The sequence below is a fragment of the Emydura macquarii genome, unplaced genomic scaffold (assembly GCF_026122565.2).
Source record: "Emydura macquarii macquarii isolate MOO-44397 ecotype Brisbane River unplaced genomic scaffold, CSIRO-AGI_Emac_v2 contig_2369, whole genome shotgun sequence".
In the NCBI taxonomy this organism is placed as follows: Eukaryota; Metazoa; Chordata; order Testudines; family Chelidae; genus Emydura; species Emydura macquarii.
The window spans coordinates 9,288-131,183 of NW_027132506.1; the positions used below are offsets into that span (position 1 = coordinate 9,288).

Below are 121,896 nucleotides of genomic sequence, written 5' to 3' on the forward strand. Positions count from 1 at the left end.
TAAGGGGGCCTTACTTGGACCAGTACTGCGCCCTTACTGGAACCAGTTCCAGAACCAGTAAGGGGGCCTTACTGGGACCAGTTCTGCGGCGTTACTGGGACCAGTACCAATACCAGTTAGGGGGCCTTACTGGGACCAGTACTGCGGCCTTACTGGGACCAGTAACAAAACCAGTGAGGGGGCCTCAGTGGGACCAGTACTGAAGCCTTACTGGGACAAGTACCAAAACCAGTAAGGGGGCCTAACTGGGACCAGTACTGCGTCCTTACTAGGACCAGTTCCAGAAACAGTAAGGGGGCCTTACTGGGACCAGTACCAAAACCAGTAAGGGGGCCTTACTGGGACCAGTACTGAAGCCTTACTGGGACCAGTACCAAAACCAGTAAGGGGGCTTTACTGGGACCAGTACTGCGGCCTTACTGGGACCAGTTCCAGAACCAGTAATGGGACCTTACTGGGACCAGTACCAAAACCAGTAAGGGGGCCTTACTGGGACCAGTACCAAAACCAGTAAGGGGTCCTAACTTGTACCAGTACTTCGCCCTTACTGGGACCAGTTCCAGAACCAGTAAGGGGGTCTTACTGGGACCAGTACTGCGCCTTAATGGGACGAGTTCCAGAACCAGTAAGGGGGCCTTACTGGGACCAGTATTGCGGCCTTACTGGGACCAGTACTGCGGCCTTACTGGGACCAGTACCAAAACCAGTAAGGGGGCCTTACTGGGACCAGTACTGCACCCTTACTGGGACCAGTTCCAGAACAAGTAATTGGGCCTTACTGGGACCAGTACTGCAGCTTTACTGGGACCAATACCAGAACCAGTAAGGGGGCCTTACTGGGACCAGTACTGCGGCCTTACTGGGACCAATTCCAGAACCAGTAAGGGAGCCTTACTGGAACCAGTACTGCGGCCTTACTGGGACCACTACCAAAACCAGTAAAGGGGCCTTTCTGGGACCAGTACTGCGGCCTTACTGGGATCAGTTCCAGAACCAGTAAGGGGGCCTTACTGGGACCAGTATTGCGGCCTTACTGGGACCAGTACCAAAACAAGTAAGGGGGCCTTACTGGGACCAGTACTGCGCCCTTACTGGGACCAGTTCCAGAACCAGTAATGGGGCCTTACTGGGACCAGTACTGCAGCTTTACTGGGACCAGTACCAGAACCAGTAAGGGGGCCTTACTGGGACCAGTACTGAAGCCTTACAGGGACCAGTACCAGAACCAGTAAGGGGGCCTTACTGGGACCAGTACTGAAGCCTTACAGGGACCAGTACCAAAACCAGTAAGGGAGCCTTACTGGGACCAGTACAGTGGCCTTACTGGGACTAGTACCAAAACCAGTAAGGGGGCCTTACTGGGACCAGTACTGAAGCCTTACTGGGACCACTACCAAAACCAGTAAAGGGGCCTTACTGGGACCAATACTGCGGCCTTACTGGGACCAGTACCAAAACCAGTAAGGGGGCCTTACTGGGACCAGTGCTGAAGCCTTACTGGGAACAGAACCAAAACAGTAAGGGGGACTTACTGGGACCAGTACTGCGGCCTCACTGGGACCTGTTCCAGAACCAGTAAGGGGGCCTTACTGGGACCAGTACTGAAGCCTTACTGGGACCAGTACCAAAACCAGTAAGGGGGCTTTACTGGGACCAGTACTGCAGCCTTACTGGGACCAGTACCAGAACCATTAAGGGGGCCTTACTGGGACCAGTACTGCAGACTTACTGGGACCAGTACCAAAACCAGTAAGGGGGCCTTACTGGGACCAGTACTGCGCCCTTACTGGAACCAGTTCCAGAACCAGTAAGGGGGCCTTACTGGGACCAGTACTGAAGCCTTACAGGGACCAGTACCAAAACCAGTAAGGGGGCCTTACTGGGACCAGTACTGCGGCCTTACTGGGACCAGTTCCAGAACCAGTAAGGGAGCCTTACTGGGACCAGTACGGCGGCCTTACTGGGACTAGTACCAAAACCAGTAAGGGGGCCTTACTGGGACCAGTACTGAAGCCTTACTGGGACCACTACCAAAACCAGTAAAGGGGCCTTACTGGGACCAGTACTGCGGACTTACTGGGACCAGTTCCAGAACCAGTAATGGGGCCTTACTGGGACCAGTACTGAAGCCTTACTGGGACCAGTACCAAAACCAGTAAGGGGGCCTAACTGGGACCAGTTCTGCGCCCTTACTGGGACCAGTTCCAGAACCAGTAAGGGGGACTTACTGGGACCAATACTGCAGCCTTACTGGGACCTGTTCCAGAACCAGTAAGGGGGCCTTACTGGGACCAGTACTGCGGCCTTACTGGGACTAGTACCAAAACCAGTAAGGGGACCTTACTGGGACCAGTACTGAAGCCTTACTGGGACCAGTACCAAAACCAGTAAGGGGGCCTTACTGGGACCGGTACTGCAGCCTTACTGGGACCATCACCAGAACCAGTAAGGGTGCCTTACTGGGACCAGTACTGCGGCCTTACTGGGACTAGTACCAAAACCAGTAAGGGGACCTTACTGAGACCAGTACTGCGGCCTTACTGGGACCAGTACCAATACCAGTTAGGGGGCCTTACTGGGACCAGTTAGGGGGCCTTACTGGGACCAGTACTGCGGCCTTACTGGGACCAGTACCAAAACCAGTAAGGGGTCCTTACTGGAACCAGTACTGCGGCCTTACTGGGACCAGTACCAAAACCAGAAAGGGGGCCTAACTGTGACCAGTACTGCGCCCTTACTGGGACCAGTACCAAAACCAGTAAGGGGGCCTTACTGGGACCAGTACTGAAGCCTTACTGGGACCAGTACCAAAACCAGTAAGGGGGCCTTACTGGGACCGGTACTGCAGCCTTACTGGGACCATCACCAGAACCAGTAAGGGGCCTTACTGGGACCAGTACTGCGGCCTTACTGGGACCAGTACCAATACAATACCAGTTAGGGGGCCTTACTGGGACCAGTTAGGGGCCTTACTGGGACCAGTACTGCGGCCTTACTGGGACCAGTACCAAAACCAGTAAGGGGTCCTTACTGGAACCAGTACTTACTGGGACCAGTACCAAAACCAGTAAGGGGGCCTTACTGGGACCAGTACTGAAGCCTTACTGGGACAGTACCAAAACCAGTAAGGGGGCCTTACTGGGACCAGTACTGCAGCCTTACTGGGACCAGCACCAGAACCAGTAAGGGGGACTTACTGGAACTAGTACTGCGGACTTACTGGGACCAGTACCAATACCAGTTAGGGGGCCTTACTGGGACCAGTACTGAAGCCTTACTGGGACCAGTTCCAAAACCAGTAAGGGGGTCTTACTGGAACGAGTACTGCGGCCTTACTGGGACCAGTACCAAAACTAGTAAGGGGGCCTTAGTAGGACCAGTACTGAAGCTTTACTGGGAGCAGTACCAAAACCAATAAGGGGGCCTAACTGGGACCAGTTCTGCACCCTTACTGGGACCAGTTCCAGAACCAGTAAGGGGGCCTTACTGGGACCAGTACTGCGGCCTTACTGGGACCAGTACCAAAACCAGTAAGGGGGCCTTACTGGGACCAGTACTGCGGACTTACTGGGACCAGTACCAAAACCAGTAAGGGGGCCTTACTGGGACCAGTACTGAAGCCTTACTGGGAACAGTACCAAAAGAGTAAGGGGGACTTACTGGGACCAGTACTGCGGCCTTACTGGGACCTGTTCCAGAACCAGTAAGGGGGCCTTACTGGGACCAGTACTGCAGCCTTACTGGGACCAGCACCAGAACCAGTAAGGGGGCCTTACTGGAACTAGTACTGCGGACTTACTGGGACCAGTACCAATACCAGTTAGGGGGCCTTACTGGGACCAGTTATGGGGCCTTACTGGGACCAGTACCAAAACCAGTAAGGGGGCCTTACTGAAACCAATACTGCGGCCTTACTGGGACCAGTTCCAGAACCAGTAAGGGGACCTTACTGGGACCAGTACCAAAACCAGAAAGGGGGCCTTACTGGGACAGTACTGAAGCCTTACTGGGACCAGTACCAAAACCAGTAAGGGGTCCTAACTTGTACCAGTACTTCGCCCTTACTGGGAACAGTTCCAGAACCAGTAAGATGGCCTTACTGGGACCAGTGTTGCAGCCTTATTGGGACCAGTACCAGAACCAGTAAGGGGGCCTTACTGGGACCAGTACTGCAGCCTTACTGGGACCAGTACCAGAACCAGTAAGGGGGCCTAACTTGGACCAGTACTGCAGCCGTACTGGAACCAGTACTGCGGCCTTACTGGGACCAGTTCCAGAACCAGTAAGGGGGCCTTACTGGGACCAGTTCCAGAACCAGTAAGGGATCCTTACTGGGGCCAGCCAGTATCGCAATCAGTAAGGGGGCCTTACTGGGACCAGTACTGGGCCCTTACTGGGACCACTTCCAGAACCAGTTAGGGGGCCTTACTGGGACCAGTGTTGCGGCCTTACTGTGACCAGTACCATAACCTGTATGGGGGCCTTACTGTGACCAGTACTGCAGCCTTACTGGGACCAGATCCTGAACCAGTAAGGGGGCCTTACTGGGACCAGTTCTAGAACCAGGAAGGGTTCCTTTTTGGGGCCAGCCAGTATCGCAATCAGTAAGGGGGCCGCATACTAACAGTCGAGAACGCAGGCTGCATTCACTGGACGTTAGACAGGTGTTGGCCTTCTATATAGAAAGAACAAAGCCGTTCAGGAAGACTTCTCAGCTCTTCGTAGCACTGGCAGAAAGGATGAAAGGTCTTCCAGTTTCGTCTGAGGATTTTTTCATGGAGTACCTCGTGCATTAGGACTTGTTATGAGTTGGCGGAAGTGCCGGCTCCAAAGCTTATGTCACATTTGACTAGAGCACAGGCCTCTTCCGCAGCCTATCTGGCCCAAATACCGATTAAAGACTCTGTAGAGCGGCAAAATGGTCCACCATACATACTTTCACTGCTCACTACGTTATTACCCAGCAGGCCAGAAACGATGTTGCATCTGGCAGAGCAGTTCTCCAGTCTGTAGTTCTCTAAGCTACAACCCCACCTCCATCTGTTCGGGTAGGGAGTCACATACTTGGAATCAATATGAGCAAGCACTCAAAGAAGAAAAACAGTTACCTACCTTCCATAACTGTTGTTCTTTGAGATGTGTTGCTCATATCCATTCCAAGACCCTCTCTATTGTAGCCAACTGGCAAGAAGGAACTGAGGAGGCAAGGGGTCGGTAGTGCCCTATATAAAGAGTCATGAAGGCATAACTCCAGGGAGCTCCAGTGCTGACCCTATGGGTACTTCTGAGAGAAAACTTTCCGGTGTTCTGTGCATGCGGCGCACACACACCTACTTGAAATGGACACGAACAACACCTCTTGAAGAACAACAGTTACGGAAGGTAGGTAAGCGTTTTTTATGCAAAACCTGATCTTTTATTTTTTTAAGTAAATTTCTAATCCTCATGGTCATGAGAAAGTCCATCCAATTGTCAAATGAGTAACTGATGCAATGCTGTCTGCCCAAGTCTGCAAAGAACCAGAAACAATTACTCAGAAGTGTGAAATAGATTGTCTCCCATTAATCTCATTGGAGTGTCAACTTTAAAACCGAGAGATAGCATGTGAGTGTCAACATTACAAATTTAATTACTAATTCATTAGCAGACAGAATGGGGAGACAGGTGGAAGTGAAGACCATAGGGAAGTGGGAGATGGGAACGAGGAGTTATTGCAGAAAATGAAATCCAAAGAAAATGTATGAATGAAGGGACTACAAGGAATCATTAGGAAAGAGATAGATAATAAGACAGAAAATATCATATTGCTGCTTTATAAATCTATGATATGCCCACATCTTGAATACTGCATGCAGATCTGGTCACCCCATCTCAAAAAAGATATATTAGAATTGGAAAAGGTACAGAAGAGAGCAACTAAAATGATTACAGGTTTGGAAACATTTCCATAGGAGGAGAGATTAATAAGACTGAAACTTTTCAGCTTGGAAAAGAGACAACTAAGGGGAGATATGATAGAAATCTATAAAACCATGACTGGTCTGGAAAAAGTCAATAAGGAAGTGTTATTTACTCCTCAACACAAAAATTAGGGGTCACCAAATGAAATTAATAGGCAGCAGGTTTAAAAGGAAGTATTTCTTCACACAACGCACAGGATGTTGTGAAGGCCAAGACTATAACAGGATTAAAAAAAAAACTAGATAAGTTCATGGAGGATAGGTCCATCAATGGCTATTAGCCAGATGGGCATAGATTGCTGTTTGGCAGAAGATGAGAATGGGCAACAGAATGGATCACTTGATGAATACCTGTTCTGTTCATTCCCTCTGAAGCACCTGGCATTCTCCACTGTTGGAAGACAGGATACTGGGCTAGATGGACCATTAGGCTGACCCAGTATGGCCATTATTATGTTCTTACGAGGCAGGAAAAGTAACTAAAAGTTGGAAGCATTCCTAGAGGAATTCCTAGAGGAGAGGATTTTTTTTACTGATGCTGAATGTGACAATAAAGGTACTGAACAAATAATAATATTAGCTAAAAGTTTAGTTACTAAATAAAGGCCATCTAGGCCATTATAGGTTTGTTGAGCTCAGGAGACCACAGAAGTTTTTGGCTGGATTGGCTCCTATTCTTAGAATCCTTAGCTCAAGAAGCATGGAGAATTAATAAAGCTGTTGTACTTGTGCCCTCATATTTTTCCCATCTTGTAAGTGGGGAATAAATATTTTACTTCAAAAGGCATTTGGCAGCAGGCAATTATATTGATTTAGATTTGTATCTGATTATTTTAGTTAGTTTTAAATAGATTTTTACTATTCTTTGTTAGTATGTAGTAATACTTTGTATATTTTTTCCCTCCAATCTATACTGAAATCAGTTCTCCCTAACTGTGAGACTGGCATCATTATTCCCATTTTATATATAGGGAAATTGAGGTACAGAAAGGTAAAATTACTTGCACAATGTTACCTAGCAAAGGCAGAACCAGAACAGAACCCAGAAGCCCTGATTCATAGTTCTTTGCTCTCAGGCCAAAGTAGATGGGCACCAAATAAATAAAATATAGTGATACGAACAATAAGGAATAACAGTTCTGTAAATATTGCTGGGAAAGTTGAAAATGTTTTAAATGAGTCAGCTAAATGGAGGACTGTTCACTGAGGGTTCCCAGACAATGAGGTTATGTCCACACTGACCAGCCACAGAGACAGTGAACCTCATTACTATAAAAGCAATAACATACTTCAAGAAATCAGGATATACAGGAAAACAAGCCCTGGTGTTTAGAAGGTGGGTTAAATCACTTGGTCTTCTGTGTCATGTTTCACCTTGCACACAAGACAATCTGTAAACTGGTGTAAATGCCTACTATGTTACATGATTGCTTATGTACCTAACTGAAAGCATGCTGATCCCATGTGAGATTATCAACACCTTACAGGATTGGATTGTCAGTTTGAGATGGATGCTGTACCACTTCCTCCAGGCTGCTGAGGGGCTCCTTTCAAAGACTGACATATCAATATAATTTTTTTTTTATTTTTCAGGTATATGTTGTGTATCATGCAATCTGTTCACTCCCTAGCAGTGAGTTACAAAGGAAACTCTTCCCAGCCACCAAATAACACATGTATATTGTCTTTGCTCTGAGGATGACATCATATAGTAAGTGAGAGCAGCCCAGCCAGAAAAGGATGGTTTGATATTCTAGGTGCCCCAACTGGACTAGCTAACAAGCTCAGACTTTGCTTTGGAGAGCTGTGGAACTGCAGCATACACTTTTGCTAAAATCAGAGAGCTAAAAGAGCACGTGGGTCCTATGGCTTTTCCTCAGAAAACCAAAAATGTTCAGATTTGGACAGTTGGGGCCAGATTCCTCATTGCCCTATGATCTCTTTGTACTAGCCAGGCTATAGCAAAGGGGCTGCGTTTTAGGCAAAAGTCCCCTGGGGAATACATACTGGTGCAGAAGTCCCTGCACCTGTTTCAGAGATGTGTCCTCAGTCCCGTTCTGTTTCATCTTCATAAGGCTCAAGGTACAAATTGTTCCAGGGAAGAGGTAAGGAAGGAACATGGCCAGGGCAGAATCTGTGTCCCTACAGTGGCTATTGCAACAGGGGCACAAGTTAGACCTAACCTACATTGGAGCCCCACGCACTCCCAAAGTCCTTCAATAGGGACAACAACATCCCCTTTGTTCCCATGCCAGCACAGGAATGAATCTGGCCCCTAGAAGGTGCACTGCTAGGTATTAGGTGAGTCACTGTCTCTTATACGGAAAATGTTATTGGAAGGTCATGGGTTCTTTTTCAGTCATACTGCTCGTTTGTGCCTTCAAAGGGCTTGCACTTGCATCCTCCCTTGGACCTGGCACAGTGGTAAATACAGGAGCTCTGAATCCACCTACTAAAATATTCTGAGAGAGGCCTGAATGGAAGCCCACTTAGACCTCACTAGGGACCAACAGCTAAACCCTGACTAGGAGCAGTAGGCACTGGAAATTAGAATAATGAGGTCAATTTTCATCATAGCAAAAGTTAACACTGGGGTGTCACATGGATTCTGTCCTAGGACTGGTGTGGTATAATATATTAATTATCTGGAAAAGGGGATAAGCAGCGAAGTAGCAAAATCTACAGATGACACAAAAGACTAGTGTGGTCACCGTTGGAGAAGACTGAGGAACTTCAGATGGACTTAACCAAACAAGGTGAATAGACAACACGATGCCAGATGAAATGCAAAGCTGCCAAATGCAAAGTAATGCACAGTGGAGGAAATAATCTGAACTACTTCTACACCTTCATGGGATCTAAATTAACTATTAATTGAGAAAAAACACTTGCATTTCAGTGAGAACATCTCTACGCAATGCGCAGTAGTAGTCAATAAAAACAAATATTAGGATGTCTGAGGAAAAGAATTTAGAAAAATATATTAAATATTATATAAATCAATTATATGCCTTCACCTAGATTGCTGTGTTCAATTCAAGACCAACTAAAAATGATATAGCATAAACAGAGAGGTTCAAAGATGGACAATGAAAATGGTTAGAGGCATGGAAATAACACTATTCTTTCCAATCATGAGTATCTCAGGAAATTAATAAGAGGGGACATGATAAAAGTATGCAAAATAATGTTCTATAGAACTTCTATTCGCCCTCATAACACAAGAACAGGGGCTGTTCAATGAAATTGAAAGGTGCCAAATTCAAAGCTCAGGATAGGAAATTATTCTTCACACATGATTAGCCTCTGGAACACTCTACTACATTTCCTCACTGAGGCCAAGATCTTAGGATTTCTAAAAAGAAAAATTAGACATGTATATGGTTAAAAAGAATCTCCAGAGTTGTTGTAGCAAATATTAAAAGAACAAATGGTAGTTTGGAAGGGAAATAAACACTCATACTTTAGGACATAAGCAAATCTCTGACTATTGGGGGTTAAAAGGAGACTCTTAGGGAACGTTATCTCAAAACTGCCTATTGAAGGCTTTCTTGCACCTTCCTCTGAAGCAACTGGTTCTGGACACTGTCTAACAGGATACTGGCTAGATGCACTAATGGTGAGATCCAGAATGGCAGTTCCTGTGCTCTAAAGGAGAGAGAGAAAGAAATACCACCAGAAACAGTTACAGGTTTTAGATTCATAGCCAAGTGAAGAAAATATAATGCAATAAAAACAGCCATACTGGGTCAGAACAATGGTCCATCGAGGCCAGTGGCCAATGTCAGGTGCTTCAGAGGGAATGAATAAAACAGGTAATTATCAAGTGATCCATCCCATCGGCTGTTCCCAGCCTCTGGCAAGGCTGCAGTCAGTGATCATTTAAATTAATTTTAGATATACCTTAAATTTCCATTTGGTGATAGTGAAGTACCTCCCTACAGTTGAATTATTATAACTATTTGTATTCAATATGCATGCATCTACAGAAGGCAGGGGGAAGAAAAATTAGTGAAGCAAATCTATAAAACTGCACATCACACAACAGACTTACTGCAAGATCAATACATCCAGTATAACAGCACCGAGTATGTATGTATGGATGATTTAGTCTGGCTCTGAGCGGGGGGGTTGGACTAGAGGACCTCCTGAGGTCTCTTCAAACCCTAATCTTTGTAAGAGAGTAAAGAATTAAAAATTGGACAAGTGGTCAGGCCTAAGTTACAGGGAACGGGATCAAGGAACAGGCAAACCTTGTTTCTGTTAATTGGTGTGAATTTTAGTTAGAGTCTTATCCCTCTTCTTCTCCTCCCTTCCTGGCTATCTGTGCAGGGGATGAGTCTATTACCACTCCTGCGCAAGGCCTTGGGGGGAAGAAAGCATTAGTTTCCTTCCCTTCTGGCATGCCTTTACTTCAGAGAATGTTAGTGTAAAATGTATAGGTTTTAAGGTGATGTGCTTGACCTCTGTATGGTAATCCTGTAAACAAGAAACGGGGCGGGTATAATTATATTCATTATGTAGTTGTTAATATTCATTTTATAGGTGTCAATGTAACCAAATAAGGGTCTATGGGGAGTTGCTGAAAATGTATACATTTACATACTGTTATGGATAAAAGAATTGTAAAGTAACCCTTTGTTGCTCACTCACGGCATCAAGGTGGAATGAGCAGGCAATAAAGGGTTCCATTTCCCCAATCCACTCCCAGGACAACCTGTTTGGTTATTTCTGACTAGCTATGTGTCTGGGATCGTTTAGACACAAGAAATCCTGCATCTTGGCAAGGGGTTAGACTAGATGAGCCTTGCAGCCCCTACTTCTTATGGTTCTATGATATTTCGATGACATCCCCACCCAGTCTGCCCTGGCATAACTGGCAGTTCTGCTTAAGTGCAGAAGAGGGAGTTCCTCTCCTGATTACCACAAAAGAGTGACTGGAGCTCTTCAATGCTTGCCCAAGGGCACAATCCAGTTCAAGATAAAGCTAGCTTAGCTGTGCATGCATGCACAGAGCCTTCCTTAGGTTCACACACAATGACCTGAACAAAAGCTACTGTGTGTGCTTGAATCTGATTTTCAACTGCCCATAAGCTGTCCAAACACAATTTACCTGGAATAAGGCTGTGTTCCGCTCCTTTGTCAAATTTCTACCCCAGCAATTAAAGTTAGAGCTGTTTTACTAAGAGGAAATATATCTTCCTTTTTCGGTTCTTCTTGTGAATAGAAATGTCTTGGCTGTTCTTTCTCTGCTTCAGCCAGAAATATGAAAGTGTCAAAACTTTTTGACACTTTAATATTTCAACTCCATGTAAAGCTCAGTGTAAATTTGAAAGCTTAGAGTCCGTAGCCAGTTTTAAAAAGTAGATGTAAGCGTGAAAGCTTGTACCAAGAGCAGGTCCTCTTAAAGTTATTACCTCATCCACCCTCTCTCTCTAAGTGTGGGACTGACAACAACCCTGCAAAGAAAGGATTGCAATGACTACAATGAGGTTAGACTGGAAACCATTTTGCTCACTGGGGGACAGGCTATTAAGCGCCATTTTTTCTTTTGAGACAATGTTTGTGCTGAATCTTCTTACCCATCTCCAAACTCCTGTGGAAAGCGGACTAGAAAAGAGGCTTGGGCCTCCCCAGGGTTCTCTGCCATCTCCCATCCTTGCAAGAGCTTTTCTTGTTACAGGGACATCAAAAGGCGGCACAAATGGTGCCATGAATCCCCAACAGCCACGAGGCTCCGCGTGGCAGCTGGGGCCAGCGGCTGCAGTACCTGGCGTGGGCCAGGCAGCCAGCCTGGGCCCCAGGGCGGGAAAGGACCCTTTGGCTCCAGCACTCATCTGCCTAGTCCCAAGGAGCTGCCCAGGCCCCTGCCAGGCTCAGCTCCTCCTGGCTTCAGGCCCACTCCTGCCCGTGGCGGGGGTCCCCCCCGCCAAGTCTCCCCTGGAGCGGGACGTGCCTGAGGAGACCCAGAGGCCAGCGCCGGCCCCTGCCTACTGCCTCGTCGTCGTGGGTTCCAGCTCCCACCACGGGCCCGTGCCCCGAACAAAAATGGCGGCTGAGCAGAGTCTCAGTGCGCCGTCGCGCTCACCGCAAAGATGGCGCTTCCCGCCCGGTTGTTCAGTTTCCTGGAGACCGGCGGTTTAAGCCGTTCAACACCTCTCGTCCAATCAGCAGCCGCCAACTCTCACCTCTCGGCTGCCGACTGACCAATCGGGAAAGGGAGCGTGGAGGCCTGGGGATGGGTGGGCCAATGGGAGCCCGATGCGTGAGGAAATTACTAGGCGCACCCAATGGGGTGGCGGATGGGCGATGCGTGTTGTCAAGGCACCGGGCAAGACGACGGGGTCGCAGAGCGGCGCGCGGTGCTGTTGAGGAAGCCGGGTGCGGAGCGGCAGGATGCGGGTGGCCAACGGGCTCTGGGCGGCGCTGGCCTTGATTCTGCTCCCTGGCGGCAGCCGGGCCCTGCGGGAGGGGGACTGCGAAGGTGAGCGAGCGAGCGATCGGGGGAAGGGGGCTCCTTGAGGGGAGCTGCGGGGGGTGTGTGTGTGGGGGGGGTGTCACTGAGCGGCTGCCTGGTGGGAGGGGGCTCCTTGAAGGGCAGTCCGGGGTGTGAGGGAAAAGGCCCGGGTGAAGAACAACCCAAAACGGGAAGGTGCTGGCTCAGTCCCCCCGTCACTGGGGAGCGATGGTCCGGCCTGCCTGTGACCTTACCTGGCGCTGTGCGGGGCAGGGGCAGGGGCAGGGGCAGGTAAGCGGATTGCGCTAACGGGCTCCTTCGGGGGTGGGGTGGGGACAGCGCGATGCCCAAGCGCACGTCTCGCCTCAGGGCAGGAGGGGTCTGGCAAGAGCCAGCACCTCTGTAGGGGAAACGTCTCTCCGCTCTCTACTTACTGACCAGACGCACCTGTCGGCGGAACTGAGCCACAAAGCACAAATTCATCGTTGTCCTTCATTGCAGCTTTGTCTGGCCTGTTTTAAAACACCCTCAACAAAACGTTTCCTTGTTTGTATCAGGAAGAGGGAGTCCTGAATTTGACTGGATCTGTGGAGGGCCTGAATAGCCACGTATGTCGGCTAGGACTGCACCTCTCCCTTACCCGCACCTAGTTAAGAAGAGAGATTTTGAGTCCAAGGTCCAGATTTTTAAGGTGTTTTGATGCCCATCTGCATCTTCTGTGGTGCCTAAATACCTTTAAAAAAATCTGTCCTTAAGACCAATATTTTAGGCTTTCATTTCACACTTCACCTTCATTAAATATCCATTGAATACTCAGTTAATGTATCTGTTCTATTCTGGGTTTTCATGGTGTTAACGTCCAAGTTGCATAAAGCAAAGTAAGGAGAGTAGGGAATGTTCTGATTAAAGGTTTTGTGATCTGGAAGAACTTCCACAGGAAAGGAAGTGAATTCTGAACCTAAGTGTTGGCAGGTTAATAAAGGAGAACTTTTGACTATTTTCAGGTGTATTTGTAAATTGCAAGCCTGACCTGATAAGTGACATTTTTAAAAACTTGTCTCCTTACATGGCATAAATGATATCATGGTGACTGGCTGGGATGATATAGCTGAGGTTAGTCCTGCTTTGAGCAGGGGGTTGGACTAGATGACCTCCTGAGGTCCCTTCCAACTCTAATATTCTATGATTCTATGACTAATACCATATAAATGATAAGGGACTGGTCACCATTATACTCAAGTTCAGGTAATCTATATAGTTCCTTTTAAGCTAAAGAATGCCAGTTTTCAACCAATAATACAGACTGTACACTGGAATCTTGGTGCACCACTATAATGTGTCAACCTCTTAGGTGGAAACTACTTAACAGCACAGAAGAGTTACACAGCAGTTCTTAAGAGAAGAAGTGAACAGACCCTGCAGATGAAACTATAAAGATGTAGTTATTCAATTCGGAATTTCCCTGCAGTTCTGGAATTTTGCACTATTACTGCTGCAAAAAATGCCATAGTCTCTTTAATCAGGGATTCATTTCTTCACCTTATCTGAAAGATGGCACCTCCAGCACAGTGCCCTCTAGCAGCATGCTGTAACTTTGGTTCAATAGTAACTCAGTCACCAGTACTATTCCCTACAGCAGCTGGGATCTCTGGAAGGTGTCCTATCCAAATAACCAGATCACAGCACAAGAACAGCAGCCAGCAGCACTGTGTGTGACAAGTAACATGCAATGGCCATAAAAGATGCTGTGCCTATAGAAAAAGTTCAGTTACCTATATGATTCAGATTACAATTGCTGCCAGTGTTACATATTTGAAGTGCAGACTTCCTTTTGGCCTTGTAGGGCTCAACTAGGTGATCCTGTATTCTCCAATTTCTTTTGCTCATCCTTGACTTTGGAATTGAGTGTAAAAGTAGCTGAAGGTTGGTTGATCCTTTTTCCTGATGTCAGCAAAGTGTATGGAAGCCCTAACCTGTGCCATGTTTTCCACCCCCAGAGATAAATAAGGTCAGTGTTGAGCACCTGTTTCATCATTGACGGTAATAGGATTGCAAGGGTGCTGCTAAGGGTCTCATTTGGCCCACAAAATTTTTCATGCTAGTGATGATGAGGTCAAGGTTGAGTTTCCAAAGTTAACAGTTTACAACAAAACATTTTTAATTTGTAAGCTGAGTCGACTTGATTCATGTAGTCATTGAGAGACAATAAGTCTACAGTGCCATATTTAGAATCATTATCATTTTTAGACTAGTGTTGTATATTTAAAGTCCTTGGATTGACATTGAGTTATTGTTTTGGGAGGGAAGGATAAGAAAGTTTGGGCATTGTTGGCTCTTCCCGCCCATCCCTTGCAGTGCTACCTCTGTTGTTTGGTGCTTGCAAATCTGTTTTGTATTCCCCCAGCTGAATCTCTGTTGCTCTTCAAGTACAGTACATGAATGCCACTGATGGGATCTCTCATCAGGGATCTCAGTGAATCTGTTCTCTGTTTTAAGTATTAGAGAAACAAGGTGGGTGAAGGTATGTGAGTTGTATGAGTCATTGTTCCTCATTCATGCTCTGAAATATTTACTGTGGTATAATTTGTCTCGTGTGTCCAGCTCCAAGGGGATAAATTCTTGATTGCTAATGCAGTCTGTCCTAACCTCATTCACAAAATCCTTAATTCTGTCATTTTCCTACAGGAGTTCTCTCCAAGATTCCAGATTAGTACACATTACAAATCTCTCCATCTTTTTTTTCCACTTTAGTGTGTGTTACATTCCTGGGAAGATTCTACCAGAGCCTAAAGGACAAGGATGTTGAGTTCACACCAGTTAATGTTGAAAAAGAACTCTTGAAATCCTGCAAAGAAGCAAAAGGCAAAGAGAACCGGCTAGTAAGTAACAATGATCTATCATCATCGCTTTTACAGAATAATTCACAAGACACCTGGGAGGTGGTTGGAAACTGGGGAAATCTCTCACTAAATGGTTGTGTGTACAGTATAGGCCTATATACAGAAGATTTGAGGAAGAGTGCAGTCCCTCTCCATCTTTTTAAAAAAAAAAAAAAAAGTAAAAAATCAGTTTTCTTACTGCTTGACCTCATTTCTGCCTGTAATTGAAGTGCAGTGAGAAACTTTGTTCTTATGACATTTTATTTTCTGCCGCACCCTTTGTGCATGTAGATAGCCATACAAACTGTTTAAATGTTAATGCTTACCAATCCTTGAACTGCAAAATAAGCAGAGGAAACTAACTCCAAGGGAAGAGTTAATTGAAAGCAGCCCAGAGCACTCTCACAATGAAGTGACCCAAATAAAAAGGTCTTGCACTGATCTTTGAGTGACTTTGTCAGGCATACTTGAGAGCATACTTCAGTGAAGTTGTCCTTGAAGTTAGAAAACTCTGCCCTCAGCCCGGTTCAGATGAAACATCGCTCGGAACTAGGACAACCAACCTAAACATAATAAGAAATCAGTTTTTTTCATAGCTGTAATCAGACTCATGCAGAAATATTCTGTATCAATAAATGCCAAACTGCAAAACCATGCAACCTAGTCTGTCAAAAATGTGCATGAAAAAAGGCCAAACAAGCCATTTCTTGATGGCATGTTCTCTCTGCTTTTCATGAGTGAAAATAAATCTTGCCTTAGAGTCGAGGTGCATCCAGGACTGTGGTTCCTGTTCCCCATTCTCTTTGCTTGCTCTAAGATTCTGAACCAAAGCAACTGGCTTCAGAAAGACTCCGCCACTAGTAGTGTCCTCTCCTCAGGATAAAACACATTCTGAGACAAAATGTGGCAAGACTGGGAGAATTGTAAGGCAGAAAACTCTGATACCAAGGAGGGAGGAAGCAACCCAAGAAAATCAGCTTAATCTTTCTGAAAGAATTATTTTCCTTCAGTATCACTACACACCTTATACTTTTCCTTTCTTCCCCTCTAGTGCTATTACATTGGTGCCACCAGCGATGCAGCCACTAAAATCGTTAATGAGGTATCAAAACCCCTGAGTCACCACATCCCTGTGGAAAAGATCTGTGAGAAACTGAAGAAGAAAGACAGCCAGATCTGTGAACTAAAATACGGTGAGTTTGGGCAGACCTTAGCTATGGGGTTAAATAGTTGGGTTTTTCTATAGTATAGATCTTCATTCTGATAAATAACATAGCTTGCACCCAATCCCTTGTATGGATCTGCTTCTAATCATCTAAAACAGCCTTAAGTGGGCTTCTTTTGAAAGCAAAAGAGCTGAAGCCACTTGATCTTGCAGAAGAATTTAGGAACAGCAGAGTAAGTATCCTGATGCATAACCTGAACTGATCCCTGTCAGTAATGTTGGAATGGGCAGGCAGTAGAACAAGTATGTGTATTAAATGTTCTTGGAGGCTCCTAACAGGGTGATTAGGGGAAGGTTGTTGTGTCTGGCACCAATACAGTTCAGAGGGTTCCTGCACACACATGGGTTTGTCTAGTGTGCAGCATTGCTTATGCCCATGATTAGCCCAAACCCTTGGGACTAAACTCTCACAAAGGGATTTAAGTGCCCAGCTGCCTCTCTAGATGTGTAGGTCCAACATTTAGGCACCACTGACATTCACAAAACCAGTGCTCAGCTGCTGACTAACTCTGTAGGCACCTAAAGTCTACTAAGCACCTTAGTTGCCACTGACTAGCATGTGCAAAGATGCTTAAATCCTGATACTGCCCCACAGCTATCAAGTTGCATGGAGCCCTTAGATCATGCCTAAGCCTTGGCAGGATTTTCAAAGTAGGCAGTCCCTGCCTATCTTACCTGCAGGGTCCAATCCAGTAGGTGTGCTCAGAGCACTGTGCATTTCACTCTTGGTTGGCTTAGTCAGCTCCCTGCTCATCTTCCTGGCTTCTGAGAATCCCTTTCTTAGGTTCCTAACTCTCCTCATTCAATGGATGGGGATCTGGGTACCTAACTAGAGAGTCATGAATTCTATTGAGCAATGCAGTGCCTATGAGTTATGTGCTGCAGTACTGAGCATTGCAAACACCTAATTCCACTTTGTGATTCTAGCCATTGGTCTTGAAGTCTCTTATTTGGTTTATAGAGTAGTACGTAGTAAAGACTCTGTTGCTCCAAACAAAATGTCATTACAGACTGTAATGGCTTTCTGTTAATTAGGCCTAAGGCTATTGACTACAAGCTTCTTGTTACCAAACCCCATCAAAGACATTTACAAGAGATTAATTCATTTTTAAATGGTCCCTCATTGATTCCCTAAAAGTCTGGCTACCAGTTCTGCTCCACTGAAAGTGTACTCATGACAGTCCATTAATAAGGCCTTCCTTGCCAAGTCTAATTAATGGTCAGTCTCCCAGCCCTCCATGACTGTCCTCTAAGTGACTGTCTACCTTGTTGGCCACTCCTTCAAAAATAGCTCTTTTAGTTTCTAGGCTTCTGTCCTTGGTCTCCATTTCTCTGTGCTTGTTCCCTGACTATTCTTATCCATTCTCTCATCACCTCTATTTTAATGATTCCCAAATCCACCTTTTCGTCTGTGCGGGCCACATCTCTTCCTCTTGTTCTATCTCCTCATAGATATTTGTCTGCTTCCTAAGAAAATCCATTTGTCATGTTTCTCTTATCTGTCCTCCTAAAACCTCTCCTTTCCCCTCTTGTCAATGGAGATTGCAAGAACAGTGGAATTATACATCATTAGAGTTTAGAGTTTGCAGCTGTGGGGTTATTCTTGAATCCTCACATCTAAACTTTCACTAAGTCTTATGTTTCTCTCTAATCAATAAAATCCAAATCTGTCCTTTCTTTTCCATCCTCACTGCCAAAACCCTAATTTATGCCTTGTTTCTGTCTCACTTGAACTCTTGTAATCACCACTACTGCCTTTCTGGTGTTCCAGACTCTTTCCCCTTCACTCTGTCAAGTCTTCAGCATCTGAGTGTAAGAATGGCCATACTGGGTCAGACCAATGGTCTGTCTAGCCCAGTATTCTGTCTCTGACAGTGGCCAGTGCCAGGTGTTTCAGAGGGAATGAACAGAACAGGGCACTTTTGAGTGATCCATCCTCTGTCATCCTGTCCCGGCTTCTGGCAGTTAGATAGATAGGGACACCTGAAGCATGGGGTTGTGTCCCTGACCATCTTGTCTAATACCCATTGATGGACCTGTTCTCCATGAACTTTACCTAACTTTTTTTCTTTTCTTTTTTTTAACCCATTTATGCTTTTGGCATTCACAACATCCCATGGCAAAGAGTTCCACAGGTTGACTGTGTATTGTGTGGACAAGTACTTCCTTATGTTTGTTTTTAAACCTGCTGGGTGACCCCTAGTTCTTGTGTTGTGTGAAAGGGGTAAAGAACCACTTACTTTCTTCACACCACTCATGATTTTATAGACCTCTCTCATCCCCTTGTATTCATCTCTTTTTCTAAGCGAAACAATCCCAGTCTCTTTAATCTCTCGTCCTATGGAAACTGTTCCATACACCTAATCATTTTTGTTGCCCTTCTCTTCAGCTATTCCAATTCTAATATATCTTTTTTTCAGCTGAGGCAACAGAACTGCATGCAGTTTTCAAGGTCCATGGATTTCAATACCATGGATTTACATAGTGGCGTAACGATTTTTTTGGTTTTATTATCTTTTTAATGGTTCCTAACATTGTTAGCTTTTTGGACTGCCACTATGCATTTAGAGGATGTTTTCAGGGAGCTATCCACTATGACTGCAAGATCTTTCTTGAGACCCTATAATTTTTTTATGTATAGTTAGGATTGTTTTCCATTGAGCATTACTCTGTATTTATCAATACTGAAGGTCATCTGCCATTTTGTTGACCAGTCACCCAGTTTAGTAGCTCTTTAAGTCCAAATTTGACTTCAACTATTTTGTGTAATTTTTGTATCTACAAAATTTTGCCACCTCACTGTTTACTTCTTATTCCAGATCACTTATGAATATATTGAACAGTACAGATCCCAGTACAAGATCCATGGGGGACCCTGCTATATACCTCACTCCATTCTGAAAACTGACCATTTATTCCTATCTTTTTACCAATTACTGATCCATGAGAGGACCTTCCCTCATATCCTATGATTGCTTAATTTGCTTAAGAGCCTTTGGTTAGAGACCTTATCTAAAGCTTTCTGAAAGGCCAGGTGCACTATATCAACTATACACTATATCGGGTCACTCTTGTCCACATGCTTGTTGACACCCTCAAAGAATTCTAACAGATGGGTGAGGCATGATTTCCCTTTCTAAAAGGAGTGTTGACTCTTCCCCAACATACTATGTTTATCTTGAGGTCTGATAATTTTGTTCTTTGCTATAGTTTCAATCAATTGGCAGAGACTGACTTAAGCAATAGATTACATACCACAGTTCTACAATTTTCATATCTGAGTTCCTTCAAAACTCGGTGGATACCATTTGGTCCTGGTGACTTAATACTGTTCATGTATAGGTTTGTTCCCAGAGCGCCTCTATTGACATCTGTCTGGGGTAGTCCCTCAGATGTGTCACCTAAAAAGAATGGATCCAGGTGTGGGAATCTCTCGCATTCTCTCTAATGAAGACCACTGGAAAAAAATTCATTTAGCTTCTTTGCAGTGATCTTGTCTTCCTTGAGTGCTCCGTTAGCACTTTGATCATTAAGTGGCCCCGCTGAGTGTTCGGCAGGCTTCTGACTTCTTATGTACTGAAAAAAATATTCTTTCCTGTTGGTCTGTCTGCGTCAGTCCAACACTGCCAGTCTGCTAGCTGATTCCATGTGTCCTTGTGCACAAAATTCAGCCTTGTTTGTCTTCAGTTGTGCTTTGCCTTCTTCCCCAACCACATTGCAAAATAATACCCCTTGCTCTTTTATTTAAACCTCATCTCCCTCCCTTTTTTTCCCCCTTCCCCCTCCTTTCTGTGTTTTATATTCAATTTCATATGTCAATAAAGTGTCTTTAATGTTAATTAGTTAATTCCATCAACAGCTTCTAATCAATTATTGCTTACTGTGAATAACTGTTCTTCTCTCTTCTTAGACAAGCAGATTGACCTGAGCACTGTGGACCTAAAGAAACTGAGAGTGAAAGAACTGAAGAAGATCCTAGATGACTGGGATGAAACATGCAAGGGCTGTGCAGAAAAATCAGACTATATTCGGAAAATCAATGAACTGATGCCTAAATATGCACCAAAGGCAGCCAGTTCACGGACAGATCTCTGACCAACGTCGTGGCCTCTGCTATACTAGCACCTCATACAAACTACATTAATCTCTCTATTTTGTTTCTTATAAAGCCTTTTTGTAACTTATTTAAGTGGGCTCCCAAGGCTGTCACACTGGAAGCTGGAACAGTTGTGAAATGCTCATTCAACAGCCCTGTTATGTCATGTCTCTAGTTTGTATTTCTCTTGTTTCTGGTTTACTTTAGGATGTCACAATCTGTATGGGATTTTTTTTATTAAAGTAAAAAGAAATTTACTCTTTTACTAGAACATGGCAGAAGGTTAAAAGGAGTTCAGGGGTGCAGTGCAGCTGGCAGCTGTGTGCCAGCATAGACCCACACTAAGTTCCACTAAGCTACTCTGCTAAAACTAGCAGCAGTCATGGTACTGCACACTAGACAGGTGAGCTGGGCACCTGTGTGGACTGCAGCTGAGTGCACACTGCTGTTCCTAGTGCTCTGCTGGCCTACCCTGCCACTCGCACCTCCCACGCGCTCTGGAGATGCAGGCCCGGTGGAGGCTAGTCAATGGGTGCTAAACCTTTTGTGTGATACAAGCACACAGAAAAGTGTTACTCTGCATACCAGGCCCTGCTCGGCTGACAGCCCTCGCGTGTAGATGCAGTTTTACCCAGCCGCTGTGGTGTGTTTGGGGGGGAGGGGATGGCTCTTCACAACACAGGCAAAGGCAGCGGGCCGTTGTCTGTACGGACGGCCGCACACCGCCCCCCAGGCGGGGATGCTCGCAGTGGCCAGCGCCGGTCTCGCGGGGCCCGAGCCGTGCCTGTCCAGCCTCTCCCTCGGGCAGAAGGAGGGGACTGGGGGGAGAGGGAGGGACGTTGCTCCCGCAGGGGGCCCGTGAGGGGCTGGGCTGGGCTGCGCCGCCGCCCATTCTTCCCCGCGCTCGAGCCACCGCCCTCCGAGCTGGTCCCGTCAGGGCCTGAAGCTATAACAAGAGCTTTACCCATTGGTCCTTTCCTGTCACATGATGCCGACCGCCGGGTGGCGCGAGGGTATCCCTTCTCATGTGATGGGGTGTCGCGGCGCCATTGAGTCGCCATTACTGTCCTGACGCCACTATGCGGCGGGGCGCGGAGTGATGACGTAGGCTCGCGCGGCGCGGCGGCCGGACTCCGGAGCCGCCTTCGTTCCCTTTTGTCCAAGATGGCGGCGGCCGCCGGAGGCGCCTCCTGAGCGCGGGCCCCGGAGCCATGAAGCGGGGCAGCGAGCGGGAGCCCAGCCCGGGCGGGGCGGGCGGAGGCCGAGCCGCCGCGGCCAAGCGGCCCCGGGAGCGAGAACGGGAAAGTAGCAGCCGGCGGGGCCCGCACCGGAGCTCGGGCGCCTCCCGCAGCAGCCGCGACAAACTCCCGCCTGGCGGCGGCAGCGGCAGCGGAGCCTCCAGCTCCCGCAGCCACCGCGGTGACGAGCGGGCGGGGGGCGGCGACTCCAACCACCGCGCGGCGGGGGGCGGCTCAGCCTCCAGCGCCCGCAGCAGCCAGGCCGCTCCCCCCGCGTCCTCCTCCTCCTCCTCCTCTTCATCTCGAGCGCTGGGGGCCCCTAAGGCCAAAGCCCTCCCGGGGGCCGTGGTGGCCCCGTCGCTGCTGCTGGCCGGGCCCCCGCCGGGGGCAGCGCCCTCCCTGCTGCTGGCCCCACTGGGTGGCTCGGCAGGGCTGGTGGTGGAGCCGCCAGGCTCGTGCGAGTACAAGACGCTGCTGGTGAGCGGGCTGAGCGCGGCGCTGCCTGACCAGCTGCTGGAGGATGGGCTCTTCCGCCAGTTCCAGCGCTTCGCGAGCGGGGGCGCCGGCGACATCAGCGTCAAGCTCTCCCACACCCCCGAGCTCGGCCGAGTCGCCTATGTCAACTTCCGGCACCCGGGAGATGCCCGTGACGCCCGCAGACACGCCCGGGCCCGCCAGCTCCTTCTGTACGATCGTCCCCTTAAGGTGGAGCCTGTGTACCTGCGTGGGGGCCGCAGGAGCCGCACACCTCCCCCTGCGCCGTCCCCAGAGCCTCTGGGCTATCTGCCACCCATCCACAGCACCTACCAGTACAAGCAGAGGTCACTCTCGCCTGTTGCCAGCCCTTTATTGAGGGAGCCACGACCACGGCATGCTCATGCCGCCGCTGCAGCCTTCGCCTTGGAGGCTGCTGCCATTGGGCTTTCCCGGGAGCGGGAGAGGGCACTGGATTACTATGGACTGTATGATGAGCGTGGCCGACCCTATAGCTACCCCATAGTGGCTGAAGAAGACCTGATGCCAGAGGATGACCAGAGAGCCACCCGGAACCTGTTCATTGGGAACTTGGATCATAATGTCTCAGAGGTGGAGCTGAGACGTGCCTTTGAGAAGTATGGAATCATTGAGGAGGTGGTGATCAAGCGCCCTGCTCGAGGTCAAGGTGGGGCCTATGCGTTCCTCAAGTTCCAGAACTTGGACATGGCCCACCGGGCTAAGGTCGCCATGTCTGGCCGGGTTGTTGGCAGGAACCCCATCAAAATTGGCTATGGTAAGGCCAACCCTACTACCCGACTCTGGGTGGGTGGCCTTGGACCAAGCACATCCCTGGCTGCCCTTGCTAGAGAGTTTGATCGCTTTGGTAGCATCAGGACTATTGACTATGTGAAGGGGGATAGCTTTGCCTATATTCAGTATGAAAGCCTGGACGCTGCCCAGGCGGCCTGTGCGCAGATGAGGGGCTTCCCCTTGGGCGGACCAGAGAGGAGACTTAGAGTGGATTTTGCCAAAGCTGAAGAGACAAGATATCCCCAGCAGTACCAGCCTGCACCACTCCCAGTGCACTATGAGCTGTTACCTGATGGGTATAGCAGGCACAGAAGCCTAGAGCAAGATTTAAGAGTGAGAGATAGGACTCCTCCACATCTCTTGTACTCGGACAGAGACAGGAGCTTTGCCGAGGCAGACTGGGCTAGCCCTGCCAAAAATGCAGAACGCAGAAATAACTTGGAGAGCTACGGTCGATCCGTGCGCAGCCGCAGCGGAGAGCGTTGGGGCAGTGACAGTGACCGCAGCGTGCCCAAGCCTTGGGAAGAAAGGCGGAAACGCCGGAGCCTCTCCAGTGACCGTGGAAGGACTGCTCATTCGCCTTACGAGGACAGAGGCAGGACAAAGACCAGTGGGACAGCTTTAGATCGCAGCCCAGACAGGGTTCGCAAAGAGAACAACACTACAGAGTCTGGAACAGAGAAAGACCAGAATAACTCACTTCAGAACAACCGGCACACGTCTGAGGAGAAACCCCATCGTGAAACTTCTGATCTTCCTCAGCCTAAAAAAAGGGACAGCGAACGCAATCATCGAACTGGCGAATCGGAATCGAAGACTCATGAGGAGCCAAAATCTGAGACCAAAAAAGTAAAGAATTTATCAGAATATGCTCAGACACTGCAACTTGCTTGGAACGGGCTTCTTGTGTTAAAAAATAGCTGCTTCCCCACGTCTATGCACATCCTGGAGGGAGACCTAGGTGTCATCAGTGGGCTCCTAAAAGACCATTCATCCGGTGGGAAGTTAACACAGCTCAAGATTGCTCAAAGACTTCGACTTGACCAGCCCAAGCTGGATGAAGTAACTCGCCGTATCAAACAAGGCAGTCCTAATGGTTATGCTGTGCTACTGGCTACCCAAGCCACCCAAGGAGGGGTGGGGGCTGAGGGAACCTTTCCTGTTGTGGAGCCTGGCTTGCAACGAAGGCTTCTCAGGAATCTGGTCTCCTATTTGAAACAGAAGCAGGCTGCTGGGGTGATCAGCCTGCCCGTGGGAGGGGCGAAGGGCAAAGACAGCACAGGCATGCTTTACGCTTTCCCTCCTTGTGAATTCTCTCAGCAGTACCTCCAGTCAGCACTAAGGACATTGGGAAAGTTAGAAGAAGAACATATGGTGATAGTTATAGTCAAAGACACTGCCTAGCCCACACTCTCTCTTCAGATTCCATGTTTTCTTTGTGTGTGTCACAGCCCAGTTGTTTTTAAGGCCGATCATTTTGGTGGAGGCCCAGTAAACCTTAAACAAAATTGTAAGATTTTTAGTTTCTAATTAATTTTAACACCGTTTGAATAGAACCCATTTTATTCGTTTTTAATATGTGACACTGTCCACTGTGTTCTGTATTTTTATTTTTTAACTGTATGGAAAGTTGTCAGTAAAGCCTTGTTCACTGATGGATTTTTTAACCTGTGCAGTGTTCTAGTTTTTATGGTACAATGAGAGGCTGGTTCCCTGTCCTACCAAGAGCTAAAAATTGATACCTTTGTGGGCTTCTGTTATACATAAACAAAGGGTGCAAGTTTAATTTTTGGTTGCATTGTAGGTGCCCTTTTTATAGGGTAGAGATCATGTTGGACTATCTAGACTCCTTTAGTAAAAGGTTAAATTGCAAAAATGTTGCTAAAGTTGAATTGTTTGCAGGAGTCTAAAGGAGGAAAAATACTTTTGGTTGTTTAAAAACAGAATTATGTATTAACAGAATTAATTTCCCCAAGCTCCTGGGAAGTCCTGCCACAGTAAACGCCGTAAACAAGGAATGACAATTGGAATTTAAGGAAGGGATGGTTCCTTCAGATCTTTTTTTGTGTGCGATGGTTGTCTGGCTGAGAAGCTAGGACAGGTGCAGCTCTAATTTCTTAGTATTTTAAAGATGGGGGTTATTCGTTCCAAACTTGATTTAAAATCCTCACTGTTCTGTTTTGCTGTTTTTTTTTTTTAAACAATGCTGGTAGACTTTAGCAGTCTTAAAAGTTTCTGGCATTTAAAAAAAACTTAAATTGAGCTGGTTGCTTTTGAATTTCCAGAGGGTTTTTTTCTGATGTAAAACTACAACGCTGCAGGCCCCAGAATCTCTTGTACAGGTCTGGGCATGAGCCAGAAAGTTGCCAAAGGCCCTTTTAAATTGCTCTCATAATATGCTGGTCAGACTGGTCTATGTCAGGGGGAGATTAAGTCATGCTAATAAATCCCATTTATCCTGCACAGTTTCACACTAGGGACAACATTGGTGATGCACCGTCAGTTGCTTATTTCAATAATGTAAACAATGTGTTGCTTTTATTTAATACTGCAGTTATATTACAAGCAGACCTACTGGGTGAGTTTAATAATGAGGCTTCAATAGTAAGGGCCTCAAGTACAGCAACTTAGTTACAACATGGCTAAAAGTTATAGACTGGCTGGGGCTTTCACAGATGCTACAGCTTTTTAACCAAGTCCTGTAGTGCTGTTGATGTTTCTAATGTAAGCTAGTAGACCCTTGACGTGTTTACTTTTGGTTTTTGCAACCAAGTGCTATTAAATATTCTAGAGTTATAGTGCAAATATCCTATGCAGTGAAGACATTCAGTATTGAGGCAGAGGAAAGTGCAGTGGTGCACTGAATCTTTTACTGCCTATTGTGAATTCTAGCAGATCCTGCTATTGCTTCTTTGGTTGAGTGGCGATGGCTGCATGTTATATGATCTAAGTTGTGAGGCTCCAGAGGCAGATGAGAAAAATGATTCGCTGAGGACAAAGCCAGAAAAATGTTAGTTGTGCTCTGCAATGCTAAGGCCCCAGTAAAGTCGTTAGAACTTCATGTTATTAGCGCCTTCATGCTTTAGCCTTGTGAAGTTGCTTCTTGAATGAGTTTCTGTTCTTAAACAATGTGGCTGTGTTTATGAATGGAATCCATCATTCACAAGATGTGTTGGTTCCCCTGGTGTCATGATTATTCAGAGACGTCTAAATGAACTAGAAAATATGTTTACTATAAAAACAGGTGTCTAGTAGCTGTCTAGCACCAAACGTATGCTAGGTACAGAAAAATGGGGCCACGGTTCTTGCTCTGAAGACCTCACTCTTATGGCAACTGAGGCATGGAAAGGCACTGACTGGCAAGTGATAGCACAAGGGTGCTTAGTGTATGCTGCTTGGGGTGATGTGTGTAATTTTTTTCCAGCTGTGCAGAACATTTCCTTCAGGGAAGGGCCTCAGTGAAGATGCGAGGCAGGGGAAAGAGAGGATGGCGGCACTAGGTAAGCCAGGTCAGGGAGGAGCGAGGGTAGGTAATGTCATATAACTCTTAATTGACAGGCCCCATGCAGTCTTTTAGTTCTGTTGAGTACAGATAGGCTACAAACATGGTTCGTGGCAAAGGCAAATAGTGCAAGGGGCTCCTGGCTGACTGTTGTGCATAGATGAGATGAGGAAGCATGATTAAGGCATTCTCTGCACTGGGGAAAGGCACCAAAACAATTACCACCAGCTATCAAACTAGTGGTGGGAGCTGTAGTGTAGACATAGCTACACCAGTGAACTTTTCTTTACCACCACTGTTTTAGTAAACCTGTTAAAAAGCAAATACCATTAAAAATGGTTCTGCCTCAATCATTTTAACAGCAGTTCAGTGGACATTTCTGGAGACAGTATTCTGGCAAGAGAACCGGTTTGGACTGATTTCTAGGCTTTCTTGCTCTGCTGGAGAATTGGAGTGGTGGGACAGAGCTGACATAAAGCACAAACTGCTCAGTAGGTCCATGCTAATGACCCATTACAATTTTTAGCCACAGCTGCCCTTCTAAGCCACTTATTGCAATGCCCCTAGGGTCCAGATCCTGGCACTGCTCCCTGTAGGAAATTTCACAGAAATCACAAACCGTCAGTGCAGTACATAATGCTGCTACAATGCATGTGGTGTTATACCAGCAACCCCCAGCAGCAGTGGTCCTATAGTCATACTGTGAGGGTATTTAGGATGCATGTAAGCTGTTTGTAACAGTCTTGTGTGGGGGTGGTTTTTAAGTCTAAGTGGACCAAATGGTTAACGTCTCTAGGATAGACAAAGCGAATTAGCAACTGAGGGCAGCAAGTGCTGGCAGAGAGAAACTTCACTAGGACAGAGACTGTTAAGCAAATGAAACGGTCTCGTGTTAGTCTCAGACCACCACTGTGAAGTGAAATGGGTCTTATCCATACACCACTCCAGGCATTTCATGTGCAGTATTGAGTAGCTGGCTCTATATATAGCACAGGCCCAGGGGAAAGCTTAATGTATTAGGGGCACCTGGGTGAAGCAGCCTGGATTTTGCTGTTTTTAGCTGTGTCCAGTCTGTGGCTTTATGATGAAATTGCCACTATGTCCCCCTGAGCTAGCTGCTGTGAGCTAGCACAGGAAGGCTTCTCATCCCCACAGCCAAGGGGGAGATACTGAGAACTAACCACGCAGCAGTAACAGCTCCGTCTCTCCTTGCCCCAGTAGCATTCTCCCGCCACCCTTTCCCCCCTCCCTATCTCTTAACATGCCTGCCTGCGACAAGATAGGAGCTGGCTCGGCTAACTTAGTGTTAAAAAACACTCTGCTGTGCTGACCTGCCTTAGCATCCAGGCCTGTTACCTGACTGAGGCTTGAGATGAAGCGAAACTCAGGGTTTCCCTGCTCTCTACTCAGGCTTGCACAAAAAGAATGATGTGCCCATTCAGCAGTCTAGGCACAGACGAGAGCAACCCCACTGGGGGCAGTGATCTGGACCCCCAGGGTAAGTTCTGAAAGTGACCAAAACAAAAACAAAAACTAGCTGCTTCAGAGGGAGGTGCAAAAGTGACATGTTTTCAACCAGACAAGGATTGCATGTTCTTTGAACACCAGGGTGGAAGTGGTGGGCTTTGTTAGGGCCTGAAGCACGTTACTGGAATTCGATGTGACGCTGACCAATTTAGCCATGCACTGTGTAATGAAAGCTAAAAGGCACTTAACTTAGGACTTGTCTGTCATTCAGCCACTGGCCAGCATAGGAAGTGCTGAAGTGTGATCTTAACACCAGAGCAGCAGGAGGAAGAGATCAAATTAACTATTTTCTGATACAGTCAGTGGGGTTGTGTAGTCCTGTAACAGTGTAATAAATGTTCAGGTATATCTTAAAGCAGTGTTTTGTTTGAAGGAAGACCTGTTAATCAGTAAAATATGTTTTGATCTAGCCTTACAGAAAGGAATCTGGAAGAGGTGTCAGGTGTGCCACCCGTAGATAGTTCTGTTGGGGAGCCCTCAATAGGCAGAGGCCAAGTTCTGTCAGATAACTGAGCATGTTTTAAGTTCTTTGTAATTGCAGCCTGGCTCATTAGTCTCTGCTCTTTCCTCCTACTCATTTCCCTTGCACTTTTGTGTTGCACCTCAGCCATTTTTCCCAGGACACACACTACTTTGGCATGGCTGAGGGGGAAAACATGGCTACAACTCACAGCCAGCAGTAGAGACAGGACTTGTATTTTATTTTTTTAATAAATACACTTTACATTAAAGAAAGGCCTTTAATTTGCAGTTTCCACAGAGGGTGTGAAAGGGAGAAAAAAGGTTAAAAAAACTTGAATCACAAGGGGAAAAAAGGGCCTAGAACCCCTCGTCTCCAGGAATACTGGGGTCACTGAATAGGACTGTGCCAGGATTTCAGCCTCCTGCTGTGGCTGCTATCACAGTAGGAACTCTCTGCTTAAAACACCCTTGAGGTTCAGTTACCCCCAGCTGCTTTTCCCTAAAGGCAGGTGATGCATACACAAGCTGGCAACACCGATTTTTCTTTTTTTTTTTTTAAAAAAAATATTCTCACTTCTCAGCGATTTTAGAAACCATGATCCTCACATTTCATTTAGTGCTTTGAATAAAAATGCCCCTTTTGGTTAATTTTAAACAATTTTTCTCCCCCAGAACCTAAGCCATGGTAACAAGTAGTAGACTGATACAAGTTCAGACCTTTTTTACTTAACACCTGCCTTTTTTTTTTCCTCCCTTTTTTTGGTTTTATATAAAACTATTTCTGTTCTTTAGGAAAGAACTTTATACAAAGAAAATATATTGTGAAATATCTTCAGAAGTTTCCTTGGACAGGAGAATCTCATCTCAGCCTAAAATTAAACAATTAAAAAAAAAAAAAAAGGCAGAGAGAAAGAGGCCTAACCCCCTTGTCTGTTTATTCAAGAGGCTCAATCTGACCCAAACCAACACAGCTGATGGGCTGGAGTTCCTTGGATGTCCCAAGGGGTGCTCAGAAATTGCTTCCGAGTTGGTCTCTTGTCTTCTGGGAAGGGAGCTTCTCCTGCTGCCAGCACCCTGCGTGGTGGTCATTCCTCACTCATTCAGAGACAAGATTATGTCGTCTTCCAAATCAGAGTTATCTGAGCTGTCAGCTGGAAAGGGGACACATGGGTTATTTGTTTGGGGTATGTAAAAAAATGCAGCTGTCAGGCCTACAAAGTAATGGAACCTGTTCTGCAATCAGTTACAAGAGACTACCACCACCTGCTCAGACCGATGAACTCCTTAGCATTAGCAGCTACCGACAAAGCCTGTAATTGTATTTTCAACCAGCAAGTCAACAGGCCTTAAGGCGAGTCCACACTAGTGTTTTGATTTTTTGCATTTGAAGCAGTGGGTCAAAGGGACTGGTGTAATTTTGCCTACTACAATTCATGTAAGTTGGCAGGAGTCCCTGTCCACAAGTGTGGCTGGAACTTTCCACCAGGAGGTTACTCATATGCAAGCTGTTTGCACAACTTACTGAGAACATATCAATGACATAACTTCATGTTGCTAGAACAGGACAGGTGTGGTATTGCAACACAGTCATTCCACACACCGATTATTTCAAGACAAGCAAATGGTCACAAACTAGATCCCACCGTGAAGCATGGCCTCTGCATAAGTTACTAGTTCATTATGTGGCAAACTGGACACAAAAAGCTACATTTTTATTGACCAGTTGTTGCCTTTTCAGCCAATGCACTGCTGGGACCTCGTTAGCAAGGAAAGTCAATAATTCATTATACTCACACCATCATTTATAGCACCTCCCACACAGGATGCTCAAAGCACTTCACAATGAATTAACTGCACAGCACTCATTAAAGGGGACCTGCAGAGGATTTCTAAAAACTAGGCTTTTGCCCTTTTTAGCAGCATGAGGCAGAATGAAGACATGAAAGTATTTGCCAAAAAAAGTCACCCTATGACCACCACTTGCTTTTACTTTAAACAGAAAAGTCCAGTCTCCCTCAGTTGTGCTGGAGGGGACTAGAAAGTGTCAGAGATGCGTACCATGAGTTCTCAGGCCCTAGCTGAAATGGCAAGGGTATTGAATCTTTAACAAAGATGGTCTTTCTCCTAAGTGTTCGTTGGATGCTATCATTAACTAGGTGTTGAAAGCAGTTTTAAAGAGTAGCCAAAACTCACTTCTTCCCTCAGCTTCCACCAATCTCATATGTCTTAAATTTCACTGAGCTCCCCAGAGTGTCTTCCAGGGTAAGCAAAGCCTCATAAAAAAAGGGGACAAACCTTTCAGGCCTTCTTTGCAAGAAAGAAAAAGCAGCTAAGGGCACAAGCCTGTTTTTCCCCCTTTGTAGGTACCTTTAACATGGGTAAGAAAATGAGTTGGCAAAAATTAGTCAAAGAAATGTTTTCTATTCTGAGCTATCCCATATCACAGGCTCACTACCCACACAACTAAACGCTGTGTCATCTCCACACACCCTCTCCAGCCCAGCTGGAGCATTTCACAAGCAGCTGGACTCCTTTCAACTTTTCCTTTTGCTTAAAAAGATTATCTGGGAGCCATTTCCATGGTCCTGATTTATCCACAGGAAATGTTTACAGCAACTCTCTGGTGCTGCTGATTTCCGTGGCCAGGCTGGGCCAAGAGCTCTGAATTCTGAGCACTTCAAGGAGCACCAGCTGCCACACGTCCCAGAAGTTTCAAGGGAAAGTACTAGTCAGGCCAGCTGCATGTGCTGCCATGAGGCTGGGCTGGGCACGGCAAGGGACAGCAGCTGCTGGGCTGAAAAGTCAGGGGAGCTGAGGGAAATGCTCAGCTGGGTGCTGTGCAGCCACCAGCCAGTCAAGTCTCAGCCACTATTGTGAAGCCTAGGAGAGCAGTAGTTATGGCAATGCAATGGGGGCTGAGCCACAAAGTGCTGCTGTAAAACAGCAGCTAGGTTACATGGGGAAGGAGGAGGGACAGCGGGTCTGAAGAGTTCAGAAAATAGGGAGAGGAAAAGAGGCAGAAAAATAAGTTATTTATTAATAGGTGGGAATTGAGAAAGGCCTCCTGACCTCACAGGGAAAGTGCTTCTTGGCTGATCAGTCTTCAGCGTAGTCCTTCTTAACAAGAGCAGCGCAGCGCATGCCTCGGTGTACCAGCACAATCACCTCCACCACCAGACAGCACAGAACCTTTCCAGACGTTTGCAAGCACTTAACTTGTCAACTGTTCTCTCACACTGCCCAGGTGAGACTACACAACCTATTATAAACTGCCATGTGGGAGTGCACAACGCTTCCCTAGGTCCTGTAGGACTCTTCAGTTCAAACACCAGATGTTCTCTCAACACAAAGCCTTAAATCTGCAAATATATGCACCTAGAGAGCGCTCCTATACTAGCTTAGCAATCACAGTTCCAGATGTTAGAATAGCAGATCACAGCTCTGCCCAACACACAACAGCAAATCATTCCCCTGTGAATTGTCAGCCAGCAAGAGGTGCTGAAATGCCCATTGTAATCAGACTCTTTTAGTATAGATGCCCAAGTTCAGCCTGTCAGCAAGAGTTTCTCACCAGGGCACAGATCAGGATTCCTGCTGAGCTGCTTTTTCAAGGACATTGCAAGAAGGAGCATTTTCATAAGGACATCTTAGTGACTCAGTGGAATCAGCTTCTGCAAGAACCCCACTGGGAGCAGAAATTGCCCTGGTCCATAAAGAGCAAGCTTCAAGCTGCATTGTGCAGATCCCCACTGATGATGAGGTGATGAGCGAGGAGGAGAGGAACATCTGCACATTTTAAAGGTTTTCACAGGTCACTGCTGAAAAGGCAACCTCCCCCCGGACCTGGCAGGGAAGGGGTCAGCAACTCCCGGCCCCCATTTCCTCCTCTGCTTCCTTCCTATCTCTTCCCCCACCAAGAAATGAAGTGGGCTACAAGGCCATTGGGAGACAGCTGGGCAGGGACATGCAATGTGGTAGGAACCAGTCTTGGACAGTGCTCTGATGGAGCATGGATGAGTGTCATCCCCTTTACCCCCAATGTGCCCACTGGAAAAGGGTCACAGTTCTGTCCCCCACCCTGACCCCCACAAACCACAAGTGCAAATGTAGATCTAAAACCCCAGAATAGACTTGCCTTGATGTTACATGCCCATTGGCCATATTAGTAACACACCCTCCACCCACCCACGCCTCACCTCTCTACATTCACCCCTTCCCCTTCTATGATCCCCAGGCTGCTCAGGACTGAGTGGTGAGGCAATATCTAACTCCCTCCAGCAACAGGAGTTTGAACTACTGCCCTATGTGCCAGGTCTGTTACTCGTTGGGCTCTCTAATGGAAGCCTCTGCTTTCTCTTCCCCATATAAGCCTGGAATTTTCTGTGCGCTGCTCAGGGCTGCAGACTAAGAAGTTTCTAGTACTTTAGGCACCAAGTCTAGATGTTTGGCACCCATTTGGCCACTAGGGTCTGAAATTTTGGAGCCAATCAGCAGCCGATGTTCAAACCAGTCAGACTCTGAAGGGGAGCTTTACTCACATTGCCTGGATGTCAGATGATCACTTATTCTCTGCAGCAGCTGCCTTCCCTTCTCCTATCATGACTCAATCAGAGACTGATGAAAATGCCACCTGTATACACTACAGCCATTTATGGGAACTAAGAGACAGTTTACTTGCAAATGTAGAGGTTTTTAAGAAGAGTCAAATTAAAATAAGCCCTTTTGAAGTGCACAAATTTTCACCCATTTCTGTGTAACCTCTCTTCTTCCTCCCCATGAGTGTCTGCTACCTTTATCCATATGCCTCAACCCCTTCCCTCCTCACAAGCAGAGATGTCAGGTTCTTATGGCCTCTTTACCATTGCCACTGGGTCCTCCCCGCACAGCTGCTGAGAGCTCAGAGCAGCCCTGTAGCCCCGCAGAGGAAGCAGGAACCAGCGTAAGTGGACAGGCCCTTCCCCTCAGTGGGATCTGGGACGGGACAGAGGCAGCCCCACAGGACCTTGTCTTTCCTCCAACAGTAAAGTAAGCGGGGTGAGGGCAGACGTAGCACAAAATGCCAGTCTCCCCTCCCCCTCCGGCAGCAGGGCCAGAAAGTGCTGAAAAGGCCCTGCAGGACCAAGTTTCAGCCACTTCTCTCCCTGGCACCCGTGACTTCTAAACTGAGGTTTCCTTTAGTTTCAGTGTGGGGCCCTGCTGTTAGCCCCCATTCTCACAAAATATTACCTCTAAGTATTTATTAAAGCGCAATTCATTTTTAATTAGAGCTATGCAAATGTCTTGTTTGGACAAAATACCTACCACCTTCAAGAGAACTGCGGGCTGACTGACATATATATAAGAAAATCTCTGGAGACCTGAGGGGGCATTACCCCCAAATTCATGAGTCTGATCACAGAGGAGCAGGGCTGCACTACAACGAAACAGAAGAGGAGCATGGATGAGTCTGCCAGCGAGAGAGACTAAGCTTAGTTTCTGAGCTGGTGTGACCTTCCACACTGAGAATTGCCACTCTAAACCCTCCAATCTGTCACCAAAGAGGTTAGATTTCCATCTTGGTTCCCATCCAACCCCATCACTGTAATATGTTAGTACCTCAAACATCATTTATCTTCAATGCCCATGTAAGGTACGGCAGTGCTACTATCCCGACTGGACAGGTGGGGAACTGCAGCACAGAGACAGAGCAAACTACCTAAAATCACACAGGGAATCTGTGGCAGAGGTGGTAACAGGACTCAGATCTCAGAGTCCCAATCCAGTGCCACCTTATCCACAAGAGCACCCTCTCTTGATTGTTAAGCGTTTTCAAAACTGAAGGGCTAGACAAACTCCAGGCTTTTATTTATTTATTTATCTTTTAAATGAACGAAGTCTCTGCTTCTCCAAACCAGGAGGGAAAACAACTTCATCCTTATGCGCAGAGCTAGGTTAGCATTGGAACCGTCAGTGGCAACAGAGAAGCAAGCTCAGAATGCCATGTTGGCTTGAAGGAGAAAGTACGTAAGCCAAATGGAAGAGGCTCAAACCAGCAAGGAAGAAAATGGCTTCCCGTTTGCAGAAGGGTATAAACAAGGCAGAGGAGACAAAAGAAGAGAAGTTACACAGTGACCTGGGTCCCTCTGGACAGCAGGATTTGTGAGCATACAAATAACAATCCATCACATGGAGTTGGACAAACCTGCTCTTAAATTCTCTCAAGTGCATCTGGGAATAAAAAAGGAGAGAGTTTCCTTCCTAGACCTAATGAAGGGTGTTCCCCCAGATCATGGTTGGTATTACCAGTGAAGGGTTTAGGAGGCCCATAGCTGACTGACGGGGGGACTTGCACCTTTCATCCCAGGGAGCAGGGTAGCAAGGGGGGGGAAGAGGAATCACTCTCCCTCCAGGGAAAATTTAGCTCTGGCATATTTGTGAAGACAGGCCCACCTGTGACCACTAGGTTAGAAGTATACTTACTATCACCAAGGATCAGCTCAACTTCCTCATCTGCATCAGAGTCTTCATCTTCACCTTCATCCCCCTCTTCCAGCAAGTTAGCAAGCTCCTCATCATCAGAGGGAGAGAAATCATTGTCTCCATCCTCACCAGCATTCTCGTTGTTCTCATCCTCCTCCAGCTCAGCCTCCAGCAGCTGGTCAGTGTCTAGTTCATCAAGGTCATCTGTATCATCATCATCATCTTCATCATCCTCTTCCTCCTGTTCTTCCTCCTCCTGCAGTGACAGCAAAACATCCCATTAGGACATGCAAAAGTATATCAATGCAAAACGGAATGGGGACTCTCATGAGGGAAATGCCTCACTGCCAGTCTTACACAGACAGATGCTCCGAGACCATTAATTCATGTCAAATAGGCCAGTCGTAGAGTAACTGGTGTTGGTCTCTGCTGACCAGGATGAGATTTGAGATCCAGTGAAAATCTCTATTATCCCATTACCAACTCATGAGCCATTCAATCCTCAGATTATAAATTCTTTTCAAGTAGCTCAGCAATCTCAATACTGAAGTGTACTATGTGAATCAGGGTCTCTGTTCTACTACCAGAGCGCTGAATGAACAGCTTAAAGAGGAGAAAACTATCCATGGGAATTTTTGTTTGAGTTAGTGATGTGATTGAATTTCTCATTCCGTAAATTAAACCCTTTCCAGCCCGAATGCCATTTCTGGCATAAGAATGGTTTTATGAGTGGGATGAGGAGGATGGTAGACTATGTGATCCTTAAATACAACTGAGAGCATACCAGCTGCACCAACAAATCTCCAAACTTCAGTCCCCTTTTAGTCTTCTTGCACCTATATCACACCCAATCACACCCCTCTTCTCTAACAGAACATTTTCACATGGCAGCCAAAGCACCTCTGAAGCCATGCAGGCTCACTGACCCCCGACTGACTTGCCAAAGGTCATATCTGCCTCTCATTGCACAATCCCCGGCTACTAGACAATGAGTAGTAAGTTAATACAAGAAGTTCCGTTTATAAATGCTGAACACTTCTACTGAACGTCACCTTCATAGCAATGTACCGTCATTCGTCCTCAGCATCACTGTGGTATATAAATACGTTAGCATGCATAGACTATCATGTGAAATTCATTGTGATACTCAAAGAAATGGGGAATCAGCTCTTCCTGATAATCAAAATACACAGCAGAACCACTCTAATCTAGGGCCCTTGTAACTCATGCACAAAAATGCCTGTCCCCACTTCTCGGCTGACATTTGATAGCTTCACATGGCTTCAAACAAAGCCACTGCAGCTTATTTGTAGTGCACCCGGATAGCCTTCACTGTGTTATATGGTGAACAAGAAAGAAGCTGAAATAATAATTAAAGGGCAAGGTAAAAAGAGACCCTGGCCCACGTTATCAAAAAGAGTGTCTACACACAGACTTAAAATGGTGCAAACCTATGTGTGGACACCTATTTCAGGTTAGTTTAACTGTTTTTACCTGACTTAAGCTAAACTGAAATAAGAGTGCCCACGCAGTTTGTATCAGTTTAACTAGAACGTTTAAAAAAAAAATCACACCTTAACACTAAATTGGTGAACACTGCACATAGACAAGAACTTAGTGTGGCAACAGCAGTACCAGCTTCCTAACAAAGCACTCCTTTACAAGGGCAGATCAATGTTTGTAACCAAAGCTGCTACCAGACTGGATCGAAACTGAAAGCAGCATGAAGCCTGCTCTCAGAAACCCCCTCCCTCCCGTAATAGCAACACCTATGGAAGGTGCACTTCACTTTACAGACATGTACAAAAATCCAAACAATGCTAAGATTCCGTATAATTTAACACCCTTATTGTCCCATGCTAATACAACATCAAGTGTCATAAATACAACTAACAGGTCCAACCAGGCTGGCCTGGAGTAGCGCAGCATGCTGGTACCCCACCTTCAGCTCCAGAATTTCATCTTTTATATACAAAAATTAAGTCTCTAGCCCTTAGGGTTGTAAAGAAGAACCTTTAAAATGTGACCAGAGTGTAAAAAGACACGGGTGATATCTGCCTGAGTCTGCAGCCAGCCAGAAATGATGGCTCCAAAGGAAGGACTATTATTCCCATTCATCACAGCTGGGTGTTGAGAACGAATCCTAATGCCAACATTGTTTCTTTTTCTTGTACAATTTCATCAGCAGTGAATTAAAATCTTACTATTTTGGGGGAACTGATCTGACCCCTGAAAACTAGATTGCAAAAATAAGTGAACCAAGAAGGAATATTATTGCTGTGATTCATGAGTTCACAAAGTTCAGTTATTCACAAGGTGTCCTCTAGTCATTAGTACAAATGATCAAGATGCTACTATATTTCCAACTCAAACGTGGAGACCATGAAAAGCAAGCTGTCCCTCTATTGCACAAGTCACCATGTACAACCTCAACATATATATTTTCTTAAACAAAAGTTTCATTCATTCTATTCCAGGTACCACTGTCGTTATGATGGAAGAATAGCAGTGGTGGGGATGAATTGGGGTTGTGTGTATTGCACAAGACTATTGTCTGTAGAACTTCGGCCTCATTTGTTGCAGAAGTTGGAAGGTGTGTAGTGAGTGAGGCAAGAGATGGCAAGAAATGAAAGGATAGTCTCATGCAGCTGAATGCTGCACTGGAGAATTGGACTATCCCTGCCTCTGCCACAGAGCTCCTATGTGATGGTAGGCAAGTTACTCAACCCAAACTCACCATGTATGGTCACTCTTACTATCTGCATGTTCCTCACTTTCTGGGTGTCCGACTTCACACCCTGCGGACTAGTCTGCAGAAGTGCTGAGCACTCAAAGTTGCAACTGAAGATCAGTGGGATCTGTTTTGAACATATAAAATGCTACAGAATGCTAAGTGTGGTAAAAATCAGATCCTGGGCATCTCAAACTGGGCAGCCAAAATTAGTGGATCTTTTTTTACCTTAATCTCTGTGCCTCAGTTCCCCATCTGTAAAATGGGGATAAGACCCCCCTCACTCACAGGGCTGGGGTGAAAATAAATTCATTAATATTTATGATGCACTCAGATATTATAGCAATGAGCACCACAGCAAAGCCCATTAGGAAATTAACAGTTCTGTCTTCAGAGCAGGATTTGAACACTGTGCAGCAAATAAAGCCTAATCCCACACATTAAACAGTGAGAAAAAATATCCTGAACAGCTGCTCATTAAGTAAGCCTGGTCCATTCTGTGCACTGAATGAGGCAGGCATACTATGGAAAAGTAGTATGTGATTATGTAATTAAAGACTGTCATAATGCATACATATAAGAGGGCCAAAGTGAGATTTTCACAGACATCCTTTATTCTGCCATTTCCAAGTTTTTCAATGTTTCACTTTACAACCTTAATGCTATTTTAAAAGTTTTTTGTGTAATTTCCTAGGTTAAAAAAAACAAACTGAAAAAACTAATTCTATCATGTGGCATCATATAGACATCCACATGTGTCACCAGCAGGCTTGAAACCTTTAGATCTACCACTTTTGCTAGTGAAGTAGCTGATAGCAGTAGTAGGTTGTCATCCTCTATGTGGATCAGCGCTAGAGGAGGATGGGACACTTTGCCAATGAGTTCCATTCCATGCTCTGGAGGGAAATGTTCTCTAGTGGGCACAGACTCCTTTTGAGTGTTCCTCCCACAATCTTGACCCCCTTCTGTCCTGACTCCTTGAATACATCCCTGTTCCAGTTTTGTCTCTTTCCCTACCCTGGTCCCTTGTCCCAGTCCCATTCTTTTCACCTAGCTGTGACTGAGTCTCCCAGAAATGGCACCATAGAACCACTCAGGGTGAAGTCAGTCAGGACATTAATGGAGTGGGTCTCCCCTCAGGGTTCACTTCCACTAGGGCTTCAACGCCTCCTGGATCTGCCTTCATGGTGTTCAGCACCCCTGTTCTGCCACGAGCTCCCCTCAGTGAGTCCACCTGGATGGGACGCCTGGGGAGCTCTTATATGCCCTTAAAAGGGCCATGCACCAGCCATGCAGTCAGAAGCAATTCATAGCCAGCATGGAAATCAGAAGAGTTTATTAGTCCTCAGGAGCACAGCATAGAACAGAACTTGCTAGCAGATGAATGAAGAAATTACAACACCCACCATCTTGGGGAGCACCAGAGCCCCCATTCCTGGGTCCTGCTCCTTGGACTCCCCCATGGGGGACTGAACTCTTCCCATACCCCAGCACCAGACACGCCCCTTTTCCCCTCCCCGATCATTGTCTCTTTCCTGGGCCAGAAGGTCACCTGACCTTCACCTCTTTGTTTCAACCGGCTCCTGGTGATAGGGGTCCCAGCTATTATCTGTGGGTAGGCAGCTAGAGGTAAGCCTATATGCCTTCTAGTGGTCTCTGCAATGATCACACACTCTGGCCCCATCACCTAACTACATGAGCAACATACACTCGGGTCTCCCATCACCTAAATACATGAGTAACATATAGGGAAAACTGACACGCACATACAGTATTCAGAGGAAACATTAAGAACATCCCCACTTCGTCACATTGGCCCATCCCAGCCTCCACTCCTCAAATTTCCCAGTCTAATTGTCCAACTATTCCTAGCTACCAACCTCCCAACTCCTCATCTCAACTATCTCAACGCCCCCTTCCCCATCTCCAGTCCCAATCTCTTTCCCCAGGCTCTTCAACCAATTTCAGCATCTCCTACAGCTCCTTATCCCTGTCTCTTTACCCAGCTAGTCCCAGATCTCCCCCAACATCCCAACTCATCAAATCCATCAACCCTCACCTCCTTCTCCCTATTCCTCAACACCAGTCTCCTTGCCCAGCCAAATCCACCCGCCCCCCCTCCCCTTGCATCCCTGGCTCACAGTCCCAGCTCACAGTTTCCTTACAAAGCCAGCCCCAGTCTCCCTCCTCCTCCAACTCCCAGTCCCAGCCTTCCCTCTGGGACAGACTGGGGGATATGTCCATGTCAAAGTTCTCCCAATCTACTCTCCCCCGTCAGGAGGTCCAGTTGTTGTGCTCCCTGCATTTGAATAAGGCAGCTTTCCTCTTTCATACTGCCTGGACCAGCAAGGTGGTCAATCATTTTCTCTCCTGTGGTCTCAGTTTCCCTGCTCTCAATTCAGGTGCCCACACCTGGACCCAGTATAGCCTGCAACAGCCCATAAGTGTCTTACTCTGTCCTAGGGCCCAACACAAAATCATCAGAGAATTTAGCCACTAAAATCTAAGAAACCTTTACTGAGCATGTGCAAACTCCAAATTTGGCCTTTGAAAAATTACATTGATTTTCACAGAGACGGTAGGAGGCACATCTCTAATATAAAGGCCACCTCCTGACTAATTTCAAGTCACTGCTCCAAAAATGGAAGTGCTACAGCCTGGATTTCTCCCCTCTCCCCTTAAAAAAGGTGGCAAAACAACGTATTTTCCTCACAGCCTCGTTCTTGGAAATAACTGAAATTTAAAAATAAATAAATAAATAATCAGCCCAAGAGAGACATCCCGCATGTAAAATTTCAGCACAAACCATTAGAAGTTTGACAAAATTATAAACAGCTAAAATCAGTATCTTATAATGGGAAAGGCTGGGTAACCTTAATAATATGTAGTGCTACTAACTATATATTTTAGACCTTCCTAAGAGATACTACAATGGAATGAAAAACGAGGGCTGAGATATTTAAATGAACCTTAAAGTGAGTGTCAAGAACGACTTTCTCCAAGCTCGCAGGTTTATTTGATAAACTGTCTGATCTATCAAAACCTTTAAACCACTACAGTAAAAATGCTCAATCATGAACAACCAGTGTAGTCTCTCCTTGTGCCCTGTCCTGTTGTGATAAGAATGAAGAGAGTTAAAACATGAACCACAAGTAATAAGTTGGCTTTTTACATATCATTACGGAGAGATCTGGGATTCATTGTATACAGTCAGATTTAAAGGAATAAAAAACGTAAAGAAAACAAGAGAAGCTGTAGATTTAACTTGTGGGACTAAAGATGAATGGATTAAACAGCAAAGGATGAAGGCAAAATCTTAAAAACAGATTTATGGAGAGAGAGCTATCAGAGCAAGGGAACACAAAGAACATCCAAAACAGAATACATTCATATTCCAAAACAAAACTACATCTTATATACTGCATTACCAAACCAAAGAATCACTATAGACAGTTAAACACTTACTGTGCACTATGAAAATCAAAGTTTTTTGGAGGGGAGAATGTTTTACACTAGCATTTAGTACAAGGCAACCACACTTAGAGATTGCCTACACTGTGAAATTTATCAGCATAATTATACTGCTACATTTATATCTATATAGTTCCCTGTGTGGACACACTTACTTTGGAGCAAGAGTGAGTTTTTCCAGTTTAGCATATGTTGCTTTGAAAGTGGTTTAAGCTAACCCAGAAAAACAGCACTAATTCCTGAATAAGAATGTCCATACAGCAAGATATTCAGTAGCAGTACAGTTGTACCTGTATAATTAAGCCAATATATTTCCCCGTGTAGACAAGCCCTTATAAAAGAAGCTAGTCAACGAATTTTCCAGATGTCATCAAACACTATCTCCTGAGCTCAGTCTCCAGAAAAGATACAGTCCAGTAGATTTGGACAAACCACAAACTTACCAACAATGAAGATAATGAAGTTTAAAACTGAGGAAACATGGCAAAGAGGGGAAAATTACTCAAACAGACCTCCAGGCTGTCCAATAGCCTCAAAATGGAGTTTTAATTAACTTACTATCAATCCTAATTCGTTTTCAGGGCCAGGAATTTATACAAATGCATCCAAAGAGATGTGCCACCTATAAGGCTACATAATCTACAGATTTTGTTCTATTTCAGACTTAACTGTTAGTAGACATGACCTTTACTTACACAGGAAGGTTCCTCAATTACAACTGACAATCATGGCTCCAAGACAAGATTCTTCTCTAAAAACTGCAAACTCCTCATGGATGTCAATTTGCATCAATGGAACTTCTCTGTGTTACCCAGAAGTTAGGGGAAAGTCTTGCCACACTTGTTATTTGGTAGGAAAGTTTTACAGTAAGGGAATATTCCCTTTATACTAGACCACAATACACTGTATTCAGATTTATACAAGTTCCTGGACTGAGGATATAGCTTAACAGGATATCTTCGCTCCTGAGCCATGGAATACATACTGTGTGAAAGTTTAACTCAGGACCACATCATAACATGAGTGGAATCATGGAACAACGTTTCTGCAGGAGGGCACTATCACCTAACTCTGATACAAGACAGTATTCTACACCCTCTCTAGACAACTATTTGTCCAGAAATGACATGGAGCCAGATTGTCTATATGTATTGTGTGTACACACTCACACTCACACTCTCTCTCTCTCTCAAACTGAGGGTAAAGGTGAGTTTTAGCATTTCTCTGTTGCAAGTCTTAAAGAATATGAGCATGCAAAGCAGCACATCACATGAAGCAGAAGTTGCCTGTTACCTCTTAAAGCTGCATAGTATAGATCAGCAACAAATGAAAAGCTACTTCCACTGAACAGACCAGATCCTAAGATGGTGTAAGTCAACACAGCTCCACTCACTTCAGTGGAGCTAACATGATTTACACTAGCTGAGAATCTGGCCCAAGAGGTTTTCTATACCTCCCACTTGTGAAGGACTAGGCAGGAGAGTCTGATTCCCATTATCGAGAAGGCAGTTGAGCAGAAGAAGAGACCTAAAGGCGTTTGCTTTGACACCAAGTCTTTCAAAAAATCTGATGAGCTTTGATCTGGCACAGATATTTCTGATTTAAGAAAAGAACTTCCCATTCCCCCAGTGTACTGATGCAGAGTGTGGTCAGCACAACAACCTATCAAAAAAATTAAAACTCAAAAGATTGGTTCACAATAGTCTATTTCCAGATGTTCTCACTTTACCTAAGCCTATCACAAGGAATTCCTGCCCTGCAATCTCCAAATATAATGGAAATTATAGAAACTTCATATCTTGATCATAGAATCATAGAATCATAGAATATTAGAGTTGGAAGGGACCTCAGGAGGTCATCTAGTCCAACCCCCTGCTCAAAGCAGGACTAACCTCTGCTATATCATCATATTGATGTACGTGTTAGATTTCAGTCTTTTGGAATTTTTTATTAGCACCCTTCCCTTATAAACTGTGGGCTGTAGCGTACTTCATCCCTCCATAATTGAGCTTTAGCAAATTAAATAGCATTACAACAAGGCTTCAAAAGTTAGAATTCCCTTCTTCTCCACAACAAGTACCTTAGTTTAAAAAAAAAAAAATAGGTGAGGCTTTCCTCACCATCCCATCTCCTCTTTGACTTTACATTTTTCGAGAGCTTTTGGTACCAAACAAGTTTGTTGCTTAGTGGCTTTACAGAAGGTAAAGACTTCATGAGGACTAACATACACCAGCTTGTTTTATTGGTACTAGAAAACACTTTCTGTATAACATATTCCTGTGAGAATTTCTGAAGTCTGGAAACACTTTTATAATGATTGGATGTCCAGAACCCAAGTGAGATTCCTCAGTGGGAGGAGGAGAAGGTAATCTCTCAGGCTTACATGTTTAGATTCTGGTTTTGAAATGAGAACAGAAAATCTCACAGGCCTTTTTGTATGCTTGCTGCTGGGTTTGCATTCCTCAGACAACTTTATTTTGGGGATTACAGCACATAAATCTGTGTTTTAGGCTTTGAAATAGTTTCAGCTATTACCACAAAATAATCTCTGTTCTAATGTTTTTGTCCACTTCTCTGCTAGGAAATAATTTGGAATCTGAATGAATCACATTTTGTATTATATTACTTGGTTGTGTCTCCTCTGTTGGGGGTTGTTTTCTTACTTCCAAGTATGAAGACTCGTCCCTCATCCTGGAAATTATGCCTCATGAGGCCAGAGGAATAAAATAGCGATGGAACCTTTCCAGCCTCCTCAACCTTGTGTTTCATATTTAATTCACTTCTCACCATTCTTATTTCACACTTCAGGGAGTCTTTAATCATCTGCCAGTCACTACCTACCCTATGCAATTCATGTTTGATCTGGAAAGGTCTATATACATTTCTTTTCTGATCTAATTTCAAAGGTTTATGCCCACCCTCTCTCTAGGCTTCTAGAACATTATATTCTTTTTTTTTTTTTTAAAGGAAGTTCCTTTCTCCCACAGTCTCGATTATTTTGGGAAGTTTACCCATTTCTTACGCATAGACATCTTACTGTTTTCTCTCTCCAGATTGTTCCTACGGAAAAATAAATTCACTTTCAGCAATGTGACTCTTTCCAGAAGGTCAGCATTGGTAACCATTCTTTTCCTGATACCAAAGATTTTGTTTTCCCTGCTCATCCAAAGGGTTGTATAAAGAATGCTTTACTCCAGAGGAGGAAACCTTCCCCCCTTTTAGTAAGTTATCTTGTTCCACAGCTATGCTTTATCTTCTAATAGTTTATCTCTCTGCTGCCAAAGCATCTATATTGCCCATAAGCAGTTCATGATCTTTCTGTAACTGATTCTCAAGGAGAGACAACCTCTGGTTTTCAGCTGTTACCTGATTTCCCCCTCCCACCCCCATTTTTTAGCACCCCTGAACACTAGATAGCAGTGAATGCTTAGTGATAGCAATAGTCATTCTAGGTCTTATTTATGTCATGACATCACCACATTTCCCTAACTCTATGTAAACTTTGCCCCCCTTTTACCTCCCAACCCCCAAATTTGAACTTACATCTGTTACCTCCATGTAACATTCACTCCAGGCATTACCAGAGTCCTCCGTAACATGTGGCTACACCTGCTTCCGCCTTTACAGCTAGTTTGGCGTTGGAACTTAACTTCTTTGTGGGCGAAATGAGGTGATTCAGGTACAGATACAGAACTCTGGCTATGTGTATTAGTACATGTAATGAGTAAGGATTCTTACCATAGGCTTCTATGCAGATGGAGAGGACATGGACAGACAGGGAGCACAGCAAACACAGCATACAATATGTCACAGATGCAAAAATGGAGCGAAGAGATAAAACACAGTTATTCTCTTATTCTATAAGAGCATCCTTAGCCAGTTTAACAATAACCACAGATCTACAGTAAATGAAGAGGTCACCTTGGCACCTTTTTAACAAGTCAGCTAGACAAAACCTTGGAAATACTAGTCTAGTTTCAGAGAGATTGGTATTAGGCTCTGTTAGGGCTCAGAGTCTAATGATCAATACCCTTTACTTTACACATGAAATGTGCTTAGTCGCATATATAATTTGTCTACGTACCATAATATATATATTTTTAGAATAAAAGCATTAAGAATAATCGATTTAAAGAAAGAATGGTTTCTGTTTAAATAGCACAGATAAAGCAATGTTTCCATCAATGGAAGAATATTTGTTTTATTTTTTTATATAAATTTTATTACAGGTTAAAACTGTACCACTTCAAAATAATCAATACAATCTTCAGCTATTGTGTGGTCTTATTACAGAAAAGGCCAAGGCAGTCAACTGACCAGGTAGACCTCAACCCTCTGCGATCTTAATCTTAGATTGCTGGCCAGTCTTAAGTGTTCATTTTCAGGATTGCCCAGTTTCCAGAGGGTGGCTGAGGCTCACGGAAGAGGAGAGAGAGGAACAGAATTAGGGGCAGGACTCTTGAAAAGGACCCATCCCACCCTGATCTGTTTCCAGCCTGCCAGGAACATCTCTGACTAGCTTGCCTACTCTGCCCTTTTCCCCTGCATACCTTGTTCCCGTCCCCCTCCGTTCATACAAGTTAGAAATTGGCGAGAAGCGGAGAAGACAGACCTTACAGCCTCCAGCAGCAGCTTCCACCAATGGCAGGGCATGCCACAGAACCCAGAGTGGATCTGTGCTGAAGAGACAGCTGAACCGGAGCAAGGCGTTCTTTACCCAATTGGGAAATGAGAACATCTCTAACTGCTGCCTTCCCTCAGCTCAGAATCATCTGGAGGAGTACATTCCTCCTTATGCAGCAAAGACAAAATCAAATGAAAACCAAGCAGGCTGTGTGGGCCTTATCAGAACACCATTATCCAACAATGCCACTGCTCGCTGGACCATCAGATTGTTACCTCCAACGTAAACATGTCTCTCTTTAGGTTAAATGTAGAGATGTTCTGCAAAATTCAGTTTTCTTGCCAAATTCCCTTCCTATTCTGAAATATTTGCGTACAGCCGTCTAATTGTCTGGAACAACAGATTTCCTCCCAACTCTGAACATCACTGTCCTTATTTAGAATGCATCAGAACCATCATGTGGCAGCCATTGCATACCTTACTGCACTTGGTAAATGTGTTACAAGATGCCTATTATATCCATAGATTTCCTTTACTGGAGAGCCCAGAAATACTATCAGGGGTCCAGCAGCAGATGTGGCTGTATCCCTGTAATTTCTATAATCTATTAAAGTAATCCCCCTCCCTCTGATTTAGAGCCCTGCACAGGACTAGTATAGAGCCCTGCAGCAGGACCAGGATCCCGCTGGCCCTGCAGGACCAACTGCTAGGATAGTGGGAGCGGGTATTACGGGGTAAGGCAGAAGTGTGTATTGCGGGGCAGGAGCAGGATTAAAAATAGTCTCATACAGGACTCTATTCTGAATTATTATCTATATGTTATTAAATATATTCACCCCTCTGGTATCTAGATGACAAAACAGCCGCATTAGTAAACACTGTCCATTTGGCAGTAGTTTGACTTTCCCACCATAGATGGAAGCATGTTCCCTAATTTCCACACTCCTAATTCCTGGTTTAAATTTCTTACTGTAACTGTGACAGCTGTTCCTTTTTTACATCACAGCTGCTTTGGAGTTGCAGGAATATCCTTTGGACTAGCTGGAGGCATCAGCCTTTGATTTGGTGACAGAAGAGCCAGAATATTATTTTTTCACCTCTGTTTTCTGTGGGGAAACTGCACTCTAGGATATTAGAGCTAGAGGTCTGAGAAATTTCAAGTATTGTACAGCAATTTCCACTGTCTGTACTAGAGGGCTGCCATCTTCTGAAATTACAGCATAGCTCAGAGATGGACACTACCAATCCACACCAAGTACTAACAGGAATTCTTGTTGCCACACAAAAATGTAGAAAAGGTGAGCATGTTGCTATAACTATCCTTTTAATCTGTTTTGCAGGTTGCCCATCCACAAGCCCGTCTGTAACAACAAACAGGTCTTTAATCAAAGCCATCCCATCACTATCCTCATGGCTGAAGTCTGATTTAAGACAGCCGTGCTAAGATATATGATCACCATGTATGATAATGTCAGTTCAAGGCCTCTATTCAGCAAAGCTCTCATCCAGAAGCTATTGTCCTGTAGTCTGGAGTTCATATTAAACCTTATCTTGCAAGATTATAAGCTCCTCTTTTTACGAGTTGAGCATCTTCAACTCCCACTGATTTAAAAAAGAAATTGAGGGCACTCAGCACCTTGCAGAACTGGTGGGTTCTTAAAAACATCTGCCAATATGGATAGAAGTTTTGCAACAAGGATCAACATGAAAACTATAGACCTCTCTCTCTCTCTCTCTCTCTAACAGCAATGGGTTTAGCCCAGAATTTTTGCTGTAGACAGAGGAGAAAGAGTTTTAAATAAACACACACAACATAATTGGAATCACAAGTGGCAGAATGTGAGCTTATAATGGAAAAAATAATGCTATGAAACCACCACAAGCACTAAAAATCAAGCAACTACAATTTCAGTTAGTGCAGAAGAGACATTTCATTGGCAAGATCCAACCTGCAAACCCAAGACAAATCTCTCTCTATTATGGATTTACAGAAGTTTGCAATAGAAGTTTTTAGATTATACTGTAAAAGGCGAATGTCTCAAAAACCACTATAATTTAAACTTGAATGGCATTTGCCAAATCTCACAAAACAAATCCATATCACTAGAGAGCATAAATAGATTTTCTCTGAAATCTTAAATTGAGTATTCCAAATTTTTCCACTGCAATTACTGAAAAAAGGTGAGAGAGGAAGACATTGGATCTGCCTAAACACAAGATACCTTTCCTACAATCTGCAGCCCAAAGAGACCTATGCTAGCAATTGGAAATCTCTTTATTCTGTAGAGCTATAAAAGAAGAAAAACAGACAATGCCTTTAAACATCAGATCCATAGGAGAAGATAGCCATGTTTAGGTGGTCATGGCACTGAATGAGGAGGACGTATCTGGAAGATATTCTTAACACCAAACAAAACAGAGCTACACAAATGTCTTAAACTTAATGCAAAAATAAAAAGACAAACATACAGAGTTCCCCATTTTGCTAAACTAAACATTACAAGAAAATGATCCTCCCCCATATATTTGTTTCCTTATGTCCACACAAACAGGAATTTTCCAGGAATACAATAAAAATATTCAGAAATATCATTTGAGGGCGGTGTCTACACAACAGCAAAAGCCAAATTAGACCCAGTACTGCGCTCCCAATTCTATTAGATACATACTGCTGTGGGAGGATGACTAAGAAAAAACAGTCTTTCAATACTGGTGATTAAAAAGTCCATCACTTTTCAAGAGCAGGCTAGGAACAGTAACAGCTTCATAACCTGCCATTCAAGGTTTCAGTCCCTGTGAGCATGACAGTTTAAGTAGGAAGAGACTCTCAAAACGTATGCGACTGTGGTGGAGTCCCCCAAATTTTATATGCGATAACACATACATGAAGTATTACTGAGAAAAAAAGCATTATTTAACTAGGCTAAAAGCAAGCAAACGCATGACAAACCAACTCTTTTGTGGTTCTACTTGTAAAGACATAAATTTTAGAGAAAACCCTCAGAAAGTGGAATGCTAGTTAAGGAGACTGAAAATCACGTAACTAGTCGCAAAACAGTGGTGGGCCAGACCACAAACCTATTTGAGTTGTAGATTTTGACTCTACTCTCCAGCAATCCAGCCCCATCTCTTGCCTTTTTGACTAACCAATATTTTTAAAGTTTTCATCTCTTGCCAGCTGCATGGGGCACATGGCCAGCACCTGAGACTCCTTCATCCTTCCCTCCTTGGCTCCTCAGTGCATTTACTGCCCTCTGTACTAGTTCCTCCACAGTTCCTGCTTTGTCTCACTACAGAAGACAGGCATAGAGTGTAATGAACGGAATGAGTAATTGACCAGGGAAGAGAGAAGAGGAGGCATTAGCAGGCCAGCAGCCAAAAGATGTTCCAGCATCTGCATAAGCAGCCCAGCTGTCCACTTCGCCATAACTTGTGCAGTCAAAACTGCAGGGAGTGGGGAAGCCTGAAGGAGCAAGACAAGGAAAGCTGTAGGGAGAGGGGAAGAGGAGAAACGGCTCAAAGGAAGAAAGAGTGGGGAACTGGACTCTGAAGATACTGCAGGAATGGGCCTGCCATCTGTCCCTAAAACTCTATTTGCCTACAGACGAAGTATGCAAATATTATGTAAGCAAGATTGCCAGGGTTTCTGATGGCCCTGCATTATGCAGAACTCACAATGAAACACACTAAATGCTAAAGGCCAAGGGCAGTCAGTAAGGCTAGAATTTTCAAAAGAGCCCAAGGACATCAGGCACCCAACTTTAATAGAATTTCAGTGGGATACGGGTGCCTAATTCCCTTGGGCTCTTGAAAACTCGCAGCCTAAGAGACAAAGGAAAATAAAGAAGGAATGGAAGTGAGCCAGGCAAAACACGTACCCAGATCCCCCAAATCTTAGAGAAACAGGTTAAAATGGAAGCCATATTAAATATACAAATTGCTAATGCCACCTATTGGTTAGATATGGAACTGATTTAATTTATATATTTTGACTCAAACATTCACCATAAAGGTCTAATAAAAAAGGCCTCCAACCTCACCACTGCTCTAACTGGCCAGCAGACACCCTTTCCTTCCTCATCTCACCCCTTACCTAATGTAATTCCCAGGAAACATATACTAACAGTACACTTTAGCTTTGCTTAACTAGGCTTGATAACATTCTGAAGTATTATCCTCAGCTAGGTGGCTTTCCAGAAGTTGAATATGAAGCCTAGTCAGAAAGAAGAAAGGTGGGGTTTTTTGGGGAGTGGGGAGGAGCAAGTGTGGGAGAGGGTTGGTTGGGGATCTCTGTTTCTTCTAGCTCAATACAGGAAGTTTCTATGAAGATAAAAAGCTGTGTTTTGGGGGATCTGTAAATCTGCAAGTCAATGTACCGAACCAAACACAGGGCAGCAATGGAGAAGAGGTCACCAGAAACAAAAAGGATGGACATTTCTGGTCTGGATTTTGCTAAATATACAGTGACTGGAATTTGAGCACCTTTTATGTAATTTATGTTAAAATTAATCTCCCTCACCCCAATACTAATGGTGACAGTCTTAAAAAGTGATCGTAAAAGTGAGTGCATTTCAATAAAGTCAAGGGACAAAGACAGTCAAGAGCAATAAATGTGTACATCAACTGAGTGCTCAAAAACAGCTTTGCTTTGTTACTTCCTAAGCTTTGTAATAGCTTTTCAGTACACTTAAATAGTGCCTGAGACCCACATATACAAACAGAAGTTTATTTAGGGCACCACACAAACACACATCACCACTGAAAAGTCAACATTTACAACCAGCCATTACCACATACTGTAGTATTTCAGATTCTAGCATTTCCCTATATTTAAGGTAAAAGAACTGTGGTAAATGCTGTTTGTCTAAAATGGAACTAGCGACACAAAAAAAATGTTCTGTACTTTTACTCTGTAGATTTGTCAAAATAATGACAAATAATAATAATGCAAGGATGCTGAACACATTAAGTTAATTTTGGAGGAAAAAGACACAACACATGAAGCGCACTCACTGACTACAGCCAGAAACCATTCTTTTACACATACATGTGCTCCAGGACAGATGTTGGCTGGTTACTAAGCAGTCATGATTTGGATTATTATTTGTAAAGGACAACAACTGGTATTTCTTTTATTAGAAAGTATCTTTGCTTCAAACATGGCATTATGGGGCAGTAGGTGCTATTCCATGATGGAGGAATTGTCTACCACTGTTTGAGGCACACCACCAGACTGGATGGATCTGATTTAGTAACTCTTTAGAACAGCAATGTGTTTTGAGGGATAAGAAAGAAAAGCATTCTCTCAATCTAATTTGTGTAGGAGATGTGAAGTACTACCAATATTATTACAAAGCTTAAATCCACTGATTAGACTGAAAATCTAGTCTCTTCCATGAATCCTACTACCAAATGTTCTTCCGAAAGCCAGTAAAGAAGTTTTATTCTAGCAATAGGAGATTAAGGAAGTGGAATGAACAACAAAACCCTAGCTTTCCGTGCAATCTGAAGAAATCAAACTTCTCCTTACCTCTCCTCCCCATGCCAACAAAGAGGAAAAAAGAAAAGTCAGCCTTGTTTCCACAATGCAGACAGCAATGTATCACAATACAGTAACCAAAAACATTTCAATAAACCACTCCAGTCTTTTGGGATATATATATTTCCCTTCTCCCCCAATCAAAGCAAAATGTGCTCAGCTGTTCTATGAAGCCTGGCACCAAGAGATGGAACGGCAGGTTCTTGAAAACTGACTATAGAATGTGCTGTAGCACAGTGTATGATCATGTTACCCACTGTATCCTGAGGAATAATAATTCTTAGCTCTTTTATAGGTTATCAGACACAGTGAATCCAGAGGTCAAATGCTTGGTTTAAGCCAGATATTAGTGCACACCAATATAAACCTACAGATGTTACCAAATTTCTTAAACATCTTTATTACACAGAAACATCGTACAATTTCTCAATACAATGCTGTGCTCCATATCTGATTTATACAAGCATTATAAAATCATGAATGACTAAGCTAATCAAATCTAAAGATTTGGACATATGTAAAGTAAATAAAAGACAGCTAGAAAAACCCCATACTACCCTAGAGAATCTCTATTTTAAGTAATATTTTAACAAGCAGCAGCTTCCAGCATTCCAGCTATGAGTGAAAAGAGTTTGATTACAACTAGATTGCACAACCAAAATGACTCTACACTTCTCACCTGATCATCTTCTTCATCCTCTTCATCTTCTGCCAAACGCTGCCTGCCTACCTCGTAGAGCCTGCAAACCGTATCCATGTTCATGGCATCCATGCTCCCTTGATTCTGAAGAAGAAAACCAGTAGTTAGTATCGAGTGAAACTGGTTATGTTTTCTTACGTATCTCAACTCTAGGAAGAATCCCATGCACAGCTATAGACTGGGGACCGACGAGCTGGGCAGCAGCTCTGCAGAAAAGGACCTGGGGGTAACAGTGGATAAAAAGCTGGATATGAGTCAGCAGTGTGCCCTGGTTGTCAAGAAGGCTAATAGCATATTGGGCTGCATTAGGAGGGGCATTGCCAGCAGGTCACGGGAAGTGATTATTTCCCTCTATTCGGCGTTTGTGAGGCCGCATTTAGAATATTGTGTCCAGTTTTGGGCCCCCCACTACAAAAAGGATGTGGACAAGTTGGAGAGAGTCCAGCGGAGGGCAACAAAAATGATTAGGGGGCTGGAGCACAGGACTTATGAGGAGAGGCTGAGGGAACTAGGCTTGTTTAGTCTGCAAAAGAGAAGAGTGAGGGGGGATTTGACAGCAGCCTTTAACTACCTGAAAGGGGGTTCCACAGAGGATGGGGCTAGGCTGTTCTCGGTGGTGGCAGATGACAGAACAAGGAGCAACGGTCTCAAGTTGCAGGGCGGGAGGTCTAGGTTGGACATTAGGAAAAAGTTTTTCACTAGGAGGGTGGTGAAGCACTGGAATGGGTTACCTAGGGAGGTGGTAGAATCTCCATCCTTAGAGGTTTTTAAGCTGAGGCTTGACAAAGCCCTGGTTGGGATGATATAGTTGAGGTTAGTCCTGCTTTGAGCAGGGGGTTAGACTAGATGACCTCCTGAGGTCCCTTCCAACTCTAATATTCCATGATTCTATGATTCTATCATGATCTCCATTACAGAAGGGAGGTTATGACCAAGAACATACAACAAAAAGGCATCTTTTATTTGCTACTTACATATATAGTGTAATTAGCACTATGCAAGAATTACTTCAAGAGCAGCATAACAGAATAACCGTTAGTGCTAATGACACATAAGAGCCGCCAATGTGATGTGGCTATGTATCAGGCGAGGTATTTCCAGTAGGGATAGGGAGGTGTTACTACCGTTATACAAGGCGTTGGTCAGACCTCATCTAAAATACTGTGGCAGTTCTGGTCTCCCATGTTTAAGAAAGATGAATTCAAACTGGAATCGGTCCAGAAAAGGGCTACTAGGATGATCCAAGGAACAGAAAACCTGCCTTATGAGAGGAGACTCAAAGAGTGTGGCTTGTTTAGCCTCACCAAAAGAAGGCTGAGGGGAGATATAATTGCTCTCTGTAAATACATCAGAGGGATAAATACCAGGGAGGGAGAGGAATTATTTAAGTTCAGCACCAATGTGGACACAAGAACAAACGGATATAAACTGGCCATCAGGAAGTTTAGACTTGAAATTAGACAAAAGTTTCTAACCATCAGAGGAGTGAAGTTCTGGAACAGCCTTCCAAGGGGAGCAGTGGGGGCAAAAAACCTAGCTGGCTTCAAGACTGAGCTTGATAAGTTTATGGAGGGGTTGGTATGATGGGACAGCCTAATTTGGCAATTGACTGATCTTTGACTACTATCAGTAAATATGCTTAATGGCCTGTGATGGGATGTGGATTCTGAGTTACCACAGATAATTCTTTCTGCATGTCTGGCTGGTGAGTCTTGCCCACATGCTCAGGGTTTAACTGATTGCCATATTTGGGGTCGGGAAGGAGTTTTTCCCCCAGGGTAGATTGGCAGAGGCCCTAGGGAGGTTTTCACCTTCCTCGGTAGCATGAGGCATGGGTCAACTTGCTAGTGGATTCTCTGTACCCTGAAGTCTTTAAATCATTACTTGAGGACTTCAATAACTCAGTCTTAGGTTAGGGGTTTATTACAGTAGTGGGTGGGTGAATTTTTGTGGCCTGCGTTGTGCAGGTCAGACAAGGTGATCATAAGGGTCTCTTCTGACCTTATAGTCTATGAGTCTATAAAGGGTTTGGCTTTGAGATAGTAGCATCTATACCACTCCCAACTAACATTCTTATCACAGGATTTTATACCTCATAAAACCTTCATTTTGACCATTCAACATTCAGTGTCCAACTTTGGATTTGTTCACCTTCCCCAAACCATATGTCAGCTTCCCATTAGATTTGTCCCTCCAGGGCTGGTCATTTTTTTTAGAGGAAGAGATAAAAATTTGTGAGCTACCACCAGTTTCAGAAAGATGTAAACAGCTGAACTTTGCCAATTGCCACTGCTTTAAAAACAAAGCAATTTGTCCCAAGTGAGATTTGAACTCTCTGCTCTTATAGGCCAACTGCTGATGTACTAATAGTTTGTGGGATCATGGCATTACTGTTAATCATGGCCCCTAAACATAAGCCCTGATGATGTGTCAGGAACAGCACAGTAATCCTCAGGCTAGTATTACAGTGCTACTCCGTACGAAGCATGAGGCGAGAGCCTTATCTAAAGTTAAAACTGCTTCCAAGCTAGGAAAGAAATAATTTTATAATGCGCCATAAATAGCCCGCAATAAAAGAAATCCAGATAACCATTACAAGCCTGATCGACACCCCACCACTAGAGGTTAATGGAGAAAATCAGACGATTACAAGTTATAGATTCATTGATTAAGGCCAAAAGGGATCATTGTGACCATCTAGTCTGACCTTCTACATACACAAGTAATAGAATCTTACCCAGAAATTCACCCCTAACTTCAGGAAGTCCATAACTTCCTTCTTACCAAGCAGGAACAGGAAGGGTAAGAGAGGCTCAAATAAAAGCTCTGGGTGCACCAGACAGGGCATTTCCCAGACACTGGATTTTTGTGCAAATTTCAACAACAGAAGACCAGAGAATCAGAATGAAAATATATTTCTCCCCACTTGTGAGGAGAATGCCTTTCTCTGCAGTATATTTCTTTTAAAGCAAGCCAGTGTTTGAGGAATGCAGGTGAAGGATTCCAATATTTGCATATGCTAGAGACACAGAGATGGGATATAGGGAACTGGTCACAATTCCTCTATCCACATCAAAGCACCACTGCACAAGACATCTGGAGTTCCTACTATTATGAACTTCCAGCTTCAATAGTGGTAGGTGGTTTGTATGTTTATTTTTAAGCATTGCACTCAGACCATAGCCACAAATACTGGTATTTACTCCTTCCCGAACTATCTCAGATCCTTTACCTCAATAACAGCCAAATAGCAATCCTTGCTGTCCGTACACAAATCAAAGATATTCCGTTTTACATCAATGGTGGCTAGAAAACAACACAAAGTGAACTTAATGGTTATCAACAGGTTATTCAATGCTTTGCCAAATCAAAGAGTCTAACAATACACAAATACGCCTGGATAGGAAGCTATAGCTAAAACAAAAGCATGTTTAGCACATCTATCTAATTTCAATGAGTAACAGAGAACATTTCTAAGCTGATAACGCTGAGAAAGTCAGAGAACAGTACTTGATTTCTCATACTGATTTCCTTAGCATCCCCAACTGTGCAAAAACAGCTACTGAGTTTTCTCCCCATTGGAGAGACCAAGATTGCCCCTCAACTTCCAGTGAAGTAGTAACTGAGGTGGACAGAGGTGTGGGCCATCTTTTCTCCTTTCGGCACATGGAAGCCAGAGAACACGTTTACTCATTCCTGAGGCTGCTGCACTGAGCTCAGCCCCAGGAGAATGTAGGGGAGAAAAATGAGATCTTTCATGAAGCTGCACCATTAAAACTTTGGCCATCCCACTCACTATTTCTCAGATTCATATCAGACTTAGTGGGATTAAAAACAGAGCTGCTGACTGCAAGTCACAGAGTTAGTAAGGAGAAGAATCACGTACTGGAGCAGAAATTCTAGCTCAAGCTAGTTGAGTATTGAAGACAAGGTTTGCGCCTGGCACAGGGTATATCAAGCAGAATTTGTTTTAATGAGATAGAGTATCGTGGGGAGGTATCAGGGTGGAGTTAAATAAAGAAAAATCTAAGTCAACCTGCACCAAACCTACTGACCAACCTTCGGCAACTGCATCTTCATCTCACCTATAGGTTTGTAGTCTGTTGCATTGAATGTCCTGAAGGATGACCCAAAGGGACTTCTCATCCTCTCCTCCAGTAGGTCATCTTCATCATCTGCCTGCAACATAGCTGATCAAGGGAAAGACTATTAGGCAAGTCCATGTTCCATGTACAATGCTACCTCTAGTCATTTTATGGTCCTGTCAGGGTCCACACACCACTATGATAGGTTTTTGTTTTTAATAATTTGGCAAAGCTCCATTTAACCAACATGTACTGTTCTCAAGTTGTCTTTACCAACATTGCAGGTTACAAAGATTAGCAAATAAATAGAAGCAGATTCTTCCCCCAATCATTACAAGCCAAAATTTTGTATTACAAACCCTTCTCTTTCCAGTTAGCTGAATTTTAATCTTGCAAACGGGTCATGGCATCACTTAGGTGACAGAAAGCTACCTAAAATATTAAATTTCCTAGTTGCCAGCAATAAAAGTGGTCATGCTAAAAAAATATGGCAATTTCATGAAACTTTAGTCTTTGTCTCATACTAGATGCAAGAGAAAGAGTAAGTTCTAAGTAAGCATTAACATTAAAAAATAGAAACATGAAGGACAAATCATGAGGGAAATTTTCAAAGGCACAAATGGAGTTTGATGCCCAACTTCTATTGATTTTTGGTGGGAGTAGAATGCCTAACTGTTTTGTGCCTATTAAAACTTCCTAAACAGACAGATTTTTTTAAAAAAAACTCTCTTTCCCTACAAGTTATGAGCAGATGATTTGGAGTCAGGACCCCTGGGTTCTACTCTGAGCAGTGGGAAGGAGAACGTCTAGTGGTCAGAACAGGAGATTCTGAGATAATGCATATGCAAAGGGGACCTAATTAAGGTTGCACAAATCACCTTGTGACATTTCCTAACTTTGGACTGCTTGACTTTGCAACTTAATAATGTTCTTTTAATGTAGCTGAGTGTGTGTAATATTCATTCCGTTCCTTCAGGCAACTGGCTCACAGCCCAAGGAGTCACTGCTTTTTAGAAGATTACAACTTGATGCGCCTCAGAAGGAAACAAGCTGTATCACAATCTGACCATACATTAGTTCAAAACTGAAAGAGTGGCCAGTCAGTGAGGTATATTTCCTTATGTTCCAAAACCCTCAGAAACTGCTCAAACCAGTGGTTCAGATTCCCCTTGAGGAACACAACTGCAGTTCAGGGCCATGTATCCTTAAAATGCTACTTCGTCCAGAAGTGTCAGATTAACAGGAGCTGCTCTGACTGTGAAGTTCCACCCTGTCAAATCAGATACCACTGCTGCAGGGACAGGTAAAGTATAACTCATGAAGTTCTACCCAGCATCCTACAGCCACCTTCATCTTAACTATGCAGGTGCAGCTGGTGGACACTACAGGTCCTCACCATGCAATGATTCTTTTTAGCTTTTATGAGCTGCAACCTCCCTGAAAAATGACTGAAGCCAACTGCAGCACGCTTTTCTCATTAAGTTAGATGTGGGCTCTTGGGCTTTTAGCAGATTACAAAGTACAGTATTTGGCTGGAAGAAGTTTTCTGCTTTACTATGAACATGAGGGAAAGAACATCCCAACCCAGGGAGACTGAGAACAATGATGCCATGGAGCAATACTAAGAGACATCCTACCTCCATACATAACTGTGCCAGTGTAGTTGAAGACTACACGGCACTGATCCAATGCTGGTACCGTGTGCAGCAAATGGAAAGTTCGAAGGTCCCACTGAAGAAAGAATTTAAGGAATAACATATGACAAACTTTCCATTTTTATTTTACGTCAGTAGTGAGCAACAGATTAATAGGTCCCAACTAATGAAGCTTAATTGCCTTTTTCCTGGTCAGGCAGATGCTCAACTATCTTCTACCATCACAAGCCCTCCAACATGAACAAAAATACAATTAAACATGTTGCACAAAGTCTTCAGCTGTAAGCATGGTGGTTATGATGCAGTTTTTGGTGAAGAGAAAGATGATCATCTGAATAAGATGAAAGTGGTAAAACACAAACACCTATGAGTCACACCTGAAAGGGCAGAATATGACATGCACCAACAGAAAACCTCTCAGCTCCTTCCCTTACTGGATAGATCTGTATTTCCCTCTCCTCTCCTGCTCCCTTTGTGGAAGTCTTAACTCCACACCACCATCTCACTCAAGTTTAACATAACCAGTGTCTTACCACCAAGTCTACAAAGACTTAAGAACCTGCACAATTAAAACAGAAAGGAGTTGCATTTGAGTAGAGAGCACCATAGGGTTAGTATAGGGGAGTGTAGCCCAAGCAGAAGCCTGGAACTAAGGCAGGTAGGCTTCCAAATTAGTTCATTCAATCTATTACACAGAGGAAAAACTCCTGCTTAAATTATGGCATTAGAATGTCAGCAGCAGATTAATCAAGAAGAGGGGCATCCAGTTTTCTGCACAGAGTGCAAAATGCATGACTGCTTGCCTTATGGCCAAACGCAGCACCCTAAGACTAGAATTGTTCAAATAGACAAATATTTAGAGACAACATACTGAAAGCTGAACCTACCTCAGAACTAGCTGCCCCAATCCTCCACCAGAGGAAGTCAGTGTCCCAATGGAGCCAACGTGGAAGAGAAGGGCAAGTTTCCCTAGTTGGAACCCACTATTATTCCTTACTCACCATGGCATTCACTCCAGAAGATGGGGTTACAGATTAAATAACTAAAAATATCAATAGTTCAGTACATGGTAACTATCAAATGTATTTGGTAATTTGACTACTGAATGTGCAGGTAAAAAGATCTCATAAGACATCTGGACAGACATAGTGCAAATGCTGGGGATTATCCTATGCTCATAGGAAATACTGGTAAGACAGACAGACAAAGGTCATCCTGGAGGTTACATTTAGACTGTTGATGGGGAGGGGGAAAACAACACAATTTGGACCATGGCCTCCATAGCATTTCTCTTTGAAAACTAGGCCAACTCAGCAGGCATGACTTCAAAATCTCAGTGTATAGGTGAGAGTAAGGAGAAAAGTGGAGTTTACATTTATTAGGCACTAGGGAACTTACAGGAAAGGAACAGCCTATGCAAAAGGATGGGCGTCACTTTAAAAAAAAAAAAAAAAAAAAATAAAAGGGAACCACAGCCTGAGGACACAGAAAATTAACAAGGCTTTGGGGTCTTATTTGAAGTAGGAGCTGGAGAAAAGTCACAGTGTCTGATGAGCACTCAAGCTGGACAAAGACATATCAGTAATGCAAAGGAAACTCTGCAATTGGAAAAGAATAGGAATACAGCTATACTAAAGGAGTGACAGGCTGAGATCACAGAGGCAAAATTCTGAAAGACTGACAGGGGATCAGACTAAGGAGTTAAAGAGGTACAAGGCCAAAAATAAACTATAAAATGGCATAATACACTAGCACATATGCTTAAAAGCAAAAAAAAAAACCAAAAAAAAACAGGTGAACTGAGAACAGAAGAAAGCCTTGACATAAAAAGAATTACTGAAACACAATAGACTGACAGTAATCAATGGGATATTGTAACACCTCGCTACAGGCTATATGAGAAAGAAAGGTTATGTGGTAACACTATATCTAAGAGTCCATTACAGCATGGAGCCATGAAATTAACAAGAATGACAACCAATAGCCAAAGTAAGTAACTGCGTTGCCCTAACTACACCAACACAAGCCCTATGCCTCTCATGAAGGTGAAGTTGTTATGTTGGTGTAGTAGGGAATTTACATCAGCAAGAGCAAGGCTGTAATGTGTACACGGACATAATTAGGTTGATGTAAGCTGCCTTACGTCGACCTAACTCTGTAGTGTAGATCAGGGCTTAATGCTAAGTCAAGAATAGCAACACACTGGAAATGATTAAAGTAGTAACTACAGTTAAGCCATTAAGCAAGTGTCACCATAACAAAGTAAGTTCCATGTTCTCAGGGAAGTAATCATACCAAAGATTAGATCTAATACTAAATTTTAGCGGGATTTTTTTTTTAAAGCAGCTAGTCAGAGCCCCTGAAGTAAAAGGAAATTAAAATCCTAGAATTCAGCATGTAGGCTATTTAAACATACCATACTTTTAAGCAAAAAAGAATCAAGAAGGCAAGATTAAAACATAAATGACAGACAGTACGGTTAAATGGCAAGGCTTGAGTTTCAGAGGCAAAGTAGTGCCTTTGGAAAATAGAAATGTGAAGTCATAAATAAATAAATAAATAAAATAAAATAATCCTCTCTTAGTGTTTTTCTGTCACGGAACTCAAAGCACTTCACGTAAAGTCAGTATCATTATCTTCAGATTGAGAAAATGAGGTACAAGGGTGAAATGGATTTGACCAGTGTTTCACAGCAGACCAATGGCAGAGCTAAGAATATTACTCAGGTCTCCTAACTCTAAGTTTAGTGCCCTATCCACTAGAACATGCTGCCTTCCAGATGGAGACTAAACTAAAGTAGGTCAAGTGCAAAGAGTGAGTTAGAAGGGTTACGAGGGAATCTGAAGGACAAATAACCAAAAACAAATAAGGAATTTTTTAAATTGGAAGGAGAAAGCCAGCAAAACTACTACTATATCTGCTGAACTAACAGTGTTAAGGAAACAAGTAAAAAGAATAAAGACAGGGCACACAAGCTAAGATTATGTCTGTGCATCGGACTTCACTGCAGAAGACGTTGGGGAGATACCCATCTCAGACCTACTTTTTCACATAATAGACATTAGATACTGTCAGATTGGAGGGGAGAAAAAGTTGTGCCTATCTTAAAAAAAAAAAAAAGTGTTGGAGTGATCCTGAAAATTACAGACCAGTAATCCTTACTTCAGTATCAGGTAAGTAAATTGGCTGGAACAACAGCTAAAAATAGAACACCTAAATGAACATGGTAAGGGATACAGAAAGTAGCATGGCTTCTCTAAAGAATGGTGCATCTAATCTACTCAAATTGATTGAGGAGGTGAACTACGGTGTAAGAAGGAGAACCAGTTGACATAATTTTGGTTTATAAAAAGGTGTTTTGAAGAAATTCCTTATTAAGGAGTCTAATTCATGAGATAAGAAGCAAAATTCCACCTTGGATTAGAAACTGGCTATGAGACGGAAATGGTAAGAATAGTCAACTTTCAGTGCATCCAAAGAGTAAGAGGGGATGTCTGAAAGTTTTGTACTAGGGTTGGTGTTTAAGATATTTATTAATGAACTAGATGAAAGGGGGGCATGGTAGGAAGTAAAATTTGAAGATAAAAAAATTTAGACCACTCAAGATTAACGAAATGCTTCAGAGGTTCCTAACAAAGCCATGTAAATAGGCAGCACAGAGGGAGATAAAATTCAATGTTATCAAATGCAAGGCAATGCTCAGAGGCAGGTCAGCACAGGGACACTGCAGCTGAGACCAGGCAGGGAAGGCCAGGGGCTGGTGCTGCCAGGAATCCAGGGTAGAGGCAGAGCCAGGGGCTCTGCCCTTACAGCCAAGTCCCCAGCTGGGAGCACAGGCAGATGGAGGCAGGGATTGAACAGGTTCCTGGGGGAGTCACCCCCTGCACCACTCCCAACTTTTGGAATTAGTGAAGGGCTGCTTCTTTCATGAGTTGGGAGTTCATGAGTTCTTTTCATGAAAGAAGCAGCCCTTCACTGATTCCAAAACCATCAAGGAATGTATGCTGGCTGACCTCCAGGAAGTGGAAGCTGATGAGAAGATGAAGGCAACCATCATGAACACTATCAAGCAAGTTCCGTGTCAGACACAACTCCAATGCGCCCATCCTCAGGCCTTGGTGAAGTGCTCCATTGACTGTGGAAATGTCTGAGAGATGCTGAGTTTGTGTCACTGGCCACTGACGAATCAATGTACAATAAGGACATAGTGCAGCTGTGTTTGAATGTGAGATACTTTGATGGCCAAATCTTCTGAGAACTCAAGTCTGATGCCCCTGGAAAAATATGTCCCTGAAGAAATCATATTTGAGAAAAATCAGTGCAGCATTTGAGAAACAGGACCTCACTAGACTTTCAATGATGGCAAGTGGAAGGACCTTGCAGCATGACTAGCAGAAGTAGCACCACAGATGAAGTCCTCCACAAAGTGTGCTTTGTCCCAAGTTGAGTGGGGAACTGAAAGATGATATGGAGACTGATGAAAATAATCCATTTCATTAGAGTCTCCTCAAGTCTGCAGCATAGACAATTTTATGAGCTGGTTGCTGAGTCCTCTAAACCATGAAGATCTTCTTCTCCACAATGATATTTGCTGGCTTGGTAAGGGTACATCTTTGGCATGCTTCTGCGAGCTCTAGGCTCAAGTTGTTGAGTTCCTTTAGCACAAGGAGGCATCTGAGTATCTGGCCCTTCTAAAAGATACCGAATTCATGTTCAAAATAGCATTTCTTTGCAACATATCTGACCACTTGAATACCCTGAATGTACAGCTGTAAATCCAGGAGAAGATAATCCACAACCTTCTCAAAAAGCTAGAAGCTTTTTCAGAAGAAGCTGGACATACTTCTCATGGATTTGAGCTCTGGGAAGCTTCTGCACTTTATTCAACTCCACAACCACCAATCAGATGATATAATCAGTCCCCTCATTACAAGCTGCCTTCCTCAGCGACAGGACAACTTCAACACCCAATCTGGAGATTTCTGCATGCCAAAAGGATGCAACTGGTTTCATACATGATCTTTTCTCCATACCACCTAAGAATGACTTCTCATCTCACGTCCACAAGGTCTTCCCTGTAGCAGATGAGGGGGAATTGCAGATACAACTAGTCGACGGGCAGACCTCTGACATGCTGAAGAATGAATTCGAGAACAATGAAATCATGAAATCTTGGACACATTATCTGAAGACAGAAAAACATCCAAACCTCAAGATACTCTCAATGTTCCGATCACCATACACCAGCAAACCCAGATTTGTAGTCATGAGCATCATCAGGAATGATGCTCGAAACAAGCTCACAAACAAGTCACTTCACTGAAGCCAAAGTTAAATAAAACTAGCACAGAGGAAGAAGTGCCACTTTGTGCTCTAGTAACGAGGTAAATAATATTACAGACAAAAACTCACCACAGCCACCACTATGCCGATAAATTACGTGAAGAGAAGTGAAGCTTGTGTTTCATGTCTTAAATGACAGAACTTTTTATTCAGACACACAAAAACAAAAAAAGTTTGAAAAAGAAAAAGATGTGGTGATGAGGTTTTAAGTGTCAGACAGATTGGTAACAAGGATGCAGGACAAAGGGAGAGCACTGAGTGAAAGTATCGAACATTACTGCTTTAGCGAGTACAGAACCTTGACTCCCAATACAGTCTGTCAACGTGGTCAGTGACTGAAATTTCACTGTGAAACTGCAGCTAGAAACATCATTTCCCTTTATCTGAACACCCAATTATCCAAAGGTAATGAATGTCCTCCAAGCCAGAAGTTTCACCTATAGATAGGCTATCCCATAACTGTCCACCAGAGGGTTTCTATCTTCTTCTGAAGCATCCGATTCTAGCCACTGTCAGAGACAAGTCATTGGTTAAACACAGGAACAAATCTCCACAGACATACCCCCGAGCCCCGACCAGGGTTATTCTATCTGCTAACCAAGATCCACAAACTTGGGAATCCTGGATGCCCCATCATCTCAGGCATTGGCACTCTCACAGCAGGACTGTCAGGCTATGTGGACTCTCTCCTCAGGCCCTATGCCACCAGCACTCCTAGCTATCTTCGTGATACCACTGACTTCCTGAGAAAACTACAATCCATTGGTGATCTCCCAGAAACCACCATCCTAGCCACTATGGATGTAGAAGCTCTCTACACCAACATTCCACGCAAAGATAGGCTACAAGCCATCAGGAACATTTTCCCTGATGATGATATGGAACACCTGGTAGCTGAACTTTGTGACTTTGTCCTGACCCACAACTACTTCAGATTGGGAGGCAATCTATACCTTCAAGTCAGTGGCACAGCTATGGGCACCTGCATGGCCCCACAGTATGCCAACATTTTTATGGCTGACCTAGAACACCGCTTCCTCAACACTCGTCCCCAAGCACCTCTCCTTTACCTACGCTACATTGATGACATTTTCATCATCTGGACCCACGGGAAAGAGTCCCTCAAAGAATTCCACTGGGATTTCAATAAATTCCACCGCACCATCAACCTCAGCCTGAACCAGTCCACACAAGAAATCAACTTCCTGGACATTACAATACAAATAAAGGATGGTCACATTAATACCACCCTATACCAAAACCCATCTGACCGCAATACATATCTTCATGCCTCCAGCTTCCACCCCGGACACATAGACAATGGATTGTCTACAGCCAAGCTCTAAGATACAACTGGATTTGCTCCCATCCCTCAGACAGAGACAAACACCTACAGGATCTCCATAAAACATTCTTAAAACTACAATACCGAGCTGGAGAGGTGAAGAAACAAATTGACAGAGCCAGATGGATACTGTGGTAGGGTGGCCCTCGTGCTCCCATGGGCCGAGCGCTTTTTCAGTGCAGTGGGCACAAAATGGCCGTCCGGGGCTCCCACCAGTCGTAAGATGACGGCCGTCTCACTTCTGCCCCGTCTTCCTTCAGGCCTTTGCAGGCCGAGCAGTGCCCTCGGGACCTTAGGTTCTAAGGCGGGGGAGAGGGGAAAAAACCCTCTTCTCCAGGTTAGGGAGAGGCTTGGTTGGTTCAGGGGCGGTGGGCGTAGGGGGTGTCCGAGCCCACCCTCTTCTTTGGACACCAGCCCAGAGACCCTGGCTGACAGCAGTGGCTGGCTGCTGCTATAAGGCACTATGTAAGTCTTCTCTCTGGGCTGCTTCCCTACCCTGGTTTTCGTTGGGGCTAAGTAGCTACTCCAACGGGCAAGCCCCTGCTTTCCTCTGGCTCCTGCCACTCGCAGTTCTCCTTCTCCTGTTCTCCAAACTCTCCAGACTCCAAGAGCACCCTGACTGGCTGGCAGGAAGCTTTTGTCTGTTCCCAGGCAGCCCTTAATTGGTCTCAGCTGACCCTGGCCTCAGCTGACCCTAATTGGTCTCAGCTGACCCTAATCAGCCTGAAGGAAACCTTGGGCAGCTGCTAGGGGAACAGTGCCTTCCTCATTCTTAGGCTAACATAGCGCCCTTCTACTACCTTCCGGTAGCCCTTGTCACAGTACCCAAAAGTCACCTACTACAGGACAGACCCAACAAAGAAAACAACAGAACACCACTGGCCATCACCTACAGCCCCAGCTAAAATCTCTCCAACACATCATTAAGGATCTACAACCTATCCTGCAGATGATCCCTAACTCGCTCAAGCCGTGTGAAGCAGACCTATCCTTGCTCACAGACAGTCCCCCACCCTGAAGCAAATACTCACCAGCAACCATACACCATACACCACCACCACTAACCCAGGAACTTATCTCTGCAACAAACCCATTACCAGCTCTGCCCGCACATCGACTCTAGTGACACCATCACAGGTCCTAACCTCATCAGCCACACCATAAGGAGCTCATCCACCTGCACATCTACTAATGTAACATATGCCATCATGTGCCAGCAATGCCCCTCTGCCATGTACACTGGCCAAACCCGACCGTCACTACGCAAAAGAATAAATGGACACAAATCAGACATAAAAATTGATAACATCCATAAACCAGTTGGAGAGCACTTCAATCTCCCAGGACACTCTGTAGCTGACTTGAAAGTTGCCATACTTCTACAAAAAAACTTCAAAAACAGACTTCAGTGAGAAACTGCAGAGCTGGAACACATATGCAAACTTGACACAATCAAACTGGGTCTCAATAGAGACTTGGAATGGTTCTCTCATTACAAGAAGTAATTGTCACTGTTCATGCATTCTCACCTTCTACTCAATGGTTGTGAATAGGCCTCATCTACTCTAACTGAGTGGACTTTGCTAACACCTCCCCGCCCCATTGTTGTTCCTTACCCTTGGATGTATATATATACCCCCTAACTGATTTCTATTTCTTGCATCTGACAAAGTGGATTGTAGCCCATGAAAGCTTATGCCTGCAGAAATTAAATTTGTTTAGTCTTTAAAGTGCTACAGGACTCTCGTTTTTGTTAAAATCAGGGTTTCTCAACCAAACTTGGATTGCCAGAATGTTTCAAAGGGTTGTGTGGCAGCTCCTGTGGCTCTCATCCTACAGAGCTGGGTGGTCTCACCTCCCTGCTCCAGGCACTGCAACCTCTGGGGTCCCAGCACCACTGATGTTTGGCCCAGCCGTCATGATGACAGGAGTCCAGGTAGACTGGATTTGAGTGAGTGGCACTGCAACCCCCCAAGCCAGGTCACAATGCCACTCACACAAATTTGGTCCAGTCATGGGAGTGGGGCCAAACCTGAGCAGTGCTGCAACCCTGCAATGTCCGGAGCAGAGAGCCAAACCCAGCCAGCCCCACAGCACAGGAGCCACCACTGTAGGGTGAGTGCCAAGCAGAACCCAATCCTTCCTCCTCCTCCTCCCCCCCCCCCAAGGGCAGGATCCAAGTGAAACCACCCCAGGTCCTCCAGCCCCAGACTATTTACTGGGTCATGACAGGGCATTTACAAATGGGTCCCGAGCCCAAAAAGGTAGAGAACCACTATTGTTCTGACCTGTATGATAATTCCTATGTTCACCCTATTTAAACTTATGTATTAAAGCTGCTGTTACTACCATAGCCTGTGGAATTCTATTTCTGCTTATCATATGACACAGACAGACAGATATACAGGCTGCTACCATCAGAGCACCTGCTTGTCAATTCAAGGTTTTCATGTTTCCAGTGCATGAGTGTTACAATTGAGGTAAAAAGGATACGATCTCTGTGTTGACTATGACTTCTAGCCCATTAGGATGAAAAACACCACTGATGGTCATGTTGAATTTGTCGAATTTGTGGATGGCCTGTGCAGAGCGGACATCCCAGAGCACCCCATCATTTAGAACAAGGTCATCTGTGGGGTTAAAGGTGGCACAATTCTTCTTGTAGTTGTTGGCAAGATCTGGGTTAAACAGAGTCAATAGCTTGTTGCCAGTCTGAATATCATAGATCTTTTAGATTAAAAAGAAAGAGAGAGATTAGTCAAGATCTGTAGTCTATCAGTGCCCAAGAACACCATGTACCATACCTTACAGAATGTTTTTGGTGACCCCGCTTACCCTAGCTTTTCTTATGCATCTCAAATGAGAGCTTGTCAATGTCTGACTCTCCCTTCCATAGCACCAAACTTTCAGACTGAGTTCTCCAGGCCAGGGTCTGCATTTTCCCATATATTCACACAATGTTTAGTTCCTCTGGGGCTCTCTAACATGTTTAATAAGCTTGAGGTTGGTACTAGAAAAGTAACCCAGTTGTGAAAAATGGGTTGCAAAGTTTCAGACAAAAGCAGCATTTAGCCACAGTCTGTTACAGAGATATTTAAACTGACTTTAAAGGTGATATTTACAGGCTACAAGCAAAGAAAGAGTCCATTAGCACACAGTGAAGAAAACCCTTAAATATAGGAGAAAAGGAGTTCCAGTTACTGGCAATTACACTACACAGTCTCTCTAACCTGTGCCCTTATTTCCCTGAGAGGAATTTTCACAACCAACCAAAGACAAAACCTTCATACTTTTTGTGCCTGTGACTATTTTCTCAGAGGTATTGGATTCAAAGTGTGCCTCTCACAGTCTAGTTTCCCTCTGACCCCGCAATGAAGCCATAAACCTTTTGGATATCGGTCTGTTGCCAGACAGATGATCACACTGCAAACTAAGATTTGATTTCCCTGGAGTGCCAAAACACTGGAAGAGCTGGGCAGGGTTGGATAACTCATTTGTTTAAACACAAATGTACATGAAAATCAGCAAGGGTGGCAAGGAAAATGATGAACAATTTGAATGTTTTGTGACATTATTTTTTATCAATGTTTCTTCAGGTCAGATAATGTCTTTAATGAATTCTGTCTAGCACTGGCACCTTCAGAGAGGAGAGGAGCCCCGCAGATTCTGGGATTTTCATGGATTGATATGTGCAAAATGCTGCAAGAGTATTATGCAAAATACACAGATAAATTAAATTTAAACCAACTTATTTGTCACTGTAAAGCAAGCTCATTCTGTATATTCTTGTTGGAAAACTTCCAATAGCCCATTCCCCTCAACTGCTGGTGAAGTATTCTTTAGGACAAAACCTTTTCATTTATAAACAGCTGCCATAACTTCTTCACAGCTGCATGTGTTCCAACAGAACTCCCTGCAGAACATTTCTCAAATGAATGGATCATCAGGCCAGATATTAAGATATGCCAAATACAACTGGAGGCACCATATGTCTAAAAGCCATGTGGCATACCATTCAGCACTAAAACCTAACTCCATTTTCAGATTATGCCCATGCTCATCTACATTTTGAAGCTGTTCCTGTAAAGCCTTTATTTTACTAGTTACATGCAGCTCCACAGTCCTCACAGCAGTTAACAGATGGTTTGGGTAACGGCATAACCTTGTCATGGCTTCAAAGAATCAATTTCCACTGGTACTTACATGGGCAATGTCCCCTTTTGTGCCAATGACCCTATCCTGAGAGTGCTTGCTGAACTCCACATAATGATCATCTGGGAAGGAATGCCTGCACACAACAATTAGTGACAAGGTCAATGAGCAGCAGATTCAGATTGTCCATCCTGAATCAGACACCCACTGTGGAAATACTTCTGGCAAAGGTTACAATTTTTCATGCACAAGAGTTTTCCCTGCTCCGCTGACCATAGCAAATGGCAGTGCTAAAATGCCTCACTATCTGGGAATTGCCGATTTGTCAGAAGAGTATTTACTGTCCACAGTCACAGTACAGTTGTGAAATACACCAGCAGCAAGGCAACCTGTGATCAAAAGCCACCTCAGAACACTCACTGTAGCTGCTCAAGAAGACAGGGCCTGTTGCAGAGCTGACACTGTATTTGATAGAGAAGTTTAGTGGAAACATGCAAAATTCCCATGTGCATAGGTTTGAGCGCATTAAACCTCCTGTTCATAACATGCCTTCCAGTTAATTTAAACATGCTCACATAAAAAAGTTAATGTTACTGTTCAAAGTCTAGTAGGCCATGGTTAAATCTTTGAGAGGTGGGAATCTCTCCCTTTATTTTCTGAAGAGACTAAAGAATGGTTATTATTGAAAGAATTTAACTTTACCATGTTTGCAGTATCTGTATGCTCTGCAAAATTTACCATGCAAATTACTTGTGCTTCACTTTTTTGGTAATTAACCTTAAAAGATTGTCATGATAATTTACCAATCCAGTAAGAAAACCAAACCCAAATCCCCTCTACTTATTTGCCTTTTATCAAGATCACAACTTTACTCATCTGTCTCAAGTAAATATCCTCCACGCAAATAGAATTTTTCAAGGCTTTATCCATCCAACGAAGTGATGAAGACAGCAACATAAGAACAGGGCCAGACTTTTTTATTCAGACACTAACAATTTGAACGTTCTGGTCATAGTTGTATTATACTATCCTTTTACACAATATAATACTACCCATTTTTTCCCTTTGGAGTTATTTCATTTAATCGAGTTTCTGGTAGCTTTTAACTGTTCTTATTTTGTTTGATCACTTTAACCCGGTCAATACTGTGTGAGCAGTCTTCTATAAGATCTACGGGATCGGTAAGATTCCTTTTCCCTTATCCCTATAGCTGAAACTGTCCAGAAGCTTGCTTTCCAGATGCACATCAACAACTCTACTAAGAAACCAGGAGCTGAAATGTCTCTTAATTTGGCCTTTTGAGTACAAAATGCTCTCTCAAGAAAGTCATGTTTTGTATAAATGTACATGTCCATCTCTAAATATTTTCTCCTTTTATAAAAAAGAAAAGTGTTAATGTTGCAGAGCATATGGAGTATGGTGGGATTTTCCCTACTGCCCTAAACCCCCACCTTTGGCTGGAATAGGTTTCCTAGAATACAGCAGCCTTTAACTGCCAAGTATGTGAATGCATTTTTGCAGTTTGCCTATTCCAGGGGTTTTGGGGTACAATTAAAGCTTCTTCTTTAAATTTGTGCATTTCAGACTAGCAGAGTACCTACTTCATGTCAAAGACAGATTTCATCCCCCACAGTGCAGACAGTGGTTGGCTCCACGTAGCAGATGTTAGCAGTAAAGATCCATCCTGCAGTTTGATGGTGTGAGAAAATGGCAGAGTGAGACAAAGTGGAGTTAGTACACAGGTGTATTTTATTGCATGTAAAGTAGCGGTTTAGGAGGGCTCAAAAGATTCTTCCTCATTGCACTACTCAGGAATGGTGACCAGGTGGTAAAGAAACATATCCAATATTCCACAAAATATTATGGACATCTAAATGAGCTATGCATTATGATGGCCGCAGATGAGAAGGGGTTAATCCTTGCCTCAGATCCATTGCCCTGTGAGTGGAGAAGAGAACTCTACTTATCAATTTTTTTAAATTTCTTCCTAGATTCTTGCATATCAGGTTTCTTCCTCTCTAAGGGGGAGTTCTTTGTTACAGCACCTTGTGTTTCTTCTATACATAGACAGAACCACTTCAATGGCCCTCTTCATTCCCCTTACAAAAACACACTATCTATGCAGGCACAAAGTTACTGCATCCCTTTTGTGCTATCTATTAGGAAAAGGAAGGATTTCTAGAATCCTAAGAGAGGAGAGCAAAAACTGTTCCACTGATGTTCTGCTAGCCACTGCTAGCAGGCTGTGCTACATGCTAGCCAGTAGATGTGCTTTGGGTCCATGTAATCCAAATGGGGCAAAAACATGACAAGGTTTAAAACCACAGGAAACCATAATGTTCAGACGAGGTGTTTGACTCCTTACCCTGGATGGCTCAAGGTGCGTGATGGCAGAGTTATGGCAGTTGTAGCTGGCCTCCTCCTGCCCACTGAAAACATTGTAGAGCTTCAGCTGCCCAGTGCAAGTGCCCAGCATTAGGAATCGCTCCCGTGCAGAGAACGCACAGCAGGTAAAGCCACTTTCATCCTCATTTGCTTCCCGGAATACAGAAATTGGACGAAACCTGGAGAAGAAACGAGCGTAAAAGTGACCAAAAAGGAGAAAAGAAAAGTAGCAATGAATAAGCATGGGATGATCTTAAAACCTGCGTTTGAAAGCTTAGGTACCTACAGTTATTACTTCAGCTTTCTTTTAGGGGAAGATTAGAGAGAATGACACCAGCAGTGTGTGAAGAAAACAGTTGACACTGAGGTTTGCAACATCTCAGGATGTGTGTCCTGCAAGATGAAATCCTTGTGTCATAACATCCTATACCAGATGTAAAATCTGGTTTCAATACCTTCCTAGGCCGACTGGTGGGAAATCTGTGGCATGATCACATGGAAAAACCTGGGCAGGTGGCTAAGATCTCATGAAAGAAGCATGAAAAGCAAAACAAGGAGAGCAGGTACATAAGTCAAGAGGTGTGGCAGGATATTCAATTTTTGAAAGTGGTGGTGTGATTTTACCGCGTGCATCAACATACGATCATTTTACACAGTTATCAGCTCCTCCTGTTTATTCCACACCTGAAGAAATCATAGACTTCTGTGTAGGTAGGACAGCACTATTGGTGGCTGTGAGGAAAAGGAGATGGGGGATAGGCTGCAAGAACAAAATAGAGATCCTGTATTCATTCGTCAGTAGCCCTGGATCTGACAGATGACCTAGGGCCTTCAGTAGCTCAGCCTCTCCCCTCAATTGCCTCACCTGTAAAGTTGGGATTACAATACTTACCTCCCGGGGCGGGAGTTGAGGTCATGAGGCTTCATTAGTTAGTGTCTCTACTACACTCTGAAGCTTGAAGGTGCTATATTAAGTGCTAATAAATATCAAAGAGAAACAGAACGGCTTCTAAAATTGGATTTGTAAAGTTCTCCCAACTGTCACACGAGTATTGAAATGTTTTTATCTGTCCAAGGAATGAGGATTCTGGGGCCTGAATCCACCTTTGCGACAGGTAAGGCCTTTTGGCACAGACACGACCACAAGAGGATTTGAGAAACATTCCTTTCTTCCTTACCTGCTGAATATAAGGTGTCTATCAAAGCATCCACCGTCCACCCCTCCATACTTCGGAAAAGCTGCCCTACGGGTCAGTCGCGAGGTAAAGTTAGTTGGCGCCTGGCGCCTCTGTTTTGGCTCAGGGCACTGGTGGGGAGTAAAGAGAGAGAAAGGGGGGCAGGTGGCAACAGGGTTCTTGCAGCGGGCATGCTGCTCTCTAAGGTACTCTGTAATTATACTGTCCAGCGTGGGTGGGGAAGGGAGGTGTCTGTCCAGCTGCTTTTTGATGGCCGGGCTCTGGCTGTAGGCGCCGTGGTCCGATTTTTGTCTCAGCACTCTGATTTTCCTGCCATTGCAGGGTGGCGGCCTCTCTCTGATAAAGCTAATCCTGCCAATCAAAGGGGAGTTGCTCGCATAAGAAGGACCTGGAAGGGCAAGTGGACACTGGGATACAGAGGGCCTTGGTTGAGCATGGACAGAGGTGGCAGTAGAACCTACAGAAGCATGGCTACTCAGTCGGGCTGAGATACCATTAGCTATACGAGGTGTGCGAGGCAGAGCCACAGGAGAGGCAGCAGCAGCAGCAACAGGGGTGAAGGCAGAGGAGTGAGATGCTGCCGTCATGGGTAGATCTGCCTCTTTAGTGAGGACAGTAGCAGTTTCTCCTAGCCCCTTAGAGATGAGATGGTTCCGAATCAAAAGCAGCAGCTCCTTTTCAGGAAATGAGATCCTTGACTGGGCCACCACATCTGCTTTCTGCAACCGAGCCAGGGAGACATCTGTACCAATCAGCAATGGCTTTCCTGAGACGCGCTCTATCAGCTCAGCAGCATACTTGCAGAATTTTACATGGTCACTGCGTTTGTCCTGGAGCACAGGCTCCTTCATCAGTTGCTGGATCTGACAGCTGCTGAAGAGGGGTAGCTTGCTGATGATCTGCCGGACAGTACTGCTGCGGGACAATCCCACCAAGGCCTTACAGGCTAGCGCTCGGATCTGGTCTGCATCTGTAATTGGCATCTTTATAGACAGCAATGAGAGCAGCACTTTGATGCCATTGTTGGACTGCACCACATTCCACATCTTGGCCAGCGTGTGCTCACTGCTTTTGGGTGCCTGGGGGAGCTTTCGTCGGGGGGTCCCAGAGATGAATTTGCCGATACTGGAGATCCGATTATCTGGGCCACACACACAGTTGATGATGATCTGAAGGGCTGACTTCTGGATCTCTGCATCATGGATGAAGAATTCACCCTCAGCTACTCCCAGGATGATGCTGATACCTAATGAGAGAAATACTTCTGTTACCATGTTAGCCTATTTCAGCATTACACACTGTTCTACAAATCAGAGTATGAGACACTGCTCAACTCTCCATCTGGGGCCTTCTGCAGTCACCTCATTCTCTCGGACCACCACAGCTGTTCCTCCATCTCCCCAGGCTAGATAATCCCCTTTACTAATACCACCCACTGATACTACTCTGTGGATCAGACCACAGCAATACTCAGTGGTGGGTCAAACATGGTCTCTTTCAGAAGGTGATCAGGCATGGTCCAGGTCTGCCTAAGGCCAGGCAGCTCACCAGACTGCAGCTGCAAGATGGGGATTGACACCGGAATGCCTCTGGGGTTGACATCACAGAAAGCAGTTATCTATAACGTACGGTTAACAAAAGCGGAAGGGAGGGGAGGGTAACTTTTTATACAAAAGGACAAAAAACTTAACACAACCTCCAGAATGACTCAAAGAAAAAAGTCTGGAGCCAGTTGTTTTTTTGGTCAAAAAACATCTATTACTTTAATTGTTCTTCAAATCCAACCCTCAGTCAAGGAAGGACCTGTGTGCTGTCCAGAGATGGTGCTCACACATGAGAGATTCTCTCACAGCTACACCAAATGCTCTTCCCCCATAACATGCCAGGCCCCATCTTTCTAACATTTAGAGCCCAGCAATCAGTCAGAGTTCATTCCTTTACAAGCTGTGAGTGTATGGCATAACTGATCAAAGAGACTAAACCAAAAAGGAGCACACTCATCAGCTGTTTAATTATTTAACAGTAATCACTCTCCTCCGAGCCACTTCCAAACCACTCCAATGCAATATCCCATGAGGACACTTTTAAGAATCCAGGAAGCTGAGTGACCCTCACAGTCCCAGCGGACATGTGGATTTGCCAGCATCATTTGCTGAGCACTGACACTATGCTCGGGATTCTTCAGGACAAGGAGGAGATAAAGGCCGTGCCCTCAAGGTGTTTACAATCTAAGTATTATATTGCAGTCTCCTGTTCTTTATCTGCATCAAGAGCAGTGACTATGAATGGATTGTAGCCCTCCCTCTTACTGTGGGCATAAAACAAGTCACCTAAGTACCACTTAAACTAAAGATATGATTATTAAAGCGCTTAAACCCTAAAGGCCAAGCTCAACTTACCCACAGTGGAGACTGTAGAGCCTGCTTCATCCAACACATCCACAGGCTCTGCCAGCTGCAACTGGATTTTAGGAACCACAGTAAGGATAGCCAGAACGTCCAAAGCATAGCGTACTGTGTCATTCCTGGAAGAGTACAGTGAAAGAAATAATTAGAAATGCTAGGATACAGCATTTATAACACGTCAACTATAGCACTCCCCTGCAAATTCTTCTCTCTTCGGCCATAGATTGGATACTGCAATGTAGGATAAGGTCTGGGGGATGAGCAGTCTCAGGAACTTACCAGAAAATAGCTTTGCTCTGGCAGCATGCCGCTGTAGAGAGCCTATCATCAAAAACAGCAGAGAGGCCTTTAGGAGTGACATCTGCTAAGTTAGTTCTAAGTTTGGTCACTCTACAGAATTTCCTCTGAGGTCACCAGCCTAAGCATAGTACTGTAAAGCAACAACTCTCAACACCCTCTTTCTTACTGGCCAGATACTCATAACCTCTGAATGGGGTCATATTTCAAAACACCTGGCGAAATTCAGCAAAGTCAACAGAGGGAGATGAAGAGTATCCCTCCCTGACACAGCTAACGGAGATTTGCCCTCTGCAGGGCAGTCTCAATAGTTGGCTTTTCCCCCTCTCCCTGCGTTATGAAACATTATGTTTTCTAGTCTCCAACTATGTTGTGGTTATTGTTTTTTGATACTAAGCAAGCATAATGAAAAGTAAACAAACTTTGGGGTGGATGGGAAATGCAGTGGCTTAAGACTGTGGTTCGAAATCTACTCCGTTTCTATTTTACCAGTGATTCTGGAGACTAGAGTATTCTGGCTCTGCAGAGCCCTTATGGCATTCACATCATCATGTTTCCAGTGTGATTCGCTGTCAACGGTACTCCTTCGTTCATACATACTAACTACATGACTATAGCACAAGCTCCCTGCAGATCACAAGACACTGTGTATGTCTGTCCTTAATTAATGCTGAGGTTCTATTTAAATAGGAAATTTCCCCCTTTTTATATTAAAGTATTCACTGCCCCATTGCAGAGTTACAACCAGCAGTTTGGGAAATGCAACAGTACAGTATAGTAGCTACGGTCTCACCTGGCATAGTATGTCTTCCAGTTGCATGCTATGGAGATAAGCTGGAGCATGAGTTGCACACAAGACAATTTGAGAAAGACTTCTGCTGGCTCCCAGTAGAGCTGGGCTGGACCATACTCTATCAGAAACTCCATCATCTCCACAATCTGCTCATGAGTGTAGGAACAGGCCTGTAGGGAGAGGATGCAGGGTAAATTAAAGAGCTATCACAAAGATTTTATGTTTAGGTGCAGTCAGACCCTATATTCTTAGGAAATCACTCCCTTTGACAGTGGCATTAGTATCCAAGTCCAGTGGCCACTGAGACACCACACAGCTAAAATAAATATGATTTCATACGTGATTCACTTGCTTTTGTTTTGTGCTTTATTCTCGAACTATAGCATCTACTGTAGCTGCCACTACAAGAGAAGCTAGAGAAATTAGTAAAATAACATCCTTCAAGGTTTTCTGTTAGACCTAGCAATGAATGATAAGTGAGTTTGAGAAAATCTAAGAAAGAGGTTGTACCAAATTAAAGTTCTGGCCTCATGGAGCTAATATACAGTAACTACTAAACAGTTTAGAACGTGTTCAGTAAAAATTTTACACTAATATGATTCAAACTCAAAAAAAGCTGCAGTAAAATGGAGTTACAGTTCCTAAATTCAAACCATAACAATAATTTAAAATAGAAAAAACCTGAACAGGCTTTTTTCTCAACTTTTGTCACTTCATCTTTCATATACTTCAATAAACGTGTTTTTACAACATAAAAACAATTACTTTAACATAAAATTCCTGCATTTTTAATGCCTTTGTTTTTATGAATGAAACTTTCATTTTAAATTTTTGCCACTCTACAGAAGCTGAAGTTATGTCTTTTCAGCTCTCATCTAAAAACCCAGCATGATACCAGAACAAAAACAATAAATTTATTGAATTTGCGCCCTTAGGATGAATGGTTAATGGATTTACAATTTAAGATTAAATCGAAAAAAAATAGGAACAAAAGATAATACAGGGATTTCTTAGCTTATTTCTAAAGACTGTTCTCCTCCTTGGGCACACAGGGAGGACTGTTCCCTCTGTTGTCAGAGCAGAATCTCACAATCTGACCCAAATTCTCTCCAGTATCATAAAAACTTCCCTGATCATGCCCTTTCCGAGATGAAAAATATGAGAAGGAAATAGATATGTGATGAAAAAGTTCTGCTTTAGACACTCTTAGCTTAACTCTTTGGCACTAGTGATATGCGAAAGAAGTGGCAGCTCCCAATTAAATGGATCTTCTGAAACTTTGCTACAGCTATTTTTCTATTGCCATGACACTTCACCAGGAAAAAACCCAGTCTGTTGGTCTGTAGGGATTTCACTGACTTCAGAAGACATCATTTCATTTCCACGTCTGAGACAATGTGAAAACATCACACACAAAGCAGCATCAAAATCCTGCACATACTGCTCACCTTATACGGTGGCTGCGGATGGACCAGAATGCCACCTTCAGTGCGCTGCAGCGACTGTTTCACCTGTTCAAGTTTGATGGCAAGATGAGCTTCAAAGTACCGGCGCAGGGCCATGCAAGTATGCTTCCCAGTTTGGCGACTGGCAAAAATCTCATCGTCACTAAGGAGGGCTCCCTGGTCTTCCAGGTTTAAGATCTCCAAGGTGCTGATCTACACAAACAAGTCAAGAAATGGGAAGCATCTTTTCACGTGCAGGTAATCTTTTCATCTAGGCTCATTCTTCAGGACTAAGATGCCTACAACTGCCAATTGCATTTGTATGAAAACTTACCCTATAGAGCTAACCTCACTATCAGGATGGATATCAAATATCACAGCTGAAACTGTAGATTTGTGTTCTATTTCAGCTATTAAATGGAAGCCTCTTTTTGCAGAGATAGAGATGTGACTGGATGAATAGCAATATTCTCCGGGAAGAGTAGTTCCCTCTCCCCCATTACGCATAAAACCAAAGGCAAATCTAAAAGCCACATCAGTGCAGACCTGGAGAAGGTGTTTCTACAGCAATCACATGAGGATTAGAACACATGCTGGTGGAACGGGATCACTCATGAGGTGAAAGGTCTGAGAACTAAGCCAAAGTTACAAGCAACCATTGCCCACCAAGCAGCAGCGCTACGGGGCTGTTTTGGAAGCGTTACCTAGTCCTCAGCCTTAAGGACAATAATCGTAGGATCTTTGAGTGTGAGAGGGACATAAAAATGCCCCCAGAATGGGAGGGAGACTCCTCATGTCTATCATGCAGAAGCTCCACACCTCACCTCCAGCCATTCCAATGGGAAGAGAGGGTTGGAGGAAAGGGAGCTCTTTACAGCTATAAAGGTAAGATCTCTAAAACCTGACACTAAAGCGATGTCTCAGAACACAAAAGGAGTCTGTAATCATTACCAAGTTAACCAGGCGACGGAGGCCATCATGCCTGTCGAAGAGCTCCAGGACAGCACGGAAGGAGAAGCAAATGGAGAAGAACATGGTAGCATGGCAACAGCCCGAGGCATGGGAGCACTCCATCAACCATAGGGTGTAGTTCACAACATCCGACAGCACATTATGGGGATGCATGCACACCTACAAAGCAAAAGATGTAATAACAGACCTCTCATCTCCCTCTTACTATGGGAATAGACATGTTGCATAGGTGCTTACACTCAGAGCAGCCATCAGTTGCTACATAAGAAGTGAAGTAGTTTCTAATTCAGATGATTTTATCATGAGCAGCAATGAGCACAACCCCTGAATTCTGGACCTAAGGACATGGCTCAAAAGCATGAGTGTGGCTCCAAAGACTTCGCCCAATATAGCCCATAGTGGCTGACTGCACTATGGTCCCACCTCTCTGGATAGAAAGTGGGATTTTAACAAACTGTTTTATTAACCTGTAATCTTTAGTCATACACCATATTTCTTTTTAAAAAAAAATCCAAAAGCCCATTAGTCTGCTAAGGTCAGACAATATGACCTTGTTTCAGATTATTATTTATATTTAATCAAGCACAGAAAACTGTTAGGCAGCTCAAACAAATAGAAATGTTCTTTGACCTGAAGAGCTTACACTTCAATACAAACTAGGAGCTTCAGAAAAGTGGGGCTTGGATCATTGGAAAAGCCTGTTGGCCAGGTTCTCCTTACTAGGTAGGCAGGGGTGTACAGAAACAAGAGGACCCTGAGTGTCAATAACTAGAAATGCTCTAGTTAGATCCAGCTAGCTTGATCTAACTGATCTGTCCCCTGCTGTGTTTTTTCTGGAACCATCCCCCTCTGCTCCCTGCCAGGTATTTGGAGAAACTGGCTAGCACGTCAGAGGACACTGATGTGTTAGATGCCAGTTATCCAGAGATTCTGGTATCCCCCACCACTTTTGGATAATGGTGCTCATTGTGCTATACTGGCAGGAATCCCTCTTTAGCTCCAGGTTAACTGCTCATCATGCAGGAGAACCACAAATCTGTACACTTCTTGCTTACTGGAGTTGGCATCAAACAGAATAGAAGTAAACAGAAATTCAGGGAGGCCCAGACACTAAGGAGATTAAAAGGCAGAAGTGTAGTTTCATATGTTAACTACGAGTTTAGTTGCTACTGTCCTTAGTTGAAAAAGAGAACGTAATAAATTAAGATGATGCGGCCAGGAACCACATTCAGCCTACAGTCACTCTAAAAGTGTTGTGGAGCTAAATGCAGGGTACCACCAAAATCTGTCTAAAGGGGGCTCAAAGATGGTAATCACAATCAGAGTGTTAAATGAAGGATATGATCTTTGGTCAAGTCTCTGAACCACACACCCTTTTGAAACCAGCACAGCAGTACCCCAATTTGGTACCTACCAGAACACAGAGTCTCCTAGAAAAAACACTAGCAAGGCCCCTTGCTCCAGGAGCTACAGTGGGAACAACTTCAGTTACTGTGCAGTCATTGCACAAAACTACATTTGTAGCATCCATTCTATAACATACTATTTAAAGCAATTTTAAAACATACAAAAACTGGAGGGAAGTTATGAGAATCTGCTAACAATTTGACAGGAGGAGACAAGGACAAACTTCCTAGTGGCGATACAAGACAAAATTTCAGGTAGGAAAATAAGTCTCCTTAGCTACTCTGTTCATAGCTTCATAGATCTGATGGCCAGAAAGGACCATTCGGATCACCGTGTCTGACCTCCTGCATAACAAAAGGCAATGTTGCTGTCCATGCTGTCACAGAATCAGAGAATTGTAGGGCTGGAAGAGACCTTGAGAGGTCACAAGTTTAGCACACTATGCTGTGGCAGAAGCAGATAAACCTAGGCCATCCCTGACAGGTGTTTGTCAAACCTATTCTTAAAAGCCTCCATTGATGGGAATTCCACAACCTTTCTTTGGCCTGGTCTACAAAGCCGGCAAAATTCGCTGGCAGTCGACGGGCGTTATGCAAGCTTCGCAGAGTAGCTTGCATAACTCCTGTTGACTTCAAAACTTCTGTCTGGTGTGCGGTCCCCACTGCGCTGCGCCGATGGGAAATGTGCACCGGTCGAGGCAGCACTATGCTTTTTGGGGCAGTGGTTTTATTAAATCAACTTCCAGATCAATTAAGCATGTCTTCACTACTGCTCAATCAAACCAGAAAAAAAATCAACCTAACAGTGACGAATTTGCAGCCGTCAGTGTAGACATAGCCTTTGAAGCCTATTCCAGAGCTTAACTACCCTTACAGTTAGAAAGTTTTTTCTAATATCTAATGGCACTCTCCCTTGCTGCAGATCAAGCCCATTACATCTTGTCCTATCTTCAGTGGACATGAAGAACAGTTGATCACTGACCTTTTTATAGTAGTCCTTAATATATTTGAAGACTGTTATCAAGTCCCTCCCCGGCCTCCTCGTCTTCTTTTCTCAAGATTAAACATGCCCAGTTTTTTTAAACCATTCCTCACAGATCTGGTTGTCCAAAGCTTTTATCATTTTTTTTAATCTCCTCTAGACTCTCTCCACTTTATCTACATTTTTCCTAAAGTGTGGTGCCTGGAATTGGACAAAGTACTCCAGCTCAGCAGTGCCAAGCAGAGAGGGACAATCACCTCCGTTGTCTTACATGCAACACTCCTGTTATGTTGCATGCACCCCAGAATGATATTAGCCTTTTTTGCAACTGCATCACATTGCTGATTTGTATTCAATTTGTGATGCACTATAACCCTCAGATCCTTTTCAGCAGTACTACCTAGCCTAAAACCATTTTCTATTTGTGCATTTGATTTTTCTTTCCTAAGCATTGCACTTTGCAGTTGTTTTTACTGAATTTCACCTTGTTGATTTCAGACCAATTCTCTGATTTGCACATTTTGAATTCTAATCCCATTCTCCAAAGTGCTTGCAATCACTCCCAGCTTGGTGTCATCAGAAAATTTTATAAACACACTCTCCACTCTGTTATCCAAGTCATTAATTAAAATAATGACCCCAGTGGGATCCCACTAGATGTGCCCTCCCAGTCTGACAATGAAGAATTGCAGCAGGTGAAATATACAGTATATACAGTGAAGTGTGAATGGCCTCATGAAGTTTCACTGCTTGTTTTGGAGCCTCCCTCTGGACCATGCAATACAGCAGTCACCTGAACTTGAATCTTACGTGGAAAAGCAATCCCAGCAAATCAGTAGCCATGAATTCATAGATTTTAAAGGCCAGAAGGAAGCAATATGATCATATGACCTCCTACAGAACACAGACAACAAAATTGGGGAAGAGGGATTGGCAAATTTCCTGTGATTTTATGTTCTCATTTTTGTAAGTGGGGCACCCTCTCAGAGCCCTAAAGGCAGAATTAATTCTGCGATTCCCCCAGTTACACTCCCTGGAAGCAGATGCACACCCCCATATTTAAAAAAGCCAGTCACACACCCTATCAGTGGTACTGTACATATTCCATCACTTCACTCCTCCTCTATACAGACCATGGACTCGAAACAGTAGCTGGCTCTTCAGCTTGACCTTTGAACTATTCATTCACTGTTTGAACCCACCATGAATCACTACAACCCTAGTAAGGGAATCTCTCTTACCCTCTCCATGGCATCCTGGTTGTAGGATAGATAATATAAGCACATGGAGACCCCTGTAGCTGCCATAGAAGGACGAGGAATCTCTAGCAGCTTCTGCACTCCTCCATGAGCAACAAACTCCGTAGCAAACTTGTTGTGGAGCAGTAACGATGCCAAATGCTAAGAAAAGAAAGCAGGTTAGTGTGGGATTCACCAAACTTCTCTCAGTGCTCACCAACACAAGAGAAAGATCCTGCCCTGCTACTTGTGCAGGGAAGTAGCAGAGAAATGCGGTTCCCTACTTCCTGTTCTCCCCACCATCATGGGCAGCAGAATGTAGAATTTAACCTACGTCAACACCTTTATAATTACCTCATATGGTTTTATATCAATTATATTAACAGATCGGTATATCTATCAAAAATCCCATGCTTTTGAGAAGTTATTCTGCCTTAATACTGCTGAGGTTACTGTTAAGGTTTTACGTTCAAGTACAAGTCCATGAAGGTGGAGTACATACTGGATTGTGGCATATGTTGGAGATGAAAGTGAAAGCTTTATGGAGTGTTGGGATGCATTAGTGATAGCCTGGTAGGCAATATGAAGGTGGAAAGAATTGCACAAGTCTATCCTCTTATTTCCTTGTTTTTAAGGGTGTGGGTGGATGGGGTGTTGATGCAACACTAGCTGTCATTAAATGTAGTTCTTGTCCCTTAATTACTTAATTGGGGTGGTGGGGTTAAAAATACAGCTTTGGTGCAGGCATTCCTTGACTGCCTTCTAAGTTGGGGTTCACGACCTCAGTCAATAGAGGAGTGTAGAAATTTGAACTCCTGGTCTCCTCTTTCCCAGCACAGGCTACAGGAGTATTTGGTAAGACTCACTCTCGTGTGTTTTTTTGTCCCCAGATGTGAGCAAAGGCATTCATGCCACAGCAAGTTTGTCATCAAATTCAGTGAGTTTGGTGTAGCACACAAATTTTCATTTATAGCTAAAAAGTTATAAAATTCTCTACAGACAAACATGATCTGTGTTTAACTGGATATTTGCACAATCAGCATATGTGGAAAAACAACACGAACAAAGGACAGAGCCCAGAGTATTTTAGATTTCTTGCAAAAGGGATACAAAGAAAAGTGAGATAATCCAGTAAAAATTACCAAACGAGTGTGTTGTTCTGGGTTTTTTAAAATAACTTTTAGTATTCTCTCTGTATCAATTTATTTTTCATCCAACTACCATGAAAAATTTAAATACTACTCAAAGTCTATATATACACTAGGTTCTGCCATTTAAATTCGGGGGTTTTTTTTTTATTGTTTGTTTTTTTAAGAAAATGAAGGTTGAAAACTCTTGCTAAAACTGGTATCTGTAACACAACCTTAACTGTGGAACAACTATTACTTCTCCACCATATCTACCACTTAACGTAAAATAAGAAGTTACTTAGGACATCACTAGTCCAATGATGCAACAATAAAGCTTCTAAGCAGGAGGTACTTAAGCCACTACAGAGCGAGGAAGCATCTGATTCAAACTGATTCCCTTTCCAATTCCAGGTCAGCCTGCAGGACGTTCAGGTCCCATCTAGTGAAGGAGATGAGCATTCATCTCAGATGCCTTTGAGCCTGCAGAGCAAATAGCTGGTTCAATGCACCACATTTCAACACACAACTTTTTTGCACTACTAGAGTAATTTACCTTGAGAGCTTCGAAGGTGAGCAGCACATCGTTGGTCCGTTTCAGGTCAATATAAAACATCATCAGCTCTCTTGATCCAAGTTGCATGAAGATGGGCAGCAGCTGAGAACAGTGAGAATTGAGAGATTTGTTCAATGTTTCATAGCATTTAAAGGTCTGTTTTATTTTTTACTCTTTTCCCAAACCCCCAATTTTCCCCTATTAGAGGATACCTGTTATGAGAGGTCAGAGGTACCAAGCTCCATCCATAGGAAGCAATAAAGGTTAATAGACCTCTTGTAATACATCTGCTGACTGCAGCAAGGTGCATGACAGCTGCCACACGGAAATCTCAAGACACTCCTTCAGTAAGAATATGGCATGTCCACACAGGGAACACCATGGCGATAGGTTCCATTTTCCATCTGAGCAAAGACAACTACCCAACTGAACAAAAAAAAACAGAAGAGCAGGGCAACAAAACCAAAAACCCTTCATATAATTCTATGTGTAACAGCTTTAGAGTATTGACTCAAATGTTTATATCCTATTATTGCCGACAGACTGCACGCCATTCAGCATGCAGCAATATTTGGGGATAATTATTCCACTCCTGTGGTTTCTTTGGCTCTCTCAAAAGCAAAGAGTGCACACACACAAGTAAAGTATGCCATAAAGTAGTTTTGGGTTGCTGGATCCCATCTCAGACCAAGTTAATCAAGGGAAGTTTTCTAAGCAAAGATACAGCCTCTTCGCAGCCTTGTGCTAAATTGGGGCTTCTTGGTGAAAGTGATATGGTCCCTGCTATTGTGCCAGATATATAACAATATCATATAGCTCCTTTTTCCAATTTTTAAAAGAAACTATGCAGCATGACTGGAGCTAACTTCCACAAACCAGGATTACTGAAGAGGTCACACAGGGCACTTACTTTAACACTTGAAACATACATTGCATCTTTCCTCAGAGACTCTCCAAAGCACTTTACAAATTTGGATGTTAATCCTCATTTTACAGAAAAGAAAACTTAACATATTTCAAGGTAAGAGACTTACTCTGTCTCACACAACAAATCAGTAAGAGTTAAGAAAAAGAAACAGAACCTGCAGGTCTGATTCCCTAGTGACCTGTTCTATAACCATTAGATAAGACTACCTCTTCATTTCACCTTCATCATTTATGTCTCATATTTTACGTGAACAATTAGTCTGAAAATAATTTATACTTTAAGGATCTGTCATGACCTCTGCCACACTGAGGACACATCCTGGAATAGAACAGTGGCACTCAGATCTTTCCCCCAATACCATACATAGGCTTGGCAGAATTTGATTATGATCTTTTTCTAATTTGGATCATCTAACATTTTTATTTTTTATTTTTATCAATTTTTATTTTGAAAGGGTTTTTATTTTTTAATTTTAAGCTATTTTCATTATTACAGTTGTGGGGGGTAGGGCTGCAATTTGGGTTAGGGCAGTGCTGATAGCAGAGCTGCGGGGGCTTCCTATGCAGCTGAGGGGCCCAAGACTGAGGGCTGCGGTCATTCTTCTGGTGGAGCAGAGATCCCCAGGCAGGACTATGAAGATAAGGATGAGCCCCAAGCAGGGGGAGGTCATCCCACTGCTGAACAATTCCTGCTCAGGGATGGCTCCCACACTCTTCCCTGGTGCGTGAGCAAGTGGGGCCATGACAGCAGGGCTGAAGAGGGCTCCCTTGATGGCCACAGGGCTGGTGACACACTGGATCCCTGCAGGCACAAGGCATGGGGAAGGCTGGGGTCCTGGCACGGTAGAGCAGAGACCCCTAGTCAAGGCTGCAAGGAGGTCAGTTGCAGGGGAGGCCACTCCACTGCTGAATGGCTCTAGCCCAGAGACAGCCATTCAGAAGTAGAGTAGCCTCCTCTGTGGCCAGAGACAATGATGACTCCTCCTTGCAGTGTTGGCCAGAGGTCTCTGCTCTGCTGGGCAAGGATCACAGTCTTCCCCGCACCTGGTGCCTACAGAGAATGGGTGTCACTGGCTCCACACACTCATGCACTAGCCAGAAGCGTGGGAGCTGTTTCAGGCAGGAATTATTCAGCAGCAAGGTGCTGGGGGCTCATCCTCCTCCTTGTAGTCTTAGCCAGGGATCTCTGCTCTGTCACACCAGGATAGCAGCCTCTCCCCACATCTTGTGCCTGCTGAAATCAGGTGTCACCGGTCCTGAGACAGCGCAGAAAGCCCTCTGTAGCTCCACTATCACAAACATACTCTCTCATTCCTGTAACAGAAGGGCTGCAGACAGCCCCCTGCACTGCCACAGGGCTGGTGACAGCTGACCCCTACAGTCATGCCAACTGTCACAAAGTGATTTGTTTTAATCGATTTCAGTGTGTCAACAGAAATTGACATTCACCAACAATTATCCATTAAAACCAAGTCCTGCCAAGCCTAACCATACAATAGTGTCATCAAAAGAATTAAAGCTCAGTCTGCTTCCTCCCCTCCCCTATATACTCACCTCTTGGTATTCTCCTAATGGGGTCAGGTACTGCAGAATTAATCTCTGCTCTATGGCAGCAGTCAAAGGATAAAGGGTATAGTTGGTGCCAATCACCCATGGGGACATCTCTGACCAGCTGCTGTTGGACAGCTCAACAAACATCCGCTCTGGCTCTGCAGAAGAGAAGCCTAGTTTTTGCTTGGCCTTTCGGAAGCTCTCTCTTTCATGCTGTTTCCCTGATCTGCTTTTCCTAAGTCCCATGTCCTCAGGCTTTGTGGCAGAGTTCACTCGACTGCTGGTCTTGTGGCTTGAATCAAGATGAAAGGAGATGTCCATGTCCCCAGCAACTTCCTCCTGTTGCCCATCTACTGCCATCTCCCCATAGTCCATGTCCACAGCCTCTTCATCCAGAGGCAGCAGAGGCTCCGAAGGCAGTTTCCGAGGACTGGGACGCTTGTTTTCCTGTTTCATGGTCATTTCATTACCCTGCAGTTCCCGTAACCGTCGAAGCACCAAAGCCACCTGTCACACAAAGAAGCAAGTCAGAGTGCATCCCCTGACTTTATGCAGCAACCAAATAGTGCATCCAGCCTGCTCCAGCCAAAGATTGGCCATTAAAAAAGCCACCAGAGTTGTAAGTCTTCACACTGTTACCATACATCCACCTCTTTAGCATAAGGCATCATGCATACTGTGGTCTGCATTGGGCCAAAAATAATCTGCCTTCAACATTGAAACCTGAGGAATTCTAATGAAGCAAAAGGGAAGGTACTTCTAGCCATAATGGTTTTCTGTATGAATAAGGCCAAAAATACCCAACATCCTTATGGCTGACAAAGAGGTGTGGCCTGGTAGTTCCAATTAAGAGCAGACATGCTATATCCAGAATACATATGCTAGAAGGATCACTTGCATCCCCTGTGCAGTTTCTCGACCGCCTCAGTCTGTGGCAAGCGCAGCAGTAGTTACTTGACTGAAGTTCTAAAAAACCCACAAGCCCCAGTTTCACCTCAGTTATGCAAGAATGAAATTTAATCCTGCTCATACATTGATGCATCATATTCAAGAGCTAATTTCACCTGTCCCATACTGTTCTAAATGTATGCCACTTATGTGTTGATGACTTACATAAGGCATCACAAAACTAAAGTGATAAGAGGCTTCATATAAAAAAAAATTTATTTCACGTTAAGTTGTTTCTTTGTTCTTCTGCCTTTCATTTTAAAGCATGTACCCTCTATGTGAGCCATAGCATGTGATAGCTACGGACTTTGAGTGGAGTGTTCAAAAGCCCTTAAGAGGACTAAGAGCACAACTCCCATTGACAGTCAATGGTACTTGTGTTATTAGTTCCCATAGGCACTTTTGAAAATGCCACCCATAGGACACAAGAAATTGGGTCACAAAATAGGCCATCCAAAACATGCCTTTGGGGAGGAGGGGAATGAAATAAAAGGCGTTTACCGCTGCAGTTTTGCTATTAGAGCCACTGAAGAGTGCATAAAATAGTGTTTTATAAATGTCAGCAGCCCCAGCAAACAAAAAATGTTTTATAGTTTATGCCCTCCTCCCAAAAAGAAAAGCATCTTATGTGGACATTACCAGTTGCGAGTTCTCATCCCTGTAGTTGGCAGCAATATCTTGGTTTTCCATAGCACCTCCTAGCAACCCAGTTGCATACGTTCTCAATGGTTGATCTGCCTCTCGTGCCCATTTAAAAAGATTTTCAACTATGCCTTCCTAAAGTAAAACAAAAAAACCATTCAGAATGACATACTAAATTTTCCTCCTGGCCCCTCCCCATTCCCCTATCAACGGTGTTGAGGCACAGTTCTACTTACTCCCCAATATTCATGTTACAAACCAACAATTTACATCACATGTTTTGGATCAGGATTTGTATGCGTGCAGAATTCACTTAAGTGTTCATTTGGCTTATTGCCCAGAAAGTACAAGCGCTCTGTAGGTTAACACCGACTATCTGGCCTAATCCTCTTCTCAGTTACATCAGTGTAAACCTGAAGTAATTCCACTGATCTTAGAGGAGTTACTTTGGATTTACACTAATATAATGAAGCAAGATCTGGCCAGTGTGCTTTGCTTCAACAAGATATTTCACTACTCTTTATGGCCAGATTGTGAATCCCTTTACTCACACAAGTAATCCCCTTGGAACCAACAGAATTACTTATGTAAGCAACTGCTCACCAGTTGAAAATAAAGAATTCGCAACCTAGCCCTAAATCCAGAATGATTTGGGGTAACTGACAAGTGTGGAAGCGTACTAGCCATTTCCCCAAGAAAGAGAAGCTATTTTTTAGTAGGAATGTCACCCCAGTTTTGTTTGAACAAAGTATCTGACATATCAGAGCCACTTTTACACACCAGGCGAGACAAACCTCAGTTAAAAAGTGAAAGGTAACAGTGCAAGATCCTGCTTTTCTTCTGATACAATCAATATCACTGACCCCAATGCAGAACACAAAGTTTCATTAGCACCTACCAATATGAGGCTCTGATCCATAATTGGAACCCCCACCCTAGCCACTACCACAATACAAATAATAGAGTAATAATAATTAGGTGCCCGGAAGGTCATATAGTGTTGCAAAGAAATCAGAACCCTGAGTTTATTTACTCTCAGGATTTGAGTAGAACAGATTTTTAAAATGTTGTCTAGTTTTTATTTTAGTAAAATATTCATACACACGTTCTCAATTTTAGTTTTCACATTTTCTTCAGTTATGTTTTAAGAGCATTTAAATTAATCTTTAAAATCCATGAGATGTGAAATATTTCAGCCACTAGAGGGCCATATTATTCCAGGAACAAACAAAATTATCAAATAATGGCAAAAATAAACAACACACAAAGAATACAATGTTACAGAAACAAAATGGAGTGTAGTTTACAGAAAAATCTGTCTGAAAAATTTTATTAAAAAAATTAAATTCACTGAAGGGTTTTGTACCTTTGAAAAACATTCAGATAAAAAATAGTACCCTACTTACGAAGAAATTATTAGTTATTAACACAAGTCTCGTATGGACCAAATGCACAAAGTTCTGACATTTGCTATTGTCAGGACAGATACCAAAGAATTCCTATTAAGTTCAGTCCTATAGAGAGAGAGCAAATGTAGTGGTTTTCCTTTCCAACCTGGCTTAGAGTTACTACTGAGAATTAATTTTAATAGTAAATAATATCACACTTGGTACTTATTCTATCTTTTATAAACATCAATTACTTAACCCTCACCATCTTGGGAGATTGGTATTGTCTTAGTTTTACAGAATGGGCAGAGAAGTGCAACTAACTTGCTATCTCCCATCCATGGCTACACTGAAGAACTGCAGCAGCACACCCCGAAACTGACATGGCTCCCCAGCAAAAACCTAGTGAAGCTGCAGTTATACCAGCAAAAAAGTTCTTATTCCATTCATGGCACTGGTTTAAATTGAGCTTTTTCACTGGTCTCCAGTTGTAGTTGGGTGGGAGGGAGCAGGAGTTTTGCTGGTATAGCTCTTCTGGTACATCTATACCAACAAACCCTTTTAAGTGTAGACAAGGCTTTACTCCTACATCAGGCTGCCTGCAAACATTTTGGCTTATAACAGAGCCCTAGTCCCACAGCACATGTGCACAGGACTTTCTCTGGCTTATCAAACTGGCCCAAGATTCACTGTAGAACCAAATTTTATCCTAAAGAATTTTTTAAGTGTTGCTTCTCCAAAGGGGTAATGGATGAGTAGACACTAGCTGAAATCAAGCCTAAATGAGTGATACCAGTTTGAGGAGGATCAGTCATAGTTTAAGCCCTGAGTGAGTGCAAGTGTTACAAGAACCATAAAATATTGGTATCACTTGAAAAATTTTTTTTTTAAGGGGGACGTATGCCGGGAGTTGCTTGCTTTAACAACCTCAAATACCCTTTGAAAAACAGGGTTGGGAGATAGGAGGCACAGCGATTTTCAAGACAGTCTGAGTAAGTACGTGTATTTAAGTTTAGACCACTAAACAGTAAACTCATAACTATCTTAACTGTAGTAGTGCTACTGCCCCACTATAATGTGTGAGTTCCAAGGAATGAGATTACAAAATATAGAGATTCTTAACAAGATGATTGCTAGCACACTGCTGCATCTTGTTAATGTCCATAGAAGGTATATTCAGAACATTATGGCTGCAAGAGCTCCCAAGACAGATGACTTTTTGGTTCCCGTTCCTCTAATACAGGACTATGCAAGTCAGCCTTCACCACACATTGGCAGCCGGGAAGTGCATGAGTGTTTGATTGGTTTAGCCAAACAACATTACAAATATTAAAGTGCCCTTTTAAAATTAAACATTAATAAAACTGAATAGAGGTAGTGTGCCAGAAACAGCACTTAAAACTTCCATTTGTACAGATATCTCCAAAACCAGCATCGGAACTCCTAGAATGTTGAATACATCAAGCTTACAACCAGATTTACTATACGTGGTACCTTTTCCTGAAAGACAACAGCAGTTTCCAGTCCTGGCATGATGTCCAGAAGGAGTCGGCAGGCAGCAGTATTTAATGGGGGTTCTCTGCTTGTCATCACATAAGCATTCACCAGCTGGGGAAGAAGATCAGGAAAAGGAGTGGCCTGAAATTCACCTCTGACCCAAAACAGTGCAGTGAAATCTTTAGTGACTCCCACAGCTTCACAAAACATGGGAGCAAAGGAGAAGATACCAGTGGTATTGTCAGTATATAAAACCTTGATCTACATATTAGAGAGCACAGCCAATTGCCTGGTAACTTTTCCTCTCTGATGTATCAGAAAAAAAAGTGGAAGGACAACACAACTAATTTTTTTCTCGGCTAAATAAAATTCTCTCTTCTGCACTGCCCACCCTGAACTGATTTGTAAGGCCACAATGCCTGTAAGAAACCACTCTGGCTTGAGGCACAGGAGAGAATAGCTGGCATTTACTTCATTTAGAAAATTCAATGCCCAAGAATTTTTTTCAGTTGTTTGTATTCCTTTTCGCCAATCCTTTATAGTCTGACAACAAGTGATAAGCAAGCAATTTGGAACAGGAGCCACGCATTAATGTGAGTTTTTAGAGGGCCTAGCACAGTACGGCCAATACTAATTCAGGCCTCTGGGTACTACTACAATATAAATATTAAATAGAAGATGTTGTAAGTGCAAAGTGTCAGCAGTGCAGGAAAAGAGCCAATAACTCCTAGCTGTAATCCTCTGCTAAGGCCCCTAGAACTCATTCTTTCCCCCTGCTCCTGTGGCCACCCTAGTAAATAAAAACATCCATAGGCACAGCTTGTAATCAATGGAATTATTGCATGATATGATTTTTAACTAGTATCAAGAGACTGTTTTAATAGTTTACCTGGCAAATCTTGACTAGGCCTGACTCCATTTTTGTTATTTATTCTATATCGAGGTGTGCATGATGGTTTACATTTAGGAAACTTCCTTCCCACCATTTTACCAGAGGGAGGCAAATCACATTTAATCCTGTTTTAAAACCAGTATTTGGAAGAAAAATTCCTAACAGTAGAAAAACTCCAATGTGGACTGGACTAAAAACAAAAAACACAAACACAGGCGAACCAGCCCAGGGCAGATAAAGACAAACCAGTACAGGAGACAGGGGAGTGTCATCACTTGCCAATTATAACTCTCAGGATAAATGCAAAGGGCACACCTACAGCATTCATGAAGTCGTCGTTCTTGAAAAGAATTCTCAGCAGATGGCCCAGCATACACTCTGGATCCGCTCGACCTGACAAGGCAAAAAGAAGGGGCTGAGCTAGTCATTCAGACTTCCTTAGCTGAAGTAACAAAATATTACAACCGAAAAAGAATGGAAGAGCAAAGAAAGGAGAGAGTCCCCTGGTAAACTTGACATCTCTAAATGGCTTATCATCTAGCCAGCTCTAGGTTTCCTGGCCAACAATAAAGTGTAAAACTATGGCAATGCCATAGCAAAACTGGCTGTGGGATACCCCAATTGGCAGGATCAATCTTGCACCAAAGAAGTTTTACACGAGAAATCATGTGAATTAGGACACTTAGTAGTTGAGACAGCATTTTTCCTTCAACATTCCTAGTGCCCAATGGCTATACCTCCCTAAAAAAGTGTCTCCAGCCATTAGGAGCCACTTTCATTTTTGTAACCCTTGAATACTGAAGGGCCAATATTCTTCACAGCTGCAGCGCTGTTCTATGTCTAGCCACTAGAGTAGGGGTTCTCAACCGGTGGTACGCGTACTACCAGTGGTACGCGGATGCCGGCTCGGTGGTACGCGAGGGAAAACCCGCCACCGAATCCCCCTCTCACCGCCGCCTATAAACCCTGCTGCCGCCGATTCCCCCCGCCCTTGCCGCCGCCAACAAACCCTGCCGCCGCCGATTCCCCCCGCCCTTGCCGCCGCCAACAAACCCTGCCGCCGCCGATTCCCCCCGCCCTTGCCGCCGCCAACAAACCCTGCCGCCGCCGTTTCCCCCTCTCTGCCGCCGCTGATAAACCCCTCCTCCGCCGCATCGTCCCCCCCTGCCGCCGCCGATGAGAAAGCTCGCTGCCGCCGAATCGACCCCCTTCCCCCGGCGGGAAACCCTGCCACCGCCGAATCTCTTCCCCCAGCCACCGCTCAAAAAGCTCTCTGCCGCTGAATGAAACCCACCCGTGTCGCGAAACCCATTTGACGCCGCCGGGAAATCTAGCCGCCGCCGAAAGCCCCATCCTGTCTGCCGCTGAAAACTGGGAAACGCCGGTAGGGTTTCGGCGGAGGGCATCGTTCCTTTCACGCAACCCCGCTATTTTACAGAGTCTTACTCAGGTCAGGTACAGTCAGGTGAAGCGGTACTTGACCCAACTGTACCTGACCCGAGTGGTACTCTGTAAAAAAAGGTTGAGAACCGCTGCACTAGAGGGTACATGAGATTCCAATTGCAATCTCTAACCTATTCCAAAAGCTGGAAACCCAGGCCAGATCTACACTTAAAATTTAGGTCAACGCAGCTATGGCGCTCAGGGGTGTGAAAAATAAACACAGCTGTGTGTCATGGCTATGCGAACCTAACCCTCGGTGTAGACACAGGTAGGTCAATGGAAGAATGCTTCTATCAACCTAGCTACCATTTCTCAGGGAGGTGGCTCTATGGGGTTATGCCAGCACAGGTATGGCACTGCAGCTATGCTGCTATCATGTCTGTAGTATAAACATGGCTCATGAAAGAAATCTCCAAATTAGTCCCCATATCAACATTCAGAAATGCCCTTCAGAATTGTGTGTGGAGCCTAGACCTCTTATAAACAGTAAGAAATGCCAGGTCACAAAACTAAAACAAGATTAGTAAGCTGAGCAAGGATGTCAGGACTTAACCTGCATCGGGGACTTTCAGGCTAGTTTTTTGGGTATATTTTAAACATATGAATGACTATTTTTCTCCTGAAACAGAGTGGAGTCTCACACAAGGCATTGGGTTCACCAGGTCTTACCAGGGTGTCTGTCATCAAATGGGTCCGGATCCCCCTTGCGGTATTCTTCAGTCTCCTTCTCAATCAACTCAGACATTCTAGGGAAGGAGTAAAAATAAAATAGACAAGCCACATGCATTTTCTTTCCCCAAAGGACAGCTCCTAAGCAGTCTATTTGCCAAAATACGATAAACAACCCATCAATTCACATTTAAACTGTCCACTGTGAACTACCAGAAGATTCCAGGCATCCACTGGATATACATAAGAGTGAGTGATACAGGAGGCCTGTCCCTCACAAAACCCTGACCATGTATCAATGTTCTGATGCTATGCTAGCATACTGCATTGTAGTAGCTTGACTTTTGGGACTCAGCAAAGAGAAGCAATAGAGAGAAAGCACTTTTTCTTCCTCTGAAAGAGGCAGTGCATCCAGCTGAACTGCTTCAATGCTATCTATAAGGTGAGGAGACAGAGAAAAAATCAACCTGCCATCATAGAGTTGTGGGGGCAGCTTTAAAGTTGTGCATTCCCCTTGCTCAAGCAGTGACATTAAAGCTACTAGCAAAATCCCAGACATAATGACTAGCAGCCTGAACAGTTATAAGAAGTCCAATATTCCTGCTCCTCTAGGAAGAGCAGAAGAGATGACAGAGTGGAAAATGCTAAGTCATCAGAGAGATTGATCTTTATTTTATAAATGAAGGAAGACCAACAAATTTACTGGCCATAAAGGCTCCCCTAATTGTATCTATTTTTCAGAGATTTTCTAGCAAAAGGATACATGGATTAGGATAAACTAAGATTTGAAATTCAAAGCCTTCAGCAAATTCATGTTATTCTCATGGCATCTATCTTTCCCCCCAATCTAAGTCTCACTGAGTCAGCAAGAGAGTCTGCCTACAGCTCCTTGTCAGGGTTTTGATATTTCAGCTGCTCCTGAGCCTGCGGTCTATTCCAAGGTAGGCAATGCTGCTTGAGCAGCTGCATTCATTCCTGGAGGAGCAGATGCACTTCTCTTTTCCTGGGGATTTCCCCTAGAGAGTGCCACAGGATTCCACTCTGTCACCATCACTTTTCATCATGTATTGGATGCTGCTGAGGAACAGCAGAAAGGAGCAAAGGCATCTGTTGCATTCCCTTATGATGGACTGCAGATTTGCCAAATCTGGGCATGCTTTACAATATTAACCACAGTTTAACACCTTATCAGTAATGAGCAGCGAACTTCCTGGTTTTGCCAGAGACAATTAATTTTCACAAGCCTCTTTGCCCTGTGGGGTTCCAGTATTTAATGTTCATTAGTCTGATTCTGAGACGACACAAACTGTGTCTTGTACTAAAAGGTTGCTGAATTTGGGCTCTGGTGGATTTCTAGCAACAGCAAGTTGTACAATTGTGTACACACACCTCTATATAGAACACCCTACTGCCAACTCTGACCATTTTTTCTTGGGAATTAATAGCTAGAGGGTGACTGCTGAGCACAGAGACCATGGGGAGGTATAGGAGGAGATGTGATCTGAGGAGTCAGGTCTAAGGACTCGTCCACACATAAACCAGTACAGCAGCACTACTATAGCACTTCAGGGAAGACTACCGACCCTGACAAGAGAGCTTCTCCCATCGGTGTAAGTAATCCACCTCCCCAAGAGGCAATAGTTAGGTTGACATCACATCATTGAGCAACATAGTTATACCGACCTAATTTCCTAGTGTAGACTAGGCCATAGACTAGTTAGGCCTTTCCAGCCTCTTGAATTCCAGACTTAACTAACAGATAGTACAGAACACACATGTAATATGCTCTCCTCAGGCCATCTGGCTTCGGTGGGCAGCCAAATTACATGTCAGCTGAAGCTTATGAGTGGTCCCACAGAAGAGTGCATTACCATAGTCAAGTTTAGATGTGATGTAGGTATGTATAAATCACAGACTATGTTTTTAACTGAGATGAACGGGTATAATCTAGTCAGAAGACTAGCTAAGCTAGTCAAAACTGAAAAGCACTAATTTTTTTAAGCTGACCTGCAAAGGGGAAAGAGAAATTTGTTCATTCCCTTTTCTTACTTCTTACTTTCACGAACAAGGCCTGAAAGAGTTCTTGCCTCATCCATAATTGCCCTCCAAGAAAGTTTATGCTTGCTTTTTCCACCCCTTAGAAAACACCTTGAGTGTTAGTCCAATCTTTCCTTTTTGGTTGGATGAATCAAATTTTGATTGGTGGCTCCATCCACCCTTAATTGAAGAGGTGGAAGTGAGTTTCCCTTCTTCTCCCCAAATGCTTAGTTCAGCAGGTGTTGTTAAAAAAAAAAAAAGACAAAAAATACGGTTTTGAACCAACGGAATAAGAGTCAGCTCCCTCTCAGGTACTCTGTTTTCTTGACTTCGTTGGTGTATCTTATGTTATACACCTACTAGTTCTCCAGTCAGCCACACAGTCTTACAGTGCAAACAAAATCTAGAGTTTCCCACATGAAAACAAAGCCAAACCACACACACCCTTTTGTTTTGTTCATTGCCAATCTCTTTACCTTCCCTTTGCAGGTTATATTTGAGAAGGCACTGGATCAGATCCTCAAGTGCACCTGAGCTGACCTCAGCACATTGGAGGGAGGGTGGGATAAGGTGACCATACATAGGTAGCTGGCCTTTCTCCTAGCCCAGGATCACTGTAGCGGAGTGCGCTGCAGCTAACCCACCACCATCATGTGCCCCATTCTGAGTGGGTGGGAATACAGCCAGGGGCGAGTGGGATAGAGCCACTGGCTTTACATCATCCAGGCACCCCCTTATGTAAGGGGTTTGAGGATCTGGCCCACAGTAGATACGGAATTGGTTCTAGAGGAGCTACATCCAGACCTTGAATGAATGCTGTTGCATCTTCTCATATCTAAGTATTCTAGAAATACTTTGCTGGTTCACATTGCCTACTAATCAGTTTCTTTATTTTTATTGTGTTTGTACCTTCTGACTCTCTGGGGCACATGAGCCTATTTGAAGACACGGTTTTATCTGCAGCCTGTCAGACTCTGTGAATCACCGACTACTTCAATTTACTGTCATTTAATTTTACTGTCCAATTTGTTATAGTTGCCACAGGCTACAGTGAAGCCTTGACACCATGAGACTTTGCATATAACTGACAAATCATTTTTGAGTGCATTTCTCATGATGCTTCAGTACAACCTTCAACACTACACTTCGGTGTGTGCTGTCTCAGCACATTTCATGCGGTTTTGCCCCTAGAAGATTTCTTCTATTTCGACTCGGAAGGAGGAAGGAAGCAGAAAGATGTCACTCACTGACAAGCATGACCACAAGTTCCTCCGTCTTAGAGTTTACAACAATATACAACAAAGGAGTCAGATGGGCCTTGGCACCCAGCACAATCTCTCTCTGTGGGGTGCATCTAATATCCGCCTGGAGACACTCCAAGAAACTCTCTTAAATCTAGGCAGAAGCCAGCCTGGAGCATTTCTAAGCCCTGTCCTCAAAGCAGAAGATTGAATAAACTCATGCCGCTGAAAGTTGGACTCTTATTGCTATCCACAGCCATGTAAATTCAGCTACTGCTCGGTCCAGCGGAACCACTTCACCAGCTGCCTTAAAGCAATCTGTTTATCTGCCTGAAGCCAAAAACCTCAATGTGCCAGATCTGTACTGAGCTTTGGCATCACCTTCAAAAAAGCAAGGGGCAAGAGCCAGCTGCTCTCCAAAACCCTTCTTCTGAAGCTATCAACTCCAAACAGCTCTACAGCAAAGCCTCCGGAAACCACTCTCCTGAAAGGCTCAGGGTCTGCAGACTAACTTGGAGGACTTGTTGGCAGTAATGTATGCTCATGGAGCTAATCAAGGCCAGCAGGGAATCAGTGAGGTTGCCTCTCAGGAAGTTGAGATTTATCAGAGTTGTCTGCACGGTAAAAGTGCTCATTGTGGTAAGTTCCAGTAGTCAGTCTGTTCAGTGAAAGATGTGCTGACAACACCAAGAACCCTCACAACCATTCACTCCAAATTTCAGTGTAATTGTAACTGCAGTGTTGGGTTGCTTCCAGAGATGGCTTCCAGCTCCTTAAAGAAACAGCAGGTCTTTGACTCTGCACCAGAGCGACATTTGACTCCCTAGCCTTTTGGTACCCCTTTCACAGCTCCTTGATTTTCGCATGGCACTGCAGCGTGTCTCATTCATAGCCCTTCTCCGCCATGCCATGAGAAATCTAACTGTAGATATCCAAGTTCCTTCAGCTGGAGCAGAGCTGGGACTGCACAGCCTCCTCTACCCAAATGCTGATTGGATCCAGAAGCTCCGGTGTGCTCCAAGTGGGAGAGCATTTGATGTGTGGAGCTGCCATGGTCAGCTGGGAAGATGCGATGTGAGCTCTCCATGCCAACTAAGCAGGAAGTGGAATTTCAAAAATTCCCAGGACTTTAAAGAGGGAGGGGCAGATGGCTGCTGGGCAGCGGAGTTCAAACTGATGGCCAGAGCAATCAGAATGGGAACTGTGAGACACTTCCTGAGGACCATTTACTGTGACATAACTAAGCACAGTGTCTACATTGACACTTTGTTGCTAAAGTTTGGTGCAAACACCTGTATGCCTCTCATTGAGGTGTTTTTATTTTGTCGTAAAATCAGGGGATTTGGGTCAGCGGCAGGCTGGGGGGTATTGTAGTGCATACACCACCATTATTTTGGTGCAAAAAGCTGACTTTGGGCAGCTTTTGGTGTAAACCAGCCCTAAGCTCTGTTTTAGCAGGAAGAAGTAGCAGTACTGATTGCCTCAAGTAACTCAGGATAAGAGGAGAGAGGTGTGGGGTGTTTTCCATGTCTTCACTAACTCATGAAAAATAGGATGCAAGAGCAAAATGGTACTCTCTGAAGAGCTCCTGAACTCCAATACTGACAATTCAAGCCTTTAAAAATCATATTAGGCCACAAAATATCACAAGTTTCTTTTAAAAATCATGAGACGTTAAAAAAGAAAACGTATTTAGAGCTTTTAGTATTTGTCTTCTGGTTTCCTGACACTTCAGGGTATGTTCAATTCATGTTTTTAGGCTTTTTCCTGCAATCACAAGCTAGAAATTTTCTTCTTTTTTAAGTGAAATCCAAGATCCTCTTGTGTTCACTTGCTTTCCAGAGCTGGGGTTTTAAGAAAAACACCAAATATTATCAGATCTGCAAAATATTAAGAGTTAGTAACAATGGGATAGATAGCATCTATCTGGGCCCTTGAGGATTCCTGTCCAAGAATCCTCAGTCGTATCCAGTTGTCCTACTCCACTTCTCATAAAAGTGGGGTGGAAAGTCATTGTCCAGAGTAGTCTTGCATTCCCTGTGCAGCTAGGCAATGTGGCGGAAAAGTGTGTTAGTACATACCCAGATTTCTTGGGAATCCTCCAGAGATCTCTAGGAAACTTTCCTGGAGGTACTCGCCAATCCTCTGCCAGAGAACCCTCGGCAGAGCTGCTTTGTTTCTTCCCCCATTGTAGGAAACTTTCCCATGCCAATCAGCAATCACTTGTGCAGGGACCAAAGTGGTACTCAGGTGAGCAGCATAGGGACCCTGTTAGAAGCTGCTACATGGAGGAGATGCATCCTAGCATCCCTGCTTACTCTCAGGAGTGAGATATTGGCTTCTGTGGTGCCCAGCTCTGGAAAATGGTGGCACAATTTGAAGTTTTGTCCCTATCTACCTGCATCAATCCCCCAAACAACCACACAGAGCCTTTTCTCCACTTTGAGTGTCCCCTCCCCGCAAGCACAATTCACCATGCTATGGGTGTTCACCAAGCTGTGTGCTTGCCAGGGGACAGTGAGAGGTGTATTTTCCAGTAATGAATCAATGCTGTTAGTGCACTGACAACCATGCTTCTGTTCACTGTTTATTGTGCTTCTAGAGATGGGCCCTTGAGGGGAAACCCCTCCACACTAGCCAAGTACTTGCAACTCATAAGAAATTGCCTGCGGAAGAGCATGGAACAGATGTTCCAAGAACTCATCCAGTACTCTGTGGCAGAAAAAAAAAGAACAAATGGCATGGAGACACAGTGTGGCCAAAAATAAAAAATGGATAGGCAGGAGAGGAGGGAAAACCAGGACTGAGTGATAGCAAGTCACAAGTGCATGATAAAAGCCATGGAGGAGCAAACAGAGCTGCTAAAATCACTTATAACGCTAGAGACTGAATTAATGCATGCTCACCTCCCCCCTTGCTGCCAATACAGAACTGCTTTCCATGCCCTGTCCAAACTCCACCCACACATTCATACCAAACTCGCAGCCCGTCTCAATACCCTGTTTATTCCACCCCTTCAGACAGTTTCCAGAATGATAGAGGGACTTACACAGGGTTGTCATAGCTCACACTGCCTCTCACTGCTTTCTCCCCTCCAGCCCAGCTTTTTGTGTGTATTCTAAATAACTGTTATTTAATAAAGACATACTCTGTGAAGGATAAGCAATCTTTGTCTCTTGCACACAGTCGTTACAACTTACATTGATACACAGTGCAAGCTGGCTGGCAGTCATAGCATGGCACAGTGGTCTTTACAAAGACACCTTATTGGTGCTTGTAGGAGAGTAAAGAGTTAAAAGCTGGACAAATGGTCAGGCCTAAGTTACAGGGAATGGGGGTCAAGGCACGGGCAAACCTTGTTTTTATTAATGGTGTGAATTCCATTTAGAGTCTGTTATCTCTCCTCTTTTCCTCCCTTCCGGGCCAACTGTGCTGGGAATGAGGCTAATAAAATAACTATCACCATTTCTGTGCAAAGCCTTTTGGTGGGAAGAAAGCATTATCTTCCTTCTCTCCCTGGCACACCTTTACTTCAAAGAATGTTAGTGTAAAATGTATAGGTTTTAAGGTGATGCGCCTGACCTCTGTATAGTAATCCTGTAAACAACAAACAGGGGCGGGTATAATTATATTCATTATCTAATTGTTAATATTCATTTTATAGGTGTCAATGTAACCAAATAAGGGTTTATGGGGAGTTGCTAGAAATGTATATATTTACATACTGTTATGGATAAAAGAATTGTAAAGTAACGCCCTCATTGCTCACTCTCAGCGTCAAGGTGGAACAAGCGGGCAATAAAGAGTTCCGTCTCTCCAATTCACCCCAGGGACAACCTGTTTGGTTATTTCTAACAGTGCTCATTGTCAAAATGGTTCCTCAAGGCCTCTCTGATTCAAATGCCCCCGTTGTGCCCCTCTAACAGCCCTGACACCTGGTTGTTCATAGTCAGCCACAAGGTGATCTGCTTCTGCACTCTACCCAGGAGAAAACTTTTCATCTTTAGCTTCACAAATATTATGGAGCACACAGCACGCAGCTATAACCATGGGAATATTTTCCTCATTTAAATTTAACCTGCCATAAAGGCATCACCAGCAAGCTTTTAATCTGCCAAATGCACATTCAATGATCATTTGGCACTTGCTCAACCTGTTATTGAAGTGCTCCTTACTGCTATCCAGGTTGCCAGTATAAGGCTTCATGAGCCAGGGCAATAAGGGGTAGGCTGGGTCTCCCAGGATCACTGCAGGCATTTCATTACCCCCCACCGGACTCTTTTGGTCTGGAAAGAAAGTCCCTGCTTGCAGCTTTCTACATAGGCCAGTGTTCCTGAAGATGCGTGCATCATGCACTTTCCATGACCAACTGGCGTTGATGTCAGTGAAACATCCATGGTGATCCATAAACACTTGCAGCACCACAGAGATGTACCCCTTTCTATTGATATACACCATCGCAAGATGGTCCAGGGCCAAAATTGGGATATGCGTGCCATCTATTGTCCTGCAACAGTTAGGGAATCCCATTGCTGTGAAGCCATCCACTATTTCACGCCCATTTCCAAGACTCACAGTCCCGCATAGAATGCAATTAATACCCCTGCACACCTGAGATAACACAGCACCGACTGTGGACTTCCCAACTCCAAACTGACTAGCGATTGACCGGCAGTAGTCTGGAGTTGCCAGTTTCCACACGACAATCACCATGCGCTTCTCCACAGCAGGGAAGGGACAAGCTCCTCATAAAGTTCCATGAAGGTGGCTTTGTACATTCAAAAGTTCTCCAGACCTGCATAACAATGTGATCCCACCACTCAGTGCTTGTTTCACGTGCCCAAAAGCGGTGGTGCACCATGTGCAGATGCTCCGTGAATGCAAACAGTAATCCGGCACTGTTTGTTTGCATGGCACACAGCAGGTCAGGCACTTTGGATTCCTGTTCCAACTGGGAGGTCATGACGCACTGCATGAGCTGCCGTGATGTGTTCAGAACACTGACAACAACAGTGGAGAGCAGTGCAGGATCCATCCTTTCAGCCAGAGACGGCGGGCGCACAGGAAACTGGGGCCATTGAAAAATGCCGCAAAATGCAGTGGGAAACCCATGGAATGACGGGATGGAAATCACTGCATGATGGGACGTTGAGCCCTCACCCATGATGCTCTGTGATCCTCTCCACCTTCCCACAACTCCTAGCCACACAAAGTGGCGAGCTGCAAAGTGGGATAGCTGCCCACAATGCACTGCTCTCACTATCAATACTAGAACACCAACTGTGGACCCACTTCAGCAAGACGAGTGCAATGTGAACAGGCACAAACGTTGTAATTATAGCACTTTTTAATCATTGCTGTAACTTGCGTCAACAACACTCTCTAGGACAGACAAGGCCTTAGTCAAGTCAGTAATGGTCAGGGGAAAGAGCACCTCCTCACACATACAACCCATGACCAGCACCCTATTCACAAAGTACCACTGGTTCCCTGTTCATAAGAGGGTTCCATTAAAGGAGGGGGGGTGAAAAGAACACTACTCATTTTCAAAACTTTCCACTGGCATTGGCAAGCCAACCTCACAAATGTTCACTCCCTACTCTTCTTAACTCATCTTATGTGAGTCTTTCACATCCCTTTACACAATCTGACCTCTGTTACTGCGAGACTCTCTGTAACTCCAACCAGATGGAATAAACTTCTTATAGCTCTCCTCATTAGACTATGTTTTACAAGTTTCAGCTGCAGATCTAACTTTTCTCTCTGTCTAAAAATTCAAATAGTAGAAGATGGAGAGAAACATTAAGTGTATTAAACTCATATTTTGAAGACTGTTTATATAAAATCTGTTCAAAATAACACCATACTGTTTTAACAAGAATTGGAAAATATTGTACATTACACTCTTTTTGGCCTAAAAATTGAGCAAGCTACCACAAACTAGTCAGCTGCTTTAACAACTTCAAGTAAAAATCACCACACACCAAAAGTTGCTCTCATGCCTCAGAGGTATTTGCATCTTATATCTTATTTAACAGAGCTTACCTGGTGAGGATAGGGACCATGTCTTGCCCACTGCCATGTTCTTTCTCCCATTGCTCTAGCAAAGCAGTGAGCTCAGCCTTGGAGTCCACATGCCCAGATCCTGACGTCATGGCTTAGCCTAACGAAGTGAGATGGGAAGAAAAAAAATAAAGTGAGGTTAACTAGCAAATTGTCCCACTCAGTTATGTTGACTCCTTAAAGGAGTCAAAAATCAGGGTTTAAAAATCCTCTTGGCAGCAGCAAGTAAACTAGGGAAGGAGGAGACTAAACCATCAAATTCTACAGAATTTGACATAAAAAAAGCAGAGGGTTAGCTTTCATCCTTCAGGTATAGATACACAAATGCAAGTTTACTTTGCAAACCCAAGTATGAACTGGTGCAAGCAAATCCTCACCTGTGATGGGCAACATGTACAATAGCCATAATGGTGTCCAAAATCAGGGTTTTTTTTGCAGGTTAACATATGTCTCTGCAGGCAAATTGCTCCAGTCCCTTTGCTTTTACTCCTAAGTTTACCCAAGAAACAGCAAAGCAAAGCTGACAAGATTCTGATTAGTTTCGTTGCTCCTGTTCAGCATCCTCTGGGCAGCAGTGAAAGTGACAAGAATCACATTAGCTTTACATTGCTGCTGCAGTGCCACAAGATTTAAAGCAGTAGCAGAGGGAGGCACTGACAGCTGTTCATAGTGGACTAAGGACAGAGAGATTCAGGGAAAAGATCTCTGCCACTCAGCCCCTTCAAGCCTTCCAAGAAGAGTCAGGTGGCTCTAATAAGAAAGGGGAAGAGATAGAAACACACTTTCTCCTTTCCAACAGCTTTATGGGAGGGAGCAAGAGAGCAATTGCTTCACGTTTATCAGACATCTATTTAGTGCAAACCAGAGGCTGAGACTGAAGATTTGCCTCTATGCAGGCTCCAGGTACAATATTAGACTTTATATCAAGGTGTTGCTGTCCCTGGACCTCACTGAGGGTACTACCTCTCATCTTATGTATTGGTCTCCAGCTACAGAATGTCAAAATTGTTCAAACCTGTTAAAAAAGCACTAAAACCACTGATGGGTCATAACTCTGAGGATGGCTCAATACACAGTCACGCTCTTTTTGCCCTCATTTTCTAACCTGATAGGGTTACTGGGAACGTAGACTACGGCCTTTTGTGGTATGGTTGCAGGGCACTGAGAAGATCTCAAGGGAGCCGTACCCATGCCTAATCTACAGGAAACGTCACAAAAGTGTGGCTTTTGAGGGCGAAAGAGAAGGAAAATGATTACAAAGATATTCCCGCTCCTCCAAATACATGTTAAGACTGCCAGTATTCGAGGAGTGGTGACAAACTGACAGGTAACAGATGCCACTGCATATTTGCTATCAAATCAAATATGAGTTTGTCATAATTAAACAACAGAACATAGAAAGAAATTTTGCTAAACTGTTTACAATGCAGTCACTTAAAAGGAGAATACATACATATGCAGTGCTCATTCCACTTCCTCAAATATACATTACAGAAAGTCAATTGAGGAGGAGAATATGTAGAGAACCACAGTTTAATCCATATTAAAAGCTAAACCATTTTAGCTAGAAGTTCATAAAATCAACTGTCAGTATTTTAAATCCAATGGACCACCGGGCACCTCCAACTGGCTTGGAACTTTTCTTGTGAACAAGGAGTTAATGAAGAAAGTTCTATTACTCAGACTCCTCTTTCATAGGTCCTCCTGAGTTTAATGTATTTTGACTAGTTAGCTCATTAGACACAAGGCAACAATCAAATGAAAAACTCCTAATCATGCATGAAACTGACCAGAATCTCAGGGCAGGTCTAGACTTAAAACACTGCATTGGTGCAGCTGCAGTGACCCAGCTGCGCCACTGTAGCGCTTAAGTGAAGATGCTCCTATGCTGAAAGGAGAGCTTTCCCGGCAGCATAGTTAATCCACCTCTATGAGAGGCAGTAGCTATGTTGACGGGAGAAGCTCTCCTACCAACATAAGCCTGTCTACATCAGTGGTTAGGCTGGTATAAATACATTGCTCAGGGATGTGGATTTTTCACACCCCTAAGCAACATAGTTATACCAGCAGAGCTGGCCACAGGGACACCACAGACCCAAAGACAATGGAAGATTAAACTCGCAATTACAAAATCCCCAATCAAAGATTATTTGTTGTATATATTACTGTAGCACCTACATTGTGCTAGGTATTGTACATGAGTTAGTATCTGCTAATGGATGTCCCAAACAAGCATAAAGAAAAGGGGACATACTATATTTCAAATGACTGTACTGAATTCTCCTCTTACCCTGTTTCTACTATGCTAAGCGTTCATTCAACACATGAAATGTGCAAATCACTTGAGGAAAGCTATCTTTTAAGATTGCATAAAATGAAACCTGTAGTAGAAAAAGAAATCTGGTCCAAACCCATGAAGATTTAGATGAACAGCAGGACTGTGTCTAACAGATATATACTAGCTAGAGGCAGATATAAAAGATATTTTCCTTCCCTTCAAAGAGTCCTGGCACAGTGGCCTTTCTAGGAAAGTCAGCTCTTGGCTCCGGGGAGAGAAGACAGGCTGGACTTCCCACCAGGACACTAAGGCTTTCTCTATACTAGCACTTAAACCAGCAAAACTTTTGTCGCTCAGGGGTGCAAAAAACACACACACACCCCGACCAACATACGTTTTGCCAGCATAAGCGCTTGTGTGGACAGTGCTATGTCAGCAGGAGACGCTCTCCCACCGACATAGCAACTGCCGCTCGTTTAGGTGGTTTTATTATGTCGGTGGGAGAGCTCTCTCCCACTGACATAATGGGGCTACACAAGCGCTCTTACGCCCACACAGCTGTACTGATACAGCTGTGCCGCTGTAAGTTTTAAGTGTAGACTACCCCTAATGCTGGATCCCACGTTAAGACAGTTCCCACTCCTCTAAAACAACTCTTACTGGCCTTGGCAGATATCTAGTAAATATGCAGTCTTTCCTGATTGTTTCCCTGCTGTTTCCACGAAACTCACTAGCTACTGTGAATGCATTTTCAAGTCTTTGCACATTACAAATAAGAATTTCAGTCCATTATTTCCACAGAAGAACTATCGTTTTGCTATTGGGAATGTAAAGTGCTGGGCTTGTAATTGCATCCAATCTTTTTCAGCCACTCCCAACCCAGTTGTACTCCAGGGACACAAAGGCACTCAGGCTAAGGCTACACTGATGGCGGCAAAGTTGCCGCCGTCAGATCGATTTCTCTGGATCGACTGAGCAGTCAGTGAAGACCCGCTCAGTCGATCCAGAAATCAACATACTAAGACCACCTTCAGAAGTGGCGTAGCGCTGCATTGACGGGAACAGGGTTCCCGTCAGTGCAGTGAAGACGGTGCGCAGAAGAGAAGCAGAGAAGTCAATGAGAGTTACGCAAGTTTTTTGCGTAGCTTGCGTAACTCCCGTCGACTGCTGCCGAATCTCAGAGGTAAGTGTAGAAAGGGTTTAAGCGACCGCCCCACAAGGCCTTCCCAACTCCCTTAGTCACTGATTCACCATAACTCTGAAGAGCAATTTACACTTCATTTTGGAGCCCTTCCCTGTCAGCCACAGTCATCCCAGCTGGAACAGCAAAAAGGTTGCTCTGGAAATATTGGCAACAGATGAGCAAAGCTCAAGTCTGGAAATAGTAACAGTATACAATCTTCACCCTAACCTACTAGACATACAGCACTGCCATATAACTCAAGACATCTAGTGAAAAGCCAAGAATCCCAACTTTTTCTAGAAAGTTGTATAATTACCTGGTTCAAAACATGAGAACCTAAATGCCAGAATTAGCCATGCTTTAGTATAGTCATGAAATGTTTTCAATCTGCATACACGCACACAAGTTTAAAATTAACTGTTTATCCAAAGCATCCAGTGGCAGTCATTTTTTAAAATTGTTGTAATAACAAAAACAAATACATTCTAGGTCCCAGGATACAGAACAAGTACTATCCATCAGAAAAGAGAAAAGACTTGGGCCTGGTCTACAGTAGAATCAACAAAACTATATCAACATAGAATCAACAGAACTACATCTATCAGGTGTGTGAAAAATTTACTCCCAACAGGCACAGTTAAACTGACCTAAATCCCCATGTAGACAGTGCTAGGTCAATGGAAGGCCTTTCAGGAAAGGGGATTACCTACACCAACAGGTGTATGTAGAGTCAAAGTAGGCAGTGTCTACACTGAAGCTACAGTGGTGCAGTTGTGACATGGTAGCATTTTAAGTGTAGGCAAGAACAAAGATTTACACAACACTTGGATTCCAATGGATTAACTGCAATATTACCAGCACACACATTTTTACACCACATGCATAGCAGTGTTAGACACAGTAACCAAATCAATTCCTCCTAGAACTATAGTCAGCTCATTCAAGTATTCAGTTTTAAATCAAAGGGGAGAGTTCAAGAGAAAGGGCAAATCATAAACTGTATGAATTGTAACGGTCAGGAAGTGCCCCAAAGCTGCAGGAGGGGATGCTTATTAGAGCAGCCCTAATTCTAATATTTTCCCTTGAACAAGCCAGTTGATAAATTCAACCCTAAATTGCTTTCCAGGAACTGGCAGAACAGGGTGGACTGATTTAATCATTAATGTAAACCATTTTTTTAAAAAAATCAATATTTAAATCAGGTTGAGGCTTTGTGAAACCAATTTGAAAACTCGTACTATTGCAACTAAAGATTAAAATTTACAATGAACTAAATGATAAATAAGGGTTTTATTTGAATTTTACTAAGATGCTATACACAAAATTTAAAATATTGAAAACAAAGGCCGATTCTGCTCATACTTAAATAGGCATGTAACTTCACAAACCTGAATAGGAATTGACGTTTAAAGTGTTTAAAGTTAAGTGTATGCATCCAGGGTTAAGGGGTTTTTTAAATTTGTTTCTGGTTTTTATTAAAAACTTCTCTCTTAAATCATGTCTACACTATGGGTGCAACAGTGTAATCCTGTAGTGCAGATACAGCCCACTGCAAAAGGAGTTTTTCTGTTGCTGCAGGAACTCCATCACCCTGAGTGGAGTTAGTAGCTATGTCAACCCAAGCAGTCTACCTACACAGGGTGTTAGGTAGGCTCAGCATAGCTACAGCAATCTGGGGTGTGGATTTTTCACACTCCTGAGCACCATGGCTATGTCAACCTAAGTTTTAATCTTAGACCAGCCTTAGTGGCAAAAAAAAACCTGTCACCTCAAAACAAAATAGTTTGTTTTAACAACAAAAAGCTATTTAGACTTTCAATTCATTAACAAAGTTATTGTGAACACAGGCCAAAATATAGAAGCCTAAAGCTAGGCTCCTAAACCCATATTTAGGCACTTCCAGTTTGGATTTTCAAAATGTACCTGAAGGACTTTGGGATCACAAGTTCCATTGATTTCTTTATTGCAAACTCTGATAGCATATAGTCTGGTCAAAGTATTTCAACTTTTTTGACTCGTGGAACTTCAATATACTGGAAATGGCACTGGCTGCAAGAACATTTCAGGATATTTCTTTATCAGTTTTGTGTTGTTCTCACAGTAAGGATGATAATGAAGCACTCAACTGGTCATTTTCCGTATAGATAAGCATTTTAAGTGTGAAACTCCTTAGAAAAAAAATTCTGTCCAATCTGAAATTCTACTAACATCAGGAAACAAGTACAAAGCAAGCTTTAGATAACTGAAAACTATAAAATGGGAAGTGAAGAAATAGTTACACAAATTTTAAAGAAGTTATAAATTAAAATAAAAAAGTTTACAGAATCATTTTTATTGAACCTGTAGGAGAACCATGAATGTTTAAATTCTGAAAAAGACAAATGGGCTTATAACAAGATCTGTGTTCATCCAACATGGATAGAGTCATGCCACATTACAACAATTGCATTCTAACCTAGTTTAGACAATCATGTTTAAAAATGTTCTCAAACATGATTAAGGCCTTGTCTACACCAATGGTTCTCAAAGTGGGGGGCGGGCACAAGATGGATCATGGGAGGGCATGGAGCAGACAACAGAGCTGGTCCAGCTCCATGCTCCCTGAAGATGGAAGCAGCTGCCACCATTGCCCACTTTCTGCAGCAGCAGCAGCCCCCTGCCACTGCCGGGCATGCTCCCGCTGCTGCTACCCTTGCACTGTTGCCTCAGCTGCTGCCCCCGCTTCCATGCTGCTGCCGGTGCTGCTTGCTGCTCCCCACATTGCTGCTGCTGCTGCCACGCTCTCTGCTTCCCGTGCTGTGGGTTCGGGGGGTGCTATTGTTAGGGCCTACAGCGTGGGAAGCGCCCCCCTAACAATCGTGCCCCCCCTCCCGGAAAAAAACAGGGCCTACAGTGCAGGAAGCACCCACCTGTTTTTTTCTGAAAGGGCCCCCCCATTTCAGAAGGGGGAAGGGAGGGTGTGATTCAGGGGAAGGGGGGACACGATTGTTAGACAAAAGTCCACAGAAAGGGCTCCATTTACAAAGTTTGAAAACTACTGGACTACACTACACTGGTCTACAACTGGCAAAACTTTTGTCGCTCAGGGGTGTGAAAAAACACCCCTTGAGCAACACATTTTGCCAGCTTCAGCACTTGTGCGTACAGTGCTATGTTGGTGGGAGACGCTGTCCTGCCGACATAGTTACCACCATTCATTTAGGTGATTTTATTATGTCAATGGGAGAGTTCTCTCCCATCGGCATAACGCAGCTACACAAGTGCTCTTATTAGTATCTGTATCGGTACAGCATGCCATTGTAAATCCCTAAGTGTGGCTGAAGTTTCAAATAGCAAGTGCAAGATAAACAAATGTAGTTATATCTGCTTAAGCTTGCAAAGAGCCTGAAACAGCTCCAAAAGCTGTGAACTATCTCACTCATATAGAGGGGATTAACACTGAAGCCTGATGATGAAGTAAACGTCAACACTAGCTAACTGTTTTACTGCTGGCAAAAGTATGTAAGAAAGGAAAGAAAATCTTATGAAGCTGCACAATTTACTGTGAATTAAATCACACTGTGGTGGGATAAGTGGGCAGAATTTAGAAGAGAATCACCAATTTCCAGTTTAACTCCTGTCAAACAAAACTTACCTGCACTTAACTGCAAACATTAAATAATTTTTTTTTTTTAAACAACTATCAGTATTTTACTTGCCTGTCAAAAAATAGTGTATTCAACCACACAAGTAGAATTTTGTAAGGCCAACCTAAAATACTAAGTCATTCAGTTGTCCAGAATAAACCTCAAAATATCTATAAACCAGTCATGACAAAACTTTATTAAAACCCAGAAAAAAACCAAAACAAAACAGAGGAATGAAAAGGTACGGCTCCAATTTCTGCTGCCCCATTTCTCAGGCAATGGATTTCCAAATTAATCCCTACATGCATAACCAGAATGAAACATTAAGGATTTCTCTACAACCAAAAGTTATGCTGCTTTTACTATACCTGTATAATTAAAGCAATACACACAGAGTGTAGAATACACTTATACTGTACCAGTGCAGCTTATTCCCATATGGGAATGCGAATAGATTAAACTAGTAGACAATCTTTTATACTGATATAACTGAGTTCATGCTAGTAATTGCACTGATTTAACTACGGTATTTTGGTACAAAAATCATACTCAACTAAAATAGTTAAAACTGGTACAAAAACCATGCAGACCGTGGCTCAGATGCACCGATGCCCACTACAGAACACTACACTTTCGGCAAACAGAGAAGGCATAATGCTCGATCAGTTCCACACACCCATCAGACGGTGAGTGGAAGAGAGAGCGGGGAGAAGGTGAATCTCCCATACACCTAAAGCAGGTAGGGGCAGTGTTAGGTGAGTGTAAATGCCTGAGGGATACGTGGGGCACAACCACACACCCCATTAACAGGCACAAGAAGGGGTGAGAGGCAAGGTCTCCGCAGCAGGAGGTGCGCGGGGGAAGGCAATGCCCCCGATAAAAGCAAGTGAGGAAGGGGTGGGGAGATCCAGGGAGAGGTGAAACACCTTCCTCCCTCCCAGCAGACGGGACGGGCTGTATGCCAGGGGGACATGAGGGAGCTGAAACCACTAGCACTGGCTGGGCAGAGAATCACCTTGGCAATGGGCTGAGGGGAAGCATCCCTCGCCCCACGTAGGGACCACCGAGGGGAGGGACACTTGGTCCACTCCGTGCGGGTGGGTGACAGTGCGGAGGGGGGCGGGGGAGGCAATAGCCCCCTACGATTGGGGGAGGGGAATCCCCCACCTGGCCGGGGGAGGGGGCGTGACCCTGCTGCTGAGGCGAAGTCAGTCCCCACCCCCACACACCCACCGCGTGCCTGTGGAAAGTCCCGCCCCGGCGGTGGGGGGAATGGGGGAAGCCCCCCTCGACAGCGGAAGGGACTGAGGGGGGGGGCCCCGTGCGAGGGTGGAAGGGGAAGCCGAACCGAGCCCCCCCGGCCGGTGGCTGAGGTGAATCTCCCCGCCGGCGGCGGGTGGCGGGTGAGTGGCCTCTGAGGCCGCCGCGCTCTGCCCGGGGGCCGTGCCCGCTCCCCGCGGTACCTGCCCGATGCCCCGTTGGGTCCCCGCCGCTGCACCCGGCCCCTGCGCTCGGCCCCGCACACACCGCGGCGGCGGCGATTGCTATGGCGGGCACACACTTTGCGCGTCACCGCGCTGCAGCAGCGCCGTCACGGCGCGCGAAGGCAAGGGGAGAAGCTCGCGCACAGCCTCTAGGGAAACATAGTTCGGGGACAAATGACTCCAGCGCGCATGCGTCTCTGCTGAGAGGCGGGGGAACCCAGGGGAGGCTGGGAGTTGTAGTTCTCCCCCTGTTGCAGGCGGTTCCATCCGTCGGGTTCATCATTTCAAAGTCGGGGGACACGAGCTCGAGCTGCCCCAGCTCCAAACGAATATGGCAGCGGTCTCCTCCTGGTGTGCCCATCCCAGGTCCCTGCCCATCATGTACACGGGCCCCACGCTGCCCCCTTCTCCTTCCTAAATGGCATCCCAGCCTTCTGACCGCAGTGCCCATTTGAATCCATCCACGAGGCAAGGTCCAGCCCTTGCAAAACTGCGCCCCCGCACAGAGGCTAGGCAGGTTGCAGACAGCAGGGGAAGGGGTGAGGCGGGATTCCAACCAAGCCAGGGCAGGAGAGCTAAAAGACACCATGCATGCACTGACAAATGCCTGCCCTCCCTTCAGTGACACAAGCCATGGAACAGCCTCCCCGCTGCCAACCTGCACACAACCCCTATCCCATCAACACTCTTCCCTTCCCCCTCCATCCTCCTCAAAAAGCAAAGGAGAGCTATGTACAGCCCAATGGCCAGAAGGGGTTCTACAACCAGTACAGCAGCTGAGTGGGATTGGTATCTTTTTTTAAACTAGAGGTCACTCAACTGAAAATGGAGCACTGCATGCCAAGACCTGTAGTGGCCACAGACTGCACCTCTATTAGAGACAAGAGCAGCTGGGAACTGCTCCATTTTATGTAAATCAAGTGTAGCCTCCATTCCTGGAAAGTTACCAACAGGGCTTTGGTTGGGCATTCCCTGCGGAAGAACAGCCAGCTCCTTCCCCTGCCAAGTGCCACCACAGCTTTTTGGGGGCACAAGCCAGTTTTTCAAGTAAATACCTCAACTGCTGTTTGAGAATTCCCTGCATGAAAATAAAAGGAACATAAAATAAGAATTTGTTTTTCCTTGATTTTCTTTTCAAATTTTACTGGCCCTGCAGTTACCATCTAAGGGACTGCATGTTAATAGCCTAACATCATGCTTATAGATGTAGCCAGGTGTAAGCCATGATGTACAAGTTTTTTGGGAGATTACAACGATTTTGTAGGATGGTACAGAGGCAGTAGCCAACAGGGCAGCATGTATATTCTTTCCAAGATAGTAGAAACCCCTTTGATCACATATAGTGCTGCAGCATAGGGTCATGCTCCTAAGTCTCTCAAAAGTTACACACACAAACTATGTGCTCATATTGTACTACATGGATATCCACACAGCTCAATAAACTCCCATCACACATTGTATTTACCATAAAGCTTAGGATGGATTCTCTGGGACAGACTCTCTGGTTGTTCCAAAGTGCTGTCCAGGAATCTGGGGTAAGGACGATGGGTCCAGTACTTTAGCCATCCATTGCTTGGTACATCATGCAGATACCAAAATAATCTCTCATTGTCACCATTTCACAATATCAGCCTCACCTGTTCCTTAGCTCACAGCATGTGTTTGTTTTTGTGTTCTTTTTTATTCAACACAATAATTTCTTTCCCTTCCAATTTTGGTCCACAACCATGAAATACGACACAGATGAATACTGTTCAATTTGGCCTTGGCTCTGTTCCCAGCCCCAGCTAATTTCAACCATTAACAGCAGCTTGCTTTGGCAACAGGACAGCTTTCCACTGGGCAGGGAACAAGAAGGAACTGAACCCCAAGCAAGCCATTTAGATAGAAAGCGATTAGATTTCGGAAGACTAATCCACCCCAGTTCTGACTCTGTCCATGCACACATTGCTTGGGCACGGTTACTTTAACCGCAGGGAGGAAACATGATCTAGTGTTTAGAGCAGGGGATGGAATCAGGATGCTGGTTCTGTTCCAGCTTTGCCAATGACACACTTGTGACTATTAGCAGGTCACTTCACTTTTCCATCCCTTCTCTTTCTTATCTGTAAAATGGGAAATAACCTCCACTTCCAAGGGGATTGAGGCACTTGATTCATTAATGAAACATGCTGTAGTGTAGAGGTGCTGAGCTATCATCTAGGCAGTGGTCTGTTCTTTTGGACATCCACCCTACAAGATAGGGGAGATGACTCTCTGGAACATCCAATAGTTTTTCACAGAGTGTTTTTCAGTTTAACTCTAGTATGTCTCTGTTTCATTCATCTACATAACTACTTCAAACTCCGCCCACTTTTCATTAACATTATGTCAAAGACAGAAATGTAAAGATTCTGTCTTCACATCTTTGAAGAAGATAGGTTACCTCAACAACTAATACATATTTACTTGGCCTTCTCACCTGTCCACCTCTGTAACTGAACTATTCCCCCACCTCCCATGCTCCCCTTCCCCCATGCTCCATTTTGTGTTGTCTGTTAGATTGTACACTCTGCATGGCAGAGCTAGTGACTTATTCCGCATTTTGTAGCGTTTTGTGAACTTTTACAGCACTATAAATGGTTAGTGTGCCCCCTCTTCCATCTAGGACATTTAGGTTGTACACAGAGTAGCTCTAGATATACACACAGCAGTTAGTCAACAATCCTCCCTACTATCAGAATAGATGTCAACATCTGCAGCGCTGTAAAAGAAAACGCTTCCTCATAGCTAATTTACCATGAAGCAAAGCTTGAGACAGCAGAACCATGCAGTTTCCAGGAAGGAAAGAGAGTTCCAAGCCAGAAGGACCTGCCTCTAGTCCCCAAATTCCAACTCTAGACATGTCAAAGGTAGCATCTCATCTGATCTCAATCATTAGGAAAGTGCACAGGGATGTTTCATCTTCCCCTCTGAAAGCCCCGTGTACAACATTTAGTTCTTCCCTATAATGCATTTGTCAGACACACCCATCCTCACTGACTCAAGAACCATAGTTGCAACTTCCAATCTATGCTATAGATTAGATCATTTAATTACGTCATGACAGTGTTAAGATGGGGTCTCATCATTTTGTCCATCAGCTTCTGAAAGACCATGGAAACCAAGAAACACAAGTTCTAAATTGAAAGAGGCCAAAAGGGGTGATAAAAGTGGGTCTCCTGTGACAATTTAGTGAGCAGGATTTGCCAACACTTTTCCATCAGGCCCAGGGTGGCTGGGAAGCAGGCCTGTCTCAGTTGCTCTTTCGAGTTTGTCCATGGCATGGCATAGGCATTAAAGTTAGGAAGTACACAAATCTAAGGTCAAATGATAGGTGGATCTATGCAATTCTGCTTCCAGACCAGTATAGCCGGGGCCTGGGCTTTGCAGTGTTGTTCCTCAGTTAAATCCATATTCATCAGCTGCCTAGTTATTTTTCACTACTGCATCTTTCAAGGAAGGTACTGGTGTGTTTCCCTTGTCATTCCACCTAGTTCTGGGTCCATGTCAGATCCGCTTGGTCTGTGTCAATTGCATCAGACAGGCCATAGCATGATTCAACTACCAAGTCCAGAACCAGTTTCTTCTGTTCTGGGAAGAGGTACTCTTCCACCTGGATTCTCCCTTCTCCTTGGAGGAGGGCTCTAATTCAGTGTTTTATGTTTACAGGGGAGATTAAGCATTCCTGGGCCTTGTGCTGTTCCTTTCATCATACTGTATAAGAAATTGTTCTTAGTACAAAATGAAGAAAGCAAAATAAGACTCAGCTTCTGCAATAGCTATGCCCCACTCAAAGGGGTCAAAGAAGGAATCTTCCTTCCTCTCTTCTAGAGCCGCTGTTGGATAAACCCACCAACCTCCCCAGACTATTTGAGGTTTACCTCTGTACTGCAGCCTCAGGGATTTAAGGCATGGAAGTTGATTCTTCCTTTGGGGGTTTGTTATTGTTAAGAACATAAGAATGGCCATACTGGGTCAGACCAATGGCCCATCTAGCCCAGTATCCTGCCTTCTGACAGTGGGTGGTGCCAGATGTTTCAGAGGGAATGAACAGAAGAGGGCAATTATCATGTGATCTATCCCATCATCAGTCCCAGCTTTGTTCCCACTGTTTTTCTGCTTAGTAACTAAACAAATCCCCATTTTCTCTACACAAGTCCACCTCCCTCCTGACCAAGTAAACCTTGCTAGTTTTGTGGGGCCAAACCTCTGCTGAGAAGAGCTCTTCATCTTGCAAGAGGAAGTGATATCAGGGAGGTTTTATGATGATCTTCTTGTATATCCTCTTGATCCTCTGCCACTTCCTTCAGTAATCTTTGAGAGTGGACCCACTGAACCTGTAATGTGACAGCATATGTCATTTTCTTGTCCAGGATTATGGTTGTCATGTGGTCACCTTAACCTACCGACAGACTTTCAGAAAGGGATGGTTTTTCCACATTCCCGTAAGTACCCCAGTAGATGGGATTCAATTCTTGAGGGGTTTAGGTCCAATGGGATTAAGTCCCTTTTCACAACAGTCTAGCTGGAGGCCAAGTCCAACCGTGCTTAGATTCTTTGGCTTGCACTACAGTCAAACCGAGGATGAGTGGGAGAGAAAGCCTCATCTAGGACTGCTCTGTGATCCCTCTCTCAAAGTGATACTTCCCTTCCACTTGAGGACATCCTCTCTAGCAGACGGCACCTCTCTTTCCTGCAATGGAAATACAAGTTATTTTCCAGTGCCTCCCCATCTCCTTCCAGAGATGCCAAGGGGGTAAGATTGCTTCCTACCCAGCCTCGGCCTCATCATTGCATAGCAAGAAGCTTGCTTTGTGTAACCTGAAAGGTATTGGAACATTTTATTTCCTCTGGAGACAGAGAGGAGGGGTTCTCGCTCTCTGTAACTTGTCCCTTCAGTTTTACCTCAGGCTAGAGATTACAGCCTAGGTGAGCTACCACCTCTCCACTGACAGCTCCACTTCAGAGGAATGTAGTGGCTGAGTCTCAACTTGATGCTGGAACACCCATTCTTTTACTCCAAGAGGCAACATTTGCATTGAATGCTTCAAACTATCAGCTCAGTCATCTGAGGGGCAGACTGATTCAGGCTTTAGCCATCTCTAGCCCAGATCATACAGTTGATAGCTATGGCTTTGGGCCTTCTCCCAGCCTGGTCTCTCTCCTCCCGGAACTGGTACTGAAGTCTCAGATTTCTGTATCATAGCTTTTCAACCTGGGAGAGGAGTGTAGGAATGTAAGTATCACAAATAGGCACATTAAGGATTGCAATCACCCAGCTCGTTCCATATTGCAAAACAGAAGGCAAATGATGGCATGGAAAATCCAATGGGAGGGGTGTCCCCCAACATGGAAGAGGTTGAGTGGAAGAAGGACAGCTCTCGCTTGCTGTGAGTCCAATTGCCACATGTCTATCCAAGGCCCACTAAGTTGGCTTGGAGTTCAGACAGGGCTGGGGCAAGCCAGATATCCACAGACTCAAGGACCTACAAGTGCCTGTGGCCACTCATTCACAAGTCTCTAGGAAGGCATCTGAGTCATCAACTGGGCTCGTCTTAGTTAACAGAAGGCTTGTTGTATAGTCACTCTGCTTGATGCTGAATCGCATAAGGAGGCCAGGTTCATCAACAGGACTAGCTATTGCTGGCAGTTGTACCTCCTGCTAGTTCTATTATACCTGCCACTTCTGCTGCACAATGGCAGCTTGTATCCATACCTGGTGATATGGCAGTTTACATCTATTCTGGTCTTTCCTAGGCACCAGTTTGTTCCTGGCCAGGAGTTATACCAGGCCTCAAGTTTCATCTTTATGGTAAAATTTCAAAGGGGGCTCATTGCCAGACAGACCCATTTTTCATACCAGTGAGTTGAGAGAGTCCTGATCCAGACCGATGTTCACTCCAGCAATACTATTCATTTAAGAAGCTGAATCAGCCCATTCTGAGTGAACCCAGCTCCAGTTATTATAAATTTCCTTTTGTTTTACTTCATTCCAAGCTAAAATTGTAACAAGAAGCCAGCTTGCTTTATCCAATCCCTGATGGAAACCCTATTCGCCTGCTAGTTGGTAAAGAGCGCTAAACAGCCCTTGTCAGTTCAGTTCAGTGTTCCTATTTTTCTGTCAGCCAGTCTCCCTTCTGAGGGGATATCCTTTATAGGCATTGTCATCAACTCCAGCTGAAGCACTTTCTGCTTCCCAGTGTCTGAATTAACCCTTTCCTTTCTCCTTGGACGTATAAGCCCCTATCACAGTCAGACTCTGGATAGGCATGTATGCTGCCATCAAAAATACGGTATCCAAGTATGAAATCTTCAATTGTGGCAGGATACAGAATGCAAAAAGAACTGGTGAAATGCCATGAGATTCCTGACCGTCTTTGGTTCAAGGCTGTTGCAGACCTACTTGAATTAATTCTCTTTGATATATCAGTTCAAAACACATCCTGTCAAGCAAGCCCTTACTATGCACAGTCACATAGGATAGCCAAAAAAAGTCAAAGCGTTTGATTTAAAAGAGCTACCAGGGTGGATTCCAGAGATCCATATTTAGCATTGTTACACTACACCTCACAATACTTTATTAGGATTACCAGTTCAGAGACTTATGGACAAGAGGACAAAAACCTTAGTACCAGCATCTAAGAAGTTTCTTGAGCCAAAGACTGAAGGAACAAGAGGAACCGAAGAAATCTAAAGAATCCAGGAATCCAGGAAGACACTGGCTCTGTTTCCTGAGAACATCCGGAATACTATTGACAGGGCTCATGTTCTAACAGAAACACTTTTCTTGCCAAGTCATAGTCACTGACGAACATGAAGAGCAGCAAACACAGGCTCCAGGCAGTAGACTGACTTTAGTCACTGAACAGGCCATGCAGAAGGGACTGTTTTAAGAACAAGAAGTGATCATGTCATCAGAAAGCCATTGAGGTTCAGAGAGATTAATTATTGACAGATGTCCAATAAGAGGCAGAATAATCCTTTAATCTCTCGGGAAGGTTCCGGTCTCTTAACCTAAAACTCCAACGTAGACATCTCCATTTGTGTGCTGTGATGTGGTGTATAAATCCCACATTGGTTAACCCAGGGTTAATAGGAGCCTGATCCCAATTACACCAGTGGGTGTCACATGGAGGGAGTGTTAGGCATAACTGGAGATCAAATCCAACTGGGGAGGGGTTGGACCTTCATAAAGGAAGAAGCAGAAGGCTGTAGAAGAAATATCAAGGAAGAAACCAGCTGAGAGGTAGCTGGATGTTTTCTCTTTTGAGTGGCTGGAAAGCTGAGAGATGCCTGGGAAATTTGGAACCAGAATGGGGGAAGGCCTGTGTTCTGAAATAGGAGCAAGAAAGAGTTTTTCTGAGCCCCAGCAAGAAACTTTGAGGAAGGAGGGTGTGGGAGAAAGAGCCCAGGAAGCAGAGGGTGTCAGGGAAGGCTACTGAAGGTTGGGAAAACCCCAGGGTATAGACAATTAAAAGTCAAATCTTATGGGATCAGGAGAGGGAGAGTCTCACTGCAGGGGGCCCAAAAGAGGATTTAAAAAAAAAAAAAGAGCTGTGAAGGATGGAGTACTAAAATGGCAAGAGATGAGGGGTTCTTGCTGTGGGGAACCTACCTATGAGGTTAAGTAGTGGGATTTGTTATTTTTTTTGAATGGTCTAGCTTGAAGATCCCAGGGGAGGAACTGTGTGTCTTGACCCCTGAGAGGAGTGGTTGAAAAGACTAGAACTCTGAGTATAATTTTATGTGGGCTTACTTCTGAAGTGCCACAGAAGAGGTAGGAATAAACATGACTGGGCCAGAGGGCTGAGCTACAAGCTGTGGATCACTGTAGATCTGGAGCAACTGTCAGCAGGGGCCACTGGGGAGGTCAGCCTGCCATGCCATGCCTAGCTTGGAGAAGGTGCTCTAGTGGGGAGTCTACCCTTCCACAGGGCTTTATTAACTGAATACTATAGCCAGGAGATGCCATTTTTGGCTAATATGATTTGATTTGCATTTTATTTTTTTAAGGGAAGATAGAACAGCTTTTGAGTTTGCGGATACTGACCCCTGCTGTGTGACCCCATGTCAGGCAAGAGGGACCAGATAATAAAGTTCAATCTCTTACCAGCACACACATATGTTAAATGTCTGCTACACTGTGCATCACCCGTGTTGATTAGCTGCTAGCATTTGAAGGAGGGATAGGCTATCCAGAGCTGAACATGTAGACTAAACACTGATCCCATGCTTGCAACCTAAAGGGCTTAATTTTGTAGATTTTTGGTGCCACAGAGTGACTGCACAAATTGGTGTTTTCGCTAGGAAGTCTGAGGGATTGCCCTTGCGGAAATGCAGAGGATTTTCTTTTAATTGCCCAGTAGAGGTCACTCTGCCTCTAGCCCAGTCCTACTCATAGCTCAGTCCTCGGGCAGAGAAACATTGAGAGCTTGACCTGTCTTTGTGTATGCAAGGTATTCTTGATTGCCATGTGGATGTGTAGAGTATATACTGCAATGGCAAACCACAGTCTGCTCTCATTCCCTGTCAGCATGGAGTGGTTATGGGAGGCTGGTTGGCAATACCATAACAGTCAATATCTGTCAGTGATACCACTCAGCCAGCCCCTTACATCCCAAAGGGGGTTTACATGCCATGTAGACCTTCCAACAGTACCAATTTCCCATGCACAATGCTAGGTTTTCAGGTACTGTGCCAGGGATATTACTTGATGTACCAGATTCTGGCCACGAAAAGCCTGTGAAGCCAGCTTCCAAGATGTCGTCATTGTATCTTCCCTGCCTTCACACACTTCTGACTGGCCAGAGACTTCAGTGGAAAGGTTGGGGGGGGGGGGGGGAATCAGAGCACCTCTATATGGCTGAACAGGAGATAATGTACCTTACCTGCTACAAATTACTTACAGACTAGATTGGATAGATAACATAGGACAAAATTACTGCACACCAGGTGACCATATGTGACAGATGAGGAAACAAACCAAAATACCTGAGTAACAAATATGCCAATTAATCCTTTGATATTCTAACAGAGCCAGGAATAGCCACACAAAACAAATGGGGTGGGGTGGGGTGGGATGGGGACAAAACAAAAGAAGCACATACAAAAGTTTGGGTAATTCAAGGACTCTGCATCCAAAAGACCTGGCTGGTGCAGGGGGAGCAGTTTAAGGCCCCAGAGTCCCCCTGCAAATTAAGTCCAATCTTCTATGCTATCTCACAGGGCTGTTCAGTAAGATCACAGGCAGCAGGAGACAAGGCAAAGGGAGATGGACCAGCTCACGAGCAGCATGTGGCGAGACTGCGCAAAAGAAAGCAGCTGGAAAAGAGTCACTCCTGCACTGAGATAGTGTTGGGGTGATTTTCCCCCATCAGAAGAGTCAGAGCGAAGCACAGAGAGAAGCTTCTGTAGCAGCACAGACTGACGGGAAGCAGTAGCAGGGAGATGTCTGAAAGGGCCTTGCTGCCAAAGTCATTTCAGATAATGTTATTTATTAGGAGAATATAGAGAAAAGGGGATTAAAGGAAAAGGGGTAGCAGCTTGTCCAAAGCAGCATTTTTCCTGGGTTTGAGCTGGCATGGCAGCACTAACCAAGACCAGCATCAGTCTTTAGGGAGACACTTAGATCTTAGATGGGACTCAACTATCATTGGTAATTTACCTTCTCTGGTAGATAATTGGAAACAGCTCATCCAACACAACATCGGGGTAGCAGCATGGTCAGTTATATCAACTCCACTAAACAAACACAGGATCTGCAGGACTTGACACCCGATGGATATGGACCTCGGGCAGTGCTCAGGTTTGCAGCAATTCAGCCACACAATTTATCAGCCAGCTACATCAAGCAAAGGGTTCGTTGAGAACTTAGCCCAGGCTGGAGAGAGGAGCTCCTCTCTAGATCTCTGTCTAGAAACATAGGAGAATGTAATTCATAACCTCCAGGGCTAATGTCCAAACTACTTTGCTCCAATATCTCCTGGTGCTAAAACCCCCACTCAGACTCCAGTTCAGATGCCAAGTGCATTTATACTTCATCTATCTGAGCATTTGGATGATCATGTGCCTGAGTTTACAATGTAGAAGTTAATAGGAAAGTGGTTAAGTAATTTAATCTATTGAACCATTCTGCTTTAAGAAGCAAATAATCAATATAATCTGCTTCTCTCTGGCAGTGGTGGGGTCTGGGGTTATTGAGTGGGAGAATAACAATTAAGGATTCAAGTGAATGCCCTTTCTTAAGACAAATCCAAGCTGATGCCAATGACACCCATATACTTTTTTTTCCCTTTAGAGATGGTCCTAAGCCATAATGCTGTATCTGAATCCTGGATCTGGGTTTTGCTCATTGTTCACAGTTCAAGCCCCACCCTCTTGCTAATGGGATTGAATTGGAACACATTGTCTGAACAGTGACATTTAAGAGAGTCTAGATTTGTAGCTGGGTTTCAAAACTTTTTTGTG

At 44.2% G+C, this 121,896-nt stretch overlaps 3 protein-coding genes and 1 long non-coding RNA gene across 6 annotated transcripts; 2 read left to right on the forward strand and 2 right to left on the reverse strand.

Annotated features, from left to right (window-relative positions):
- The first annotated feature begins 12,258 nt into the window (after window positions 1-12,258).
- On the forward strand, window positions 12,259-20,879 carry MANF (mesencephalic astrocyte derived neurotrophic factor). The gene is made up of 4 exons (XM_067561156.1): window positions 12,259-12,444; window positions 15,169-15,296; window positions 16,348-16,489; window positions 20,432-20,879. The coding sequence occupies exons 1-4, from the start codon at window positions 12,357-12,359 to the stop codon at window positions 20,614-20,616; spliced, it is 543 nt and encodes a 180-aa protein (XP_067417257.1). The 5' UTR covers window positions 12,259-12,356; the 3' UTR covers window positions 20,617-20,879.
- Window positions 20,880-21,384: 505 nt separating this feature from the next.
- RBM15B (RNA binding motif protein 15B) lies at window positions 21,385-26,464 on the forward strand. Its single transcript, XM_067561155.1, has one exon. The coding sequence runs from the start codon at window positions 21,829-21,831 to the stop codon at window positions 24,544-24,546; it is 2,718 nt and encodes a 905-aa protein (XP_067417256.1). The 5' UTR covers window positions 21,385-21,828; the 3' UTR covers window positions 24,547-26,464.
- Window positions 26,465-28,570: 2,106 nt separating this feature from the next.
- On the reverse strand, window positions 28,571-111,542 carry DCAF1 (DDB1 and CUL4 associated factor 1). Of its 3 annotated transcripts, none has more exons than XM_067561153.1 (24): window positions 111,388-111,542; window positions 102,820-102,937; window positions 93,497-93,573; window positions 91,704-91,777; window positions 90,490-90,603; window positions 87,605-87,742; window positions 86,021-86,524; window positions 83,540-83,641; window positions 81,860-82,018; window positions 78,210-78,389; window positions 77,262-77,471; window positions 75,814-75,983; window positions 74,718-74,842; window positions 72,301-73,564; window positions 71,103-71,301; window positions 70,339-70,421; window positions 68,789-68,873; window positions 67,079-67,312; window positions 57,880-57,973; window positions 56,243-56,347; window positions 55,390-55,463; window positions 52,137-52,241; window positions 35,093-35,348; window positions 28,571-29,784 (listed from the first exon to the last, which is right to left on the reverse strand). In XM_067561153.1, the coding sequence occupies exons 2-24, from the start codon at window positions 102,927-102,929 to the stop codon at window positions 29,726-29,728; spliced, it is 4,521 nt and encodes a 1,506-aa protein (XP_067417254.1). In that variant the 5' UTR covers window positions 102,930-102,937; window positions 111,388-111,542; the 3' UTR covers window positions 28,571-29,725. The 3 variants fall into 3 exon arrangements, with proteins under 3 accessions (XP_067417254.1, XP_067417252.1, XP_067417253.1); XM_067561151.1 differs by lacking the exon at window positions 28,571-29,784 and adding an exon at window positions 33,881-34,046; XM_067561152.1 differs by lacking the exon at window positions 28,571-29,784 and adding an exon at window positions 34,466-34,680.
- Window positions 111,543-115,918: 4,376 nt separating this feature from the next.
- LOC137161707 (uncharacterized) lies at window positions 115,919-117,366 on the reverse strand. The gene is made up of 2 exons (XR_010922157.1): window positions 116,335-117,366; window positions 115,919-116,122 (listed from the first exon to the last, which is right to left on the reverse strand). It is a non-coding gene; the product is annotated as an uncharacterized lncRNA (long non-coding RNA).
- Between the last annotated feature and the right edge of the window lie 4,530 nt (window positions 117,367-121,896).

Excerpts from the sequence above, each read along its gene's own strand:
- MANF (XM_067561156.1), top strand. The coding sequence starts at position 12,357 with ATGCGGGTGGCCAACGGGCTCTGGGCGGCGCTGGCCTTGATTCTGCTC. Across the intron at positions 15,297-16,347 it reads AAGGCAAAGAGAACCGGCTA|TGCTATTACATTGGTGCCAC; the intron begins GTAAGTAACAAT and ends CTTCCCCTCTAG. Across the intron at positions 16,490-20,431 it reads GATCTGTGAACTAAAATACG|ACAAGCAGATTGACCTGAGC; the intron begins GTGAGTTTGGGC and ends CTCTCTTCTTAG.
- RBM15B (XM_067561155.1), top strand. The coding sequence starts at position 21,829 with ATGAAGCGGGGCAGCGAGCGGGAGCCCAGCCCGGGCGGGGCGGGCGGA.
- DCAF1 (XM_067561151.1), bottom strand. The coding sequence starts at position 102,929 with ATGACGTCAGGATCTGGGCATGTGGACTCCAAGGCTGAGCTCACTGCT. Across the intron at positions 91,778-93,496 it reads ATTTGATGACAGACACCCTG|GTCGAGCGGATCCAGAGTGT; the intron begins GTAAGACCTGGT and ends TTGCCTTGTCAG. Across the intron at positions 67,313-68,788 it reads CAAAAGGGGACATTGCCCAT|ATCTATGATATTCAGACTGG; the intron begins GTAAGTACCAGT and ends TTAATCTAAAAG.